The sequence below is a fragment of the Pleurodeles waltl genome, chromosome 10 (genome assembly GCF_031143425.1).
Source record: "Pleurodeles waltl isolate 20211129_DDA chromosome 10, aPleWal1.hap1.20221129, whole genome shotgun sequence".
NCBI classification, from domain to species: Eukaryota; Metazoa; Chordata; class Amphibia; order Caudata; family Salamandridae; genus Pleurodeles; species Pleurodeles waltl.
Genome location: NC_090449.1, coordinates 806,223,544 through 806,367,722, shown reverse-complemented (window position 1 = coordinate 806,367,722; position 144,179 = coordinate 806,223,544).

Sequence of the window (144,179 nt, the reverse complement as noted above, 5' to 3'; positions counted from 1 at the left end):
TGGTACTTGCAAGACAGGGCTAGAGTACCACAGATAAAAGAGTTACCAATGAAATTGTGTGCACCATTTGAATTCGTGTCTACTGAAGATAAAAAGCATGTTTGTTTTACTAATGATTCATTGACTGAAATGTTGTTTTCTGGCACCGTAGAAGGAACAGCGTTGTATAATGTGTGTCAGATTTTAAAGCAAGAGCTACGTGAGATGTGTCATTTTTACACTGATTTTTGGTTCATTGCTAATGTTTTAGCACCTAACTGGTTCAATTACCTTGCAGATGTTAATGAGAAAAATTCAGAGAGAGAAGTGTTCACCCAGAATTCTGCCTTAGTGGGGATGGCTAAGTGGGTGCCCCAGAAATGTGAACAGCTGAGAGAAAAAGCCACTTACAGGTGGGCAGAGATGAGAGAGATGCACATTCCCCTAGATTTGATAAAAACTGTGCAGCACGCACAAAAGCAATCTGTCATGCAAGCAGTCACAGAGCAGTTGGGGAGAGGAAAGTTACCAGATCAGAAATGGCAAAGTGATCAGGTTTTAGGGAGAGTGATTGCTGCAAATTACCAAGGAAAAATCGAAATTCTGCTGATACCTAGAAAAGAATCTGATTTATTCATACAAATTGGAGACAGAATGGCCCAAATTGAAGAAAATGCAGTGAATGGAGGTTTGGTAAAGAATGAGTCTGCCCCAGCCCTTCTGACAGTGCAAGAAAAGGGAAGCTGTGGCGCAGCAGATAAAAACCTCAGTGCGGATGTGTGGGCTGAAGCCCTAAGTGACCCTCCAGAACCTGCAGTGAATATAACAAAGGGCCCCAAAAACGTCCTGCTGATTATAAAACAGGGAAAGAAAGAGGACGGGTGCAGTTTAAATGAAAAATGTTATTTGCAAGAAAAGTCATACTTGTTTCTTTTGCAGATCCTACCACGTTTCGCCACTGTCCCTGAGTGTGCTGTGTGGTTCCCCTTCCAGTGTGTGCGTGTGGGGTCGGGGAAGGGACCGAACCCCCAACCTGAACCTGGCTGAGTAAAGTGCCAGCACCATGGATCCATTTTGCGCAAACTGCACCTTCAGTTCAAGTTCAACTTGTTTGATTGCATTCTTCCACCGGAACTAAGCTGTGTTTTTTTTTTTTTTTTTTTTTTTTCCCCTCTCGTATGGAACTCTGACTTTTGCTTACCTTCCAGCAAACCTTTCAGGTGGACCGTGCACCTTTTACATGAGTAGAACTCATGCCACATCAAATTGCTAACACTGTTGAATTAGAGACTCATTCAGAGAAAAAAGAATTGCTCAGTCTTTTCTATGTAGATGTATCTGATGTGAAAGGTTATGAAATCAATATGTTAATCCACTTCTATTGCTTTACAGGGATTGCTTTGATCTGATGTTTTTTTTTTTTGTTTGAAACAGGAGATATGTGAAACAAAAATTCATTGGTCAAAGGGCGGAATGTACTGCCATTTGTTAAATTTTGTTTTGACCAATGACTTTGTGTTTCACCACTGCGCATATTAGTTGCTCAATGTTCACCAGTAGCACATGGTATGTTTTGTTCAGTTTAGCCTCCTATGGGCTTTGACATTGCATTAGTCTGTATTCTGCCTATTGGCTTTGACATGCTGTATCCAGTCTAGCCGCCTATTGGCTTTGACATTGCATGCCTATTGACTTTGACATGATGTATTCAGTTTAGCTGCCTATTGACTTTGACATGCTATTAGATATTCTGCCTATGGGCTTTGACATGATCTTATACATTGCATTTTGTATTCAGCTCAGCTGCCTATTGGCTTTGACATGATATTATACATTGCATTTTATATTCAGCTCAGCTGCCTATGGGCTTTGACATGATATTATACATTGCATTTTGTATTCAGCTCAGCTGCCTATTGGCTTTGACATGACACTAGACATTGCATTTGATATTTAGGTTAGCTGCCTATTGCCTTTAACATGACATTGCATTTGATATTTAGGTTAGCTGCCCATTGCCTTTAACGTGGAGTTAGACATTGCAGTTGAGAATCCAAGCTGTATTTTTCCAAGCTGTGTTTTTGCACCAGAGAACCAAGATGTTTTTCTCACAGTAGACTAGACATGATAAGAGAGAGTACATGGGTGTTGTTTTTTCTTCGCTTGAGCTTGGGAACAGGAGTAGTCTTGGAGACCTGGCCAGTCTCCAAAAGGCTTGCTCAGTTTCCCAGGTCTGAGAGGAGGGGGCACACCTTTGTAACGAATGTATCAGGCTGCAGAGAGTCAGATTCGAATCTGCCGGACCTCGTGCTGGAGCTTGGCGCCAGCTGCCAGCAATCCCGTGTGGGTAGATGAATCTCTCTTTCTCGCGGCTGACAGGGGTCCTCAGCTTGCAGACCTTAGAAAGATGAAGCTGTGAATAGTTCCCACACGTGAAGTATTTGTTTTGCTTTGCATTCAATATCTTATAAATATAACCTGCTGTGTATATTGCAAACTGATATATTTTGTTTGATTAACGCGGACTTGAAAGCTACTAATTCGTCATTCATAAAAATTGTGGTTGGGGAAGAATTAACAACAATAAAAGTCTTCTTTGACCTCAGAAGTGCATTTCTAGTGGTTTATGTATGTGCTTAGAAACTAGATAAGAGGAAAGCACTACAATTGGTACCAGAAGTGGGGTCGGTCATTAAGAGGTGATTAAGAAGGGGTTTGACGAGTTAGTAGATTTCTAAGTGCACACTTTAAAAGTGTAATAGTTTTTTTGTTGTTTGGAGAGTTACAGAAATTGTTTTTTGTTGTTTGGAGAATCACAGTAGCACGGCAGACCATGTCATGTGTTGTTAAACTGCCTGATGGTGCTACGAAAAACTGTGAACTGTTTGTTGTTTGGAGAATCACAGTAGCACGGCAGACCATGTCATGTGTTGTTAAACTGCCTGATGGTGCTAAGAAAAACTGTGAATTGTTTTCTGTTTGGGGAATTACAGAAGAAAATGCATGTGTAGAAAACGTGTGTTTTGGAAGTAATGATGACAGAAAGGTCTGGATACCTTTATCTGCTTACAGAGAAATGCAGGAGAAATGTAGGAAGTTGGAACATGAAAATAGGAATTTACGTGAGCAAATTAGCCCGACTGAAAGTTATAAAAAGGCTGTTTTTGAAGAATCTTTCTTGTCCCATTCCAGTAATGAGGGGGTTAAGACAGCTCCGAGCTGCACTGAGTTTTCGTGTGAGCCAGGGTTTTTGGCAGACAAAATGCATTCCTTAACTGATAACACGGATGAGAGAGACCAGAATGTGATTTACAAGTTACCGTTGCAAAATGCACAAGTAAAACGAAGGATTTTAGAGCAAGACACCCCGAGTTTCATTAGCTTGTTTGATTTTTGGAAAAAGAATAGCCCTCATTTGAGAGAAATCCTAACACTTTTGTATATGGTCACTGTGAAAAATTATATGCAGCTGCGCGCTTGTGATTTGGCAAATGAAATAATGCAGACTTTAGGTTTTTGCGCAGTGCAAGAAGGAAATACTTATGTACATTTAAATGATGAACAAGGAAAGAAAATAGTGCCCCTAGCTAGAATCATACAATGGATCTGGTACTTGCAAGACAGGGCTAGAGTACCACAGATAAAAGAGTTACCAATGAAATTGTGTGCACCATTTGAATTCGTGTCTACTGAAGATAAAAAGCATGTTTGTTTTACTAATGATTCATTGACTGAAATGTTGTTTTCTGGCACCGTAGAAGGAACAGCGTTGTATAATGTGTGTCAGATTTTAAAGCAAGAGCTACGTGAAATGTGTCATTTTTACACTGATTTTTGGTTCATTGCTAATGTTTTAGCACCTAACTGGTTCAATTACCTTGCAGATGTTAATGAGAAAAATTCAGAGAGATAAGTGTTCACCCAGAATTCTGCCTTAGTGGGGATGGCTAAGTGGGTGCCCCAGAAATGTGAACAGCTGAGAGAAAAAGCCACTTACAGGTGGGCAGAGATGAGAGAGATGCACATTCCCCTAGATTTGATAAAAACTGTGCAGCACGCACAAAAGCAATCTGTCATGCAAGCAGTCACAGAGCAGTTGGGGAGAGGAAAGTTACCAGATCAGAAATGGCAAAGTGATCAGGTTTTAGGGAGAGTGATTGCTGCAAATTACCAAGGAAAAATCGAAATTCTGCTGATACCTAGAAAAGAATCTGATTTATTCATACAAATTGGAGACAGAATGGCCCAAATTGAAGAAAATGCAGTGAATGGAGGTTTGGTAAAGAATGAGTCTGCCCCAGCCCTTCTGACAGTGCAAGAAAAGGGAAGCTGTGGCGCAGCAGATAAAAACCTCAGTGCGGATGTGTGGGCTGAAGCCCTAAGTGACCCTCCAGAACCTGCAGTGAATATAACAAAGGGCCCCAAAAACGTCCTGCTGATTATAAAACAGGGAAAGAAAGAGGACGGGTGCAGTTTAAATGAAAAATGTTATTTGCAAGAAAAGTCATACTTGTTTCTTTTGCAGATCCTACCACGTTTCGCCACTGTCCCTGAGTGTGCTGTGTGGTTCCCCTTCCAGTGTGTGCGTGTGGGGTCGGGGAAGGGACCGAACCCCCAACCTGAACCTGGCTGAGTAAAGTGCCAGCACCATGGATCCATTTTGCGCAAACTGCACCTTCAGTTCAAGTTCAACTTGTTTGATTGCATTCTTCCACCGGAACTAAGCTGTGTTTTTTTTTTTGTTTTTTTTTTTTTCCCTCTCGTATGGAACTCTGACTTTTGCTTACCTTCCAGCAAACCTTTCAGGTGGACCGTGCACCTTTTACATGAGTAAAACTCATGCCACATCAAATTGCTAACACTGTTGAATTAGAGACTCATTCAGAGAAAAAAAGAATTGCTCAGTCTTTTCTATGTAGATGTATCTGATGTGAAAGGTTATGAAATCAATGTGTTAATCCACTTCTATTGCTTTACAGGGATTGCTTTGATCTGATGTTTTTTTTTTTTTGTTTGAAACAGGAGATATGTGAAACAAAAATTCATTGGTCAAAGGGCGGAATGTACTGCCATTTGTTAAATTTTGTTTTGACCAATGACTTTGTGTTTCACCACTGCGCATATTAGTTGCTCAATGTTCACCAGTAGCACATGGTATGTTTTGTTCAGTTTAGCCGCCTATGGGCTTTGACATTGCATTAGTCTGTATTCTGCCTATTGGCTTTGACATGCTGTATCCAGTCTAGCCGCCTATTGGCTTTGACATTGCATGCCTATTGACTTTGACATGATGTATTCAGTTTAGCTGCCTATTGACTTTGACATGCTTTTAGATATTCTGCCTATGGGCTTTGACATGATCTTATACATTGCATTTTGTATTCAGCTCAGCTGCCTATTGGCTTTGACATGATATTATACATTGCATTTTATATTCAGCTCAGCTGCCTATGGGCTTTGACATGATATTATACATTGCATTTTGTATTCAGCTCAGCTGCCTATTGGCTTTGACATGACACTAGACATTGCATTTGATATTTAGGTTAGCTGCCTATTGCCTTTAACATGACATTGCATTTGATATTTAGGTTAGCTGCCCATTGCCTTTAACGTGGAGTTAGACATTGCAGTTGAGAATCCAAGCTGTATTTTTCCAAGCTGTGTTTTTGCACCAGAGAACCAAGATGTTTTTCTCACAGTAGACTAGACATGATAAGAGAGAGTACATGGGTGTTGTTTTTTCTTCGCTTGAGCTTGGGAACAGGAGTAGTCTTGGAGACCTGGCCAGTCTCCAAAAGGCTTGCTCAGTTTCCCAGGTCTGAGAGGAGGGGGCACACCTTTGTAACGAATGTAACAGGCTGCAGAGAGTCAGATTCGAATCTGCCGGACCTCGTGCTGGAGCTTGGCGCCAGCTGCCAGCAATCCCGTGTGGGTAGATGAATCTCTCTTTCTCGCGGCTGACAGGGGTCCTCAGCTTGCAGACCTTAGAAAGATGAAGCTGTGAATAGTTCCCACACGGTGAAGTATTTGTTTTGCTTTGCATTCAATATCTTATAAATATAACCTGCTGTGTATATTGCAAACTGATATATTTTGTTTGATTAACGCGGACTTGAAAGCTACTAATTCGTCATTCATAAAAATTGTGGTTGGGGAAGAATTAACAACAATAAAAGTCTTCTTTGACCTCAGAAGTGCATTTCTAGTGGTTTATGTATGTGCTTAGAAACTAGATAAGAGGAAAGCACTACAATTGGTACCAGAAGTGGGGTCGGTCATTAAGAGGTGATTAAGAAGGGGTTTGACGAGTTAGTAGATTTCTAAGTGCACACTTTAAAAGTGTAATAGTTTTTTTGTTGTTTGGAGAGTTACAGAAATTGTTTTTTGTTGTTTGGAGAATCACAGTAGCACGGCAGACCATGTCATGTGTTGTTAAACTGCCTGATGGTGCTACGAAAAACTGTGAATTGTTTGTTGTTTGGAGAATCACAGTAGCACGGCAGACCATGTCATGTGTTGTTAAACTGCCTGATGGTGCTAAGAAAAACTGTGAATTGTTTTCTGTTTGGGGAATTACAGAAGAAAATGCATGTGTAGAAAACGTGTGTTTTGGAAGTAATGATGACTGAAAGGTCTGGATACCTTTATCTGCTTACAGAGAAATGCAGGAGAAATGTAGGAAGTTGGAACATGAAAATAGGAATTTACGTGAGCAAATTAGCCCGACTGAAAGTTATAAAAAGGCTGTTTTTGAAGAATCTTTCTTGTCCCATTCCAGTAATGAGGGGGTTAAGACAGCTCCGAGCTGCACTGAGTTTTCGTGTGAGCCAGGGTTTTTGGCAGACAAAATGCATTCCTTAACTGATAACACGGACGAGAGAGACCAGAATGTGATTTACGAGTTACCGTTGCAAAATGCACAAGTAAAACGAAGGATTTTAGAGCAAGACACCCCGAGTTTCATTAGCTTGTTTGATTTTTGGAAAAAGAATAGCCCTCATTTGAGAGAAATCCTAACAATTTTGTATATGGTCACTGTGAAAAATTATATGCAGCTGCGCGCTTGTGATTTGGCAAATGAAATAATGCAGACTTTAGGTTTTTGCGCAGTGCAAGAAGGAAATACTTATGTACATTTAAATGATGAACAAGGAAAGAAAATAGTGCCCCTAGCTAGAATCATACAATGGATCTGGTACTTGCAAGACAGGGCTAGAGTACCACAGATAAAAGAGTTACCAATGAAATTGTGTGCACCATTTGAATTCGTGTCTACTGAAGATAAAAAGCATGTTTGTTTTACTAATGATTCATTGACTGAAATGTTGTTTTCTGGCACCGTAGAAGGAACAGCGTTGTATAATGTGTGTCAGATTTTAAAGCAAGAGCTACGTGAGATGTGTCATTTTTACACTGATTTTTGGTTCATTGCTAATGTTTTAGCACCTAACTGGTTCAATTACCTTGCAGATGTTAATGAGAAAAATTCAGAGAGAGAAGTGTTCACCCAGAATTCTGCCTTAGTGGGGATGGCTAAGTGGGTGCCCCAGAAATGTGAACAGCTGAGAGAAAAAGCCACTTACAGGTGGGCAGAGATGAGAGAGATGCACATTCCCCTAGATTTGATAAAAACTGTGCAGCACGCACAAAAGCAATCTGTCATGCAAGCAGTCACAGAGCAGTTGGGGAGAGGAAAGTTACCAGATCAGAAATGGCAAAGTGATCAGGTTTTAGGGAGAGTGATTGCTGCAAATTACCAAGGAAAAATCGAAATTCTGCTGATACCTAGAAAAGAATCTGATTTATTCATACAAATTGGAGACAGAATGGCCCAAATTGAAGAAAATGCAGTGAATGGAGGTTTGGTAAAGAATGAGTCTGCCCCAGCCCTTCTGACAGTGCAAGAAAAGGGAAGCTGTGGCGCAGCAGATAAAAACCTCAGTGCGGATGTGTGGGCTGAAGCCCTAAGTGACCCTCCAGAACCTGCAGTGAATATAACAAAGGGCCCCAAAAACGTCCTGCTGATTATAAAACAGGGAAAGAAAGAGGACGGGTGCAGTTTAAATGAAAAATGTTATTTGCAAGAAAAGTCATACTTGTTTCTTTTGCAGATCCTACCACGTTTCGCCACTGTCCCTGAGTGTGCTGTGTGGTTCCCCTTCCAGTGTGTGCGTGTGGGGTCGGGGAAGGGACCGAACCCCCAACCTGAACCTGGCTGAGTAAAGTGCCAGCACCATGGATCCATTTTGCGCAAACTGCACCTTCAGTTCAAGTTCAACTTGTTTGATTGCATTCTTCCACCGGAACTAAGCTGTGTTTTTTTTTATTTTTTTTTTTTTCCCCCTCTCGTATGGAACTATGACTTTTGCTTACCTTCCAGCAAACCTTTCAGGTGGACCGTGCACCTTTTACATGAGTAGAACTCATGCCACATCAAATTGCTAACACTGTTGAATTAGAGACTCATTCAGAGAAAAAAGAATTGCTCAGTCTTTTCTATGTAGATGTATCTGATGTGAAAGGTTATGAAATCAATATGTTAATCCACTTCTATTGCTTTACAGGGATTGCTTTGATCTGATGTTTTTTTTTTTTGTTTGAAACAGGAGATATGTGAAACAAAAATTCATTGGTCAAAGGGCGGAATGTACTGCCATTTGTTAAATTTTGTTTTGACCAATGACTTTGTGTTTCACCACTGCGCATATTAGTTGCTCAATGTTCACCAGTAGCACATGGTATGTTTTGTTCAGTTTAGCCTCCTATGGGCTTTGACATTGCATTAGTCTGTATTCTGCCTATTGGCTTTGACATGCTGTATCCAGTCTAGCCGCCTATTGGCTTTGACATTGCATGCCTATTGACTTTGACATGATGTATTCAGTTTAGCTGCCTATTGACTTTGACATGCTATTAGATATTCTGCCTATGGGCTTTGACATGATCTTATACATTGCATTTTGTATTCAGCTCAGCTGCCTATTGGCTTTGACATGATATTATACATTGCATTTTATATTCAGCTCAGCTGCCTATGGGCTTTGACATGATATTATACATTGCATTTTGTATTCAGCTCAGCTGCCTATTGGCTTTGACATGACACTAGACATTGCATTTGATATTTAGGTTAGCTGCCTATTGCCTTTAACATGACATTGCATTTGATATTTAGGTTAGCTGCCCATTGCCTTTAACGTGGAGTTAGACATTGCAGTTGAGAATCCAAGCTGTATTTTTCCAAGCTGTGTTTTTGCACCAGAGAACCAAGATGTTTTTCTCACAGTAGACTAGACATGATAAGAGAGAGTACATGGGTGTTGTTTTTTCTTCGCTTGAGCTTGGGAACAGGAGTAGTCTTGGAGACCTGGCCAGTCTCCAAAAGGCTTGCTCAGTTTCCCAGGTCTGAGAGGAGGGGGCACACCTTTGTAACGAATGTATCAGGCTGCAGAGAGTCAGATTCGAATCTGCCGGACCTCGTGCTGGAGCTTGGCGCCAGCTGCCAGCAATCCCGTGTGGGTAGATGAATCTCTCTTTCTCGCGGCTGACAGGGGTCCTCAGCTTGCAGACCTTAGAAAGATGAAGCTGTGAATAGTTCCCACACGGTGAAGTATTTGTTTTGCTTTGCATTCAATATCTTATAAATATAACCTGCTGTGTATATTGCAAACTGATATATTTTGTTTGATTAACGCGGACTTGAAAGCTACTAATTCGTCATTCATAAAAATTGTGGTTGGGGAAGAATTAACAACAATAAAAGTCTTCTTTGACCTCAGAAGTGCATTTCTAGTGGTTTATGTATGTGCTTAGAAACTAGATAAGAGGAAAGCACTACAATTGGTACCAGAAGTGGGGTCGGTCATTAAGAGGTGATTAAGAAGGGGTTTGACGAGTTAGTAGATTTCTAAGTGCACACTTTAAAAGTGTAATAGTTTTTTTGTTGTTTGGAGAGTTACAGAAATTGTTTTTTGTTGTTTGGAGAATCACAGTAGCACGGCAGACCATGTCATGTGTTGTTAAACTGCCTGATGGTGCTACGAAAAACTGTGAATTGTTTGTTGTTTGGAGAATCACAGTAGCACGGCAGACCATGTCATGTGTTGTTAAACTGCCTGATGGTGCTAAGAAAAACTGTGAATTGTTTTCTGTTTGGGGAATTACAGAAGAAAATGCATGTGTAGAAAACGTGTGTTTTGGAAGTAATGATGACAGAAAGGTCTGGATACCTTTATCTGCTTACAGAGAAATGCAGGAGAAATGTAGGAAGTTGGAACATGAAAATAGGAATTTACGTGAGCAAATTAGCCCGACTGAAAGTTATAAAAAGGCTGTTTTTGAAGAATCTTTCTTGTCCCATTCCAGTAATGAGGGGGTTAAGACAGCTCCGAGCTGCACTGAGTTTTCGTGTGAGCCAGGGTTTTTGGCAGACAAAATGCATTCCTTAACTGATAACACGGAACCGTTGCAAAATGCACAAGTAAAACGAAGGATTTTAGAGCAAGACACCCCGAGTTTCATTAGCTTGTTTGATTTTTGGAAAAAGAATAGCCCTCATTTGAGAGAAATCCTAACACTTTTGTATATGGTCACTGTGAAAAATTATATGCAGCTGCGCGCTTGTGATTTGGCAAATGAAATAATGCAGACTTTAGGTTTTTGCGCAGTGCAAGAAGGAAATACTTATGTACATTTAAATGATGAACAAGGAAAGAAAATAGTGCCCCTAGCTAGAATCATACAATGGATCTGGTACTTGCAAGACAGGGCTAGAGTACCACAGATAAAAGAGTTACCAATGAAATTGTGTGCACCATTTGAATTCGTGTCTACTGAAGATAAAAAGCATGTTTGTTTTACTAATGATTCATTGACTGAAATGTTGTTTTCTGGCACCGTAGAAGGAACAGCGTTGTATAATGTGTGTCAGATTTTAAAGCAAGAGCTACGTGAGATGTGTCATTTTTACACTGATTTTTGGTTCATTGCTAATGTTTTAGCACCTAACTGGTTCAATTACCTTGCAGATGTTAATGAGAAAAATTCAGAGAGAGAAGTGTTCACCCAGAATTCTGCCTTAGTGGGGATGGCTAAGTGGGTGCCCCAGAAATGTGAACAGCTGAGAGAAAAAGCCACTTACAGGTGGGCAGAGATGAGAGAGATGCACATTCCCCTAGATTTGATAAAAACTGTGCAGCACGCACAAAAGCAATCTGTCATGCAAGCAGTCACAGAGCAGTTGGGGAGAGGAAAGTTACCAGATCAGAAATGGCAAAGTGATCAGGTTTTAGGGAGAGTGATTGCTGCAAATTACCAAGGAAAAATCGAAATTCTGCTGATACCTAGAAAAGAATCTGATTTATTCATACAAATTGGAGACAGAATGGCCCAAATTGAAGAAAATGCAGTGAATGGAGGTTTGGTAAAGAATGAGTCTGCCCCAGCCCTTCTGACAGTGCAAGAAAAGGGAAGCTGTGGCGCAGCAGATAAAAACCTCAGTGCGGATGTGTGGGCTGAAGCCCTAAGTGACCCTCCAGAACCTGCAGTGAATATAACAAAGGGCCCCAAAAACGTCCTGCTGATTATAAAACAGGGAAAGAAAGAGGACGGGTGCAGTTTAAATGAAAAATGTTATTTGCAAGAAAAGTCATACTTGTTTCTTTTGCAGATCCTACCACGTTTCGCCACTGTCCCTGAGTGTGCTGTGTGGTTCCCCTTCCAGTGTGTGCGTATGGGGTCGGGGAAGGGACCGAACCCCCAACCTGAACCTGGTTGAGTAAAGTGCCAGCACCATGGATCCATTTTGCGCAAACTGCACCTTCAGTTCAAGTTCAACTTGTTTGATTGCATTCTTCCACCGGAACTAAGCTGTGTTTTTTTTTTTTTTTTTTTTTTTTTCCCTCTCGTATGGAACTCTGACTTTTGCTTACCTTCCAGCAAACCTTTCAGGTGGACCGTGCACCTTTTACATGAGTAGAACTCATGCCACATCAAATTGCTAACACTGTTGAATTAGAGACTCATTCAGAGAAAAAAGAATTGCTCAGTCTTTTCTATGTAGATGTATCTGATGTGAAAGGTTATGAAATCAATGTGTTAATCCACTTCTATTGCTTTACAGGGATTGCTTTGATCTGATGTTTTTTTTTTTTTTTTGAAACAGGAGATATGTGAAACAAAAATTCATTGGTCAAAGGGCGGAATGTACTGCCATTTGTTAAATTTTGTTTTGACCAATGACTTTGTGTTTCACCACTGCGCATATTAGTTGCTCAATGTTCACTAGTAGCACATGGTATGTTTTGTTCAGTTTAGCCGCCTATGGGCTTTGACATTGCATTAGTCTGTATTCTGCCTATTGGCTTTGACATGCTGTATCCAGTCTAGCCGCCTCTTGGCTTTGACATTGCATGCCTATTGACTTTGACATGATGTATTCAGTTTAGCTGCCTATTGACTTTGACATGCTTTTAGATATTCTGCCTATGGGCTTTGACATGATCTTATACATTGCATTTTGTATTCAGCTCAGCTGCCTATTGGCTTTGACATGATATTATACATTGCATTTTATATTCAGCTCAGCTGCCTATGGGCTTTGACATGATATTATACATTGCATTTTGTATTCAGCTCAGCTGCCTATTGGCTTTGACATGACACTAGACATTGCATTTGATATTTAGGTTAGCTGCCTATTGCCTTTAACATGACATTGCATTTGATATTTAGGTTAGCTGCCCATTGCCTTTAACGTGGAGTTAGACATTGCAGTTGAGAATCCAAGCTGTATTTTTCCAAGCTGTGTTTTTGCACCAGAGAACCAAGATGTTTTTCTCACAGTAGACTAGACATGATAAGAGAGAGTACATGGGTGTTGTTTTTTCTTCGCTTGAGCTTGGGAACAGGAGTAGTCTTGGAGACCTGGCCAGTCTCCAAAAGGCTTGCTCAGTTTCCCAGGTCTGAGAGGAGGGGGCACACCTTTGTAACGAATGTAACAGGCTGCAGAGAGTCAGATTCGAATCTGCCGGACCTCGTGCTGGAGCTTGGCGCCAGCTGCCAGCAATCCCGTGTGGGTAGATGAATCTCTCTTTCTCGCGGCTGACAGGGGTCCTCAGCTTGCAGACCTTAGAAAGATGAAGCTGTGAATAGTTCCCACACGGTGAAGTATTTGTTTTGCTTTGCATTCAATATCTTATAAATATAACCTGCTGTGTATATTGCAAACTGATATATTTTGTTTGATTAACGCGGACTTGAAAGCTACTAATTCGTCATTCATAAAAATTGTGGTTGGGGAAGAATTAACAACAATAAAAGTCTTCTTTGACCTCAGAAGTGCATTTCTAGTGGTTTATGTATGTGCTTAGAAACTAGATAAGAGGAAAGCACTACAATTGGTACCAGAAGTGGGGTCGGTCATTAAGAGGTGATTAAGAAGGGGTTTGACGAGTTAGTAGATTTCTAAGTGCACACTTTAAAAGTGTAATAGTTTTTTTGTTGTTTGGAGAGTTACAGAAATTGTTTTTTGTTGTTTGGAGAATCACAGTAGCACGGCAGACCATGTCATGTGTTGTTAAACTGCCTGATGGTGCTACGAAAAACTGTGAATTGTTTGTTGTTTGGAGAATCACAGTAGCACGGCAGACCATGTCATGTGTTGTTAAACTGCCTGATGGTGCTAAGAAAAACTGTGAATTGTTTTCTGTTTGGGGAATTACAGAAGAAAATGCATGTGTAGAAAACGTGTGTTTTGGAAGTAATGATGACTGAAAGGTCTGGATACCTTTATCTGCTTACAGAGAAATGCAGGAGAAATGTAGGAAGTTGGAACATGAAAATAGGAATTTACGTGAGCAAATTAGCCCGACTGAAAGTTATAAAAAGGCTGTTTTTGAAGAATCTTTCTTGTCCCATTCCAGTAATGAGGGGGTTAAGACAGCTCCGAGCTGCACTGAGTTTTCGTGTGAGCCAGGGTTTTTGGCAGACAAAATGCATTCCTTAACTGATAACACGGACGAGAGAGACCAGAATGTGATTTACGAGTTACCGTTGCAAAATGCACAAGTAAAACGAAGGATTTTAGAGCAAGACACCCCGAGTTTCATTAGCTTGTTTGATTTTTGGAAAAAGAATAGCCCTCATTTGAGTGAAATCCTAACAATTTTGTATATGGTCACTGTGAAAAATTATATGCAGCTGCGCGCTTGTGATTTGGCAAATGAAATAATGCAGACTTTAGGTTTTTGCGCAGTGCAAGAAGGAAATACTTATGTACATTTAAATGATGAACAAGGAAAGAAAATAGTGCCCCTAGCTAGAATCATACAATGGATCTGGTACTTGCAAGACAGGGCTAGAGTACCACAGATAAAAGAGTTACCAATGAAATTGTGTGCACCATTTGAATTCGTGTCTACTGAAGATAAAAAGCATGTTTGTTTTACTAATGATTCATTGACTGAAATGTTGTTTTCTGGCACCGTAGAAGGAACAGCGTTGTATAATGTGTGTCAGATTTTAAAGCAAGAGCTACGTGAGATGTGTCATTTTTACACTGATTTTTGGTTCATTGCTAATGTTTTAGCACCTAACTGGTTCAATTACCTTGCAGATGTTAATGAGAAAAATTCAGAGAGAGAAGTGTTCACCCAGAATTCTGCCTTAGTGGGGATGGCTAAGTGGGTGCCCCAGAAATGTGAACAGCTGAGAGAAAAAGCCACTTACAGGTGGGCAGAGATGAGAGAGATGCACATTCCCCTAGATTTGATAAAAACTGTGCAGCACGCACAAAAGCAATCTGTCATGCAAGCAGTCACAGAGCAGTTGGGGAGAGGAAAGTTACCAGATCAGAAATGGCAAAGTGATCAGGTTTTAGGGAGAGTGATTGCTGCAAATTACCAAGGAAAAATCGAAATTCTGCTGATACCTAGAAAAGAATCTGATTTATTCATACAAATTGGAGACAGAATGGCCCAAATTGAAGAAAATGCAGTGAATGGAGGTTTGGTAAAGAATGAGTCTGCCCCAGCCCTTCTGACAGTGCAAGAAAAGGGAAGCTGTGGCGCAGCAGATAAAAACCTCAGTGCGGATGTGTGGGCTGAAGCCCTAAGTGACCCTCCAGAACCTGCAGTGTATATAACAAAGGGCCCCAAAAACGTCCTGCTGATTATAAAACAGGGAAAGAAAGAGGACGGGTGCAGTTTAAATGAAAAATGTTATTTGCAAGAAAAGTCATACTTGTTTCTTTTGCAGATCCTACCACGTTTCGCCACTGTCCCTGAGTGTGCTGTGTGGTTCCCCTTCCAGTGTGTGCGTGTGGGGTCGGGGAAGGGACCGAACCCCCAACCTGAACCTGGCTGAGTAAAGTGCCAGCACCATGGATCCATTTTGCGCAAACTGCGCCTTCAGTTCTAGTTCAACTTGTTTGATTGCATTCTTCCACCGGAACTAAGCTGTGTTTTTGTTTTTGTTTTTTTCCCTCTCGTATGGAACTCTGACTTTTGCTTACCTTCCAGCAAACCTTTCAGGTGGACCGTGCACCTTTTACATGAGTAGAACTCATGCCACATCAAATTGCTAACACTGTTGAATTAGAGACTCATTCAGAGAAAAAAAAATTGCTCAGTCTTTTCTATGTAGATGTATCTGATGTGAAAGGTTATGAAATCAATGTGTTAATCCACTTCTATTGCTTTACAGGGATTGCTTTGATCTGATGTTTTTTTTTTATTGTTTGAAACAGGAGATATGTGAAACAAAAATTCATTGGTCAAAGGGCGGAATGTACTGCCATTTGTTAAATTTTGTTTTGACCAATGACTTTGTGTTTCACCACTGCGCATATTAGTTGCTCAATGTTCACCAGTAGCACATGGTATGTTTTGTTCAGTTTAGCCACCTATGGGCTTTGACATTGCATTAGTCTGTATTCTGCCTATTGGCTTTGACATGCTGTATCCAGTCTAGCCGCCTATTGGCTTTGACATTGCATGCCTATTGACTTTGACATGATGTATTCAGTTTAGCTGCCTATTGACTTTGACATGCTATTAGATATTCTGCCTATGGGCTTTGACATGATCTTATACATTGCATTTTGTATTCAGCTCAGCTGCCTATTGGCTTTGACATGATATTATACATTGCATTTTATATTCAGCTCAGCTGCCTATGGGCTTTGACTTGATATTATACATTGCATTTTGTATTCAGCTCAGCTGCCTATTGGCTTTGACATGACACTAGACATTGCATTTGATATTTAGGTTAGCTGCCTATTGCCTTTAACATGACATTGCATTTGATATTTAGGTTAGCTGCCCATTGCCTTTAACGTGGAGTTAGACATTGCAGTTGAGAATCCAAGCTGTATTTTTCCAAGCTGTGTTTTTGCACCAGAGAACCAAGATGTTTTTCTCACAGTAGACTAGACATGATAAGAGAGAGTACATGGGTGTTGTTTTTTCTTCGCTTGAGCTTGGGAACAGGAGTAGTCTTGGAGACCTGGCCAGTCTCCAAAAGGCTTGCTCAGTTTCCCAGGTCTGAGAGGAGGGGGCACACCTTTGTAACGAATGTAACAGGCTGCAGAGAGTCAGATTCAAATCTGCCGGACCTCGTGCTGGAGCTTGGCGCCAGCTGCCAGCAATCCCGTGTGGGTAGATGAATCTCTCTTTCTCGCGGCTGACAGGGGTCCTCAGCTTGCAGACCTTAGAAAGATGAAGCTGTGAATAGTTCCCACACGGTGAAGTATTTGTTTTGCTTTGCATTCAATATCTTATAAATATAACCTGCTGTGTATATTGCAAACTGATATATTTTGTTTGATTAACGCGGACTTGAAAGCTACTAATTCGTCATTCATAAAAATTGTGGTTGGGGAAGAATTAACAACAATAAAAGTCTTCTTTGACCTCAGAAGTGCATTTCTAGTGGTTTATGTATGTGCTTAGAAACTAGATAAGAGGAAAGCACTACACTTGGGAGGTGGCTTCGCAGACACACTGGGAGAGGACACAGGGGATGTGTGAATGGTAGTGGGGGTGGTGACTGCACGTGAGCGGGTTGTGGTGGTGGGTGTGCTGGTGATGGACGTAGTGGCTGAAGAAGTAGTGCATGCAGGTGTGAGTGGATATGAGACAGGGAGGGAGGAGGGAGACGAGAAGGAGGGGGACACAGTGCAGGCAGTGGATGTTGGTGTGTCTGCATGTGTATGATGCTTGCGTGAGTGCCTGTGGGATGTGTGGTGCTTATGTTTGCCAGGGCTTCCTTTGTGTGTTGAGGTGTGTGCATGCTGGTCTGATGGTGTGCTTGGGATATGCTGAGGTACAGGGATGTGGGTCTGGGTGGAGGAAGTTCGAAGGGGGAGGCTAGAGACAGGGACAATGGCTGCCATCAGAGCTGAGGCCAGAGTCTGAAAAGCTCACTGAAGGGCTGCCTGACCAGAATGAATGCCCTCCAGGAATGCATTGGTTTGTTGCAACTGCCTCTCTACACTCTGGATGGCATTCAAAATGGTAGACTGCCCAACAATGAGGGACCTGAGGAGGTCAATGGCCTCCTCACTGAGGGCAGCAGGGGTGACTGGGGCAGGGGCTAAGGTGCCTGGGGCGAAGGTGATGCCCACCCTCCTGGCTGAGTGGGCACGGGGTAAAGGCTGAGGGGCTGCTGGGAGGGCAGTGCTGGTAGGGGGTGTGGCGGCTGTACCTGTAGATGCGGGGGGCACTGATGGGGCTGCCACCGGAAGGGAGCTCCCATCAGAGGAGGAGTTTGTATCGCTGGTGTCAGCTCCTGTCCCCGCAGTGGAGCTCCACTCGCCCTCCATCCCACTAGTGAATTTGGAGTCCGTAGTGTCACCCTCCAGGGCCATGTGGGATGCAGCTCCCTCCTGCTCCGGTGCCACTGCTCCTCCGCTGCTGTGATGCCCTCAGGCGCCCATCCAACTCCGGGTACACCACCGCCAGGATCCTGAACATCAGGGGGTCATGGTGCAACGGGCACCCCTCCCACGTTGGGAAGCCATCCCCAGCTGGGCCTCCGCCGTCTTCTTGCTACAGCGGCGAATGTCCTCCCATCTTTTATGGCAGTGGGTGCTCCGTCTGTGATAGACCCCCAGGGTCCGGACTTCCTTGGCGATGGCATGCCAAATTTCCTTCTTCTGGTGGGCGCTGACCTGCAGGAATTGAACAGGGGAAAAAGAGAAGTAATTACCAACTGCACCGTCACAGTCATTGCCCCGTATCTCTACCTTTGCCATGTGGCACATGCACTCACCGTCGTTTCATGCACGCCTCATTCTCCCACCCTCCTATCTTTCATCCACCCCACTCCACAAAGGCATTGCCCATACAGCATGGTAACGGTGTACTTACCTGTTTGTATGGAGGACCGTAGAGTAGCGTGTACTGGGGAGGACCCCATCCACGAGTTTCCCCAACTCCTCCGTGCTGAAGGCAGGGGCCCTTTCCCCAGACGCATGAGCCATTGTTTCTTCCAGACTGAGGTCACAGCAGCACTTGCAGTGTAGGTCCTCTCCTGTCGAAGATCAGGTATCGAGTGATTGAAAATGGCGGTCACGTTCGCAGCAGTGCGTACCATCACCGCCGGCGTACATCGTCATTGGCTTGTGGGACCCATAGGGTCCAATGTTAACCAATGCAGAACTGCGCAGCGGTCTTCGACCGCCTACCGCGACAGTGTACAATGCCAGCGCAGTTACCTCATATCCCATTGTCCCACTTTACAGGTCAGGCAGCCGCCATTTCTGGGGCCCACATGGCTTTATTTTTGACTGCGTCACACATACCTAGGCTTTGGCTAAACATTCATACAGGCAAAATTCGGTTTATGAATAGTTTTCTGAGTAAGCTGTGTTTACGTATCTCAGAGTTGGTTTACTCTGTGCTCGCTGTTCTCCTCCATAGGCATCGTCTGCTGGGGCATGTGAGGAGATAGCGGCATCCTCTGGTGTACAGACCGCTGGTGGTTCTGTCGACAATGGAGGAAAGACATGTGATCATCACCTACAGGCTTGATCGTGCCACAATCCAGGAACTGTGTGCCCAGTTGGAGCCTGACCTGATGTCAGCTATCCGCCACCCCACAGGAATCCCCCCTCAAGTGCAGGTGCTGTCAGTAATCCATTTCCTAGCAAGTGGGTCTTTTCAAACAACAGTGGCCATAGCATCAGGGATGTCCCAGCCTATGTTTTCCAACGTGTTGTCCAGAGTGTTGTCTGCCCTGCTGAAACACATGTGGAGCTACATCGTTTTCCCTCAGGTGGAGGATATGCCTACAGTGAAAGGTGACTTCTATGCCCTGGGACATATCCCTAACATCATAGGTGCCATTGAAGGGACATATGTGGCCTTGGTCCCCCCGCATGAGTGAACAGGTGTACAGAAACCGGAAGAGTTATCATTCGATGAATGTGCAGATGGTGTGTTTGGCAGACCAGTACATCTCCCATGTAAATGCCAGGTTTCCTGGCTCAGTGCATGACGCTTACATCCTGTAAAATAGCAGCATCCCTTATGTGATGAGGCAACTACAGAGGCATCGGGTGTGGCTATTAGGTGAGCACCTGGACCCAAATCAGTGTGAATAGTTGTCTGGTTCTGGGGATGTCCCTAAGAGTTAGTGTGTGTCTAACAGTTGTCCCACGCCATTTGCAGGTGACTCTGGTTACCCCAACCTGTCATGGCTACTGACCCCAGTGAGGAATCCCAGGACAAGGGCAGAGGAACGCCACAATGAGGCCCATGGGTGAACTAGGAGGATTATAGAGCGGACCTTCGGCCTCCTGAAGGCCAGGTTCAGGTGCCTACATATGACAGGTGGATCCCTAGTCTACTCACCAAAGAAGGTGTGCCGGATCATCGTGGCCTGCTGTATGCTTCACAACTTGGCTTTGCGACGCCAGGTGCCTTTTCTGCAGGAGGATGGTCCAGATGGAGGTGTTGTAGCAGCGGTGGAGCCTGTGGACAGTGAAGACGAGGAAGCAGAAGAAGAGGACATCGACAACAGGAACTCAGTGATCCTGCAATACTTCCAGTGAGACACAGGTAAGAAGACAAACCTGCCTGCTACATGTACTTTAAAACTACTACCTCTCTACTGTCTGTCTTTTTCACCCAGTGTACAGTCACTGAGTTGTCACTTTCCCTTTACGATTTCACAGGTGTGGGTCCCACTGTGTGACATCTGCTTTGTTTCCTCATGGACTAGAGCTGTGTGACATAGGTATGTTGACATTACATTTGAAAGAGCATTTTGTCACTGTAATTGCTAATACACTAATTTGAAATCACAGACACACTCCAGATTGTTTTGTGCTTTAAGGGTGTTTATTTTAGTGCTTAATATTGGAGAGGGTAGCAAATGGTGAGGGGTGATGGTGGAGGAATGTCCATGGCAGAGTCCAGTCTATTAGTTTCACAGGTGCATTGTCCACAGGGGCATAGTAAGTGGAGCTGGGGCAGTTTGAGGATGGACAGGGTGACAAGGTGGGACAAAAGGATGACAATCAGGGTGGTCTTATTTCTTGGCGGGGGTCTTGGCATCGTTCTCTGTCTTTGTCCTGGATCTCAGGGACCGTTTGTGAGGTGGTTCTCCCTCTGCAGGGGGTGGGGTGCTGGTGTGGTGGTCCTGTGGCGGTGCCTCCTGTCCACTAGCATCAGCGGAGGTGGTGGCAGTTCATCGTCCAGGCTAGTGTCAGGGGCCCCTTGTTGTGCCACAGTGTCCCTCCTGGTGTTGAGGACTTCCTTCAGCACCCCTACAATGGTGCCCAGGGTGGAATTGATGGATTTGAGTTCCTCCATGAAGCCCAAATACTGTTCCTCCTGCAGCCGCTGGGTCTCCTGAAACTTGGCCAGTACCGTTGCCATCGTCTCCTGGGAATGATGGTAGGCTCCCATGATGTTGGAAATGGCCTCGTTGAGAGTGGGTTCCCGGGCCTGTCCTCCCCCTGTCGCAAAGCAGCCCTCCCAGTTCCCCTGTTTCCCTGGGCCACTGTCCCCTGAACGGTGTGCCCACTGCCCCTGTTGAAGTAAGCCTCAGCAAGGCCTGCTAGTGCAAGGTGTTCACCCTTCTCTGCACAAAGTCCTCAGTCCATATAGGAAGAAGTTGGCACAGAAACTGAAATAAAAGACACAGTTTATTAAACCTCATGAGGTGGTACTACAGTTCAAACAGCACCCTTCGGTAATGTTTGAAGTAGCACACTGAACTGAGAGAGTACGGTCCTTTTATTCCCACGCAGGGGCTAAAAGGAGGTGGTACAATTATAGAAGCAAGACTTGCATGCATGTAAGGTCATGTGGAAAAGCACAGTCGACAAGTAGGAGGGGCTAACAGTTTCAAGGACCAGTTGACACATTACTGTCTGTTACTGATTACTAACAGCTGCAGATCTTACTGGGCATGTGCGAAAGTGGGAGATGCTAAATATAACTTGTCACTAGGCAGATTTTCAAGAGTAGTTAACAGAAAGGTAGGACAGAGCACATGGTGAGCACATGGCAGCATGTGGCAGAGAAAACGGCTGCCATAAATACAAAATGGATTCCGCGAAATGTTCACAATAGTGGCTAAATACAAGATGTCTTCTGCTAATGCTTAATCTAATCGCTGCTAAACTACAACACCCCCAGGTCCCTGTTGTTGTTGGGGTGGTGGGTTAGCCTGGGTTCCCTGTAGTGGTGGACACACTGCTGATTGACGTGTCCTGGGGACGGAAGTATGGGCCCGCTGGGTGGGTGCTGTGCTGGTGTTTCCATAGGGGGGAAGCTCAGTGGTGGCCTGTGACTGTGTGAGGGAAACCGACTGTCCCGAGGTCCCAGATGGGCCGGGCTGGTCGTCTAGATCCAGTTGGACAGAGCTGCTGTCATCACTTTGGGCTTCTTCTGTGGGTGGTGTGGACATGTCTGGACCCTCCTGTCCGGTGACGTGAGGTAGGGGTCCTGCAGGGGTGTAAAAGCATGATTATTGCATCTGTGTGCCATGGTGTGCAATGGGTGGTTGACCGTGTACCCAAGTGCTTGCATTCCTGTGTGGGACCTTGTGTGATGATGGTTTAAGGGGGTGTATGGGTATCTGTAGTGGACATGCTTTGGTGATGGGTGTCCATGCTTTGGTGTTGCATGCAGGGCTTGGTGTTGGGATGGGTGATTTGTGATGTTGGGACATTTGTGAGGAGTAGGAGTGATGGGGGTGAGGGCGAGGGTGGGGGTATGTGATGGCATGCAGGTAGGGTGGGGGATATAGTAGTGAAGATTTGACTTACCAGAGTCCATTCCTCCACCTACTCCTGCGTAGCCCTCAGGATGCAGAATAGCCAAGACCTGCTCCTCCCATGTTGTTAGTTGTGGGGAAGGAGGTGGGGGTCCGCCGCCAGTCCTCTGTACCGTGATGTGGTGTCTTGAGACCACGGAATGCACCTTCCCCCTTAGGTCGTTCCACCTCTTCCTGATGTCATCCCTATTTCTTGGGTGCTTTCCCACTGCATTGACCCTGTCCACGATTCTTCGCCATAGCTCCATCTTCCTAGCTATGGAGGTGTGCTGCACCTGTGATCCAAATAGCTGTGGCTCTACCCGGATGATTTCCTCCACCATGACCCTGACCTCCTCCTCAGAGAACCTGGGGTGTCTTTGCCGTGCCATGGGGTGGTGTGGGTGATGTGTGGGTTGGTGTGTGTTGTGATGTGTGGTATGATATTTAGTGGTGTGTTGTGTGGGGTGCGTGGATGTTATGTGGGTGATGGTGTTGAGTGCCTGTGGATGCTCGTTTGTAGATGGTGGTGTCTCTCTGTGGCCTTCAGTCGCAGTTGTTGTTGTTAGGGTTTGTGGGTGATTTGGGTGTGTGTTTTTTATTGTTTTGGGTGTGTTGGAGTGGTGTGTGTATGTGTATCAGGTGTGTGTATTTTGAATTGTCCAATGTGGATGTGTTTTTTAAGAGTGTGTGTATTTTGAGCGTGGCGGTGTGTACCGCCAATGGAATACCACTGTTGAAAGACCACTGCGTGGATTCGTGGGTCGTGATAGTGTGGGCGTATTCCTGTTGGCGTGACAGTGGAGGTTTTGTTTTTGCCGGTTTATCACTGACCTTTGGTGTGGTGGACTTGTGTGGGTGTCTAAATTTTGGCGGGTTCCGAGCTGTGGGTCATAATGACCGTGGCGGAATTCCGCAGCCGCGACGGTATGTTGGCGGTCTTCTACATGACAGTAAGCTGCTTTTACCGCCAATGCTGTAATGACCCCCATGTTGTTTATGTGCTAAAGGGGTAATCTCCATCTAACCACAACACTCCCTCAAATGTCACACTCTTGAGTCCATGCATAAAGGTTGCCACAAATCCCCTTTTACTGTTTGGGTTTTTGGTGAGGTGCACCGTGTGAGCCGGGAAGGTTGGGATGACAGTTGCAACTCGTTGTAGGACTGGCATAGTCACCAACAACCATAAGTACTGTCATCCTTAAACCAGTAGTCTTGCCTAGAGCAAGAGTCAAACTACAACATAGTGCCACCAACAATGGAGTTTAGGCACTAATTTACGGATACCCTGACTATCACTGTCTCACATATAACAGGTACCCTAAGTACCATTATACGGAGACATCCATGGTCTTGCAGGACATCCTCCTCAGCTGAACAAGGAGTGCCTAATTAGGTTGTAGGTTGTTCGAGCTCGAACTCTTAAAAGGACTTTGCTCCCCATTTGGTGTTCCATCTCTTTTACCCATTTGACACCATAGCTAACGCCATAGAGATTCCTGAGAATGCTAGACAAGCACTAACTCTGCACCTAGTAGTGCATGGATTAAGAGAAGAGGGCGGGGATGTTCCATTCATAGTGGAAGCTAGTGAAGCTTACCAAACAGAAACATTTTATTCCAGGGTTCACTTTCCTAAGGAAGACAACACTATATTAACATTCCACACATACAGAATTGCAAATGTACCAATACAGTACCAAGCATACCAGTATCATGAAATTCTGCTCACTTATCAGGAGCATGAGAACTGGTTTGAAGGCAACCTACCACATGTAATACAACCCATGAGATTAGGTCCCTTAGGTAATGTTTGCCACATACACAACTCACCCAGGTATAAAAAAAACATGCAGGCAGCAGACCTGTGAAACATATATCTTGAACTAGTAACACTCTACAGACGACTTGTTCAGTTCGTAATGCGAACTTTGAACACTACACCAGCGCATCCAGCACCACCAGCCCCTGCTGGATATCAATTGGCTACTGAGATTAATCCACAAACAGTGCATACTATAGTGGGTAAGGTACTTACAGTACGAGAGAAAATACCATTCTGTATAGCCCAGAAAACAAACCAGCTGGAAGCTTTGTTTCCCTATGTGGGACCACAGGAGAAACATAGAATTTTCACAATTCGCTTGTGCTTCGGGATGGTTCCCTCAGTGGATGACCACGCCACATGTGGTACAGTATTCACTGCAATTTATACTACCACACATGGTACTCCGACACTTGCCAATTTACCGGAAGTGTTAAAACAAATATAGAATGAGCACGGGCTGCACCAGCCCTGGATTTGGGGATGAAATTAATGCATACCTTTGATGCAGTCTCCTCAGTCATACTCAATAATATCAGAGGGAAAGCGGTAGCACTGGCTATACCCCAGCGACTCCGAGAGATTCCACATTTGGACTGGGAGAAAGAGCTACCGAAAATAATTTCCAACACCTATACCAGTATAGGACGGGATAGTTTGGGAGCCAAGCTGAAGAAGCTTGAAATACAGAGTACCACCCCTAAGGAAGGTACTAAACTAGCACAGGAGGGTTCTAAGAAGCGATGGGATAAGCAAAAACAATTTAAAGATAGACAAAATCAGAGAGCAGATTCTCCACACCCGGAGAACTCCGAAAGGAGATACACTCTCAGAAACAGAGAAAATATAAAAGCTTCTGATAGATATACTGAGCCCTGTTGCTCTCATTCCTTTCAGGATGCACCGGATGGATGTAGCGAAAGAGGGGGATGTACTGATCGACGCCCTGAATATGTGAAACAGAAGAAAGACTCACCACAATCTTCCAGACAAAAAAAAAGATAAGTCCCCACAACAAAAGTCAAAGTTTAAAAAGGAAAAGGTGTCAGCACTATCAATTAACAATGCCAGTACACTTGAGAACATTGCAGGAGAACAAGAAGAGGGCAGTGACACTGTTAGCGCAGCAGAGGTCGCGATATGTCGCCAGAGTCTGAAAGATCATCTGGATGTGACAGCAACTAGGGATTTCATTGCAGTTGAGACTGCGGACGGGTGCATTCTCCCACCCAACAGGGTTTATGATTTAAATATCCAATTTGAGGGAGACGTAGAGCGCACTAATGGTGTGATATTTTGGGATGAACTTAGTTGTGATATCCTGCTGGCTGAAAGGGACTGGCCACCTGAGCACATCGGTAAGCTTTCACATGGGGAAGATGTAATTTTGCCTTCTTTCTCTGATCTTGTTTCAGAAGCAGTGAAACAAGCCTAAGCTGTCAGTTGGGCTTTAGCGCAGGCACCTGCATTGTATCGCAATCATGTAGGTTGCGACAAGGAGTCTCCTTATCATGTTATACCTATCAGGTCTACACCTCAACCTCAGTCACAATATCCTGTTAAACACGAAGCAAAAGCAATAAGGGAAATCCTCATTCAGCTTGAGTACCAGGGAGTAATTGAACCCTGCGTCTCTGCAATGAATATCCTGTTATTCCCAGTTACAAAACCGACCATTCTTATAGAATAGTCTCAGATTACAGACACTTAAACAGTCATACACGTACATACACTATACAAAATTCACATAGCACAGCACTAATAAACAATATAGTGCGTAGTAAATACAAAACAACGTTGGATATTTCCAACGGGTTCTTCTGCCAAAACGTAACACATGAAAGTCGGGACCTGAGTGCTTTCTCATTTGGCTCACAAAAAAGCTTTTGCCATTTACCCCAAGCCCGTATAACATCACTATTACATGATATTGATTCTGAGGCGTTGTCTTACATGGATGACATTTATCTCACAAATGACGACTTCAACATTCATCTTGCCAGGGTTCAATTTCAGGAAAATTAAAATAGCCTTTCCTAGCGTATTATTCCTGGGATACGAGCTATCAAACAAGGGGAAGAGCCTGGCCCCGCACATTTTGGAAAAATATGCTCAACTACACCCACCTAACACTCTCAAGAAATTACAGTCTTCACTTGGTTTCTTCAATTTTGGCAGAACATACATTCCTGACTATTCACAATGTATCAAGCCACTCTATGACTTAATACACCCTGATTTTTCTAGCAGACACTGGACAATTAAACACAGATGCATCCTTAGGGAATTGCAACAGGTAATGCTAGAAGCCAAACACTTGCACACATGTGACAATAAAATAAATTTGGTCATCAGAATAATTGCTGGTGCCATTGGGTTTACTGATGTCACCTTTAACGAGGGCGACACAGTGCACATAGCATACAAATATAATTTACATTCTAATACAGAACAATGTTTTGCGCCCACAGAAAAAATTCTAACTGTGGTTCAAATGGCTGTCATTAAGGAGAGGCCACTTGCCCAAGGGAAATGCATCATTGTCATTACCCTAGCGCAAGCCTTAGAGGACGTCACCAAATGAAGCTTTCCCAATGCTAAAGTATTACATCCACGCTGGATTCAGTGGGCAACCTTTCTGACTTCCACCGATGTTAACTACATCTTTGATGCAAAACTTCAGACATAAGAATTTCTCTAATACGAACGGCAGTATCCCGCTCCTCTAGATATCTTGCTTCTTCACAGATGCAATGCTGTCATTTACACTGATAGTTCAGCACAACCAGCTGTAGGCACCAAACATCAGCATCAGTGAGTGGAGTGATGAAGGATGGAGTTTTCCATCCTCACAATACCTGCACGCAGACCCTAGGGGACTGCACAGCTCAGCTGGCTAAACTCAAAGCCCTTATTCCAGCGCTAGGACACCCAGAGCCAGGATTGCTGACTTTAATTGTCTGTGACTCACACTACTGTGTCCAGTCCTACAATGATTACCTCAATCATTGGAAGCTGAACGAGTTTAAATACTCCAAAAGGAACACCATAAAACACAAAACATTGTGGAGGAGGGTGGCTGATCTCAAGGATAAGCTACAGTGTGTCCATGTAGTACAGACATTGGGCCACCAATGTGTAGTAGTACACGTTATCAGCAACACTTTGGCTGATGAAGCAGCCAAATCCACAGCAGCTAAGGCTTCTGTGGCTACAGTGATCCGTTCTCAGACGAGATAATGAAATGCTGACTGCCGTGAAAGCGTTGGCTAATGACAGGTCTCTCCTGAAAGCATACCCTACAAAATATTCTTAGCACATCAGTGCGCAGAATGTTGCTTATGCAACACTTCCTGGGGTTGGAGATTGAGTGATCCCCAACAAAGACGAGAGATTAGATCTAATAAAGGCAGTGCATAAGGTTGTCGCTTCTGGCCATGCTGGTATCTCAGCCACAGTAACACTCTTACAAAAACACTTCTGGTGACCAGGGCTATGCATACAGATAAATATCAAACGCCCACCGCAGACATCCCTCTTTGTGTCCAGCAGGCTACTACCATGTGTATACCAGGACCATTGCGGTCCCCTTCAACCTGATGATGCACACAAATACATCTTAGTCGCTGTAGATTCTTGTTCTAGATTCCTGTGGGTATAGCCTCAGTGGTTAGCTGAGGCTCGAACTGTCATAAAAGACTTGCTAATCTTTATCGGTACATATGCGGTTACAGCATTTCATTCGGACCAGGGTCCTGCATTTGCATCTAAGGCATTCAGGGACACCATGGGGACGATGGGTTTTGATCCCCATTACTCCTCACCATACCATCCCAAGGGAAATTCGGTCATGAAGAGGCGGAACCATGATCTAAAGCAGTCCTTAACAGCTAGAGTATTAGGTTCTGGCTGCAGCTGGCTTCATCACCTATATGGGGTCCAGAGAGCACTGAATAATCTGGCAAGACGGTCCTTGGGGGAGACGCACTCTCTATGAGGTTCTCTTTGGGATACCTATGTATGTCCCAGATCTTGATGGCAGTGGTTTGGTGGCAACAGACACACCTTTTGACATAAATGAACTTCTCACTGTTTTATAGGAGCTTCAGCAATTTTGGGATGATAAATCATACACCAGTGCTGCCACCTAAGGAATAAAGGATTTACCAACAATTCCACTGGCTGGATTCCTAAAGTCGGGGATCTGGTTCGTGAGAAGATCGCTGTGAAGAAGGAATTCAGTCTATCCTACAGAGCACTGGTCCCAGTCCTGGGTGTACGAGGTACTAGAACTGTCTTCTACCACCACTGCCTGGCTACAGAGCAAACAGATTAATTTCCATTGATGCTGTCAACGTTCACCATGTGGCTGATCCTGCACAGTAGACTCAAAGGTCCCTTGGGTGGTTGCCGGTCCCCTCTCATTACCTAACAGGACATACCTCTTCAAAGTAGCAATAATAACACTATTTTGGATTACACAACAATGTCCAACAATGCTGCAAATACCTCCTCGATGGTAGGGAAGGTGGAAAATGAGCTCTTGCTGATTCCAGTTAACACTTCAACGACAGCACCTGTCCAAGATTTGGCTGTTTTCTACACCAACACTACACAGACTGATGACACCGTCTACTATGAGCCTCCATGTGAAGTGGATCCATCCACCAGTAATGAACCTGCTCCTGCGTCGGCAGAGACCGCCTCTGGCTATTTCATCAACATTGATGACTTTTCTTCAGACTCATCCACTACAGTAAATGAAAATGTTTAAAAGACATGTAAGCTGTACCTATGGCTTACAAATAACTATTTAATACACCCATGGAACTATTTATGGGTCTGCTTGACATTTTTTGCATTGTTTCTATGAATTGGTTTTGTGACTATTTTCTTTTTGCTCATAAATGGTCATTACCTTCCTGAACGCTCCTTTGTTGCACCTGTGGATGAGGTCTTAACTCCATATCTTTTCTCACATAAGGTCCAAAGAGACTTGTGCCCTTTGAATATTTCATCTGTACCAATTCCTGATGGAATTGTGTTAGAACAACGTTCCATTTGATATATACGGGCCTACTAAGGACATTCAAAATCCATATGTATTCAAAATTTCTATGACTGATGTAATTACACCTGGTGTTGTATCTGATGATTGGAATGTCCAGACAGTTTATTATTTGTTAACTGAAATGAAGGACTATTCAGTGTTTGAAAGTGTTGATGTATATAGACAAACAATGAATTAAGGGGAAATGTTATTTTGCAATAACTGGTGACATTACTACCTGCACCGTGCCAATAGACACAGACCAGTACTTAACTACACACAGTGGGCGCACTGTTCAACACCACCTGTGGGGAGCCCAAATGTTATACGGATAAATGTACTTATTTTTCTGGGCACGATATAAAACATCCAGAATCATATTATTTCAAATTACCTCCTTCAAAAATAAGGAAAAGTTTGCTAATTGACACAAAGCTGATTTATTCAGATTCCTTTGTTTCCTGTCTTTCAGTTGAAGGTTACGAATACTGGAGGAACACTGTTGATTTAAAAAGAGAATGGAGAACACAAGATTGGCAAATACAGGATAAGGAAGCTTTATTTAGAGCTTGCCTGTTCCCTGTGCAAATTATCTTTTTAAATAACACCATTCAACATCCATCCTGTCTGGGGTTAGCAAAAATAAAATAAATGGGCACGTCCAGTATCCCCACACCGGCAAAGTTTAATGATTGGCAATTGTTCCTGAATGTCACTGAGGAAGAGCTAGATGCAAAGGTTCAGGGTGGTACCTGTAACTCTTCACTTTCCAGTCCCGTTGGTGGTTGATTTGCCCAATAGACACCAATGGATGTCAGGCAAGTTTTTTTAATTCCTCAGGGGGTTTCAATATTAGCTCGCCAGACCCTCGCTTCGTCTCGGGTCAGCACACGGGTATAGTTACAACATAAAGTGTGGGTAAAATGTGTCAACAATGGGTACAGTCTAACATGTTAGCCACAGTTAAGGAACATCTTAACACTCTTTCTGAGGATATAGACTTACGGGACTTTTTGCTAGGTCCTAGGAAGCCACGCTCTAAACGATTAATCTATGCTATGTACAATGAGATCTGGAAGCTTTCTCAGGTAGAAGCTACTGTGCATTTAAGGCAGATAGACAAGGAAAACTTAGAAAAGGCTTTAGCTGTTGTTGATAATGGCATGAACACTCTGTACAACAGGATTTATTCCATAACAACCATAGGCGGTCATTACAACATTGGCAGTAAAAGCCGCTTACCGCCGTGCAGAAGACCGCCAGCACACCGCCACGGAAAACCGCCACAGCAATTATGACCCACAGCACGGAATCTGCCAAAATTCAGACACCCACACAAGTCCGCCACACCAAAGGTCAGTGATAAACTGGCGAAAACAAAACCTCCACCATTATGCCAACAGAAATACGCCCTCACTATCACGACCCACAAATCCACGCGGCGGTCTTTCAACTGTGGTATTCCATTGGCGGTACACACCGCCGCACTCAAAATACACACTGTTACAAAACACAGTCACATTGGACAAATCGAAATACACACACCTGATACACATACACACACCACTCCCACACACCCAATACAATATAAAACACACACCCATATCACCCACAAATCCCTACGACCACAATTACTGAGACAAGGCCATAGAGAGACACCACCATCAACAATACTAGCATCCACAGGCACATAACACCATCACCCACATAACTTCTACGCACCTTACACTACACACCACTGCATATCAGCACACTTACCACCCCACACACCACCTCACACATCACCTACACCACCCCATGGCACGGCAAAGACACCCCAGGTTCTCGGAGGAGGAGCTCAGGGTCATGGTGGAGGAAATCGTCCGGGTAGAGCCACAGCTATTCGGATCACAAGGGCAGTACACCTCAATTGCAAGGAAGATGGAGCTATGGCGAAGAATAGTGGACAGGGTCAATGCAGTGGGACAGCACCCAAGAAATCAGGAGGACATCAGGAAGAGGTGGAACGACCTACGGGGGAAGGTACGTTCCGTATTCTCAAGACACCACCTTGCGGTTCAGCGGACTGGCGGCGGACCCCCACCTCCTCCCCCACAACTAACAACATGGGAGGAGCAGGTCTTGGCGATTCTGCATCCTGAGGGCCTCGCAGGAGTAGGTGGAGGAATGGACTCTGGTAAGTCAAATCTTAACTATTACATCCCCCCCCTACCTGCATGCCAGCACATACCCCCACCCTCACCCTTACCACCATCACTCTAACTCCCCACAAATGTCCCAACATCACAAACCACACATCCTAACACCAAGCCCTGCATGCAACAACAAAGCATGGACACTCATCACTAAAGCATGCCCACTGCGCATACCCATACACCCCCCTAAACCATCATCACACAAGGTCCCACACAGGAATGCAAGCACTGGGGTACAATGTCACCCACCCATTGCACACCATGGCACACACAGATGTAACAAACATCATTTTATACCCCTGCAGGACCACTACCGAACGTCACCAGACAGGAGGATCCACACATGTCCACACCACCAACAGAAGAGGCCCACAGGGATGACAGCACCTCTGTCCAACTGGATCTAGATGACCAGCCCGGCCCATCTGGGACCTCGGGACAGTCGGTTCCCCTCACCCAGTCACAGGCCACCACAGAGCTTCCCCCCTCTGGAAACACCAGCACAGCACCCACCCAGCGTGCCCAAAGCTCTGTTCCCAGGACACGTCAATCAGCAGTGTGTCCACCACTACAGGAAACCAGGCTAACCCACCACCCCAACAACAACAGGGACCTGGGGTCAGTGGTAGTGGGCACACGGTCCAGGGGACGGAGGACCAGGAACACAGGGGAAATGTGAGGGCTGCTGTGCGACAGGGGGCGGACAAGCCCAGGGAACCCACTCTCCACGAGGCCCTCTCCAACATCATGGGAGCCTACCACCACTCCCAGGAGACGATGGCAACGGTACTGGCCAAGTTTCAGGAGATCCAGCACCTGCAGGAGGAACAGTATTTGGACTTCAGGTAGGAACTCAGAACCATCAATTCTACCCTGGGCACCATCGTAGGGGTGCTGAAGGAAGTACTCAACACCAGGAGGGACACTGTGGCACTACAAGGGGCCCCTGACACTAGCCTGGACGATAAACTGACCACCACCTCTGCCGGTGCTAGTGGACAGGAGGCACCACCACAGGACCACCACAGCAGCACCCCACCCCCTGCAGAGGGAGAACCACCTCGCAAATGGTCCCTGAGATCCAGGACAAAGACAGAGAACGATGCCAAGACCCCCGCCAAGAAATGACACCACCCTGATTGTCATCCTACTGTCCCACTTTGTCACCCTGTCCATCCTTAAACTGCCCCAGCTCCACTTCCTATGCCCATTTGGGCAATGCACCTGTGAGACTAATAGACGGAACACTGCCATGGACATTCCTCCGCCATCACCCCTCACCATTTTGCTACCCCCTCCAATATTGAGCACTAAAATAAACACCCTTAGAGCACAAAACAATCTGGAGTCAGTCTGTGATTTCGGAATACTGTATCAGCAATTACTGTGGCAAAAAGCTCTTTCATTTGTAATGTCAACATACCTATGTCACACCGCTCTAGTCCATGAGGAATCAAAGCAGATGTCACACATTGGGACCCACATCTGTGAAATCGTAAGAGAAAGTGACAACTCAGTGACCATACACTGGGTGAAAATGATAGACAGTAGAGAGGTAGTAGTGTTTAAGTACATGTAGTAGGCAGGTTTGTATTCTTACCTGTGTTTCAATGGAAATATTGCTGGATCACTGAGTCCCTGTTGTCCATGTGTTCTTCTTCTGCTTCCTCGTCTTCACTGTCCACAGGCTCCACAGCTGCCACAACACCGCCATCTGGAACATCCTCCTGCAGAAAAGGCACCTGTCGTCGCAAAGCCAAGTTCTGAAGCATACAGCAGACCACCTTTGGTGAGTAGACTAGGGATCCACCTGTCATATGGAGGCACCGGAACCTGGCCTTCAGGAGGCCGAAGGTCCGTTCGATCACCCTCTTAGTTCGTCCATGGGCATCATTGTAGTGTTCCTCTGCCCTTGTCCTGGGATTCCTCACTGGGGTCAGTAGCCATGACAGGTTGGGGTAGCCAGAGTCACCTGCAAATGACGACGGACAACTGTTAGACACACACTAACCTGTAGGGATATCCCCAGACCCAGACAACCATTCCCACTGTCTTCCTTCTAGGTGCTCACCTAATAGCCACACACAGTGCCTCTGGAGTTGACCCATCACATAAGGGATGCTGCTATTCCGCAGGATGTAGGTGTCATGCACTGAGACAGGGAACTTGGCATTCACATGGGAGATGTAATGGTCAGCCAAACATACCATCTGTACATTCATCCAATGATAACTCTTCCAGTTTCTGTACACCTGTTCACTCCTGTGGGGGGGGACCAAAGCCACATGTGTCCCATCTATGGCACCTATGATGTTGGGGATATGTCCCAGGGCATAGAAGTCACCTTTCACTGTAGGCAAATCCTCCACCTGAGAAAAAACGATGTAGCTCCGCATGTGTTTCAGCAGGGCAGACCACACTCTGGACAACATGTTGGAAAACATAGGCTGGGACATCCCTGATGCTATAGCCACTGTAGTTTGAAATGACCCACTTGCAAGGAAATGGAGCACTGACAGCACCTGCACTTGAGGGGGGATTTCTCTGGGATGGCGGATAGCTGACATCAAGTCTGGCTCCAGCTGGGTACACAGTTCCTGGATTATGGCACGGTCAAGCCTGTAGGTGATGATCACATGTCTTTCCTCCATTGTCGACAGGTCCACCAACGGTCGGTACACCGGAGGATGCCGCCATCTCCTCACATGTCCCAGCGGACGGTGCCTATGAAGGACAACAGCGAGCACACAGTCAAACAACTCAGAGGTACGTACCCACAGTTTACACAGAACACGATTCCTAATCCAAAAAGTGGCCTGTATGTGTCTTGAGTCTAGGCCTAGGTATGTGTGACGCAGTTAAAAATGAAGCCATGTGGGCCCCTGAAATGGCGGCTGCCTGACCTGTAAAGTGGGACAATGGGATGTGAGGTAACTGCGCTGGCGTTGTGCACCGTCGCGGTAGGCGGTCGAAGACCGCGGCACAATGCTGCATTGGTTAACATTGGACCCTATTGGTCCTAGGAGCCACTGACAATGTAAGCCGGCGGTGACGGTACGCACCGCCACGGACGTGACCGCCATTTTCTATCTGTTGAATCACTCGATACCTGATCCTCGACAGGAGAGGACCTACACTGCAAGTGCTGCTGTGACCTCGGTCTGGAAAAGACAATGGCTCGAGTGTCTGGGGAAAGTGCCCTTGCCTTCACATCGGAGGAGTTGGAGAAACTCGTGGACGGGGTCCTCCCCAGTACACGCTACTCTATGGTCCTCCAGACAAACAGGTAAGTACACTGGGAGCATGATGTATGGGCTATGCCTGTGTGGAGAGGGGTGGATGTAAGAAGGAAGGGGGGAGAGTGCGGCATGTATGAAACTACGGTGAGTGCATATGCCACATGCCAAGGGTAGGGATGGGGGCCAATGACTGTGACGGTGCAGTCGGTAATAAGTTTCTCTTCCCCCTGTACAAATCATGTAGGTCAGCGCCCACCAGAAAAAAGATATTTGGCGTGCCATTGCCAAGGACGTCCGGACCCTGAGGGTCTACCACAGACGGAGCACCCACTGCCGTAAAAGATTGGAGGACATTCGCCGCTGGAGCAAGAAGATGGCGGAGGCTCAGCTGGGGATGGCCTTCCAACGTGGGAGGGGTGCCCATCACACCATGACCCCTTCTGATGTTCAGGATCCTGGCGGTGGCTTACCCGGAGTTGGATGGGCGCTTGAGGGCATCACAGCAGCCACAAGGGGGTGAGTACACTCTCATCCTGCTGATTTTGAGTGCAGTGGAGGGATCTGGGTGGGGAGGTGGGCTGTGGGTTTCCCTAGGCCAGGGCGAGTTTAGTAGGCAAGGTCCCTCCGTAAGGCAGGCCATGTGGCACCCCACCCCACCTCTGTAGCGTGCCAAGTAAACCTAGTCATGCCCCTGTGTCATCCATGTGTGCAGATCTCGTCCATAGCCTAGTAGGCCATTTCCCAGGAATTGAACAGTGGAGCCCAAGAGCGCAGTGTAGTGCAGGGGGCTTCTGTGTCTGTCGTGTCCGCCAACCTACTAGCACCGCCCTCCCAGCAGCCCCTCAGCCTTTGACCTGTGCCCACTCACCCGGGAAGGTGGGCATCACCTTCACCCCAGGCACCTCATGCCCTGCCCCAATCACCCCTGCTGCCCTCAGTGAGGAGGCCATTGACCTACTCAGGTCCCTCACTGTTGGGCAGTCTACCATTTTGAATGCCATCCAGGGTGTAGAAAGGCAGTTGCAACAAACTAATGCATTCCTGGAGGGCATTCATATTGGTCAGGCAGCCCTTCACCGGGCTTTTCAGACTCTGGCCTCAGCACTGATGGCAGCCATTGTCCCTGTCTCTAACCTCCTCCTCAAACTTCCTCCACCTAGACCCAATCCCCTGTACCCCAGCCTATCCCAAGCACACCTTCAGACCAGCATGCACACAAGTCAACACACAAGGGAAGCTCTGGCAAACATAAGCACCACACATCCCACAGGCACTCACGCAAGCATCAAACACATGCAGACACACCAACATCCACTGCCTCCACTGTGTCCCCCTCCTCCTCATCCCCCTCCTCCCTCCCAGTCTCGTCTACACTCACACCTGCATGCACTACATCTACAGCCACTACTGCCATCACTAGCACACCCACCATCACATCCCGCTCACGTGCAGTCACCACCCCCACTACCATTCACACGTCCCCTGTGACCTCTCCCAGTGTGTCTGTAAAGCCACCTCCCAAGATACACAAAAGCAGGCACACACCCACCCAACAGCCATCCACCTCATGACCTCACGACAGCCTCCAGCGCATGCACCTTCACCCAAAGTCACCAAACGTACACCTCCTACAACCACAACCTCTTCCTCCACTGCCAAACCCCCCAGCTACCCATCCCAGTGTCTCCAAAAGATTTTTCCTATCCAACCTTGACCTCTTTCCCACACCTCCCCCACCCCGTCCGTCTCCTAGGTCCCGAAGTAGCACCTCAGCCACATCTCCGGGACCATTGGTGCCTGTAGTCACCGGAATATGGAGGGCACCGGACACCAGGGCAGCCAGTCTGGCACGGAGCCACAGCACAGACAGTCCCCCACCTGTGAAGCATCAGAAGTTGGCCAGTGCCCGGCGGGAGAGGGGGAAGACTCCAGCCACCAAAGTCGCTCCCAGGGGTCCCGGTGGGAATGTGGAGTCAGCTGCGACACCTTCCAAGGTGGGGAAGGGCCACAAGAAAGCAGGAAAGTCTGGGAAGAGCAGCACGGCGGAGGAGACCACCATCATCCCCGCTGCCCAGGAGGCCACAGCCATCATCCCCGCTGCACAGGAGGCCACAACCATCATCCCTGCTGCACAGGAGGCCACAGCCATCATCCCAGCTGGGCCAGAGAGGACCGCCAGCACAAGCCCTGCTGGGCTAGAGAGGACCACCAGCACAAGCCCCTCTGGGACAGAGAGGACTGCCAGCACAAGCCCCGCTGTGCTAGAGAGGACCGCTAGCACAAGCCCCGCTGGACTAGAGAGGACCGCCAGCTCAAGCCCCGCTGGGACAGAGAGGACCGCCAGCACAAGCCCCGCAGGATCAGAGAGGACCGCCAGCACAAACCCCACTGGGCTAGAGAGGACGGCCAGCACAAGCCCCGCTGGGACAGAGAGGACCGCCAGCACAAGCCCCGCTGGGACAGAGAGGACCGCCAGCATAAGCCCCGCTGGGACAGAGAGGACCGCCAGCAGCTGAGTCAGTATGACTCCTACAAGGCATCATTAATCTGTCCATTTCCACTTTTCGTTTTTTGTAATGCCTGAAACATCTTGCTGTGGGCAGGTACGAGTGACTAGGCAATAGCTATATTAAAGAAGAGTGGGAGTTGCCCTTTGAATAAAAATGTCTGAACGGCGAAACTGAGGTCTTTCTCAGTGGAAGTGAATGCAAGACTACTTTTAGTCATTCAATGATCTGCAAGCAGGTGTCCCTTCACGGCCTGTGCAATGTGGGGGGCGCAAATTTGGCCTGTTTTCTGAAGGGGACTCCCGTCCCTTTGAATCGATCAACATTTCATTTACTTTCGAATGGAAGTTATATGGTGCTGGGCGACCAAAGCTGTTGCAATATGCAACCAGGAATTTCCTACGCATTTTCAGTCTCTAAGTTTGTTAATTGTTGTGGACAATTTGTAATCCCCCCCAAATGAGAGAGAAAAGTATCAGAAATGTGATCTCACATTGATACTGTTAGTGTAAAATATGACAAGTTGAAGGCGCTACTGTTTCAAAAACAAGTCGCATTGACATCATCTTGAGAGATGTATGCTCTCCAGATTGCGAGATCATCAGCCGAGATACAATCCCTATTAAATACCAACTTCCTCAAGCACTTTGGAGAGCTGGTATCCAGAATTTTCAACACCTCGAGCACTACTGGGATTGTCCATTTCTTTAAGGCTGTTGGGCCTGGATTTATGTCCATCTTCCAGACTGTCTTCTGAGTCATTCCTTCGGCCATCCATTCACTCTTTTCCAGTGTGTTTGGTGGGTTTCCCATAATTGTGGCATTGATTGGAAGACTACTGCTGCTATTTTTTCTGATAAGCAGTAGAGCCACTGCCTCCAGCTCAACAGTGCCGTGAACACATGGTTTAGGTCTTTGATGCTTTGTTGCTGAAGGAATTGAGCGTGATTGGTCATTGTCGTACCAACCACTCCTATGGTGTGCAACCAGTCATTCGTTACGTATGGTGCCTCTTCGAACACTGGCCTACAGTGTTTCTTGCTGTTAGGCCAGTGCCTCCTGTGGACCAAGCACTTCTGATGTCCCCGATGAGGGTTCATTCATGGTCCTGCCCCTTGAGACTAAGGCTGATTCACGAGGCCACTTATGAGCCACCCTTAGTGAACGATCTGGCTCTTTATGGCGCTGTGGAGAGTGGCACTCCTGCAGGTGGACCTGCACAAGAGACTACTACGCACTACTGCTCCGTTGATCCGTCTGCCTATCCTGTGATCAATCTACCATATGATGATCTGGCCTCTTTCCTGAGGTCCTTTCCATTTGATGGCTTTGAAGCTGCTCTTCAAGATCATGACTATTGTTAGAAAAATTTGATGATTGGCTTAGTATACCAAATTCAAAGTTTACATTTATTGCCCTTACTTTGGCCTGCTGTGCTTGTCATGATCAACATTATGGTCCTCATTATGACATTGGTGGTAAATCCCCCTTACCAACATGCTGATTGCCACCAACATAGTGCCGCCAGAGCGGATATCCGTTCACCATATTATGACACACACACACCAATCTGTCACTATTCAGACACAAGTCTGCCACACCAAAGGTCAGTGATAAACTGGCGGTATCCAAACCCACACTGTTACACCAACAGAACAACGCCCATCACATTATGACCCACGAATCACCAGGGCAGACATTCAACCGCGGTAAACCATTAGCGGTACACACACACATACAAAACAACACTACATTGGTCAATTTAAATAACACACACCTGTCACCCATACACCCACCACACCCACATCACTATAAAACACACACCCACACTACCCACAACCCTTTACGACTACCAGAGAGAGACAGCAAAACCACTCACACAACCAGAGCCACATACCACTCACACCTATACACCACACATGCACCCCACATCACAGACCACAAATCATTACCCTACACACCCTCACCTATACACCTTACACAACAACCATGACACCACAAATACACCCCCGATTCTCAGAGGAGGAGCTAAGGATCATGATGGAGGAAATCATCGGGGTCGAGCCTCAGCTATTTGGAGCACAGGTGCAGCAGATATCTATAGCTAGGAAGATGTAGCTATGGCAGAGAATAAGGACAGGGTCAACGCCGTGGGACAGCACTCAAGAACCAGGGATGACATCAGGAAGAGGTGGAATGACATATGGGGGAAGGTATGTTCCATTGCAGCAAGACACCAACTCACTGTACAGAGGACTGGCAGTGGACCCCCACCTCCTCCCCCACAACTAACAACATGGGAGGAGCAATCATGTACCCTGTGGGCCTGGCCGGAGTAGGACTCTGGTAAGTCAACTCTCAACTGCTACTACTCCCCCTACCTGCATGCCATCATATACCACCACCCTCACCCTCACTCCCATCACTCCACCACCTACCACACCCCCCACCAACATATCTCACTCAACTCAATGCCAAGCCCTGCATGCCATACCACTGCATAGACACCACTCACAGCACTGCATGGACACCTATCACGAAAGCATGCACACTAGAGGGAATCAGCTAGCCCACCACATACCAAGTTACACAAGTGAAAGCTGCCAGGGCAAATACAACCAAAGACGGCAACCCACTGATGCACAATATGTCACACATAGAAACAATAACACTTCATTTACATCCCCAAAGATATCCCAACCAATGTTACCTGAGAAGAGGTGCCAGCCCTATCCAGTCCCCCAACTGAAGAGGCCCACAGTGATGACAGCAACTCTGGTCGCCTGGATCCGGATGACCAACCTGGCCAGTCGGGGACACCGGACAGTCGGTTACCATGCCACAGTCACACACCACCACAGAGCATCCCCCACCTGGAAACACCACCACAGCACCCACCCAGCATACCCACACCTCTGTCTCAGGACACGTCAATCAGCAGTGTGTCCACCTCTACAGGGACCCCAGGCTGCAGTGATCACACCATGAGCGATAGTGGGGCACCAACATCTGTAAAATGAATTGCTAAAGGGTACAGTAAGTGGGCATAGAAGTGGGAAATAACAGCTTGCCAGTGCCAAAGATATACAAATAATTGACAATGAAATGTGAAGTAACACTGTCTTACCTGTGTGTCATTGGAAGTATTGTTGTATCACTGCTGTTCTGTTGTCCTCATCCTCATCTGTGCCTCCTCATAATCAATGTCCACAGGTTCCACTGCTGCCACGTGGCCATCTCCAGCCTCCTCCTCCTGCAGAAAAGGCACATGGCGTCTCAAGGCAAGGTCGTGGAACATGCAGCATGCCACAATTATCTGGCAGACCTTCTTGGGTGAGTTGCACAGGGATCCACCTGTTACATGGAGGCACGGAAACCTGTCCATCAGGAGGCCAGAGGTTCTTTCAATCATCCTTCTGGTTCGTTCATGTGCCTCATTATAACATTCTTCTGCCCTTGTACTGGCATTCCTCACAGGGGTCAGCAGCCACAATAGGTTGGGGTAACCAGAGTACCCTGCAAATATTGAGGGACAACATTTAGTCACACACTATCCCATACGGCCCAGCCCATACCCATACACCAACACCTACTGGGTGGGAACCATGGCTCACCTATCAGCCACACCCTGTGCCTCTGTAGTTGGGCCATCACATTTGGGATGCTGCTATTCCTCAGGATAAAGGCATCAAGCACCGACCCAGGATACTTAGCATTGACATGGGAGATGTACTGGTCCGCCAAGCACACCATCATGTAAATTCATGGAGTGAAAACTCTTATGATTTCGGTACACCTGTTCATTGGGACGGGGGGCACAAATGCATTATGAGTTTCATCATTCGCCACAATTATGTTGGGGATATGTCCCATTGCATAGAAGTGAGCCTTCACTGGGGCCAAATCCTCCACCAGGGGGAATACAATGTAACTGCACATGTGTTTAATCAGGGCACACAACACTCTGGTCAGCACTATTGAGAACATTGGCTGTGACATTACTGCTGCCAAGCCCACTGTCACTTGGAAAGAACCAGTTGCCAGGAAATGGAGCACTGATAGAACTTGCACAAGAGGGGGGATCCCAGTGGGGTGATGGATATCAGATATCAGATCAGGCTCCAATTGGGGACACAGCTCTGTGATTGTGGCCCTGTCAAGTCTATAGGTGTGGATGATGTGCCTGTCCTCCATTGTTGCCAAGTCTACCAGGGGTCTGTACACGGGGTATGTCTCTCTCCTATTCATCCCCAGCGGTAGCAATCTAAGAGACAAAGGAGTGGGGGGCCTGTCACAAACTGAACATTGGAGCCACAACAGTACAATGCATGATGTCAATTTGTATTGGGAAAGTGGGATTTGTCATGTATGTCCAAATTTTAACTGTGACACCGTTATTATCCAGGCCCTGCCCCCCCCCCCGGAAATGGCATCTGCCTGTCCTGTATGGAGGGACAGATGGAAGTGAGGTAATTCCGCTGACGTTGTGAGCTGCTACGGGAGGCGGTCGGGAACCACTGTGCAACTCCTAATTGGTTAACATTGGGCCCTATGGGGTACAGTGGCCAATGGTGATGTAGGTCTGCAGTGACGGTATGCACCGCCGCGGACATGACTGCCATTTTCTATCTGATTCCTCACTCGATACCTGACCTTCAACAGCAGAGGACCTACACTGCATGGGCTGCTGTGACCTGTGTCTGGAACCTACCATGGCCTGTGTGATTGGGCAAAGGGCCCCTGCCTTAACCTTAGCAGAGTTGGAGAGACTGGTGGATGGGGTCTTACTCCAGTACAGACTGCTGTTTGGACCAACAGACCAACAGGTGAGTACACTGCGAGCACGATGCATGTGGCATGAATGCATGGAGTGGTGTGCGTGAAGGCCTCATGTAAGGGGGGTGGGTGGATGTCCTCTGGGTGGAGTATTGGTTGTGTGCTGGGCCATGTGTGTGCAAATGGTGATGTGAAGAGGTATGGTGGGCCATAAGTGTAACAGGCAGGACTGTCTGACTGATACTATTTTCCTGTGTGTATTCCCTCTGTAGTTCAGCGCCCATCAAAAGAAGGGTATGTGGCGTGCCATCGCCAAGGACGTGCGGACCCTGGGGGTCTATGGCAGGCAGAGCACCCAGTGTCAGAAACGTGGGAGGACCTGAGACGCTGGACATGTAAGACGCTGAGGCCCAGCTGGGGATGGCCTCCCAACGAGGAAAGGTGCCCGTCGAACCCTGACCCCCCTGATGGCCCACATACTGGTGGTGGCCTATAATGGGCTGGATGGGCGCTTGAGGGCATCACAGCAGCCACAAGGGGGTGAGTAAAGTGCTCATCATTACAACTTAGGCATGGTAGGGTGGTATCCGTGTGGGGATGTGTGTCAGTGGGTGCCCCAGCCCAGGCCTGACATTGCAGAGCAGGTCTCCTGGTGGCAAGGGTCCTGAAGGGATAATCATGCTACCTGGCTCTTAGGCATCCACAACTGGTCAGGGCTGCGTGGTTGCCAAGTGTACTGCATTTGGCAGTGTGTGCCCCTCCCCATGCCTTGTTGGCTAGCAAAATAACTGCTAGTGCAATGCATAGTGCGTAGGGCTGTTCCCTGTGTGTGATAGTGGTGTGCACACCAATGGTGGTGCTAACGCGTCCTTCTATGTTAATTTATACAAATCGGGACTCGTTTTAGGCCGATGAATCTTTTGACCCAGTGGTGAGACACCGTAAGACGAGACAACTGATCAATATATCAATCAATATATCAATAATATTGTCAACATATATCACCACAATATATTTCACTTTAGACATTAGTAAACCTTCGGCGCAACCATGACCTTTCAGTCATAAATAACCACACCTTATTGAAGTTTTGTGAATTTTATTCCCTATTGATTACAATCTAATAGCAGATGTATTAATCTCAAAACCAAGAAGCAAAAGAGCATAGTCACAATGCGGCAACTATGATAAGGTTTCAACAATGCAATGATCACAAACATAAGATAGTAATAAGGAGGTAAACAAATCAAAATGCATAGAACCTGTTATATGTCTTAGTTCAGCATAGCACCACGTCAGTCAAGTCAGCTACGTCAGTCAAGGTGAATGCCTCATCTAGCCACTAATTAGCATCAGCATGTTGGGCTTCATGCAAAACAATTTAGAACATCAATTTGGAAAACATCTAACTAAGGTCTCTTATCAAAAATACACAGCAGTTGGTACCTAGAAAGAAAAGGCAAACAAATGAATTTCCATTAGCAACAGTATAATTACCCTCCTCGAAATAGGTCAGCATACAGGATCAGTCTTCGTCTTCAGGACATCAGTTAGATCTCCGTCAGTCTATCTAATCTAAGGGCAGGAGGCACTTCCCTCATAAGGAGGAAAATGTAAAAGGACTACTAAGGGTGAGGATAGTTTTTGTCTAAGTCTCAAATCACCAAATAGAATGACAGAGTTTCTGGATGCAAATCGATATCATTCCCTACCTAATGCGTCTTGTCTCTTGTGTCATGAGTTTGTATCCCTTTTTTGTAATACATTCCCCCAAAATTCTATTGGACAGTCACTACACTGCATTATCTGTAACCTATCAAATTATACTTTAAGTAATGCACTTGTCATTCTATGATAATTTACATTCTTCTAATTGGTCTTCATAATTGAAGTTTTTCGTAGGTGGCACATCCGGGGTTACTTCATTTTCTGGCACGCTCTTCGGGTCAAGAGTTCTCTTTTCCGTGATTCGATGTCCTTGAAAGTGTCCATATTTGTAGCAAGGCTTATAATTGTTATACTAAAGCTGCTAGCATACGGATGGGAATATAACTGTTAATGATACAATAAGCGGAGAAAAGAACAAATGCTGGGTCATGGTCTTTGCGAGTCAGCACACTGAAGAAACAGAAAAATACACTTTAATATGAGAGCTACACAGCTAGTTTTCGACTCACGCTAACTTAAGACGTATGGATTCTAATAAAATGCAATCTTTATACGTGTTAATATTTTCAGTTAGTCATAATACAAGCAATTATTTCTTACAGTCGACATTAGTTTATGCATGTGAAAAATTCTCCACGTTTAAAATACGTTTCAATGAATAATATTATTAATGCAGCATTGTTAAATATAAGCATTTCACATCTAAAATAGGTAATGTTTAAACTACGCTCTCTCAGTGGTGTTAGTGCAGCCATTGACCAGGTGTATCCTTTGTCTCTTCCCCCACTTTTTGTTTTGTCACCCTGTCCTTGTATGCATTATCATCATCTGGCGGAGGAGCAGAGGCACCGGCGACAGAGGGAGCTGCATCCCACAGGACCCAGGAGGCCGAATCCACCGACGGTGAGGGTACCAGTGGGACAGAGGGCAAGGGGAGCACCACGGCGGAGATTGGAGGGGACAGTTCAGACTGATACCTCCTCTGATGGAAGCTCCCTTGTGGTGGCGGACACCTCTGTGACCACCCCAGCTACAGGTACAGCCGCCACCCCTGCACCAGCACTGCCGTCCCAGCAGTCCCTCAGCGAGTTGCTCGTGCCCGCTCACCCAGGAAGGTGGGCATCTCCTTTGCCCCAGGCACCTCAGGCCCTGCCCCAGTGAGCCCTGCTGCCCTGAGTAAGGAGGCTATTTACCTTCTGAGATCCATCTCAGTAGGGCAGTCAACCATTGTGAATGCCATCAAGGGGCTGACAGCCCAAATGGAGCAAACTAATGCATTTCTGGAGGGCATTCACACTGCTGTGTCTGCCCAACAGAAATCGATCCAGGCTCTGGCCTCCTCTCTGATGGCAGCCATTGTCTCTGTTTCCACCCTCCCCTCCAACTTCCTCCTCCCAATCCCATTCACCTCAACCCTAACCTATCCCAAGCACACAGGCAGACAAGCATGCACACAAGACAACACACAAGAGTGGCACAGGCAAACACAAGCACCACATATCATCCCACAGGCACTTACACAAACACCATCCAGATGCAGACATACCGACATCCACAATTTCCACTGTCTCCCCTCCTCCTCCTCCACCTACCTCACAGTTGCATCTACATTCACACCTGCATGCACTACATCCTCATCCACTACTAGCATCACCACCACACCTAGCAGAACACACACCTTACTGGCAGACACCTCCACAACAGCCATGCACACATCCCCTGTGTCCTCTCCCACTGTGTCTGTCCCCCTCCTAAAGTACACAAACGTAAGCACTCAGACACCCAAAAGCCATGAACCTCACAACAGCATCCAGCCCATACACCTGAACCCAAAATCAGCAGACAGACACCTCCTAAAACCCTATTCCTCCACTCCCAAACCTTCTTCTTCTTCCCGCCCAAATGTCCCCAAGAAGCTTTTCCTCTCCACCATTGATCTCTTCCCTACCCCTCCCCCATCCTTCATGTCTGGCCAGGGTTGCAAAAACCCAGGCAAGCACTCAGCCGCCAAGTCCATGGGCCCAGTAGTCTCCACACCCACTCGTGGTGGGAAAGGATCCAGGGCACCTGTGCGAAGGGTGAAGGAGCCTGCACCAGGCAGCCTCAAGGAAAGGGTGCCTGCCCCAGCTGCTGCCCGGAAGGGCAAGGAGCCAGCCCCAGCTGCTGCCCGGAAGAGCAAGGAGCCAACACCAGCTGTTGCCCGGAAGGGCAAGGAGCCAGCCCCAGCTGCTGCCAGGAAGGGCAAGGAGCCAGCCCCCCAGATGCTGTCAGGAAGGGCAAGAGCCAGCCCCAGCTGCTGTCAGGAAGGGCAAGGAGCCAGGGGCAGGGACTCAGACGGAGCCCCCCACCACCAACCATGGTTGTGCAGCCATCCGAGGCTGCAGGGGATGGGCAGGAGCTTCCCCCCACCACAACCGGCAGCAGCACCACCACCACCACCAGTGGGCAGCCATCCGAGGCTGCAGGGGATGGGCTGGAGCTTCCCCCCAGCAGCGGCTGCAGCAGCACCACTACCACCACTGCGCAGCCGTCACCGCCGGAGAACAGTATGTAGTCCTGCCTCCATGGGCTGCTGTGCAGCCTGCATCCTGCAAATCCAGTGGGTATGACACCCACCTGAGAGACTGTGACCTTGCACTCCCCGGGATCAAGAGCACGGGGCACAATGCCCCCTCAAGAACCAGTGTGTAAGACACCCACCAACCCCAGCCTCCCAAAGGATCAAGAGCACAAGGCACGATGCCCCCTCCAGAACCAGTGGGTAAGACATCCACCAACCCCAGCCTCCCCAGGACCAAGCACAGGGCATGTTGCCCCCTCCAGAGCATGTGGGCAAGTCACCCACTTGAAAGACTGTGGCCTTGCACCCCCCAGGACCAAGCACGGGGTATGTTGCCACCTCCAGAACCAGTGGTCTTGTTCCATCTGCCGGCTGAGGTGCCCCCCTGTTCCCCATCCCCCGGAGGTGCCTACCTATTTTCCAACTGATGCCCCTGCAGTGTTCTCTCTGTGTTGGTGCAGGTGACAAGTGAGGCCTTGGACTTTGGCCTGTGGCCCACGCACACTGAGGACTGGGCAGTGACCCTTGAACTGTACATTTGTATATACCAGTTACATTTCATATTTCTTATTTATACCGTGTTGATCTTACACTCACTTTGGTAAATTCATGTTGTCCATGCATTTTTCATCTGAGGTACGGGGTATATCTGTTTTATTACTGCAGCTGAGTGTGTGTATGGTGTTGGGGGTGGAGTTTGTGTGTTGGGTGTGTGTGTCACTCTCGTTTTCCTCCCTCCCTCCCTTGTGTGCTAGGTTGCTGTACTCACTGTCGTCGTCTTCTCTGTCGTTGGTGTTTGTGGTGGAGCAGCATGTAGAAGAGCATTGGGAAGAAAAGCAGCTCGGGCTCCATGGCGGCGTGGTTGTTCCCTGTGTCTCAAATGGTGAGTCCTTTCACTTCTGTGCAGTGTTTTCGCCAGGGTTTTGATGTCATTGGTACCACCCCGGAAAAGGTGGTGGATTGCAGGGTCGTAATACGGTGGGTGGGACATTGGCTTCCGCCTGGCTGTAGGTGCCTACCACCTTGGTGGCTGTTGTTTTCGCCCTGGCAGTCGGTGTGGTAAAGTGGCTGTCTATCTGAGTTCTCACAAACATGGTCATAATTTGGCAGTAACTACTGCCAGCCTATTGGTGGTATTACCGCCACTTTATGATCGACCGCCAGGGTTGTAATGAGGGCCTATATCTCTTTGTAAGTTTTTTAGCTATTGATTTTTAACATGTTTTTAAATGTGATTTTTTCATCTAGTTCTTATGATTTTAGCTTTTAATCCAGAGCATGTTTAGCATTTGCATTCATTCACCTTCGGTGGCATCAAGTTAGGGCATCATACTTGTTACGGCAATGGGGAGGGTGTAGTGAATCCTAGTTTGTTTTGATGGGATACAGGAGTTAGCTTAGCCTTTGGTTTGCAGACTCCTAGTGACTTACCCTACTTAGCTTGCTCTATTTTAGCACATTTATTTAATTAAATCGTTTAAGATGGCTTCCTTGCTTTTAGTTAGGCCCATATTTTAGTTTTGTGTTATCAGTGCCACCGCGCTAAGGCCTCAATATCAAGCGACAAAGATAAACAAACTGTAGGTGTTCACATTAGGTACTTTCCCTCTTCGCACTTTCAAGGGAATTGTTTATATAAATTACCATCCCAAGCATGTCTTGTTATCTATTGTTTGGGAACAGACCTAAATCAGGGGTCCAAGCAGATCTGTTTAAATACGCCTCACTTAAACAGATAGTTAGAGGGATTCTGACCAGATACCATTGCTACTATGGATGCTGCACGTCGCCTTGATGCTGACCCAGTCTTTGTGTCCCTACACAGTCTGAGCTAGAGACCTCACTCCAAGGTAACGAGGGTTGGGGGGCTCTTCTAATTGAAATGGCATTGGCAGATTAGGTTTAACATACCTAGCTCTCTTTTAGGTTAGAGGTTAGGCTCATTATCCTAGGGTTTTAGGACATAATTCACATCTCATGTCATTACATGTTATTGCAAGATGGTGGGGGTCTTTGTATTAATGACTCTTGTCTTTACCATTCTGTTTCTTGCACTGTTCATTATCCTAGTCATTGCAGCCCATGCAACTTATCGCAGATTGCAGTTTTGCTGAATAAAACCTATTGAAACTTTACTGCATCTTTTTCTTTGTTTTGTTTGATTGAGACATGGTGTTTATGCGAGAAAGGGGTAACCTCCGTTTAACCACGACACACCCTGAGATATCACACTCTTGAGTACATGCGTAAAGGCTGCCACAAATCACCTTTTACTGTTTGGGTTTTTGGTGAGGTACTGCTTGTGAGCCGGGAGGGTTGGGATGACAGTTGCAAGTAGTTATAGGACTGGCATGGTTGCCTACAAACATAAGTATTGTCATCCTTAAACCAGCAGTCTTGCCTAGAGCAAGAGACAAACTACGACAGATACAAATTTGCATTCACACTTTTGCTAATTTAAGAAGTTGTGCTTGTTTTCATAGGAGTAACAATTTGCTAAAGCTAGTTCACAATAACCAGTCAAAATTACAGATCTTAATACATTTCTTATTATCACTAGGTGTTGTCAAAAATTGAAGGGAAAGTGTTGAAATTCTTCCATAAGCCTGCAGGTCCATTAGTCATTACCAGGGAACCCTGAGAAGTCAAATGCAACAGCATTGAAATTCTCACCTGGGACTGCCATTCTGCTTGTTAGTACTAGAGGTCCAGCTCAGGTTAGAAGCAACTGCTGTAAATGGCCTTCAAGTGAAGGGAGTGTGGCTTTTGTATAGAAATTTGCATACACACTTTTGCTATTTTAATCATTTGAGCTTTTTTTTCATGAGTAGTTCTTAATAACCAGTCAAAAATACAGATCTCAATTTATTTCTTATTTTTTAAAGTTTGTAATCACACTCCTCTACTTACAGGAATGTCTCTTCAACACTAAGTACAAGCACATTTAGATGGCTCTTTTTGGCTGCTCATATTTTGTTGGTTGATAGTTTTGTCTTTGAGTTGTGAGGAGTGTTTTCTGCATACTGTAAGTGCTAGTACAATATTCCCATAGGGGTGATGTTTCACAAGTAGTTACTAGAGGACTCTCTCAAGTTGTTGTAATGTCAATCCAAAACCTGTGGGGAGTGTGATTTCAACCCAAAAATCAGCATATAAACTTCAGCTTCTCTAATGAATTGCTCTCATTGTCAGTAGAATAAATAAATATACAAAATCTGGTTTATAGTGAGGAATGAACATCGTAATTTACAATAAATGTCTTGAGAGTTATGAAAATGGTTGCTTTAACCCTGCTATACATAGAAACTATAAGTAATTAGGAAGTGGATTTTCTAGGGGACAGATGTATTAAACTATTTTGCATTCTCAAATGGTACGAATCGCATAATTCTACCGTTTGCGAATGCAAAAAAGCCTCCTATGATGAATGAAAGGAATTCGCAGTGCATTTTTAGGGAATCACTAAAATAGCGATTCTCTAAAAATGCGACTAGGTTTAGTGAATCGCAAATTGCGATTCGCAATTAAAGAATCGCAAATCCAATGTATGAAGCAGTCGCAAATATCGAGTAGCCACAAAACGGGCATTTTGCATGTGCAATTTACCAACAAATGAAATCAGTTGGTAACTAGGTGCAAGCTATAAAAGGGGGCCCGGAATGCATCAGCCCTTTTCCACACTGGTTGCACTCTACGTCATGGTGAGGAGGAGGAGAATCCTGGCAGGTTTGAGGAGAGGGAAGAGGAGACAGGACACATTTTCAGAGTGCGCATTACTCTATTTGATCAGAGGAGGAAATATAAATATACGTTGAACTCTGCCATGATACTGGACTTAATAGCAGATTTGCAACCCCTACTGCAATGACACACACAGAGAGCCAATTCCATTCCCACCCATGTGCAGGTATTATGTTCCCTGCAACTCTTAGCCTTAGGTAGCTTCCAGGAGGTCATAGCAGCAGCTGGAGGTGTATCTCAAAGTGCACTTTCACACATATTCAATGCATTCCTAAATGCTGTTAACAAAATTGAATCTGCACATATAATTCCACAACATCCCACAGCATTTGCAGCTAGCTAAATGAAATTTCTACCAGGTACCCATATTTCCACATCTCATTGGCTGCATTGATGGGACATATCGGGCAATCTGTCCACTATCTGCAACAAATTATATCTACAGGAACCGTAAACATACCCATTAGATGAACATTCAGGTCATTTGCAATGCTTCCCACACTATAACTGGTCTATTGGCCTGATACCCTGGTAACACATATGATTCCCACATCTTTACACACAGTGGAATGTACACAAGACTTCTTGCTGGGGAGTTTGACGAGGGATACCCAATTGGTAATGTAACAGAGAACAATGCTGTATATTGTATAAGTGAAGTCACTGATGACAATAACTTAATATGGCACGCCTGTGATTGTAGGAGACAGTGCATATACAGTGTGGTCCTTCATCCTGACACTGTATCACAATCCAGCCACAACAAGTGAGTTGGGATACAATGCGGCACATAGGAGGACATGCAGTGTGATTGAGAGGACCTTTGGACCGCTGAAGAGTTGCTTTCGGTACCTGCACAAAAGTGGGGGTGCACTCCTATACAGTCCAGAAACCACCTGCAAGATTGTGGCCACATGTTCAATGTTGCACAACATTGCTACAAAATGAGGTATACCAGTGGAACCAACAGAGATGGACTCTGATGAGGATGACGACCCCCTGCCACCCCTTCACTCAGGAGACAGAACCAGAGCAGCAGACAGCAGGCAAAGACGTGCTGAGATTACACACAGCTATTTCTGATGTAAGTAATGACAACGTCACATCTCGTTTATTTTTGCTACAGGTATCACATTTATTACCTTCAGTCCAGGTCAATTATGTGGGCATAGGACAAGGGTATTTCAAAATAGCACAATCAGTACCCAATAACAATGTCATACTATTAACATCAAAGTACCAATGCTTGTCCAAATCACTTTTTACGTCCACGCAGTCCACTAGAATGCTCTGTGGGCTCAGCTGCACATCTTGTTGAAGGTCCAGAGGCAGTACTGTGTCTGGAACTGTGAGGCCTATGATCCATTACAGGGGCAGTGACACTACTGAGGCTAGAGTGCTCCTCACTATCCCCACCACCCAGATCACTGTTTGCAGCACTCCGAGCTGTCTGCATTGTCTCCAATGCATTAGCGACTTGCACCAATCCCTGCGCAATGTCCCATCTGCAATGTACCATTTCCACTTGCATACCCACAAAGCAGTTAATATTAGTGAGCCGATTTACAGATATGCTGAACCCATCCAACCTACCCATCAATTGGTGATGACGCTTACGGTGGGTGACCTGCTCCTGATGCAGTACAGTGCAGAGTATATTAATTGCAGTTGTCACCTCCCTTAGATGTTCTACTGTTGCTTGTTGTCCCTCATGCAGCTTGTATATGCTATGATTGGGAGACACCAACTGCCGGTTGATTGATCTCACATGTTTACATTAAAGGCGCTGCACATTCAGCATGGATGCCTCAAGACCACAAAAAAGAGATGGGACCTCACCTTTTACTGTACTGTGTCTGCCTTCTTCACAATTCCTCCTGAGGAGAGTATACTAGTGCCAAAACAGGGACTGCTGTCTGTGGGTGCGTTTACCAGCTGATGGTGGTTCTCCATATCTTGTAACTCATCAGAGTCTTGAGTGAAATCTCAGAGGGGTTCCACTCTAGCCCTGCACCTGGGTGATGCTGGTATGATGGACTCAGTGTTGTTGGTATCAGACTGTGGCTGACTTTCCTCATCCCCCCCCCATTTCAGTCTCTGCTGCATCAACTGCTGTCTGTGGGTGCGTTTACCAGCTGATGGTGGTTCTCCATATCTTGTAACTCATCAGAGTCTTGAGTGAAATCTCAGAGGGGTTCCACTCTAGCCCTGCACCTGGGTGATGCTGGTATGATGGACTCAGTGTTGTTGGTATCAGACTGTGGCTGACTTTCCTCATCCCCCCCCCATTTCAGTCTCTGCTGCATCAAGTGCAGGAACATCTGCAACAACAATGCGCAGCATGTCATTCTATATGTTCTTTTTGCATGTCATAAAATAGTTACTTTTGTATTAAACATTTTCCCTGGCATTATATCTCTGTATGTCTGTTGTATTGTATCATTGTTTGGTTTTACACAATACTGATATTTTGGCAGTAGTTGCGCTTTTGAGGTCTGGACTATCACTCCCATAAGGCATTGTTGTGTTGAATGGGCAATGTGGCATGGACTGTTTCTCACACTGCATGGTGAAATTGAAAATTTCTAAGGGACATTTGTACATGCACATATGGTGATTCAAACCATTACTGCCCTTACCTTTGCTGGTGCCGGGTGTGCCTGAGGTGTCTATGTCCGTGAGACCACCATGGGGGTGGACGGTCTCTGGGTGGATGGTCCTCCGCCAGTGCTCCTTGCCTCCTTCAGCCTGCTTGCTACCCTCTCCTTGGCATGTGATCGTAAGTCATACCAGAGCTTGCAAATCTCTTCGCTTTGCAACACATACTGTGCTGATTTTAGTCTGGATGTCAGTCCACAATTTCCTTTTCTCACTTTCAGGGCATGTAGTGAGTTCTCCCCAAATAACTGGTCATGGTTCCTGACCACCCCTTCTGTTCCTGCTCACTGAATTTCAGTTTTCTTTTTCTCCCTCCTGTGTCCTTGCCATTTCCATAAGTGGCCATTGTGTTCACCTGGTCCTGGCTGACTCTCCTGAGTGCCTCCCTGGTGCTGTGCTGGGTCTCTCTGCCTGTTCCTGTGGCTCAGGCTTCTGGAAAAAGCATGCAGTGACTCACTTCCTGGTTGTGATGTCATCATGCTGCTCCAGAATACAAAAATTGTTTTCCAAATACCAATTCACTATTTTACCGAACCACTTTTTGGTACTAGCTTTTTGCGATTCCAAATTTTCGGTAATCGCAGAAAATTTTGCGATTGCCTTTTTACATCACATTTTGCAAATACCAAATAGCAACTCAGTAAAAATTGCTATTTGGGAATCGCAAATGCGGACCTTCATACATCTGGCCCAAAGTGTATGTGTACTCGTGCAAGGGAAAAATGCAGTCACTCAAAGTGAAGACATTCAATGGCTGCAGTGGGCTGGTCTGTTGATCTCTACCTTCTGCTGGGGTGGGTGGGAGTATAATTTGATTGACGTGTCAGTAGACCAATGGTAAAAGTGTGTTGATTGGGAGTCCCTTTATATGTATGTATTTGTGTATGACTTTTGTTTAACACATAAGGCTTGAAAGCTGAAGCTGTCTTTAGGCAACACCTAAAAAAGAAGAAAAAGAGGAAGAAAGAAAGAGAGAAATAAAAAAAGAAAGGAAAGAAGGAAAAAAGAAGGAATCAAACACAGGTAACACTAAAGCAATAATAAGCTAAAAACAAACAAAAAAACTGAACAGACGGGAACTACCTTGTCTGTGGATGTGCTCCTTCTAGAATGATTAACTGTAGTCTCTCAAAGTGAAGGTAGTCAGTGGCTGATCCAGGCTGACCCATTGCCCCATGTTGCATTGGGTGAAAGCAAAATATGAATGACACAACAGACTAATGGATAATGAGATGTGGCTAAAGGACCCATTAAGTAAATATATTATGCATATAATGTTAGTAGTATCAAACGGTCTTGGTTTACACCAGACCTAAATAATGGCTGAAGGTAGTGGATAATCTCTCAGCAAATCACTAAACAATGTGTGATTTCTGGTTGGCCCATTGCTTCACATGGAATAGTCTGTGACAGAAAGGATGGGCAATAAAAATGCAGGGCAACTGATGAATGGTCTCAGACTATCGGTCTAACATGGAGAACCATTTTGGTTGATTTATGACAGACATTCAGAAGTTGGAAAACAACCTGAAACATTTGTCTTTTTTGGAGATTCTGATTGGGTGCAGCACCACACATAGAAGACCATTCAGATTGGATGATGGCAGCCCATTCAAAATAATAATGGGCAGTTCAATCCGCTCAACAAGCAAACTTTAAAAAAAAAGTCAGTTTCTGCTTTTTTGTACTTCTGCTAAATATTTCATCCACTGCAACTCCTGATGATACCTGAAAGTAGTTTTTTTTTTCTAAATGGATTCCATACACAATGATAGTTGAAACCTATGTCATGTATCTTGCATCCAGGTACTTCACTGAGACTGCAAGGCTGGTAAACATTTCCCTCTGAAACTACCCTGCAGGGCAGATATTCACTCACATATAAATGAAAAGGTAGGGGGCGAGGTGATGGGCAATCAATAAGGCTTAAGCAAAGAGTCTCAGGGATGTTCAATCCCAGGGTCTCATAATATGGGCTACTTTATTGGAATCAATCACATTTCCCCAACATCTGACCTGTATTTCTTTACTCTATATTCTTCTCAGCCACGTTGCAATAAATGAGAGGTGCTCTATAAATGTATAAAAACATGTCTCTAGTACTCTTAGTCTAATTGTGACATCACAAGTGGCCTTTTATATGAATCTTACTTAGGTACACATTTGTAATCACTTGCTGAGGTTGAGTTATAACATTACAGTGCCAGGGCCAGACTGTTAAACAAAAAAAGCTTGGCAAAATGCTCAATCCATCCCTGCTCCCATCATATTCCATCTTCTCACACAATCTCTCTCTTTCCATTCATCCATTTCTCTTTCTCCCTCTCTGATTGCTTTCTCTCTACCTTCCCCCTTCCTCTCTTTCTTTGGAAGCTTACCTGCTGCAGTTAACCTCAAGCCGCTTGGGGAAGTAACAGAGACACCTGGCCCATCCCCAGGCTTTCAAAACTCTTCTCAAAGGGCCTCAGCCCACCAGGGAAATGCCCAGTGAAATAAAAGGTGTATCTTGCATTGCACAGCGCCTCTGCCACACCCAGTAGACAGTGTGAAGGATTTGTCATGAATCAACATTCCCAGTGTTGTTTGCACAATGTAATTTGAGATCTTGCATTTTGGCTCTTCTGAAATGTCATGAAAAGGACAGTCTTTAATAGGAAGGAGCTACTTTTTCCAGTTAGATTTCACTACACTAAAGCAGGAAAGTACCGTCATGTTACAACACATTCTTGACTACAAGCATTTTACATTAGGCTGCAGAAAGCCCTAGCAGACATACTTTATGTTACCAAGTCTTCAAAAAAGTACAATAAACCAAATGCAGAGAGAATGGGCTTTGGTCTGCTCCTTGAACCTTTGACTTTGCTGTGTTTTGTCAGGGTTTGCCATTGTTTGGATAGGCTATAGTGCAAAGGCATGTCATTTTGTGAATGGTTACATTATGCACTTTTTGTTACCATTATAGTTCTAGTCTTTTGCTAGATTGCAGATGTGACAAGACCTGTAGCCTGCTATAGAAAGCCAGTGTGTGTTGTATGATGCTATATTTTTTTGAGTGATCACATGCAGAAGTGGCATTGGACAAACCATAGAAATGGGTATCATATCAATCAGCATGCTCTATATTTGGGGTAGTCCCCCATGTAAGGTGGAAAAGCACTCATTATGAATGACCTGTCATGTTTGGCTCTCATTATACTAAATGAGAATGCTGAATTCGGGTGGCTGCACCACCAGGTTGTGGGGAACTGAATCCACTTCAACTCTGTGTGACAACTGTCAGCCTAACCCTTCCGGCCAGCTAGCAGTACCTCACCAGCACCTAAAAGTGGATGTGATTTGTGGCAGCTGTGCGCAGGACATTCTGATTTCTCAGGGAAATCGTGGTGCAATAGATCTCACCTTTTTTTCTCACTTACATTTGTCTCACACAGGCAAATACAAACAGAAGCAGAAATCAGTTCAATATGTTTTATTGAATCTACAGCATTCTATATGAAATAGTATCTACTGCAATGATTAAGGTGACAAAAGAAAAATAGCAATGTGGTGCAAGGAAAGTGAAACACAAGAAAAGTCCTACTGTAGTGTCAGTGTGCTAGGTGTAAGGATCCCTATCTATGTCACTAAGGTACTACTAGAGCACAGCAGTGTTAGCCCTAATCTGCCCTTCAGATTCCCTGGGAAGACACCATCCCTCATACCTGATTATGATAGTAGCGAAGAAGGCTCTTGGTCTACTGAGAGTCCTCTCTCATGTAAATGGAAAGATGCCAAGTCTCAGTTACAGTGAAGCGACAGCATGCAGTGCCAATTTTCTGGCTCAAACGCTCCGTCTAACATAATAGATAGCAGAGGAATGTTTTATAACAAAACAGCTGATGTTCTGAGAAAACTTGCGCTAACGTAAGAACACAAATGTTTCATGTGAATTGACAAAGATTGTGGTGTTCCACTTTGTACTGACAACATATTAGAGACAGCCTTGAGCAAAGCAAAGAACAAGAATATCCGAGAAAAAGGAATGAAAACAGTTTTTTGTGCTAAAAGCGTATGAGATAAAGGAAAATGAAACATCACCACAGAAAACAAAAAAGAATTGCTTCTAGGCTAAAGGGCACAAGCTACAACCTATGGATAAAATAAAGTGCCCATAAAAGCTACTAAAAATACCCTCATGACAGAACATTGTAAAACGAGCCATCCTATATTGTCAAAGGTGTCCAAGGGGAATGGCAAGGGGCAGTATACAACTAACCTTGGCATAGGCACTTGGCATCTGTCAAGGATTGACAGAAGAGCAACTCATATGAATGTGCATTACACAGCCATGATACATGGGCAGTGGATTCCCTCCTTTGAGTGTAGCGAGCAAACCAGTCATTTAAAATGTTCTGAGGAATCTATTTAGGAGTTACAAATGGGGGATGCTACATTTACTGTGCAGTGACAGACAGAGACCAACTAGAATGTCTTACACAACTAGCCATGGTGTATGCTCTGAGAAGCCCCACCCAGGAGTGGCAGAAAAATGACCAAACAAATCAATAGCACAAAAAACATGGGTTTCTGGGGACCAATCAGGAACAGTGAATATTACTGAAGTTCTTCCCAAGTTCCTCTCAAGCATAAAAAGGATCAAACAGAGAAGATGCCACCAAGAAAACTCCTTGTCCTCTTTCTCCCTTCACTTGCACATCGGGGCTACATACTCTGAGATGTGAAGAAGGCTAGAGGAGGATAGTGAACAGAAGTAGCAAAAGCCACCAGACAACATGGGAGAAGGGACTCCTAGTAGTTCAGAGCCACTAGCCCAGCTGCAATGAAAAAGTTTTGTTTTTTTCATTTAAGCCTTGCAGCAATAATTAGGATGTGCTTTTAAACGGTGGTTGTAGCGAACTAGCAGGAATGATGGGGTAACATGGACCTTACCAGGCAAACAGGGCACACTTGAGGATGTTCATGGATGGCCAAGATGGCTGCAGAGGTCTTATTACCATGCAAAGATGGCAAGTCAGAAAACTGGAGCAGATGATCGAGGCAGAAAAGGGATTACATGGTGTGAGCAAGAGGAGCAAAAGCAAGCAGACTATGAGAGAAAGAACTCCCTGTGCCAGAACACTAACCTGTGCCAAAAAATTTCCTCAAGAGCAGATGGAAGTACTCCAATCCCAACCACCCAAGTACGGGCAGAGAGAAAGACAGTCCAACCAAAGCACAAGTAGGGGGGGAAGGGGAATGGAAGATAAAAGAGAGACTGCCTCCAGAGTCAGGTGTTCTTTGATTTTCAGAAACAGCTCAGCATCCGCCTAGGCGCTTCTTATAATTGATGAACTGCAACACCTACAACAAATATTAGAACAACTAAGACATTTACATTTCAAATCTAAATCCTTTAATAACTCACCCTTCCACTCTCTCGTGTACCTGCAAAACTCTGTAGGAGTAGCCTGTCTCTATTGGATGATAATTAAATATATATAACATACACAGTTTTATGACATCTGTAGTTCTTCATGTCTCTCCACCTTTTCTATTCTTGAATATATGTATATATATATATAAAGTCGCCTTCATCTTGTAATTAGATAACACTCTTTCTTACTTGAAAATACATAGACGATCATATCTCAGTGAGAATCCAACGAAGACTTATACCAGAAGTTCACATGAGCACCACTCCCTTCAGAATAGCAAAGTTCACACAAACATTACTGTCTTCAAGGATAATGAGGATCACTCAAACACTGCTCTCTTTCAGGAAAAGCAAAAGAGGAAATTACCCGCGGTGTGGCCACTGAGAATAAGAGGCGGGCAGTGACTAAAAATGAGGAATTTCAGGATCTGAAATGGTATCTGAAGAGCGCTGAGAAAACACTGCTCTCCTTGTGGTTTGACTATTGAAGTTTGCATTCTCTGGGGAGTGCTGCAGTGAGGGGAAGATCAGTGCGAGGAGATCATAGAAATACTAGCCTCAATACACGGGAGCCACCATCTTAAGGGTGGAAGTACTCAAGTCAGAGAGTGCTTGAAGCAGGGTTCCCAGTAAAGACCACAGTAGATCTTTTTGCAGTTTCCAAGGGGAATGAAGTGGGAATCTCCATCTTCCAGTGAACAGTGAGTGAATTAGGATTTTGGCTGCAGTATTCCTGACACCCTGTTTGAAGGGCAGGGACGGGAAGAGAAAAAGAGATAAAGACCGCAGTGGGCTCACAACCACACTATGATTTAAAATCAAATACAACAGTAAGGTCGCCGAACAGACTCCTGAATCACAAGCAACCCTTAAGGATGCCTCCATGCATCTATAGAACACTACGGGGGTCATTCTGACCCTGGCGGTCATGGACTGCCAGGGCCAACGACCGCGGTAGCACCACCAACAGGCTGGCGGTGCTCCCATGGGCATTCTGACCGCGGCGGTACAGCCGCGGTCAGAAACGGGAAACCAGCGGTGTCCCGCCGGTTTCCCGCTGCCCAAGGGAATACTCCATGGCGGCGCTGCAAGCAGCGCCGCCATGGGGATTCCGACCCCCTTACCGCCAGCCTGGTTCTGGCAGTTTTGACCGCCAGAACCTGGTTGGCGGTAACGGGTGTCGTGGGGCCCCTGGGGGCCCCTGCAGTGCCCATGCCAATGGCATGGGCACTGCAGGGGCCCCCTAACAGGGCCCCACCAAGATTTTCAGTGTCTGCCAAGCAGACACTGAAAATCGCGACGGGTGCAACTGCACCCGTCGCACCCCTTCCACCCCATTCGGAGCCGGCATCCTCATGGAAGGGGGTTTCCCGCTGGGCTGGCGGGCAGCCATCTGGCGGTCGCCCGCCAGCCCAGCAGAAAACTCAGAATAACTCTTTTGAGTGCGCAGCGGTATTCTGACGGTTCCCGCTTGGCGGGCGGCTCCCGCCGCCCGCCAAGCTCAGAATGACCCCCTACATACCTGTATGACATACAGTGGTGCTGTTGAGGTATTCCACAAGGTCTGGGCACAATGCAGGTGCATACAACAGATGGGTAGCCAGTGTGTTCCTTGTGTAGTAAGAGAGGAGGGGATTTAGACTCTCTGGAAACGTAGTTAGGAGGTGAGAAAATTCTTCTCAACTAGGTCCCCCACTACAAAGAGGGAGCTGGTTTTGTGCAGCGTGAGTTGTGTGCATGTGAATGCACAACAAAAAGGGGTTGAGTCCTTGCATAGCAATAGAGACCTTGTTTACTAAGACACCGCTCAACATTCAGCTGCAAACATGTTGGTCACTACATAGCAGCATGAAGAAATAGTGATATGAAACCATATGAGTTGCCCATGCTCCCAAACAGTAGAGGAAACAGGCTGCTGGGGCTTTTCAGATGGTCAAAATGGCCTGTTAAATGGCTTAACATGGCCCAAGTGAGTCCTAGCAGGAACTAGCATCAGAGAAAATGTCATAGAAGGAGAGGCTGCGCTTACACTGTCTTGATTCAGAGGGCACTAAAGCAGTAATAGTGCAGCACAATGCAGTGTGTTTTCTGGTTTCTCCCGAAAAGAAAAGGCTCACTTTATTGTTGTTTTATCAGTTGTAATTAATTTTAACTGCAAACTACTCCACTCAAGCTCCTTGCCTCTATATGAAGCTAATGAGGGGTTTTGAGAGTAATAACAGGTGATCAAAGTGTGATTTGCAAGAAATACCCAAGGAGGTTCCGCTGCTGAGGACTGACAAAGCAACAACCATGGTTTCTTAGACAAAATTGGTTCTATCACAACTATTTTTTCTTGCTCCAGCTCAACCTCTTTTATGGTGTAATCCAGCACTGGTATTGAAAGAAGACTGAGAATCTGATTCCAGGGTTGAGAAGGCACTTCCACACACCAAACCTGAAGGTGATGGATTTCTGAACAGAATAGAGGAAGAAGAGTTTCTTTGAGCAAAGACATCAAGTAGAGGAGTTTGTCTCCATTAAAGCATTTTTCTTCAAAGTTGGTAAAAATGTCAGACGTGGATAGAAGATGGAAATTGGTGACTTAGGAGATTGGTGGGGCCATTCTAATTCCCTGGAATATTAACTGCCAACAGAGGTAGGAGATGGATCTCCCGCACCTGAAATCTCATGTACCACCCGATTTAAAGAAAAAGCATCTAGTTCCCTCAGTGATTTACTTTTGGTCTGGCAACCTGGTAGCCAGTTATGACAAAAATAGGGTTTTTCCTTTCCATGTAATGTGACACTAACATGGCTAGTGTGACAGTTATTTCACTCGGTCCCAGGATGCTTGTTTTCTTGTCTAGTGAGTACCTGGTCTGGCAGTTCGTACTGGACTAGTCCAATGGGGAACAGGATCAAGACTGATTTGCATATGGCTAGGTTCAAACTGGAATGGCATGTGTAGCAAACAATGATGGATTTAGGCCCAGGTCTCTGTACTAGGGATGAATGTTTGACATTGTTCAGCATTCCGTCCATCACTTGTTCTTTTTGCATTTGTTGCCCTAAGTGGGACAGGTGTGCCCAGACATGGGTCCCGTGCTCCCCATGCCACTGGAGTCAAGTTAGTTTGGCTGATGAGCGGTGGTACCCTGATACCGGCCCCATGATGATTGTTTCTAGTTCAGGGAGGACCTGGCCTAGTAGTTCATACTGGGCTGTTCCCATGGGGAGCAGGGCCAAGACTGATTTGCATATGGCTAGGTCCAAACTGGAATGGCAAGGGTGGCAAAAAATGATTAAATTAGGCCCAGATCTCTGTACTGGGGGTGAATGTTTGACGTTGTTCAGCATTATATCCATCACTTGTTCTTTTTGCATTTGTCTGGGTATGCCCAGATGTGGGTCCCATGCTCCCTATGCCACAGAGTCAAGCTAGCCTAGCTGATGAAGGGATGATACCCCAATCCTTTTCCAGGATGCATGTTTCTGGTTCAGGGAGGACATGGACTGGCAGTTTTTAATGGACTTCTCCCATGGGGAGCAGGGTCAAGACTGATTTGAATATGGAAAGGTCCAAACTGGAATTGCATTGGTTGCAAGAAAAACCAATGGATTTAGGTCCAGATCTCTTTACTGGGGTGAATGGCTGACATTGTTCAGCATGCCATCCATCATTTGTTGTCTTTGCATTTGTCCCATTCAGTTAAACAGGTATTCCCAGACGTGGGTCCCGTGCTCCCCCATGCCACTGGAGTCAAGTTAGTTTGACTGATGAGGGGTGGTACCCTGATACTGGCCCTAGAATGCTTGTTTCTAGTTCAGGGAGGACCTGGCCTGGTAGGTCATACTGGGCTACTCCCATGGGGAACAGGGCCAAGACTGATTTGCATATGGCTAGATCCAAACTTGAATGGCATGGGTGGCAAAAAATTATTAATTTAGGCCCAGATCTCTGTACTGGGGGGGAATGTTTGATGTTGTTCACCATTACATTCATCACCTGTTCTTTTTGCATTTGTGGGACTAAGTTGGGGCCAGGAAGCCCAGATGTGGGGCCCATGCTCCCCATGCCACTGTAGTCAAGCTAGCCTGGCTGAAGAGGGGGTGATCCCCCGAAATCCGTCCCAGGATGCTTGTTTCGGGTCCAGGGAGCACCAGGCCTGGCAGTTCGGACTGGACTATTCCCGTAGGGAGCAGGGTCAAGACTGATTTACATATGACTAGGTCCAAACTGGAATGGCATGGTTAACAAAAAATGATATATTTAGACCAAGATCTCTGTACTGGGGGTCAATGTTTAACATTGTTCAGCATTCCATCCATCACTTGTTTTTTGCAATTTTCTAAAATTGGCAGCTTCACAATAGCACAATAGTATATTAAAATCTAGCTTTACCAATAAACAGAGTTCTTTATTACAACTCATTTGAGAGTAAACAACAATCTCTATCACTAATTAAGTGTGGTAAGATAACCCAGTGTTAGTCCATGGAGGAGATAGCTTATCAATGGTGAAAAGTGAGGGGTTTTCACTATTAGGAAATATATAAAACTTAAACAAAAATGTCCTACCTTTTAAATTCCATGTACACTTCCCTGTAAGCCTATAGGGCCTAAGGGTGGTTCGTAAGTATTAAAGAGGCAGATTCTGGCCTTTCAAAATCTCTATGTTGACCTGGGTCTAATGGCTGTGTAGAATTATACTACTTTATTGGGTAAAACAACAGTTGTTGCAGCCCCCAGCAGCATTAAATTTACCGGCCCCAGTACATATAGTACCATTTACAAGGGACATATAGGTAAATTAAATGTGTCAATCAGCTGTAGGCCACTTTTAACCTGTTTTAGCGAAAGGGCACAAGCACCTTACCTATGTTTACCAGGGGTAAAGTGCAAAGAGATCTTAAAGCCAACAAAAAAGAGGTCAGCAAAAGGAGGGATGTGAAAGCAAAAAGTTGGGGAATACCATGCCAAGTATGTAACACTCCACAAGAATTGAACAATGTAACCAACAGAGGCGGAATGTGTGAAAAAAAGAGTAGCTGATATTAAATCAAACAGAAGTACCTGCAATTAGCAAATTTAGGTTTCCCATTGAATATCTCAGTGACCTTTGATTCTTTGTGTGTACAGCTGCATGGACATATGTATCCTTTAGATCTAGTGATATCAAGAATTCTCCTGAATGGATTAAAGGCAGAATACATTGTAATGTATTTATTGAAAGTGTTTAAGTCTAGAGAGGTCCTGAGATCTCTTTTTGGATAACCACCTAAAACAGGATTGAATACATTCCTTGATACTCTTCTGTCTCAGGCATTAATTAGACTGTATTGCCTTCAATACTGCATCTCTTTTGATCCTGGAATTAGGTCGTACAGTGTACTGAAAGATTTATTGTGGTGTAAAATCTTTGAATTCCAGACAACAACCACATTCTTCAACACTGTCTTTTTCCATTGCCAGAAAAGTGACAAATCCCATCTGCTCCTGGTAAGATTGCATACTCCCTCTTATAGGCATTATTTTGGAGCAGCTGGTGGATTATTAAAAGAGGCAAAAGCTGATAAGTAGGACTTGAAGAAGCATCCCAGTTATAGGTCCTTCCAAAAAAGGGCAGCCTTGGTTGATGAAACTACTGCTGTTGTCCTCTGTCAAAAAAGCATCAATTGAAAAAGAAACAACCTGTGTTTAGAAGTTGATGAAAACCCACACAATAAGTCTTCAGGAATGTATCCACACATGACAGTGTCCAATGATAGCATCTCCAGAGGCAGCTTTGCAACTAATAGTTAAAAAAAGGTCATGTTCGAAAGGAAGCTGAGATGTGTTCCAACAGAACCAACATTAGTAAGAGATACCCGTTCTTTTGCATGACCTCAAAAGTTTGTGTAGCAATTGAACTGTGTATATAATGAAAGTCCAGTGCCTAGATAGAATTCAGAAGTTGAAGATATTCTTTCATTGAACAGGTGAGTTTACTATCAGTGTTATCAACCACAAATGCATCCTCAAAATCTAAGGCTGATTGAGATGAGCCTCTGATCACCAATCATTCTACTTTAGTTACTGTTTGGACCTCAGATTCAAAATGATTCAAATAACATTTTAGCTAGAAATCAAGGGAAAGCTGGCCTTTCAATATCTTGCCACTCTTTTTCTAAAAATATTGCAAAATGCTACATGGTCTGACAGATAATCATTCACTTGATATTGAAATCTAGCAAAGAAATCCTCCTGATCGTCATCTGCTTCTGGAGGATGAAAATCCAGGCCTCTTTGATTTGCTCAGTTACGGCTTTCTGTTCTGTGCCTAGATTGTACCTGTCTTTTGGCTTCTCTGTCTCTGTTTCTTTGTTATTATTTTGATAAGGAAGGGCCATGAACAGAATATCCATTTACGCTACAGTCTCACAAAGTAATGCATTATATTTCCACAAGGGAAATGGAGAGGGAGTCAAGAGCCTCTTCTTCCTCCTAAAACCATTCTATTTGCTTTGTTAAGAGGACATGCTTTCCCCTCCTATCCATGCTCGACCACTGATGAATGTCAGCAGCAGTGATTATACTGAGAAAATTAGCCCTGCTGCTTCCAGCTTCTTTTGTTACTGCTGGGACTGGGATTTCATCTTTTTAACATAGTGGTTTACTTCTCAGGTTGATGGATCTTTGACATTGATGGAAATTAATCAGTAGCTGTACATCACATTAAATTATCATAAACATTTCTAGCCTGTTTCAGTCAATAAAGAGAGGTTGGTATGAGTTAAAGGTTTTATTCTTCAAATCTTTTTAGTGGTTCATCACGAGATAGAATTCCTCAATTGCAATCATTACAGTTTTGTTAGAAATCAATAATCAAATAAGTAACCAATAAATCACAATAAAATGCATTAAGCACATTCAATAAAGGAAACAATCTCTATTCTAAAATGAGATGGAAAAGGTGTCAGTTTCGGTAAACCACAGAGTTCTGATACTGAGCGAGATCATAAAGCATAAAGCTTCAGCATCAATAATTAGCTCAATAGTTAAAAAATCAATCAAAGCAGAAGTTCTCAGGAACAGGGGTTCAAGAAGCTTAGTGGAGTGTCTGAGCAGCATGCTAACAGGAGCATGTGAAGGAATAAGAAAAATGTGAGTGAAGGCTGTGGAATGGAATGATAACCCTACTCTAGGAACATGCACCATGATAGGCACACATATTAAAAGTTCTCATGACTTTTTTATTCTTTAGTTGACCAATCAGCTTCCAATGCGTCCATGGGAACATGTTCACTCCCCATCTTCTCACAGGAACATAATAATCCTCAGGCAGCAACTTCTAAGGCAGCAACTATGCCTTATTATATAACTATTTTGTCTACTTTCTCATGATTAATCTTCCCATTCAAGACCGCATCACTGTGTGTGAACTTTCATATTTATCTAACAGTAGTCCTTTTAGAAGTAGAGAAGACATCTGCTTAAAGGAAAAGAAAAACATTATGCACAACCACAATTCATTGTGAAGAACAAGCCTTTTAAATGCTCAAGCTCAACCCCTATGCTAATTCTACATTTCTTTCAGTTTAGTTAATTATAAAATGGTAGTATCTCAGTGTTTTCGAACTACCATGTTTAAGTATGATTGCCTACTTTAATTTTTCATTTAACACACATTTTAAACATCATTATTTTGGCTCTCAGTTTAGCATTATTTTCTCAACATTTTAAACGTGTCTTCATTACAAAGGCAACATAAAGACGGCATGACCAATAAATGTGTTGTGAGTAACAAGTCATGAATGCGGGTGAAGAAGTGTTCTCCTAACCACTCAGTAGAACTCTAGTAGCCAGCAATCTAAGACAAAGGTACAAATTAATACTTCATGGTCTATATGTGAGTGAAAGATAAGATTTTTATAAAGTAGTGCCAGAGTATTAAAGAGTCACACCACATCTGTTCCTTATAATGGAGTAAAGGTCCATCACCCCACATCAGTTGAAGCACACCTCGGATAGCTCAGATATAGGCGGTGTTAAGACATAAACATTTACAATAATGTCATAACTATTTTACCCTAATCTTATATGTACTGGGAAGCACTGCTGTATAAATCGTCTCTGAGAGCGACACACTACAAACAGGATATTATGAAGGACCAAATAGGAAGTCAAAGTAAAGGTGTGGGGATTCACAAAAGTTAGAAGGACCAAGTCTGAAGCCGGTCTCTGAGTGAGGGCTCTCTTTCAACTAGTTGGAATGAAACAAGGAAGGCAGATGAGATGTTAATGATTGTTCTTTATAATAGTGTGCCTGTAACAGACCTATTGAACTAAACTGAATTGCAAAAATGGAATTAAATTGACATTGAAGGTGTGGTATTAGCAACACTTTATAGTCACATCTTTATATTCGTTTGGATATTGTGAATATGAAAGCATTCTGTGTCTTTGCAGAGTAACCCGAGAACCAATGTGTATCAATGGAAAGCATAGGTTGATGTGTTTATGAAGACCCTAAGCCATTTATCATAGGGTGGTTGGCTTCATTTCTTTTGACTGACTACCTAGAGAGTGATGCTGAATATGCAGTTATTGTGTTTTAATAGACTTTCACCTAAACAGATTTTGCCATTCAGGCTTCATCATTGAGGAAAAGATATGTGTATCAACTGGGCCAACATATTAAACACACTCTCTCCTATATTTATAGGAATACATAAAATGGTTCCAAGAGGGATTCTCACAATTGTGAGGGCATTAACACTGTTTCACTCTTGCATTAATTTGGATATACAGTGTGTAATTTACATTTCTCTTTATTTCACAAAACAGAAACAAACCAATAAACTCAAATAGCAAATTCATATATTTTCTGAAACACTAGTTCTAGTTCAGCTGAATTAATGTGATTTAATGTAAGATAACATGCTAAAGAAGGAAATCTAAATCCTCCAAATTCAAGCAGCAAGGCTGAGTCAGAATCTAAAAAATAAGTCCAAATTACCCAGAACTGAAAGAACTCCATAGGCTTCCACTGAAAGAAAGAATCAAACATATGTTATTTTTTTACCTATAGAGTCTTAACAGGAAAAAGGGACAAATATCTGCAGAAGTTGATCTCTTATCACATTCCTGGATGAGTCTTCATATTAGGCAGCTCCAAGTGAAAGGAACAAGGGGCGTAGTTCGGGTTGGGTATTAAAGTTTGGAGGCTTGGTCTGGAAAGATGTGAACCTAGCCTATGAACCTTCAAGTAAAACAAAGCAAGACAGGGAGGCACATGGGTCAAGAAAAAACAGCTGTGAACTTTTCTCTAGGTGGGAAAAGAATCTCAAAAGCCTCTAGAAACATCTGTTATAAACTAACAGAATAATCATTGCAACACCTTACCTAAGCTTTTAGCACCAGACATGTAACTGTAAAGGGGCTTGCAGGAGACATATGGAGCAGCGCAATTCAGACTCCATCCTTTACACGTCATCATTGTGCAAATTTGTATTTACTATTGACATATTATTTACTGCCTGCCTTAATAATATTAACGTTTGCGAACATTTAAATGCATTAATGAAATGTAATCATTGCAAAGACTTTTGCAAGTGAATGCTAATATTAATTAAAAAGTGCGTACATACATTCATTATTCAAGTTTTATATTTACACTTCATAAATAAACATGCATTTGTTTATTCCAGTGTGCAGTTATTTTGAAAGTTGTATGTGTGCATGTATAATCATATATTCTTAATGCACATTAAGGGCCTGAGCCAAGCGGGAACCGCCAGAAGACCGTACCGCGGTCGAAAGACCGTGGCGGTCATTCTGGGTTTCCCACTGGGCTGGCGGGCGACCGCCAAAAGGCCGCCCGCCAGCCAAGTGGGAAACAGCCTTCCCACGAGGACGCCGGCTCCGAATGGAGCCGGCGGAGTGGGAAGGTGCGACGGGTGCAGAGGCACCCGTCGCGTATTTCAGTGTCTGCATAGCAGACACTGAAATACATAGTGGGGCCCTCTTACGGGGGCCCCTGCAGTGCCCATGCCATTGGCATGGGCACTGCAGGGGCCCCCAGGGGCCCCGCGGCACCCCCTACCGCCATCCTGTTCCTGGCGGGAGACCCGCCAGGAACAGGATGGCGGTAGAGGGTGTCAGAATCCCCATGGCGGCGGAGCGCGCTCCGCCGCCATGGAGGATTCTCAAGGGCAGCGGTAAGTCGGCGGTACACCGCCGACTTTCCATTTCTGGCCGCGGCTGAACCGCCGCGGTCAGAATGCCCAGCGGTGCACCGCCAGCCTGTTGGCGGTGCTACCGCGGTCATTCGCCCTGGCGGTTTTTACCGCCAGGGTTAGAATGACCACCTAAATGTTTTATTAAAGTTATCCTGACTAAAGGCCTTCATTTTGAAATGTGGTTTGCTTAGTTAGCGTGTTTTTTCTTTTGCACATGCGTTTCAAGCTTTTATTAGGTAGCGAAAAGGAGTATTGTTATATGTATTAGTTTTGCTGCTAGTAAGGCCTGAGAAGAGAAAGCTTAGCAAGAGACGTGAAGACCTAATGAGCAGTTCAAGTCTCCTATTCATCATGTACCAGGAACAGGGGAGACTCAAGGTTGCAGTACCTTTCCAAGTTCTGTGGGATGAGAAATTCTGGTGATGTTGCAAATGTACACAGGGGGAGGGAGATGATTTGTTCCTGAAGGGGTGGTAAGAGATACAATTGATGTTCAAGGTTGTGTTCGTTTTAATTAATGCTTGCGCTGTTAGAAGTTCAAGCAGATTCCCCTAGACTTTGAGGGGTACAGACCTATCCGCCTCCTTTATTGTTGCAAGTGTGAAGCTTCATACTAAACATTTATTACCTTTTCTGCAAGACTTCTACTGGAGTCTTCACTATGCTGACGCCTTCTCATGTTTCCAAATTTCCTGAAACCTTCATATAAAATTGTCTCATTCATGATTAGATGATTTTAGAATCCTTTCATTTTTAGGAGACCAGGAGTTTCTTTATTGAACCCCTATTTCTAATTTTCAGTTTCTGTATTGGAGTGGCTGTTATTGATTTGTATCTTAATCTATTGACACTAAACCAATTGCGATATTCCAGTTTGCCGGCTGTAATCCTGTATCTTTTTTTTACATTTTAATGACATGCTTATATATTGGATTGATTAGTTATTGGAAATAAAATTACTTAACTTCAACCACCCATTCCAGGTCCTTATCGTGCTGTGAGTGGGATTCACAAAATGTAAATTGCTTATCCTTAACTTCCCGGAGTGTCAGTCAATTTAAAAATATCCATCAGATGAGAGATTGTAAATCATGCTCCTGCACCCTCTCACTTGGTAGTGCTAATAAATTCATCTAAAGAACCAAATAGGCACTTGGGGGGGTAATTTAACTCTTGGACAATAAGGAAAATCCCCAATCACTCAAACGGGATGATAATTAGCAAGGGTATGATTTTTACGCACCTTTGAACAATTGAACTCAGGTGCTCAGAAAATACTCTTTGAACACAAGATACAATCTATATTCAAAGTATTAAGATTTGTCGAATTTGGTATTTGTAGCGAGCATTGCAAATGAGGAAATCTGCATATGTGTGGTTAGAACCCGACATGTAGGTGTAGAAGGGGCGAAGCAGGTACACCCACAAGACAATGAGCATCCACAAACTTGTTTGTCCATTTGCTTTGATTTTCAAGTTGTATCCTCCTGATAAAGTGTTTACTATGATCTACAAGCAGTTTCCTCATCATCTTGAACATGCGTTTTTTCCAGCGCTGTCATGCAACACAACTTTGTGCAATGAATGCCCGTGGGTTATGGCGTTGTAAGAGTAAGTAAAGAACACCCACGCGTTTTCCCTCTTTTGAAAAGCTCCACTAACTAGCTATGTGCAAGTATTTAAATCCGGCATTTCTACCAAGTGTATGCCTTAGTCATTATGCAGTGAATATTTATTTACATTCCATCCACACATATACTTCACGCATTTTATAGCTGCATTTCCACCATCAACCACACGAGCACATGTCCACAATTCTCGTTAAATGTCAAAATTATATGCTTGTTTCCACAGGAGGCTGATAGCCAGATGTATTTCCTGTTGGGATTCAGCCCCCCTGTAGAGACAACGGATAGATTCTTGATGACAGTTTCAGATACTCCAGTGCACAAGTTTATACAAGTAGTTAGGTATTATTCCAGACATACATTTAAGTCAACCAAAGTGCCAATTTCTTGTTGCCTCCAGGGAGAAAATGCACCGATTGCCATGACGAGACCAAATTGCTCAGCCCTCGGGAGAAACTCAGGTTTGTTTTACTTTGCACTGCAGAGAGATGTTCTATCAGTTTGACGCCGAACCATCCCATCTATTAAAGGATACAGTAATTTTAATATGACATCACCCCAAAACAATGTTCCTCCAGGCTAATCTGCCGTACAATGAAATATATGCAACAGTGATTTATGACAGACAAAATCGTTTATAATATTTAGAGTGAGGTTATTGTGAAAATACGATGCACTATGTGAATACATCATAATTTATACTATAAAATGTATTTACTTAGTATGATGTTTTAAATAGCAAAAAGTATTTGCACTAATTATTTTTAAATCTTCCACATTTGAAGTGGAGTCTGCATCAGAGGACATGAAAGGTGATATTTTAGTAGGCCTGTTTTTCACAAGGTATGTGAGGAAAACAGCAAATTTCAGAAACGCACTTCTAACTTAGAAATTAGTAAAAAGGCAAGGTGCACGTATAAACTACAGTGTTTATAGAAAAATGCATGCAGAACAGAGTCTATGTAACACACACATACAAAACATACATTTAAAATAAGCGTTTGAGGCATACTGAGAAGTGCTTAACGTTCACTGTTATGTCCATTTTTTATTGATTTAAAGAACGTTTTCCAGGGTCTCAGTTGGCACATTCATGCGTATATTGCACCCCATTGCATTTTGGAATTGTAGAAGGGGGTCACCTATGCTGTAATGTGCGCATCACAACTGCACACATTTTTCACATATTACAGATGTGGGCGCAAAGACACATGTGCTGTTGAGAGGCACAGTGATAATGCCCCACATACCAGGGAGTGCACGGGTAGTGCATTTCCCAAAGAAATCCCTTGGAAAGGGCCAGGAAGTATAAGGGAACACCGTGAGTATCCACTTCAGGAGGCTGCAATCAAGGCACTCACCAGCCCCCTCCTGCTCCCTCTTCAAAGAGCTGTCAGTTCCTCTACCTTGGAATACAGACTGGCAGTTTCATACCAATGGTAGGCTGTGAATGCTGCACTTTCCTATTGCAGGTGTGTGTTCACGTCTGCACTGGGAGAGAGTATTATGTTCCTCCATAATATGGTGAATTGAATTTGTCTGTGCCAGAAGCACCGTGATGAGGGTGCACCATCAAGCAAGACCAAGAGAGTGCACCCAATCCGTAATCCAGGACCAGGAGCATATTTTAGTGAGTTAGATTAGGGGGATGTGAGTCTACAATTATCCAGCATTGTGGTCTTCTCAACTTAAAAATGAGTAGACCAGCCTCGGAGTATTGGGAAGCAGGGGGTTAGGGTATTCCAGCAGGAGTCAGGATGTATCCTGCCAGGTAAGCAGCATTCTTGAAGTCATTCAGATCTCAAAAACATTGTGGGTGGAGTAGCATAATTTTGGCTGCACCCCGACAAGTTACACAAGTAACATGAAAATGAAACCAGCATCATATACTTTTTGTGCCTGAAACTTATTAATGTAAAATGAAGCATCAAAATGTGTTATTAAAGGTGCATTCACTATAGAAACTAGAGGTTTCATTTATACATGTGAGTTCTAAATGATAGCTTTAACATGGTAATTGTAGTTCTCATTCATCTTTACGCCTGTACTCTGGAATGCTGCATTTATTGAAAAACACGTTGTATATGTAATCATGAATTCATTGTTCATGTTTTGCATTTATTCTGATATTATGCTTCCACCTAAAATCAAGTGTTTAAATGTGAACATTGACAGTGACTTACTAAGTCAGCATTAGTAGGCCTTCATTTTAATGTGTGAAATGTATTTTCTGTGCAGTGCATGTTTTTCGTTTGCAGGTGCACATTTGTGATTTCTTAGCAAGTCAAAGGAGTATTTGTATTAACAATAGAAAGGCCTGGGAAAGGAGATCTTGGCATGGACTCGATGTTTGATGAACAGAAGAACCTTCCTATTCATTGCCTATCTTAAGAGAAGAAACTCAAGGTTAATCTGGTATTTAGAGTTCCTTGTGATAAGAGATTCACTCCATGTTGTGAGTGCGCTCTGTGAGAAAGATAAATAATTGGGTTTCTGATGATGTGTTCAGAAGATACAGGTTTTCCTGGAACCTTCTACTTTGTTAGTGTTTACATTGTTAGAGTTGCAGCAGATTCCTTTAGACTTGAAGCAGTACAGGCCTCTCAGAGCCTTTGCCCTTACAGTGCATTGCTTCATGGTAACACTGAATTCTTTATTTCTGAAGACTTCAACTGGAGTCTTTGCAGTGCTGACACCTACCTTGTTCTACCCCCAAACCACTGAGATACTATCTCATTTGGCTTAGACCTAACTAGCACCCTTGTTACGAGTTTGGCGGGCGGCGGAGGCTGCCCGCCTAACTTGTTCTGTCATGAACACTGCTGGCCCTATATAGAGTTCACCGCAGGGCCGGCAGGTGGAAACAGTTTTTCCACCCGCCAGCCCTGCGGTGAACAGGGCCTTAACATTGACGCTGGTTCCTAATGGAGCCAGTGCCAATGTCGCTGTGCAACAGCACCCATCGCACTTTCCACTGCACGTAATTTGGGCAGTGGAAAGAGGGATTGGGCTGTCAATGGGGGCCCCTGCACTTCCTATGCCAAGTACATGGGCAGTGCAGGTGCCCCCATGGGGCCCCCACACCTCCTTTCTGCCAGCCTTTGCATAGCGGGGTTACCGCCATGCGAAGGCTGGAGGAATGGGGACTCGTAATCCCCAGAGCAGTGCTGCCCTGGAGGACTACAACTGCTGAGACTGCCAGGCTGTCAACTGGCAGAAACCTGGCAGTGTTGGCAGTCTGACTGTGGCGTTTTCACAATAGTTGTAATGTTGCGGTCGGACCTCGACCATGACCCTGGGGGTCTAGTGACCGCCAGGGTAATAATGGAGGCCTAGAAGTCTTTAATTCTGCTCCTCCTGAGGAGGAGAAATCCACATTTCTTAGAGGAATATCAATTTCTACTTCTTAAGTTTCTGTATTGCTGTGACAGCAATTTCTATGTGCCTTATGCAAAGGGAACTGAACTTATCCCAGCATTTCAGTTTGCTGGTTCTGATTCTATACCTTTATAATCTGATTTTGATATGCATAAATATTGGATTGATGACTAATTTGTAATACATTTTTACTAAACTTCAATTTGATAATTGGTCCTTGTTAGAAATGGGGTCTTTGGTTGGCAGTCAGGTTACCCCTTGTCCAAGCAAGGACCCTCACTCTAGTGAGAGTAAACGAGAATCACCCTCAGCTAACCCCCGCTCACCCCCTTGGTAGCTTTGCACAATCAGGCAGGCTTAACTTCAGGAGCAATGTGTGAAGTATTTGTACCAACACACATAGTAACTCAGTGAAAACACTACAAACTGACACAACACAGGTTTAGAAATATAGGGAATATTTATCTAAACAAAACAAGACCAAAATGACAAAAATCCAACATACACAAGCCAAGTTATGAATTTTTAAAAGAATAAGAGTTTTAATCCTTAGAAAACAGTGAGAACGTTGTTATCGAACAAAAGTACCTGGGTAGCATCAAAATAAAGCCACACAGGTGAGTGTGAATCAGAAGGGGCCAGCGATGCGTTGATTTCTCACTCGCAAGTGACAGCGTGTGTCAGTCCTCCTCCAGTGCGGTCAGCATGCACCGCTTCTTCTTTCCCACAAGAGAGCTATGTATTGATCCGGAGAGGCACCTTGGGTCCGGGCAGGCTTTGTGTTGATTTTCCCTGCCCAGTGATGTTGCTTCAAAATCTGGTCACACAAAGTCAAGAAACTGCGCTGAGTGGGGGCTTGAGTCGTTAACAGCAGCCTCTGTGGGTGTTGCACGTTGTTTCTCCAGCTGTGTTGCATCAATCTTCCAGCCGCAATGCAGGTGGGGTGTCAATGTTAGCCGCAAGTCGTGTTTCAGGCACGAGGCGGGTGAATCGTCAAAAGTTTCCCCACACTGCAGTCTTTGTGTGGATTTCTGTCCTTTTCTATCAGCTGCACCTTTCAAGGGCCCAGAGACAGGTTAGGGCACCACTTGGCAGGCAGTACCCTCAGCAGAAAGCCCAGGTGCTGGCAGAGAGAAGTCTTTGATGGCCCTGCGACTTCAACAACAGGCGGCAAGCTCAGTTCAAGCCCATGGAGATTCTTCATAAGTAGGAAGTCACACAAAGTCAGTCTTTGTCCTCTCTCAGGCAGAAGCAGCTACTGCAGGCCAACCCAGCGAAACACAGTCACAGGCAAAGGAGAAGTACTCCTCCTCCAGCTCCTCCAGCTCTTCTCCTTGTCAGAGGTTCCTCTTGGTTCCAGGAGTAATTTGATTTTCAGGGGTTTTGCATGCCCTTCTTATACCCCTTTCTGCCTTTGAAGTAGGCCTACTTCAAAGGAGAATCTCTTTTGTTCACAAGATCCTGCCTTGCCCAGGGGGTTGGAGACTGCATTGTGTGAGGGCAGGCACAGCCCTTTCAGGTGCAAGTGACCACTTATCCCTTCAGCCCAGATGGCCCATCAGGATATGCAGGCTATATCCCAGCTCCCTTTGTGTTACTGTCTAGAGGATAGGTGCAAACAGCCCAACTGTCAAACTGACCCAGACAGGGAATCCGCAAACGAGCAGAAGATGTATTTTTAAATTTTGAGTTCAGAGGCCCCAAACCCCACATGTCTATCTGCTCCCAAAGGGAATCTGCACTTTAATGATATTTAAAAGCAGCCCCCATGTTAACCTATGAGAGAGATGGGCCTTGCAAGAGTGAAAACTGAATTTGGCAGTATTTCACTGTCAGGACATGTAAAACACATAAGTACATGTCCCACCTTTAACATACACTGCACCCTGCCCATGGGGCTACCTAGGGCCTACCCTAGGGGTGCCTTACTTGTATAAAAAGGGAAGGTTTAGGCTTGGCAAGTGGCCAGTTTAAAACTGCACTCAGGGGGCGTGGTCTGGCCTTTGGTGAAGATGGCCGCCTATTTTGGGAGCTCCACAAGGCTTTGGGCTTCGGTCGGGGAGCTCCAGATGCCGCACACCCTTGCATTTCGGCCCGGGGGACTCCACCTGGTGAAGGACCCCGCATAAGGGGCCGAAGCCGGGACATGCAGCTTCGTGCTGAAATAGAGATGCAGGGGGAGGGCCTGCTGGAGGACTGCGAGCCATGGCCCACAGTACGAACAGGGCGCGGTCACCAGAGAAGGCTGGCGGCACAGGAACAAGCGATGGAGGATAGGACGTTACACGCCCACAACTAAGAGCCCGGGAGGTCCTTTCAGTGCTGGACCCCATCTGGAAGACTAGGGAGGGGGAGTGGAGCATCGAACTGTGACGGAGGGGAGTTGAGGAGAAGAGGCCTCCTGGGGGAAGGACGGCCTCCATCCACAGTGAGCACAGAGTGCACTGACTGCAGCAGAACATTGGAGGGGCGGTGCAGTGATGGAGAGCCGGTCCTGACACTACACACCTGCAGCCACCCTCTTTGCCCCCTCTGGTCTGAGAGCTCAGCGGCAATTCTGACAAAGTGGTGGGGGTGCTGGAGAGCCTGGGCTCTCCCTCACCTGATCCCCGAGAGGAACCCTCCTATTGCCCGGCGAGCCTAGTAAAAGACCTAACGCATGGCCCTGGGAGGAGGACGCAGCGGGGAGGGGCCCATCGGTCAACATGGGGCGGGGCTCCGGGGCCGAGAGGAAGCATGACGGTGAGATCTGACACTGCCTGCAGCTGCAAAGAGTGGAGCCCCTCGCCCCTTTCTTCAAATCAATTCGAGGCACCTGTGCTCTCTAGCCCTCTCACTTTGATTCTGAACTGACGCCATTCAGTCTACAGAACTATAGAGGCCTCGTAGGCCCCTTTCTACATCCTGCCTCCTTTTCATTTCATCTACCACATCACCCCACAAGGAGCCTCGGGCAGTGCAGGATATATCCACGACAAGGGGATTCCGCTGTGGCGATCAATGAAGAAGGATCGCAAGTACTGCCTCCCCCCCTCCTTGAATGCTCTGAAGGGTGCCGTGCTGGAGAGGGAGGGAGAGGCGGACAGGGGTACCAACGCCCAGTACCTACTCGTCTTCAACTACTCCGGTTTGCCTATCTGATCGCTACGCCCCCAGCATTGAAAGTGCGTCAAAAGTGCTCCTCTATATACTGCCCGCGCTGGGGACTCTTGCCGTCTACCAACACAGAGAGACTGCACAGACGTGGTCTTGGAGAGAGGCCGCACATTGGACTCTCTGATTCTCTCACCACTCCATACAGCCTGGGAAAATAGGCTGGGTCTTTAACCTCCAGCCCTGAGGGCCACCCCAAAATCGAAGTCCTGCAATGCCCGGTGTGAAAGCAACAGGCAGACCCTCAGGTAAACCGGTGCGGCAGTTACTCTTCTCAGAGGCCCTCCAGCTTTCCAAACCTGCGTCTCCGCCCATAGAGTCCCATGATATGACCTACCTGGAGCAAGTAACAATCATGGACCACATACTACAGAAGATCACAGCAGTCAGCCTCAGACTCGAAAGTATGGCTACAGCTATAGCCTCACTGACAATGGAAACCAAACCAATGCACTTAGATATAGCAGGATTCCAGTCTCGAGTAACAGGACTGGAACATCGAATGGCGACCATGGAGGACCATGTTCACACAGTCTTAGACAAAGCCCAGGAACTCCTGTTCCTCCGTAGTAAACTCACAGACTTAGAGGACAGAAGCCAGTGGGAGAATATCCACCTTTTAGGATTTCTGGAACACGCAGAAGGTACAGACATTTCCTCTTTCCTTCATTCCGTCCTCCCAAAAATTACTGAAATAGCCTTTGACCCACCATTGGAATTATAGAGGGCACATCGGCTGGGCCCAAAGAGAAAAGACAGAACCTCCAAGCCTCGCCTGATCATTGCTTGTCTCTTGAGACATGGCCAGGCCCGTCAACTCCTCTTAGCAGCCCTAACGCATGGACCCTTCAAAACGGACGGCTTTGAGATCCGCATAACGGCTGACTTCTCCAGGAAAACCAACGACAGACGGAAAGGGTTCCTAGCACTCAGGCATAGAATGCGCCAGCTGGAAGTAAAATATGGCCTGTGCGAACCAGCGAGACTGTGGGTCACCAAGAATGGAGTATCCAAGGACTTCTATGACCAAGAAGACCAGCGACTTTTCCTGGATAGCCTACAACCCCAGTCTATGGACACAACAGCTCCAGGCTGGTCCCTGCGACCACCCAGCACCAGCTGAAGCACTTCGCCTCCATCAACTACCCAGGAGGGACCAGACGGTAATGAATCCGACCATCAGCTTAGAGGTAGAGACCTAGAGAGACTTTGAAAGACCCACGATGCAAGGGGACAGGTTATGCAAGCAGCGGTGCTCCACACACAGCTTTCAGACAGAGACAAATCTTGCTCCCCCCTGAAGCCCATATCAGCCCCCACCTAAAATTGAACTCACTTGAACTCACCTGAACTCACCTGCAATCGCAGTCGCAACGTGAGGTCCTTCAGGACCCAGAGAATTGCAGAGGGACCGGAGAGCTCGACAATAGATCAACGGACAGATGAGTATCTGCCCGCGTGTTGAAGTTATAATCTTATATAATCATAATGTTTCTGGCACTCTACATTACACTTTAAATGCGTAACATTCAGTTTTGGTTGAGCTTTCCATGTCAACAATGTATATACAGACACAAGTACTGTCTCTTACTGTTTATTGCTCCTTCTATGCTGTTGTTGCACCTCAGTGCCTCCCAGAAATGTACAAATGTTCACTTGTTGGTCTGCCGCCTTCACCCCTCCCTCCCCCTCACTCCAACCTTCCCGAGAGTGACCACTGTCCCGGTAACCCCTTAACCTCATTCCGCGAACACAGTAGCGATACATTATGACACAACCATGGTACTGTAACACATGTGACGTGCAAGTCCCTCAGACACGACGCACAACCACAGATTCACTAAAGACCGAGCCACAGGGTGCTCAGCAACACAATAGATACTGACAGCACACTCCTTCTGTCACACTGTATACTCTACCGTCGACAGTGGAAACCCAAACCCTCTCTGGTCCTCTCGTGACCATTGTAGACTCACTACCTAGAGGTATCACCGCCCAACATGACCGGATAATTCCCTCATGTCCATGGGGTTGCCGCCTGTCCTCCACGCCCCTTGGATCTCGATTGACCCCCTCACCACCTCCATTCCTGCTGTGGCAATAAACATATCAATAATTGTTTAACATAACAGCTTCCCCCCCCCTTTTAGACGGCGCGCAGCCCTATGGCCCTCAGTAACCCCACCCACTCCCAAGGTCTGCTCTTTCTTGATCCCCCGTAGAGACGGACCCTGGGAGTCCTGCTCCTGACCGGAGCCCATATGGCTGAGTGTGGGGCCCCAATAGGTTTGGATCCGAAGTCCCCAGATCTGGTCCCTTGGCGCTTTGTTCCTTTACTCCTCTCATCAGTTCTCTAGCTCTCTTCTCTTTCTCTACTTCCTTCCACTCTATCCTTCGTCTCTCTCCCTTATTTCTCCTCTCCCTCCCTTTTTTCTTTTTCACTATCTATTCCACCCACACCCTTCCTCCTCCCCTCTCCCCCCCCTGGGGGACATCTAACACTTGTCACTAACTCCCCCCTCTCTTTCCCTAACCCAACTCGATAATCCCATTTTCTTACACAGCGCCTTACCCCCCCACCCTCCTCCCCCTTCCACCTTAACAGTTCCTCCTGGTTCCACCATCATGACCAGCCCTGTCTCTACTGCGGTATGCCCCCTACGGATCATCTCCTGGAATGTTAAACGCCTGATGCATTTTGTGAAACTGAAAAAAATATTATCCTACCTCCAGTCCAAACAGGCTGATGTAGCTCTTATCCAGGAGACACATCTGGACAGTATAGAGTCCAGTAAACTGCGCAGGGACTGGGTGGGAAAGGAACTCTTCAGCTGTAGCCCTCGGCATCAAGTAGCAGGAGGTGGGCCCCACGGAAATGCTGGGTTGCGATTCTGCTATGCAAGACACTGCCCATAACTGTTATCAAAGCGTGGGAGGATCCCGAAGGGAGATATGTGTTTGCTAAATTGAAGCTCGGAGACTCATCGTGTTGCGTGGGCTCCATATACACTCCAACTGGCCCTAAAAGACAGTTCCTCTTGTAACTCAACCGTCTTCTGGCCGAAATAGGAGCAACTCCCTACATCATAGGTGGAGACTGGTACCTGACACGAGACACAGTATTGGACAGGACAGGCTCTTTTCAATATTAGCAATAACTATGACAGCGCTCTCCTAACTGTCATGATGGCAGATACGGGACTGGTAGATTGCTGGAGGCTTACACACCCAACCGGTAAGGAATATACTTTCCTGTTGCCTGTACACCGTACTCGGTCCCGACTAGACTTTTTTTTAGTGACTCACAATACTGTGGCCTAAATACAAGATACTAGTATTTTAGAATGTGGTCTTTCGGACCATTCTCCGATTCAATTATTAGCATAGTCGGGTTTGACATATCCTGGCCGCAAACGCTGGCACTTCACCGTTCCGCACTATAGATCTCCCCAGGTCAAGGTATGCCTGCAGGCCAATGTGTCCGCTTACATTAGGGAAAATAACGGAACTGTCACCTCCAAGAGGGTTCTGTGGGCTACAGCAAAGGCGACACTAAGAGGTCAAATGATGCGAGATGTGGCAATAGATAAGAGAGACAGAGAAGCTCCCCAAAAGCTCCTGGAGGAAGATAGAAGACCTCTTACGAGACACCATACCATCCAGCCATCTCTGGATACGCGCTGCTCCCTGGAACGCACCCGTATGGCGCATAATGAGCTCTACACTTCCCAAGCCGAATACGCTCTACAATATCTGCAAGGAAGAAACTATGAACAGGGGGAGAATGCTGGTCGGCTGCTAGCGGCGCAACTCCGACAAAGGGAGGCTGCCCTAGATATACTGACCATCACATCCACGAATGGAGAGATACTCACACGACCGCAGGACATTGTAAACAAATTCGCAACCTTCTGTCAACATCTGTATACCCCGGAACCGATGTCGGACCCCGCCCACATAGAGGCTTTCCTAAACAATCATGTCTTGGTATGCCTTTCGCCTGAAGGCAGTTCTCTCCTAGATGTAGAGTTAAGCAGGACTGAAATAGAGCAGGCCATTTCCAATCTCCCTTATCAAAAAGCGCCAGGGGAAGATGGTTTCCCTGCAGAATTTTACAAGTGGGCCAGCAACAATGCGATTGGCGCTGTCTACAACGCATTCAATGAGGCATGTCGAGAAGGCTTTCTGGGTGCGATGTCCAATAGAGCAATGATAGCTGTCATACCCAAACCAGGACGGAACCTGCTACTCTGCTGCAGCTATCGCCCCATCTCTCTCCTGTGGGAAGCCAGGAACATCCCGGAAGAGGCTCTTGCCCTGTGCCCAGATGCTGAGAAAGCATTTGACCGAATCGAATGGCCCTATTTTTTCGCCACCCTCTCAAAAATGTGGATTGGGAGACCAATTAATTGCCAAAGTTCGCATGCTCTACGACCACCCCACAGCACAGGTCAATTGTGGGGGTTTTCTATCAGACCACTTTCCAAATCAAAGAGGGACGTGGCAGGGATGTCCTCTCTCTCCGCTCTTGTTCTTGCTGGCAATGGAGCATTTCGCGGCTACTATTCGTCAATCCCCACAGATCACAGGTATACCCCTGACGGGTGGGACCTCCACAATATACCTATACGTGGATGACGTGCTACTTACACTAACTGACTTGACGAGATCCCTGCTGGCTTTACTGCAGATCATAGATGGATTTGCAATACAATCCAGGTATTGGTGAACTGGGACAAGAGCAAAGCACTGCCCCTCTCATTCATGACGACGAGAGCCGCATTGCATGGCTATCAATTCAGCTGGACCAAATGGGTCACAAATGGGCCTCTCCAAAGGGGGCAGGGTACAGGGAGTGAGAATGGTCACACTACCGCATTTTACCTACGTTCTAGGTATGATCCCCCTCCAAGTCCCCCTCTCGACCCTCAGGCAAATAGACACAGAGCTGAGAGCCTTTGTGTGGGCGTCTACACCCCCACGACTGACTGCGGCAAAGTTAATTGCACGCTGCTGCTGCGGGGGCTTGGGACTTCCTTCCATCTAACATTGCACCCTGGCTCTCCATTTACCACAATTGGCATATATGTTACCCGGGAACCCGGAACAACCACAATGAGTAGCTACAGAGAAACTCCAGCTTTCCCACTCTGGTGGTCTAAACGTCCTGTACTGTAAGGACCCAACACAGTCCCACCCAGCCAATCCTATGCTCACAGCAATGCGTTCAGCTTGGCGCAGGGCACACCGCCTACTCGGTATACATCCCTTTTTACATGCTCAAGCCCTCATTTGGGGAAATAACTGCTTGCAGATCAGGGGAGCTTCCCTCAACTGGCCACAGTGGAGCCAGGCTGGAATTGCTTGCATAGCTCAGATTGCGATGAGGGGTCACTCCAGTCATTCGATAACCTGCGAGTGGAATACAATCTCCACACGAGGCAAGAATGGCCTTACCTGCAACTCAAACACTGTCTCTGACAAACAATGGGTGCAGCCCCTTGGGAACTCAAGGCCTTCCCAATGGTTACGTACTTAAAAACATGGGGTCACCATAAGGCGTACTGGCAGGCTTATGTGAAGTACTAACGCGTCACCTTCATTCGCAACCCCTCATTGAAACGCTATGCTTTAAATGGCAGGCTCGTTTACAGATAGAGTATTCAACGGAAGACTGGTTGGACATACTGGATGCCCTAGACAAGGGAACTCGGGAAGCTCGACTGAAATTCTGCCTATTTAAGATATTGCATGACTTGTACTGGACTCCTCTGAAACTGCACAGAGCAGGACTCTTACCACATGCGAAATGCTGGCGATGCCCAGAGACTCGATGCGATCTACTCCATATCATATGTGAATGTCCCTCAGTCCTGCCCCTATGGGTGAGTTCCACCCTGAGAGATTCCATACCACTTCAATCACCGTTCACACCCTCGACCATCCTCCTACGTGACATGGGCCCTCTTCCCATTCTATCACGATCCCAACAAAGATTGTTGTATATGGCGCTAGCAACAGCTAAGATCTGCATCCTTCGGCACTGGAGGTCAACGGCCTCCCCTACCCCAGAAGAATAGATGGCGGATATGATTCAAATAGCCACCCATGAATGTGTTATCTATAACCTACAAGACCAGGCAGCCTTATTCATCCAGGTGTGGGCCTCCTTCCTTACAGGGGTATCATAAACCCCTCATCACTTATCTCCCTTCCTCCTCACCCACACAGAGTACTGTGGAACTTCAGTCACAGCCTCATTATACCCTCTACCCTCTGACCTGTGATAGTGCCCGCTGTGCCTGTCTGCCATATCCCCCCTTTCTCTCCTTATCCCCCTCCCCCTCTCTTTCCTCTTCCCCCTTTTTCCATCCCCTCTTTTCTTCTCTATCGTTCCCTCTTCTTTTCCTCACATTTTCCTCTTCTTCCCCACCCCTCACCCACTCACCACAGGTCCTTCATCAGCCTATTTGTGGAACCCCCCTTGCTAGCTAGAGGACATGACCTGTTGATACATAATTCTGTGGACTGCACCTCTCACGGATTGGCGTCCCATCATTAAGCCTTACCCCGACAGCCAGCACTTAGCATCAGAACTGGTAGCTAGAATGGAGCTCACGGATTTCCACCCAGGGGATGCGCCATTACTAGATATTGGACATCATGATCATGTTTTCTACGCCTGTGGCCATACAGAGCAAACACAGGCCATGTCTGACTAGAACACTCAGGCATGTCGGACTACGGGTCGCCATGCCCTAAGCGACGACGCACGCTTCCCTCAGCTCGTGACAGTATACTCTTCAACCCTACTACACCTCCTTGACTTTGCAGGCCTATCCCCTCCCTCTTTTATCCTCTCTTTTTTTTCCCTTACACCTTCCCATTCCGAGCATTGTTTCTCTTCTACAGGCTTGGACAGTTATTAACCTCACACACTGGACTTTCATGTAAAAGAAATGCGTTACGACCATTGTGACAGACCTTTATATGTCCTTTAACCTGTACAGTTTCCGTGTGTATTATTAAAATTCTGTAATAAAGAATTGTGAAGTGGCAGGTTAAAACTGCACACACAGACACTACAGTGGCAGGTCTGAGCCATGTTTACAGGGCTACTAATGTGGGTTGTGCAACCAATGCTGCAGGCCCACTAGTAGCATTTGATTTACAGGCCCTGGGTACCTCTATTGCACTTTACTAGGGACTTACTGGTAAATCAAATATGCCAGTCATGGATAGCCAATGTACACATACAATTTATACAGGGAACACTTACACTTTAGCACTGGTCAGCAGTGGTTAAGTGTCCAGAGCAAGCAAAACAGCAAAACAAAACAGAGTCCAGTACACAGAAACAACCTGGGAAGTAGAGGCAAAAAGTTAGGGTAGACCATGCCAATGATGCCAGGTCTAACGGTCCTCTTTGTTTAGCCAAACTGGCTTCACAAGATGTAAGTTGTAAGCTCTTTACTGATTCCTTTGCCTTCCAGCACACTCAAAGATTTATCAGATGAAAAATATCAACTGCTTCCGTATGGGCCCCTTCAGTTGGTAGCATTGCTGTATGGTTAGTTACTGGAGCATGGAGTTAGAGTACCCCATTCTAGATTTGCCTAAACCCCGTCCAAGCCCCAAAGCCTATGGTTCCGATCAGAGTACTGTCGGAGTCGCAGCAATGGGGAAGAGAATTGTAACAGTGGAGGAGTGAGCATTAATAGAGTTGCATATTGTAATTGTTCATGTCTAGCTTGCAGTTTTTGCAGAGATTGCATGATATGATGTTATAAGATTTAAGTTGCTGTGTGAGTGTGGCGCTTGATGCAGAAAGTTGAAGTTATTATTTGGTCCATTGTGTCCTGAAATCCTATGATAGTATTAAAAAGTGTAGAAGACACTATATTATAATTTTCTGTAAGATGTTGTTGGTTAATTCCTAGTGCACAGGGAGAAACTACACCGATCTCGGTGGTTCCCCGCAGGTCAAGGTTTTCATTTGAGTATGAGTTAGAGTGGATCATTTCTTTTTTTGATTGATTACTTTAATTTCTTTAGTGGAGCAGACAAAGTTATTTGTTGAATTTGCTTTGCACTTTGTAGTAGGTGTTTAGTATTAAGAAGAGTGCATTTGTGAACATAGTAAAGGAGGGTGAGCCACTTTGAGGAGTAATGTTGACCTCACAGTGGCCACACTGGTACTGGTCGGATGTTGTGATACTATTGGCTGTTACTGTTGGATAAGAACTGTGGGTGAAGTGCTAATAATAATTCGAAACAGATTTTAAATTGTAATTGCTGGAAAATATTACTGAAAAATGAAATGTTTTAAGGCGTTATGAGATTTACTGAGGGGAGATGTGGATATACCTTGTTCGGGTAGGGGAAGAGGCACCAACCAAACATACGTCAGGTCTTTATACGGCTATGAATGTGGGTCTTCACACATTTTTGGCTGAACCAAGGCATAAGACCACAGAGAAGAAAGGGGTACTTAGGTTTCCATGCTATGGCACATTTAATTTGAGAATTATTGAAAATGTAAGAATATTGTATGAGGCAACACCAAGACCTAGACCTGCACAATATGAAGCACTTAATGCTTGGGAGCATGCTGCCCAGGCCAAGAAGAGAGAGAAAGTTCAGGGAAGAGTCCAAAGGGCAATGCATACTTCACAGATGCTAGATGGGATGAAGAACAAAAAAGGTGAAGGACTGACATAATAGAGGGATCTAAATTGTACCCAGCACTTACGAGCAAGGTGACGGCTAAGGAGAAAGAAAAGTCAAGGAAATTGAAAGGGAAGAAGGCAATGGTTACAGAGAACATACAAGAAGATAGTGACATTGATTCTAGTGATGACCTATTGGATGCATTGTCAATCCCGTACAATGAAGCCCATCTTGGAGTAATTAGTGGGACCGTTGACAATGAAGGTATAGCAGTGGCTTCTGCACCTGTAAATATGAGAGTAAATGTGAGTCTGACATCGATGGAAGAGAGATCAGGGATGAATACATCTGCTAACCCTATGATTCAGAATGCCCCCAGCCATGATTACTGTTCCAGATACTATTTGTCCTACAGTTCAATTATACATATCCAAGTCATCAGGAGCTGTAACACATACCTTGACAGTACACACGGGAGGAACTCCTTCAGTATCAACACAGATAAATATTTCTCATGTTGCATCCCTGAGATCAACTGGAAATTACACAGCATTTGTTCCTGTAGGAGCGTCCACTCCAAGATCGCAGAACATTAATATGTTTAGTTGGAACCCACCTCAGGGTGCTACCAGAGTCGATTCTGGAGAAAGATTTGTGCTCAGTATCCTTATTGTATCCTTATTGTACAAAATGGAATTGATTCTTGAGCACTAGACAATTTGATTAGATTCTATTATGGGTCTATGACAGGGTCCTGGACCTCTCATATCCTTGTTGGGAACTCCAGGGGTACCAACAAGTGTGTGGCAAGACTTCTAGCAGTCTGTGACAATCTGGCCAATTAGCGTAAAGCTGAGAAAGGCGGACATCAAGTGGCAAGCACCTGGGAGGAGATGGAGTTTGGGGGAAAACCTGCGACCTGGAAAGAATGAACGAGATGAGCAGGAAGGCAAGCAACGAATAAGAGGAGCAGAGATGTGAGGACACAGGGCGGAAGACCAAGAAGCAGGGTCAGAGGAGCCGAATGGAGATGACAACAATCAAACGAAGGCCAAGCTGGCAGCAGGAGATGAATCAGAAGTGGCAACTCAAGGGAGAAGCTCTATAGACAGGGATGCAACAGCTCTATTCTAGAGTCGTGGCTCTAGGTAAGTGCCCTCTGGGGTTTTGAGAAATGCACAAGAGGGGAGCCATAAGAGGATGGCTGATGCGCTTCTTAAAGGAAGCTTTAAACACATCCATTGTTTTTCTCTTCTCATGGTCAAGCTGTGGTGCTGGTTGCATGAAGACTGTGTGCTTGCAAAAAAAGAAAGTTCTGTACCAATCTCAATAAAGACCAGAAAGAAGCCGACCAATTTGATTTGCTCTAGTGCATGAAAAAGAAAAGAGCACAAACTGGTGTAGGAATCAGGGAAATACTCAGAGGCATGAAGCCAGAGAAGTTAATCCCGTTTTCTCTTCATTCTGAGGGTACTGCGATCCCTAAGGATGAACCAGAAATTATAGAAGACCTCTTGAAATAGGAACCAAGGAGCTAGGGACTGAGAGAGAAGAATCGGGGGACCTATACTTCCCATACATACCCTTCATCCTGTTTACATTTTAGCCAAAAAATACTAAATAAAAACATAACACCTCCTGTGAGCCTATTGCTTTCATCAGAGTGCCACAAGGTCCCAGAGAGAAGGTGAAGATTTAAGATCAGGCAAAGAAATAATTCAGGCCCCAGTGAGGAACAATGGAGTGGTATGGTTAAATTAAAGTTAGAAATAGATGAGATTATATTAGAGAATGTTGATCTTTCCTGATTAGACACCTATCAAGAGAATGAACTTGTATTCATGTGTAAAGAGGTCACTAAACATGGAGAATAAGGCCATAATAAATTGTTTGAATTCACTCAACTAATGATACCGATTTAAATCAAACTAAGGCGGTCATTCTGACCGCGGCGGTCGGCGGTCGCCGCCCGCCAAGCGGTTCCCACCGAAAGACCGCACCGCGGTCAAAAGACCGCGGCGGTCATTCCGGCTTTCCCGCTGGGCCGGCGGGCGACCGCCAGAAGACCGCCGGCCGGCCCGGCGGGAAAGCCCCTTCAACAATGAAGCCGGCTCGGAATGGAGCCGGTGGAGTTGAAGGGGTGCGACGGGTGCAGTGGCACCCGTCGCGATTTTCACTGTCTGCTAAGCAGACAGTGAAAATCTTTGTGGGGCCCTGTTAGGGGGCCCCTGCACTGCCCATGCCAGTGGCATGGGCAGTGCAGGGGCCCCCAGGGGCCCCACGGCACCCGTTCCCGCCATCCTGGTTCCGGCGGTGGACACCGCCAGAAACAGGCTGGCGGTAAGGGGGTTGGAATCCCCATGGCGGTGCTGCAAGCAGCGCCGCCATGGCGGGTTCCCTTGGCCAGCGGGAAAACGGCGGGAAACCGCCAGCTCCCCTTTTCCAACCGCGGCTTTACCGCCGCGGTCAGAATCGCCAAGGAAGCACCGGCAGCCTGTTGGCGGTGCTTCCGCCGCACTCCGCCATGGCGGTCATGGACCGCCAAGGTCAGAATGACCCCCTAAGTCATTTTGATAATGATGACGTGCAGTCTGAGAACAACAGGAATGAAAATGCAAATTGAAGAATACATTAAGAGCATTTAAACATGGACTAAGTTGGACAAATGGAAAAGTAGATGAAAGAAAAAGAAGAACAAAAGAAACTGAAGGGAGAGCACCTCTGTCCTCATGGGATGAAGAGGGCACCTCAGCTTTTCGATTGAGAGAAGTGCCTGGTGGAAGTTACCTTCATGAACCTTGGAGTAGGAATGATCTTGCGTCATTCAGTAAGGATTTCCACAGATTGTGAAGATTTCACTGGTTTTGTGGATGGATTTGAACACTTCATTTGACATTGTGGGCCTGAGTGAAATCAAACAACAAATGCCCCTTTACCACTGGTGATGAAAAAGTATCAACAAGTGATGTACCAATAAAGGACATGGACTGGGTTAAGATTGAAAGGGCAACACAAGAGCCCAAAGAGTCAATGCATGCCTTTTTTTTAGAGATTGTTGCATGTGTTTAAACAGCATAGTGGAATGGACACTCTCAATCCTAAAGATATGGGAAATGTTGTGCCCAGGTTTATGATGGATTTAAGACCTGAGGACCGCTTGATGATTCAGCAGCATTTGTTTTGTTGGCAGAATAAGTTAGTCAATGAAATCTTGAGGTATGCAAAATAATACAGTCGTGAACTAGAAAGGAAGCATAAGAGATTGAAGGAGAAGTTAATGGTGGTACAGATGAAAACAGCAAAAAGAGGAAGTCAGAGCCAACCTTTTGTAGGTGCTGTGCAAGGAGTTTATCAGCAGGGAGCTCCAATGCTGCAAAGTGGAAGCGGATTCCCATTGCAAGGTAGAGCATGTGGTGTTCCGACTGATCCGAGTACTGGAATTGATGTGGCAACTTTGAAAAAGACAAATCCTTGTCATTATTGCAATAATTTGAGGCATTGGAAGTGGGAATGTTGTCTTAACCCTCAAATTCAAGGTTTACAGAACCCCAGACTAATAACCCTGTACAGTCACGGAATATGCAGACAGAAACTGCAAATTTTTAATATGTCGCCGGTTCTAGTCATACAGGTTCCACAAGCTGTGCTTTGGCAGAGTTGGTTTAATCCCAGATTTAGACTGATGGCTGAATGGTTGTGTCATAGATGTGTTGTGTGTCAGCAGATGGACAGAGGGAAAATAACTACAGTGACATTATCAAGCCACATTGGGAGATCAGACAGTCCTTTCAACAGGGTTTGGAATTCATCGAAATGCCTGTGTACTAGAGGCTGAGATATGTCCTGCTGGTTGTATGCATCTTCTTGTGTTGAGTCAAAGCTCACCTGACCAGAAGTAATGACAGTGATGACAGTAGCTAAATTGTTGTTGAGGGATCTCATTCCTAGGTTTGGTTTCCCGACTTCTCCGGGGTCAGACTGAGGAACTCCACTTCAACAATGAGGTCTTAAAACTGTTCTGTGCAGCATTGCAAGTGGAACAGAGACTATACTGCAGCTATGGACCTGAGGCTTCAGGGGTAGTGGAACAAGTGAACAGCACACTGAAATCCAGACATGCTAATGTGTGTGATTCTACATCTTTGAAATGGCCTGATGCTTTGCCCCTTGTGTTGATGATTCTTCACAGTACTTCTGATCAGAGGACAGGTTTTTCCTCCCATGAGATAATCATCAGCAGAGCAATGAGACTGCCAGCTGTGTCTGCGAATGAGCTCATGATGATATGATTTGTGATAAGTGAAAGAATTGTCTGTCACACCAGGTTGGAGCAGCTACAGCCATGCTACATCAGGTGCACTGCTATAACCTCAGTCCCAGAGACTGGGCCCTGGTGAAAAAGCATGAGAGTAAGTCCTGCTTAGAACATCATTGGTGTGGGCCTTTCCAGGTTCTCTTGGTGACAACTACAGCTTTTAAATGTGGAGGTCTCGCCAATTGGATTCATGCTTCCCATACTTGTAGAGATGAATGACTCCTTGATGATGAGACAGCACCTCTCCCAAAAGTGTGAATGATGACAGTGAGACAGAGGGATCAGGTCAGACAAGCTGTGAGGGACCAAGGAGGGCCAGAAAAAGCACATGCTTGGTCTGAGGGAGGGTCTGAATGAGTCAACAGCCAAAACTGAGTGAAGGGTGCCTTGTCCTGTGTCGGTGGATGAGTCAGATACAGACCCTAATGAAGGACCAAGGGCCTCATTCTGACCCTGGCGGACGGCGGACGCCGTCCGCCAGGGTACCGCCGCTGAATGACCGCACCGCGGTCAAAAGACCGCGGCGGCCATTCAGACATTTCCTCTGGGCCGGCGGGCGCTCTCCAAAAGAGCGCCCGCCGGCCCAGAGGAAATGCCCCTGCAACGAGGACGCCGGCTCAGAATTGAGCCGGCGTAGTTGCAGGGGTGCGACGGGTGCAGTTGCACCCGTCGCGTATTTCAGTGTCTGCTTAGCAGACACTGAAATACTTTTCGGGGCCCTCTTACGGGGGCCCCGCGGCACCCCCTACCGCCATCCTGTTCCTGGCGGGCGAACCGCCAGGAACAGGATGGCGGTAGGGGGTGTCAGAATCCCCCATGGCGGCGCTGCAAGCTGCGCCGCCATGGGGGATTCTAAGGGCAGCGGTAAACCGGCGGGAGACCGTCGGTTTGCCTCTTCTGACCGCGGCCGAACCGCCGCGGTCAGAATGCCCTGCGGGGCACCGCCGGCCTGTCGGCGGTGCTCCCGCCGACCCTGGCCCCGGCGGTCTTAGACCGCCGGGGTCAGAATGACCCCCCAAGTGTTCTGACAACGCGAGTGCCCCATTTCTAACAGATGAGTACCTCAAACTATTTCAGTGGATACTGAGGATTTCGGCTTCAGTGTGTCAAGTGATATCACTAACCTTGTGTCAGAAATCCACAGGAGCAGAAGCGCATTCCACAATACCCCTATATAGCCACAAGAGCAAAGGAATAATTATATTTGCAATGCTAGTCAAAATGAGTGGAAAGGGGACTGGGGAAATAAGAGAGACTGCCACAGAGTCAGCTATGTCATTTTCAAAACATCATCGGACACCACCTTCTATTATGTCTTTTGAAGAAATTGATACTCAGTTGAAATAGGGCCTGATTTAGATGCTGGTGGAGGGGAATACTCTGTCACAAATGTGATGGATATCCACTCTCTTGTATTACAATCCCATTGTATCCTATCGGGATCGTTATACGGCAGGGGGGATAACAGTCACATTTGCGATGGAGTGTTCCCTCCACCAAATTCTCAATCTGGCCCATAGTGTCAAGAAATAATAATATACAGTTTTAGCTCTCTTTCCTAAAGACTCAACTATAGTTTACTATTCAATCACTCTCTGAATTATTCACTCAATCATACACCTCTTGTTCTCCCTTTTACCTAAGACTCATGAGGAATTTGCTTCTCTGCATAGGTGTTCTTGTGAATAGTAGTTTCTTCATCATAAGGGAGATAATGAATCTCTCTGCACCTTTCTGAGAGGTATTTTCCTCAAAAGGAATATATGTTCAGAAATCTACTCAATATTCTTTTTTCATCTCATTAATTAATTGTTTATAACTTGAGTTGATTTATTGTCTTGATTAAGATCTTCCCTTTTTTCTCCCTGAAAGATTTTTCTTTTAACCGGTTCTGTGCCCAGGACGTAATGGTTACGTGCTGAGGCACAGTGCTGCTGTGCCCAGGACGTAACCATTACGTCCTGTGCACAGAGCCCAGAGGGAGCGCTAGCGCTCCCTCTGTGGGGTTCTCCCCCACCCCCCCAAGTCAGGGATGGAAGGGGAAGCCCTTCCCCTTCCACCCCGACCCCCCCAACCCCCCTTGTGACGTCAGCACGCGAGCGCGCGCTGATTAGTCACAGGGTCTGAGCTTCCAGCGCGATTGAAAGAGAAATGCAAAGCATTTCTCTTTCAATCCCATGGGGGAGGCCCGGAGGGGCTTCAAAGGGAAGGAAATGTATTTCCTTCCCTTTGAAGTCTCTCTCAGGGTTTCAAAAGCCGGATTGCTTGTAATCCGGCTTTTGAAACCCCACTAGACACCAGGGATTTTATTTTTTTAATCTGAAACTGACAAAAGGGAGCGACCCCTTGGGCAAGGGTCGCTCCCAGGGGGGGCATTTTTTTGGGAAGGCCTTTTCTGTCCCCGGGGGGGCAGAAACCTCTAGGCACCAGGGATCATTTTTTTAATTTTTTTTAATTTTAGTTATGTTTTCTTTTCCTTTTAGGTGGGGAGCGACCCCTTAGGCAAGGGTCGCTCGACTAGGGGGCAAATTATATTTAGGCCATTAGGCCATTTCTGCCCCCCTTGGGGGCAGATTGGCCTATTTTGTTGAAAAAATTATTTTAGGGCATTTCTGCCTCCCCCTGGGGCCTGCTGAGCTAGAGGCCAAAATCCACAGGTAGGCACTTTACAAAAAACACCTCTGTTTTCTGTGAAAAAATATGTTGTGTCCACGTTGTGTTTTAGGCCATTTCCTTTTGTGGGCGCTAGGCCTACCCACACAAGTGAGGTACCATTTTTATCGAGAGACTTAGGGGAACGCTGGGTGGAAGGAAATGTGTGGCTCCTCTCAGATTCCAGAACTGTCTGTCACCGAAATGAGAGGAAAAAGTGTTTTTTGGCCAAATTTTGATGTTTGCAAAGGATTCTGGGTAACATAACCTGGTCAGAGCCCCGCAAGTCACCCCATCTTGGATTCCCCTGGGTTTCTAGTTTTCAAAAATGCGCTGGTTAGCTAGGTTTCTCCAGGTGCCGGCTGAGCTACAGGCCAAAATCCACAGGTAGGCACTGTTTTCTATGAAAAAATGTGATGTGTCCACGTTGTGTTTTGGGCCATTTCCTTCCGTGGGCGCTAGTCCTACCCACACAAGTGAGGTATCATTTTTATTGGGAGACTTGAGGGAACGCTGGGTGGAAGGAAATTTGTGGCTCCTCTCAGATTCCAGAACTTTCTACCACAGAAATGTGAGGAACATGTGTTTTTTTAGCCAAATTGTGAGGTTTGCAAAGAATTCTGGGTAACAGAACCTGGTCAGAGCCCCACAAGTCACCCCATCCTGGATTCCACTAGGTCTCTAGTTTTCAAAAATGCACAGGTTTGGTAGGTTTCCCTAGGTGCCGGCTGACCTAGAGGCCAAAATCTATAGGTAGGCACTTTGCAAAAAACACCTCTGTTTTCTTTCAAAAAATTGGATGTGTCCACGTTGCGCTTTGGGGCATTTCCTGTCACGGGCACTAGGCCTACCCACACAAGTGAGGTATCATTTTCATCGGGAGACTTGGGGGAACGCTGGGTGGAAGGAAATTTGTGGCTCCTCTCAGATTCCAGAACTTTCTGCCACAGAAATGTGAGGAACATGTGTTTTTTTAGCCAAATTTTGAGGTTTGCAAAGAATTCTGGGTAACAGAACCTGGTCAGAGCCCCACAAGTCACCCCATCTTGGATTCCCCTAGGTCTCTAGTTTTCAAAAATGCACAGGTTTGGTAGGTTTCCCTAGGTGCCGGCTGAGCTAGAGGCGAAAATCTACAGGTAGGCACTTTGCAAAAAATACCTCTGTTTTCTTTAAAAAAAATGGGATGTGTCCACGTTGCGTTTTGGGGTGTTTCCTGTCGCAGGCGCTAGGCCTACCCACACAAGTGAGGTATCATTTTTATCGGGAGACTTGGGGGAACATAGATTAGCAAAACAAGAGTTATTGCCCCTTGTCTTTCTCTACATTTTTTCCTTCCAAATATAGGAGAGTGTGTAAAAAAGACATCTATTTGAGAAATGCCCTGTAATTCACATGCTAGTATGGTCACCCCGGAATTCAGAGATGTGCAAATAACCACTGCTCCTCAACACCTTATCTTGTGCCCTTTTTGGAAATACAAAGGTTTTCTTGATAGCTATTTTTTACTCTTTATATTTCAGCAAATGAATTGCTGTATACCCGGTATAGAATGAAAACGCACTGCAGGGTGCAGCTCATTTATTGGCTCTTGGTACCTAGGGTTCTTGATGAATCTACAAGCCCTATATATCCCCGCAACCAGAGGAGTCCAGCAGACGTAACAGTATATTGCTTTAGATAATCTGACATTGCAGGGAAAAGTTACAGAGTAAAACGTAGAGAAAAATTTATGTTTTTTTCACCTCAATTTCAATATTATTCTTTTTCAGTTGTTATTTTCTGTAGGAAACCCTTGTAGGATCTACACAAATGACCCTTGCTGAATTCAGAATTTTGTCTACTTCTCAGAAATGTTTAGGTTTCTGGGATCCAACATTGGTTTCATGCCCATTTCTGTCACTGACTGGAAGGAGGCTGAAAGGACAAAAAATTGCAAAAATGGGGTATGTCCCAGTAAAATGCTGAAATTGTGTTGAAATATTGGGTTTTCTGATTCAAGTCTTCCTGTTCCTGAAAGCTGGGAAGCTGCTGAGTTTAGCACCGCAAACCCTTTGTTGATGCTATTTTCAGGGGAAAAACCACAAGCCTTCTTCTGCAGCCACTTTTTCCATTTAAAAAAAAAGAAAACAAAATTGTCACTGTATTTTGGCTAATTTCTTGGCCTCCTTCAGGGGAACCCACAAAGTCTGGGTACCTCTAGAATCCCTAGGATGTTGGAAAAAAAGTGCGCAAATTTGGCTTGGTTAGCTTATGTGGACAAAAAGTTATGAGGGCCTAAGCGCGAACTGCCCCAAATAGCCAAAAAAAGGCTCTGCACAGGAGGGGGAAAAGGCCTGGCAGCGAAGGGGTTAAAAGTTCTTGCTTGTTATTGACTGCTTTGTTGAGTTTATGCAAGTGAAATTCTTTCAAGAACACTGCTCTAAAGAGCATTCCCATGTGTGTACACTAAAAAGAAACTATGCACAGGTACTCAAAATGAGGAAATTTGGGGGTCATTCCAAACCTGGCGGTCGGTGTTAAAGCGGCGGCCAACCCGCCAACAGGCAGGCGGTGCAAAAAATGGAATTCTGACCCTGGCGGGAACCACCAACACAGATTGCCACTTTAACACTCCGACCGCCACGACGGGACAAACAAACAGCGCAGCGGTCACCGCCAACAGACAGGCGGCAGACAATGTACCGCCCACCCTATCACAACTCACCAATCCGCCACCTTTTCCGGGGCGGGAGCCCCACAGATAAAAACACCGCGGAAACAGACTACGAACGGGAAAACGCTCACCCTACACACTCCACGAGGAATCTGGACAGCATGGAACCAGAACTGCACATCCTACCAGCAATTGTCTACCTGCTCCTCTACCAGGAGCACGAACGCCGGCGCAGAAGACAACGGTGAGTACTGCACCTACGACACAGGGGAGGGGGGAGGAGAAAAGAATACGGGCACACACATACGCGACCCCCCCCCACCCAACTACCTACACACCAATGCAGAGCAACAACTCAGAGTGACACCCCTCAAACCCCCCCGAAGAATGCAAAGACAAAATAATATGTTATTGGAATTCAAATATATTGTAAGGCTAAGTAAATAAGTAAGTCGAACATCCCATAATTATATACACATATGTAAATTGTCCCGTCAAAATTGGCTTTCTGTCATTGTACGTGGGCCAATGGTCCTCAACACATGGGCAAAGCCCACACATGAGACCCGAATCCATTGGAGAGAACACTGCAGGGGCATCAGATAGGAAAACTACAGGGACCTCAGGGGGAAGGGAAGGGGGGCACCTCAGCCACATGAGTCCACGACGCCAGATCCACGAGGGGCCTCCATGGCCACTGTTCAATCCTGGGGAGTGCAAAGCCACAGTCTCTCAAGTCCCTACAGTGGGTGGCTTGCCCACTGTTCAATCCTGGGGAGTGCAAAGCCACAGTCTCACAAGTTCCTACAGTGGTTGGCTTGCCCACTGTGCCATCCTGGGGAGTGCAAAGCCACAGTCTCACAAGTCCCTACAGTGGGTGGCTTGCCCACTGTGGCCTCCTGGGGAGTGCAAAGCCACAGTCTCTCAAGTCCCTACAGTGGGTGGCTTGCCCACTGTGCCATCCTGGGGAGTGCAAAGCCACAGTCTTACAAGTCCCTACAGTGGGTGGCTTGCCCACTGTTCAATCCTGGGGAGTGCAAAGCCACAGTCTCACAAGTCTTTTCAGTGGGTGGTTTGCCCACTGTGCCATCCTGGGGAGTGCAAAGCCACAGTCTCACAAGTGGATGACAGACTCTAGCGGTACTGGAGGAGTCTTGGTGCCCAGAGTGTATCGTGCAGCCCTGTCCGAAACAGATCCGGGCCTGCCCCTTCTGCCAATGTGTCAGCGGTGCTTGAGTTGAAGGGCCCAGCGGAGCGGTGCAGAGACGGCGGTGCCCAGCGGAGCGGTGCTTGAGAGGAAGTGCCCAGCGGAGCGGTGCTTGAGAGGAAGGGCCCAGTGGAGCGGTGCTTGTCTTGAAGGGCCCAGCGGAGCGGTGCTTGAGAGGAAGGGCCCAGCGGAGCGGTGCTTGAGTTGAAGGGCCCAGCGGAGCGGTGCTTGAGAGGAAGGGCCCAGCGGAGCGGTGCTTGAGTTGAAGGGCCCAGCGGAGTGGTGCTTGAGAGGAAGGGCCCAGCGGAGCGGTGCTTGAGAGGAAGGGCCCAGCGGAGCGGTGCTTGAGAGGAAGGGCCCAGCGGAGCGGTGCTTGAGTTGAAGGGCCCAGCGGAGTGGTGCTTGAGAGGAAGGGCCCAGCGGAGCGGTGCTTGAGAGGAAGGGCCCACCGGAGCGGTGCTTGAGTTGAAGGGCTCAGCGGAGCGGTGCTTGAGAGGAAGGGCCCAGCGGAGCGGTGCTTGAGAGGAAGGGCCCAGCGGAGCGGTGCTTGAGAGGAAGGGCCCAGCGGAGCGGTGCTTGAGAGGAAGGGCCCAGGGGAGCGGTGCTTGAGAGGAAGGGCCCAGCGGAGCGGTGCTTGAGTTGAAGGGCCCAGCGGAGCGGTGCTTGAGAGGAAGTGCCCAGTGGAGCGGTGCTTGAGTTGAAGTGCCCAGCGGAGCGGTGCTTGAGAGGAAGTGCCCAGCGGAGCGGTGCTTGAGAGGAAGGGCCCAGCGGAGCGGTGCTTGAGGGGAAGGGCCCAGCGGAGCGGTGCTTGAGTTGAAGGGCCCAGCGGAACGGTGCTTGAGAGGAAGTGCCCAGCGGAGCGGTGCTTGAGAGGAAGTGCCCAGCGGAGCGGTGCTTGAGAGGAAGGGCCCAGTGGAGCGGTGCTTGAGAGGAAGGGCCCAGCGGAGCGGTGCTTGTCTTGAAGGGCCCTGTTCAGCGGTTCTTGAGACGGCGGTGCCCTGTTCAGCGGTGCTTGTCTTGAAGGGCCCTGTTCAGCAGTGCTTGCCTTGAAGGGCCCTGTTCAGCGGTGCTTGTCTTGAAGGGCCCTGTTCAGCGGTGCTTGTCTTGAAGGGCCCTGTTCAGAGGTTCTTGAGACGGCGGGGCCCTGTTCAGCAGTGCTTGTCTTGATGGGCCCTGTTCAGCGGTGCTTGTCTTGATGGGCCCTGTTCAGCGGTTCTTGAGACGGCGGTGCCCTGTTCAGCGGTGCTTGTCTTGAAGGGCCCTGTTCAGTGGTTCTTGAGACGGCGGTGCCCTGTTCAGCGGTGCTTGTCTTGAAGGGCCCTGTTCAGCGGTTCTTGAGACGGCGGTGCCCTGTTCAGCGGTGCTTGTCTTGAAGGGCCCTGTTCAGCGGTGCTTGTCTTGAAGGGCCCTGTTCAGCGGTGCTTGTCTTGAAGGGCCCTGTTCAGCGGTTCTTGAGACGGCGGGCCCTGTTCAGCGGTGCTTGTCTTGAAGGGCCATGTTCAGCGGTTCTTCACATGGGTCTCCAGGGCACCAGATCTGGCCAATATATGGTGTTCACTCGCCATCCGACTTCTCGCTTGTGGGGCCCTCCTGTGCTGGTGTCCCGTGCCCGTGGGTGTCCTCCTTCACCCCTGGAATGGGTCTGGTGGGGCCCTCCTGGGCAGCTCACCTGCTGCCGGACTTGTCGGCCGTGCTGCCCTTGCCATCCTTGCCTGATCCTCTGTGTCCCTTGCCTCCCTTTGGAGATGTGCCAGGTGGCACCCCACTTCCTGACGGAGCCAGGGTGGTGCCTGTGGAGGCTGCCGTCTCTGTCCTCTCGCGTCGGCCCTTGCCTTTTTTGGATTTCTTCCCAGGGGGTGGGCTGGCTGTCCCTTTGCTGCTGGCCCATCTAGCTGCCCTCGAAGGTGGTGGACTCCAATATCCCTGGACTATGGTCCTTGTAGGTCCAGGGCTTGTGGTGGCTGAGGTGCTGATTTGACTTTTACGAGATGGAGGGGGTGGGTCAGGTGATGGAAAGAGGTTAAGTTTGGAGAGGAAAAACTTTTTAGGAGCAATGAGAAGGGTAGGTGCAGTGGGTATGGGAGTGGAGGAAGAGGATGTGGTTGTAGGAGAGTCAAGTGTGCTGTCGTTGGGTGCAGGTGCTTGTGACGGAGGCTGTCGTGAGGTGGATGGCTGTTGGTTGGGTGGCTGCCTGCGTTTGTGTGGTTTGGAAGAGGGGGTGACAGACACACTGGGAGAGGACACAGGGGACGTGTAACTGGCAGTGGGGGTGGTGACTGCACGTGTGCGGAGTGTTCTGGTGGGTGTGCTGGTGATGGACGTAGTGGCTGATGAAGTGGTGCATGCAAGTGTAAGTGGAGACGTCACAGGGAGGGAGGAGGGAGACGAGGAGGAGGGGGACACAGAGGAGGCAGTGGCTGTTGGCATGTCTGCATGTGGATGTTGCTTGTGTGAATGCTTGTGGGATGTGTGGTGCTTATGTTTGGATGAGCTGACCTTGGGTGTTGAGGTGTGTGCAGGCTGGTCTGTAGGTGTGTCTGGGATAGGCAGAGGAACAGGGGAGTGGGACTGGGTGGAGGGAGTTGGAGGAGGGAGGCAGGAGACAGGGTCAATGGCTGCCGTCAGTGCTGAGGCCAGAGCGTTGAACGATCGCTGATGGGCAGCCTGACCCGAATGAATGCCCTCCAGGTATGCATTGCTCCGATGCACCTCCCTTTCCACCCCCTGGATGGCATTCAAAAGGGTAGACTGCCCAACAATGAGCGTCCGGAGGAGGTCAATGACCTCCTCACTGAGGGCAGCAGGGGTAACTGGGGCAGGGCCTGAGGTGCCTGGGGCGAAGGAGATGCCCGCCTTGGTGTGCGAGCGGGCACGGGGCGAACGCTGAGGGGCTGCTTGGAGGGCGGAGCTGGTGCGCTGGGTGGCGGCTGTACCTGTTGTTGCGGTGGGCATGGATGTTGCCGCCACCACAAGGGAGCTCACTTCCGAGGACGTGTCGGTGTCGGTGTCGCTGATGTCTCCACGTGTCCCCGTTGTGGAGCCCCCCTCGCCCTCCGTCTCACTGGTGAAATCAGAGTCCATTGCATGGCCCTCCGGGGCCATGTGAGATGCAGCTCCCTCGTGCTCCAATGCCACTTCTCCTCCGCCAGATGATGCTAATGCACACATGAACAGGAAGAGCAGACAAAAAAAGGGGGGGGAGAAATAAAGACATGTTGAGTGCATGCATTGGCAACACAGTTGGCGGAGAGGACAGACACAGAAGCCCCCTGCACTACGCCGCGCACTTGGTGTACACTACTCAATCAGTGAGCCTTGGCCTACAAGCCAATGGACGACATCTGCACACATAGGTGACACAAGGCCATGGATAGCTGTACTTGGCACCCTACAGAGCTGGAGGGCGGGGGCACAGGGCCATGCCTTACGGAGGGGACTAGCCTACAGAAATCGCCCTGGCCTAGGGATACCCACATCCCTCCTCCCCCACCCAGACACCTCCACTGGGCGCTAAGATAGCAGAATGTGCTTGTACTCACCCCCTTGTGTCTGCTGTGATGTCCTCACGCGCCCATCCAAATCTGGGAAGGCCACCGCCAGGATCCGAGACATCAGGGGGGTCAATAGACGAGTGGCACCCCTCCTACGTTGGGAGGCCATCCCCAGCAGAGCCTCTGCGGTCTTTCTGCTCCCGCAGAGGATGTCCTCCCACCTCTTGCGGCAGTGGGTGCCCCATCTGTTGTGGACCCCCAGGGTCTGGACATCCTTAGCGATGGCACGCCAAATGTCGACTTTCTGATGGGCGCTGACCTATGTGACACGTACAGGGAGAGAAAACAAAATATCAACATTTTCTGCATGCTCGATGTGAGTGTCCCCCCATCCCCACCCTTGCCATGTGGCACATGCTCTCATCTGTCATTTGATGCATGCCTCACACGCTCCCCTCCGCACCTTCATTCATTCACCCCACTCAACCCAGGCATTGCCCACAAAGCATGGTCCCAGTGTACTAACCTGTTGGTCTGGAGGACCGTAGAGTAGCGCATACTGGGGGAGGACCCCATCCACGAGTTTCTCCAATTCTTCAGAAGTGAAGGCAGGGGCCCTTTCCCCAGTCGCAGCAGCCATTGTCTCTTCCAGACCGAGGTCACAGCAGCACTTGCAGTGTAGGTCCTCTCCTGTGGACGATCAGGTCTCGAGTGATTAAGCTGAGAGAAAATGTCGGTCACGCCCGCGGCGGTGCGTACCGCGGCGGTACGTACCGCGGCGGTGCGTACCGCGACCGCCGGCGCACTTCGTCATTGGCTCCTGAAACCCATAGTTCTATGTTAACCAATGCGGCTTTGCACCGCGGTCTTCGACCGCCTACCGCCACGGTGTGCCACGCCAGCGCATTGACCTCACATCCCATTGTCAGACTTCACAGGTCAGGCAGCCGCCATTTCAAGGGCCCACATGGCTTAATTTCTACTGCGTCACACAGGCCTAGGCCTTGCATTGCCACTCATACAAGCCATTCAATGCATAGCGAATCGTGTACTGTGCAAGCTGTGGGAATGTACCTGTGGTTTGCTTGACTCTATGCTCCATGTTGTCCTTCCTAGGCACCGTCCGCTGGGACTTGCGAGGAGATGGAGGAATGTTCCCGTGTACAGACCGCTGGTGGACCTGTCGACAATGGAAGAAAGACATGTCATACTGACATACAGACTTGACCGAGCCACTATACAGGAACTGTGTGCCCAGCTGGAGCCAGACCTGATGTCACCCATTCGCCAACCCACAGGGATTCCCCCTCTGGTGCAGGTTCTGTCAGTACTCCATTTTTTGGCAAGTGGATCATTCCAAACAACAGTGGCCATTTCATCAGGGATGTCTCAGCCTATGTTTTCTAAGGTTTTGTCCAGAGTGTTGTCTGCCCTGATGAAATACATGCGGAGCTACATTGTTTTCCCTGAGGTGGGCGATTTGGCTACAGTGAAGGGTGATTTCTATGTCCTTGGACATATTCCCAACATCATTGGTGCCATTGATGGGACCCATGTGGCTTTGGTTCCCCCCAGTGAAAGTGAACAGGTGTACAGGAACAGAAAAAGTTATCATTCTATGAATGTCCAGGTGGTCTGTTTGGCTGACCAGTACATCTCCCATGTAAATGCCAAGTGCCCTGGGTCAGTGCATGACGCGTACATCATGCGAAATAGCAGCATCCCTTATGTGATGGAACAGCTACATAGACACCGTGTGTGGCTAATTGGTGACTCTGGTTACCCCAACCTGTTGTGGCTACTGACCCCAGTGAGGAATCCCCGGACCAGGGCAGAGGAACGGTACAATGAGGCCCATGGGCGGACTAGGAGGGTGATCGAGCGGACCTTCGGCCTCCTGAAGGCCAGGTTTAGGTGCATGCATATGACAGGTGGATCCCTAATGTACTCACCGAAGAAGGTGTGCCATATCATCGTGGCCTGCTGTATGCTTCACAACCTGGCTTTGCGACGCCAGGTGCCTTTCCTGCAGGAGAATGGTCCAGAGGGTGGTGTTGTGGCAGCTGTGGAGCCTGTGGAGAGTGAAGAGGAGGAAGACGACGGGGACGACACAGACAACAGGGACACAGTGATACAACAGTATTTTCAATAACACACAGGTACGAATCAACACCGCCATTTTACATGTACTTACAGTCTCCTGCCTCTCTACTGTCTGAGTTTCCCCCCAGTTTATGTTAACTGAGTTGTGACTTTCCTTTCCGTTTTCAGAGATGTGGGCCCCACTGCGTGACCTCTGCTTTGTTTGCCCATGGACTACAGCTGTGTGACAGTGGTATGTTGTCATCACAATGTAACTGAACATTTTGGCACCGTTATGTCTAATACATTTGTTCAAAATACAAGCAGACTCCAGATACTTTTAGTGCAATAAGTGATTTTATTTAAGTGCTAAATTTAGGGACATGCTTGAAAATTGGTGATGGGTGATGGTGGAGTAATGTCCATGGCAGAGTCCAGATTTTCAGTCTCACAGGTGCATTGTCCATATGCCTGTGGAAGGATGGAGCAGAGGCAGTTCAAGGTTGGACAGGGTGACAATGTGGGACAGTGGGATGACATCAGGGGGTATCCTTTGCTGGCGGGGGTCTTGGCATCCTACTCTGTCTTCTTCCTAGATCTCAGGTACCGCTTGCGGGGTGGTTCTTCTTCTGCAGGAGGTGGGGTTCTGGTGGCCTGTTGTTGTGTGGGGGCCTCCTGTCCACTAGCGCCGGCGGAGGTGGTAGGCTGTTCCTGGTCCATGCTAGTGACAGGGGCCCTTTGTGGTGCCACATGGTACCGCAATGTGGTGACAATCTGGTTAAGAGCCACGACGATGGTCCCCATTGCGGAACTAATGGCTCGGAGTTCTTCCCTGAACCCCCATGTACTGTTCCTCCTGCAGTACCTGGATCTCCTGGAACCTGGCCAGTACCGTAGCCATCGTCTCCTGGGAGCGGTGGTATGCTCCCATGATGGAGGAGAGGGCCTCGTGGAGAGTGGGTTCCCTGGGCCTGTCCCCCCCCTGTCGCACAGCAGCCCTCCCAGTTCCCATGTTTCCCTGGGCCTCTGTCCCCTGGACCGTGTGCCCACTACCACTGCCCCCAGGTCCCTGCTGTTGTTGGGGTGGTGGGTCAACCTGGGTGCCCTGTAGTGGTGGACACACCGCTGATTGACGTGTCCTGGAGACAGAGGCATGGGCCCGCTGGGTGGGAGCTGTGCTGGTGTTCCCAGAGGGGGGTAGGTCTGCTGTGGCCTGTGGCTGTGTGAGGGGAACCGACTGTCCCGAGGTCCCCGATGGGCCGGGCTGGTCATCTGGGTCCAGGGAGACAGAGCTGCTGTCATCACTTGGGGCCTCTTCTGGGGGTGGGATGGACATTTCTGGACCCTCCTGGGCAGTGTGGTGGCGTTCGGGTCCTGCAGGGGTATAAGAGTATGGTTATTGCTTCAGTGTGTGCCATAGTGTGCAATGGGTGGGTTGCCGTGTACCCCAGTGCTGGCATTCCCTTGTGGGGGCTGTTGTGACGGTGGCTTGTGGGGGAGATGGGTATGTGCAGTGGGCATGCTTTGGTGATGGGTGTCCATGCTTTGTGAACGCATGCAGGGCTAGGTGTTGGGATGGGTGGGTTGTGATGGTGAGCCATTTGCAAGGAGTTGGTGTGATGGGGGTGGGGGTGAGGGTGGGGGTATGATTTGGCATGCAGGTGGGGTGGGGGGAATGAAGTAGTGAAGATTTGACTTACCAGAGTCCATTCCTCCAGCTACTCCTGCGAGGCCCTCAGGATGCAGGATGTGCAAGACTTGCTCCTCCCATGCAGTAAATTCTGGGGGAGTAGGTGGGGGTCCGCCGCCAGTCTTCTGCACCGCGATGTTGTGCCTTGATACCATGGAACACACCTTCCCCCGTAGGTCGTTCCACTGCTTCCTGATATCGTCCCGATTTCGTGGATGCTGTCCCACAGCGTTGACCGTGTCCACTATTCTTTGCCATAGCTCCATCTTCCTGGCAATGGTCGTGTGCTGCACCTGTGTCCCGAAGAGCTGGGGCTCTACCCGAACTATTTCATCCACCATGACCCTGAGTTCTGCGTCAGAAAACCTGGGGTGTCTTTGGGTTGCCATGGGGTGGTGTGGATGAGGTGTGGGGTGGTGTATGTGTTGTAGAGTGTGGTGAGTGTGGTGGTGTATGGTGTTTTGTGTGTGGATATTGTGTGGGTGATGTTGTGATTTGCCTCTGTGTGATGGTGTACTCTATTCTGTGCTGTCTCTCTCTGGCCTTCAGTCGCAATTGTGGTCGTAAGGGATTGTGGGTGATGTGGGTGTGTGTTTTATATTGTAATGGGTGTGTGGGAGTGGTGTGTGTATGTGTCTCAGGTGTGTGTATTTTGAATTGTCCAATGTGGCTGTGTTTTGTAAAGGTGTGTGTATTTTGAGCGCGGCGGTGTGTACCGCCAATGGAATACCGCGGTTGAAAGACCGCTGCGGGGATTTGTGGGTCGGAATAGCATGGGCGTATTTCTGTTGGCGTGACGGTGGAGGTTTGGTCATCGCCAGTTTTTCGCTGGCCATTGGTGTGGCGGACTTTTGTTGTTGTCGGGTTTTTGGCGGTTTGCCAGTTGTGGGTCAGAATGAGCGTGGCGGTTTACCGCGACCGCGGCGGTGTTATGGCGGTCTTCTGACTGGCGGTAAGCGCCTTTTACCGCCGAGGTCACAATGACCCCCTTTGTCACTGCAAATTCCTGTCAGAGGGAGTGAGAAGATGAGACAATGCTCTAGCTTAGAAAAAGCAATTGAAGTATGCTGTTTTGATAGCGTGCAAGTGCATTACAGGCTTTGGGGGGTTGACAGTGAAAAAGGCTAGAACGCTAACCTTAATGTCTCTGAACACATGGCAGCTGCCATGCAGGAACAAATACTATCTAAATGCTCTCTTCGTCATGAGCATAGCTGGTTTCTTATGGATCCTGACTTCATTTTTCTTAAAATGAGATAAGTGAGGAGATATTGCAGTTTCTTTTTGTTGCTGAGATGTCTATTGTATGGCCAGTCTGGGATTATTGACAGCACCACACTTCAAAGAGGTGTCTATTGATCTTGGTTTAGATGAGAAAGTCTGATGAAACTACTTGGCTAAGCGGGGAGCATGAACATTCTGAGAGGGTTCCCATGACCTTTCCTCAGCTCCAAAAACCTTCCACTCAATCAGATAAAACATCTTAGAATCTAGTATTCTACTGACTTCAAACTCATTCACAGCATCTATCAAAATTGACGTGAAACATGAGACAACCCACACATTTTGTGGACTTTTCTTAATGAGTGAAAAATGGAAGACCGGTAGACCTTCATCTGTGAAGGCAATTTCAATTTTTACTACCACTGGATTCACCATCCTTATACTTTCAAAAGGACCCAAACAACATGGCTGAAATTCCCTATTACCACTCAAGTGTATGTGTCATGTAGGCATCCAAACCTTCTCACTCGCTGAATAATTTGGATTTGTTTTCCTTTTCTTGCCTGCTTGCATTTTATAGGAATCCTTTGCTTTCTGTAAATTTTCTTGGGCTGAATGATAGGCTAATTTAAGGTCTTTAATTAAGGTGTTAACATTGTGTACTGACTCTTCTTCCTTATCCAGTAAAACATTTGGATGTCTACTGTGATGTAGATAGACCAGTGAGTAACCTGTGGAGGCATTAACAGCATTATTATAAGCAAATTCTGCTGTGCAGAGCAATTATGGCCACTCCTCCTCTTGATCAAGTAGGTATAAAAAAACAAATATTGCTCTAATTGCTGGTTTACCCTTTCTGTTTGGACATCTGTCTCAGGATGATAACTAGTACAGTACCAGGAGTCTATTCCTAATCTTCCCATTAAGGCCTTCCAAAACTGGGAAACAAATTGTGAATCCCTAATTGAAATTACATCTATTGGGATCCCCTGTGCCTTGACCATGTGTTCATTAAACAATTCAGCTAATTGCTGCACCCATGGAACTCCTTTTAGGAGTGAGAAATGGTTAATCTTTGAAAAGGTTTCTACAAACACCAGTATTGTGTTGTACCTATGGCTTGTGGGAAGATCTACTATTAGATCTCTGGTGACAGTATGCCATCCCTCTTCCTCCTGAAGAGGGAAGAGGTTGTAGCAATCCCTAGGGAGCTTGTCTGTTAGCCTTTCCTTTAATGCACTTATTGCAAGTTTGAATGTATTGTTCTGAGAGGTCATGATAGGCCACCAAACTTCCTTTTGACTAACTCGGTAGTCTATTAAACAAGCACATTTATGTCCTGCCAGTTGAACATCATCAAGACTTTGTAAAAACTGGCTCTTGTAATTATGTTGGGTAGATATAGATTTCTTTTAGAATAGGGTAAATTGTTTTGTACTTCTCTTTCTGGAGCCTCTACTGCCCAAGCCTTAACTTTTTCTGGTGATAATACTTCTTTTACTCTTTCTTCAATTTCTTGACCCGTTAACACACCTACAAACCTTTCGGTCAGTAGAATGGGCCCAACATAAAAAATTTCAGGATTGGATTCAGTTTTCTTTCGAGAAAGTGCATCTGCTTTTCCATTTGCGGAACCGGCTCTATATGTAATTCCAAGCTCAAAGTCTACAAAGAATAACGACCATCTTAGTTACCTGGGACTTAGGGGGTCATTACAACATTGGCAGCAAAAGCCGTTTACCGTCGTGCAGAAGACCGCCAACACACTGCTGCGGTAGCAGAATTCCGCCACGGTCATTATGACCCACTGCTTGGAATCCGCCAAAATTCAGACACCCACACAAGTCCGCCACACCAAAGGTCAGTGATAAACTGGCGAAAACAAAACCTCCGCCAACACGCCAACAGAAATACGCCCACACTATCACAAAACATGAATCCATGCGGCGGGCTTGCAACCGCGGTATTCCATTGGCGGTTCACACCGCTGCGCTCAAAATACACACACATTTACAAAACACATCCACATTGGACAAATCGAAATACACACACCTGATACACATACACACACCACTCCCACACACCCATTACAATATAAAACACACACCCACATCACCCACAAACCCATACACCAAAATTACAGAGAGAAGGCCAGAGAGAGACACTACAAACAACTACCAAGCATCCACAGGCACACAATACCATCACCCACATCACTTCCACGCACCTCACACAACATACCACTAAATATCATCCCACTTATCACAACAAACACCACCCCACACACCACCCACAACACCCCATGGCACGGCAAAGACACCCCAGGTTCTCTGAGGAGGAGCTCAGGGTCATGGTGGAGGAAATCGTCCGGGTAGAGCCACAGCTATTCGGATCACAGGTGCAGTACACCTCCATAGCTAGGAAGATGGAGCTATGGCGCAGAATAGTAAACAGGGTCAACGCAGTGGGACAGCACCCAAGAAATAGGGATGACATCAGGAAAAGATGTAACGACTCACGGGGGAAGGTGCGTTCCGTGGTCTCCAGACACCACATAGCGGTACAGAGGACTGGCGACGGACTCCCACCTCCTCCCCCACAACTAACAACATAGGAGGAACAAGTCTTGGCGATTCTGCTTCCTGAGGGCCTCGTAGGAGTAGATGGAGGAATGGACTCTGGTAAGTCAAATCTTAACTATTACATCCCCCACCCTACTTGCATGCTATCACATACCCCCACCCTCACCCCCATCACTCCAACTCCTCACAAATGTCCCAACATCACAACCCACACATCCTAACACCAAGCCCTGCATGCAACAACAAAGCATGGACATCCACCACCAAAGCATGGCCACTGCACATACCCATACACCCCCCTAAAACACCATCACACAAGGACCCACACAGGATGGCAAGCACTGGGGTACACGGTCACCCACCCTTTGCACACCATGGCACACACAGATATAATAAACATCCTTTTATACCCCTGCAGGACCCCTACCCAATGTCACCAGACAGGAGGGTCCACACATGTCCACACCACCAACAGAAGAGGCCCACAGTGATGACAGCAGCTCTGTCCAACTGGATCTAGATGACCAGCCCGGCCCATCGGGGATTTCTGGACAGTCGGTTCCCCTGACACAGTCACAGCCCACCACAGAGCTTCCCCCCTCTGGAAACAACAGCACAGCACCCCCCATACCTCTGTCCCCAGGACACATCAATCAACAGTGTGTCCACCACTACAGGGAACCCAGGCTAACCCACCACCCCAACAACAACAGGGACCTGGGGGCAGTGGCAGTGGGCACACGGTCCAGGGGACGGAGGCCCAGGAACACAGGGGAACTGGAAGGGCTGCTGTGCGACAGAGGGAGGACAGGCCAAGGGAACCCACTCTCCACGAGGCCCTCTCCAACATCATGGGAGCCTACCACCGTTCCCAGGAGACGATGGCAACGGTACTGGCCAAGTTTCAGGAGACCCAGCGCCTGCAGTAGGAACAGTATTTGGGCTTCAGGGAGGAACTCAGATCCATCACTTCCACCCCGGGCACCATCGTAGGGGTGCTGAAGGAAGTCCTCAAAACCAGGAGGGACACTGTGGCAAAACAAGGGGCCCCTGACACTAGCCTGGACGATGAACTACCCACCACCTCTGCCGGCGCTAGTGGACAGGAGGCACCGCCACAGGACCACCACACCAGCACCCCACCCCCTGCAGAGGGAGAACCACACTACAAACGGACCCTGAGATCCAGGACAAAGACAGAGAAAGATGCCAAGACCCCCGCCGAGAAATGAGACCACCCTGAATGTCATCCTTCTGTCCCACCTTATCACCCTGTCCATCCTCAAACTGCCCCAGCTCCACACCCTATGCCCATTTGGGCAATGCACCTGTGAGACTAATAGACTGGACTCTGCCATGGACATTCCTCCACCATCACCCCTCACCATTTTACAAACCCTCCAATATTGAGCACTGAAATAAACACCTTTAAAGGACAAAACAATCTGGAATCTGTCTGTGATTTCGAAATAGTGTATTAGCAATTACATTGACAAAATGCTCTTTCAATTGTAATGTCAACATACCTATGTCACACAGCTCTAGTCCATGAGGAAACAAAGCAGATGTAACACAGTGGAACCCACATCTGTGAAATCGTAAGGGAAAGTGAAAACTCTGTGACCATACACTGGGTGAAAACGACAGACAGTAGAGAGGTAGTGGTGTTAAAGTACATGTAGTAGGCAGGTTTGTATTCTTACCTGTGTCTCACTGGAAGTATTGCAGGATAACCGAGTTCCTGTTGTCAATGTCCTCTTCTTCTGCTTCCTCATCTTCACTGTCCACAGGCTCCACAGCTGCCACAACGCCGCCATCTGGACCATCCTCCTGCAGAAAAGGCACCTGTTGTCGCAAAGCTAAGTTGTGAAGCATACAGCAGGCCATGATGATCTGGCACACCTTCTTTGGGGAGTAGAATAGGGATCCACCTTTCATATGGAGGCACCTGAACCTCGCCTTCAGGAGGCCGAAGGTCCGCTCTGTAATCCTCAGAGTCCGCCCATAGGCCTCATTGTAGCGTTCCTCTGCCCTTGTCCTGGGATTCCTCACTGGGGTCAGTAGCCATGACAGGTTGGGGTAACCAGAGTCACCTGCAAATGACGAGGGCAACTGTTAGACACACACTTACCTGGAGGGATATTCCCAGACCCAGACAACCATTCCCCCAGACCGGCTTCCAGGTGCTCACCTAATTGCCACACACGGTGCCTCTGGAGTTGACCCATCACGTAAGGGATGCTGCTATTCCTGCAGGATGTAAGCGTCATGCACTGAGCCAGGGAATTTGGCATTCACATGGGAGATGTACTGGTCTGCCAAACACACCATCTGCACATTCATGGAATGATAACTCTTCCGGTTTCTGTACACCTATTCACTCCTGCGGGGGGTACCAAAGCCACATGTGTCCCATCAATGGCACCTATGAAGTTGGGGATATGTCCCAGGGCATAGAAGTCACCTTTCACTGCAGGAAAATCCTCCACCTGAGGGAAAACGATGTAGCTCCGTATGTCTTTCAGCAGGGCAGACAACACTCTGGACAACACGTTGGAAAACATAGGCTGGGACATCCCTGATGCTATGGCCACTGTTGTTTGAAATGACCCACTTGCAAGGAAATGGAGTACTGACAGCACCTGCACTAGAGGGGGGGATTCATATGGGATGGCGGATAGCTGACATCAGGTCTGGCTCCAGCTGGGCACACAGTTCCAGGATTGTGGCACGATCAAGCCTGTAGGTGATGATCACATGTCTTTCCTCCATTGTCGATAGGTCCACCAGCGTTCTGTACACCGGAGGATGCCGCAATCTCCTCACATGTCCCAGCGGACGGTGCCTATGAAGGACAACAGCGAGCACAGAGTCAACCAACTCAGAGGTACGTACACACAGCCTACACAGAACACGAATCATAGTCCGAGATTTGGCCTGTATGAGTGTTGAGGCAAGGCCTAGGTATGTGTGACGCAGTTAAAAATTAAGCCATGTGGGCCCCTGAAATGGCGGCTGCCTGACCTGTAAGGTGGGACAATGGGATGTGAGGTATCTTCGCTGGCGTTGTACACCGTTGCGGTAGGCGGTCGAAGACCGCAGCGCAATTCTGCATTGGTTAACATTGAACCCTATGGGTCCCGTGCACGGCTGCAGACGTGACCGCCATTTTCTATCTGTTCAATCACTCGATACCTGATCTTCGACAGGAGAGGACCTACACTGCAAGTGCTGATGCGACCTCGGTCTGGAAGAGACAATGGCTCGTGTGTCTGGGGAAAGGGTCCCTGCCTTCACATCGGAGGAGTTGGAGAAACTCGTGGATGGGGTCCTCCCCCAGTACACTCTACTCGACGGTCCTCCAGACAGACAGGTAAGTACACTGGGAGCATGCTGTATGGGCTATGCCTGTGTGGAGTGGGGTGGATGAAAGATGGGGGGGAGATTGAGGGGTGCATGAAACGACATGGCAATGGTAGGGATGGGGGCCAATGACTGTGACGATGCAGTTGGTAATAACTGTTCTTTTTCCCCTGTACAATTCCTGTAGGTCAGCGCCCACCAAAGAAAAATGTTTGGCGTGCGGACCCTCTACTGCCGTAAGAGATGGGAGGACATTCGCCACTGGAGCAAGAAGACGGCGGAGGCCCAGCTGGGGATGTCCTCCCAACGTGGGAGGGGTGCCCGTCGCATCATGACCCCCCTGATGTTCAGGATCCTGGCGGTGGCGTACCTGGAGTTGGATGGGCGCTTGAGGGCATCACAGCAGCCACAAGGGGGCTGATTCATCACGCAGTCGAGGTGTCTGGGTGGGGGAGGTGGGCTGTGGGTTTCCCTAGGCCAGGGCAAGTGTGCTAGTTAGGTCCCCTTGTTCTGGCAGACCCTGTGGCACCCCACCCCACCTGTGTACAGTGGCAAGTACACCTAGGCAGGCTCCTGTGACATCCATGTGTGCAGATGTCGGCCATAGCCTTGAAGGCCATGTCCCAGGGATTGAAAAGTGGACCCCAAGTGCGCGGCGTATTGCAGGGGGCTTCTGTGTCTGTCGTGTCCGCCAACGGTAGCGGTAATACATGCACTCAACATGTCTTTCTTCTGTCGTTCCCCCCTTTTTGTCATCTCCCTGTTCTTGTGTGCATTAGCATCATCAGGCGGAGGAGCACTGGCACCGGAGCAGGAGGGAGCTGCATCCCACATGGCCCTGGAGGGCGAGACTACGGACTCGGAATTCACCAGTGGGACGGAGGGCGAGGGGAGCTCCACGGCGGGGACAGGAGCTGACACCAGTGATATGGACTCGTCCTCTGATGGGAGCTCCCTTGTGGTGGCTGCCACATCTGTGCCCCCCGCATCTACAGGTACAGCCGCAATCCCCCTACCAGCACCGCCCTCCCAGCAGCCCCTCAGCCTTTGCCCCGTGCCCGCTCACCCAGGTGGGTGGGTATCACCTTTGCCCCAGGCACCTCAGGCCCTGCCCCAGTCACCCCTGCTGCCCTCAGTGAGGAGGCCATTGACCTCCTCAGGTCCCTCACTGTTGGGCAGTCTACCATTTTGAATGCCATCCAGGGTGTAAAAAGGCAGTTGCAACAAACAAATGCATTCCTGGAGGGCATTCATTCTGGTCAGGTGGCCCTTCAGCGAGCTTTTCAGACTCTGGCCTCAGCACTGATGGCAGCTATTGTCCCTGTCTCTAGCCTCCCCCCTCCAACTTCCTCCACCCAGACACAATCCCCTCTACCTCAGCCTATCCCAAGCACACCTTCAGACCAGCATGCACACATATCAACACACAAGGGAAGCTCAGGCAAACATAAGCACCACACATCCCACAGGCACTCATGCAAGCATCATACACATGCAGACACACAAACATCCACTGCCTCCACTGGGTCCCCCTCCTCGCCGTCTCACTCCTCCCTCCCAGTCTTGTCTACACTCACACCTGCATGCACTACATCTACAGCCACTACTTCCATCACCAGCACATACACCACCACACCCCGCTCACGTGCAGTCACCACCCCCACTACCATTCACACATCCCCTGCTTCCTCGCCCAGTGTGTCTGTGACGCCACCTCCCAAGATGAACAAACGCAACCACACACCCACCCAACAGACATCTACCTCACAACAGCATACAGCGCATGCACCTTCACCCAAAGTCACCAAACGAACACCTCCTACAACCACAACCTCTTCCTCCACTCCCAAACCCCCTCCAGTTACCCGTCCCAGTGTTCCCAAGAAACTTTTCCTGTCCACCCTTGATCTCTTTCCCACACCTCCCCAGCCCCGTCAGTCTCCTAGGGCCCGACTCTCCAGGTCCCAACCTAGGACCTCAGCCACAACATCTCCGGGACTAGTGGTGCCTGTAGTCACCGGAATCTGGAGTGCACCGGGCAGCAGGGCAGCCAGTGTAGCACGGAGCCACAGCACGGACAGTCCCCCACCTGTCAAGCATCAAAAGTTGGCCAGTGCCCGGCAGGAGAGGGGGAAGACTCCAGCCACCAAAGCCGCTCCCAGGGGTACAGGTGGGAGTGTGGAGTCAGCTACGACACCTTCCAAGGTGGGGAAGGGGCACAAGAAACTCAGCAAATACCGCCATCATCCCCGCTGCCCAGGAGGCCACCGCCAGCACCAGCCCTGCTTGCCAGGAGGCCACCGCCATCATCCCCGCTTCCCAGGAGGCCACCGCCAGCACCAGCCCTGCCATCATCCCCGCTGCCCAGGAGGCCACCGCCAGCACCAGCCCTGCTGCCCAGGAGGCCAGCACCATCATCCCCGCTGCCCAGGAGGCCACTCCCAGCACCAGCCCTGCTGCCCAGGAGGCCACAGCCAGCACCATCCCAGCTGCCCAGGACAGGAACGCCAGCACCAGCCCAGCTGCCCAGGACAGGACCGCCAGCACCAGCCCCGCTGGGCCATAAAGGACAACCAGCACCAGCCCCGCTGGGCCATAAGGGACCGCCAGCACCAGCCCCGCTGGGCCATAAAGGACCGCCAGCACCAGGCCCGCTGGGCCAGACAGGACCGCCAGCAGCTGAGTCACTGCAAAGGACCCCGCCGCCACAAGCACCGTTGAACAGGACACTGCCGCCACAAGCACCGCTGAACAGGACACTGCCGCCACAAGCACCGCTGAACAGGACACTGCCGCCACAAGGACCGCTAAACAGGACACCGCAGCCACAAGCACCGCTGAATAGGACACCACCGCCACAAGCACCGCTGAACAGGACACTGCCGCCACAAGCACCGCTGAACAGGACACTGCCCCCACAAGCACCGCTGAACAGGACACTGCCGCCACAAGCACCGCTCCGTCACGAGCAGGATGAAGCACTCTGGGCACAAGGCCCCCTCCAGAACCAGTGGAGTAAGGCATCCACTACCTCAGTCTTTGGCAGGATGAAACACTCTGGGCACAAGGCCCCCTCCAGGACCAGTGGAGATTCACATCCACTACCGCGGTCCTTGGCAGGATGAAGCACTCTGGGCACAAGGCCCCCTCCAGAACCAGTGGAGTAAGGCATCCACTACCTCAGTCCTTGGCAGGATGAAACACTCTGGGCACAAGGCCCCCTCCAGGACCAGTGGAGATTCACATCCACTACCTCGGTCCTTGGCAGGATGAAGCACTCTGGGCACAAGGCTCCCTCCAGAACCAGTGGAGAGATAAATCCACTACCTCAGTCCTTGGCAGGATGAAGCACTCTGGGCACAAGGCCCCCTCCAGAACCAGTGGAGATTCACATCCACTACCTCAGTCCTTGGCAGGATGAAGCACCCTGGGCACAAGGCCCCCCCCCAGAACCAGTGGAGATTCACATCCACTACCTCAGTCCTTGGCAGGATGAAGCACTCTGGGCAAAAAGCCCCCTCCAGAACCAGTGGAATAAGGCATCCACTACCTCAGTCCTTGGCAGGATGAAGCACTCTGGGCACAAAACCCCCTCCAGAACCAGTGGAGATTCACATCCACTACCTCAGTCCTTGGCAGGATGAAGCACTCTGGGCACAAGGCCCCCTCCAGAACTAGTGGAGAGATACATCCACTACATCTGTCCTTGGCAGGATGAAGCACTCTGGGCACAAGGCCCCCTCCAGAACCAGAGGAGAGATACATTCACTACCTCAGTCCTTGGCAGGATGAAGCACTCTGGGCACAAGGTCCGCTCCAGAACTAGTGGAGAGATACATCCACTACCTAACTCCTTGGCAGGATGAAGCACTATGGGCGCAAAGCCCACTCCAGAACCAGTGGAGTAAGGCATCCACTACCTCAGTCCTTGGCAGGATGAAGCACTCTGGGCACAAGGCCCCCTCCAGAACCAGTGGAGATTCACATCCACTACCTCAGTCCTTGGCAGGATGAAGCACTCTGGGCACAAGGTCCACTCCAGAACCAGTGGAGAGATACATCCACTACCTCAGTCCTTGGCAGGATGAAGCACTCTGTGCACAAGGCCCCCTCCAGAAACAGTGGAGATTCACATCCACTACCTCGGTCCTTGGCAGGATGAAGCACTCTGGGCACAAGGCCCCCTCCAGAACCAGTGGAGAGATACATCCACTACCTCAGTCCTTGGCAGGATGAAGCACCCTGGGCACAAGGCCCCCTCCAGAACCAGTGGAGAGATACATCCACTACCTCAGTCCTTGGCAGGATGAAGCACTCTGGGCACAAAGCCCCCTCCAGAACCAGTGGAGATTCACATCCACTACCTCAGTCCTTGGCAGGATGAAGCACTCTGGGCACAAGGCCCCCTCCAGAACTAGTGGAGAGATACATCCACTACATCTGTCCTTGGCAGGATGAAGCACTCTGGGCACAAGGCCCCCTCCAGAACCAGAGGAGAGATACATTCACTACCTCAGTCCTTGGCAGGATGAAGCACTCTGGGCACAAGGTCCGCTCCAGAACTAGTGGAGAGATACATCCACTACCTAACTCCTTGGCAGGATGAAGCACTATGGGCGCAAAGCCCACTCCAGAACCAGTGGAGTAAGGCATCCACTACCTCAGTCCTTGGCAGGATGAAGCACTCTGGGCACAAGGCCCCCTCCAGAACCAGTGGAGATTCACATCCACTACCTCAGTCCTTGGCAGGATGAAGCACTCTGGGCACAAGGTCCACTCCAGAACCAGTGGAGAGATACATCCACTACCTCAGTCCTTGGCAGGATGAAGCACCCTGGGCACAAGGCCCCCTCCAGAAACAGTGGAGATTCACATCCACTACCTCGGTCCTTGGCAGGATGAAGCACTCTGGGCACAAGGCCCCCTCCAGAACCAGTGGAGAGATACATCCACTACCTCAGTCCTTGGCAGGATGAAGCACCCTGGGCACAAGGCCCCCTCCAGAACCAGTGGAGAGATACATCCACTACCTCAGTCCTTGGCAGGATGAAGCACTCTGGGCACAAAGCCCCCTCCAGAACCAGTGGAATAAGGCATCCACTACCTCAGTCCTTGGCAGGATGAAGCACTCTGGGCACAAGGCCCCTTCCAGAACTAGTGGAGAGATACATCCATTACCTCAGTCCTTGGCAGGATGACGTACTCTGGGCACAAGGCCCCTACAGAACCAGTGGAGGTTCACATCCACTACATCTGTCCTTGGCAGGATGAAGCACTCTGGGCACAAGGCCTCCTCCAGAACCAGAGGAGAGATACATCCACTACCTCGGTCCTTGGCAGGATGAAGCACTCTGGGCACAAGGTCCCCTCCAGAAACAGTGGCGAGATACATCCACTACCTTAGTCCTTGGCAGGATAAAGCACTCGGGGCACAAGGCCCCCTCCAGAACCAATGGAGATTCACATCCATTACCTCAGTCCTTGGCAGGATGTAGCATTCTGGGCACAAGGCCCCCTCCATTACCAGTGGAGAGATACATCCACTACCTCAGTCCTTGGCAGGATGAAGCACTCGGGGCACAAGGCCCCCTCCAGAACCAGTGGAGATTCACATCCACTACCTCAGTCCTTGGCAGGATGAAGCACTCTGGGCACAAGGCCCCCTCCAGAACCAATGGAGATTCACATCCACTACCTCTGTCCTTGGCAGGATGAAGCACTCTGGGCACAAAGCCCCCTCCAGAACCAGTGGAGTAAGGCACCCACTACCTCAGTCTTTGGCAGGATGAAGCACTCTGGGCACAAGGCCCCCACCAGAACCAGTGGAGATTCACATCCACAACCTCAGTCCTTGGCAGGATGAAGCACTCTGGGCACAAGGCCCACTCCAGAACCAGTGGAGAGATACATCCACTACCTCAGTCCTTGGCAGGATGAAGTACTCTGGGCACAAGGCCCCCTCCAGAACCAGTGGAGATTCACATTCACTACCTCAGTCCTTGGCATGATGAAGCACTCTGGGCACAAGGCCCCCTCCAGAACCAGTGGAGAGATACATCCACTAGCTCAGTCCTTGGCAGGAAGAAGCACTCTGGGCACAAAGCCCCCTCCAGAACCAGTGGAGTAAGGCATCCAATACCTCAGTCCTTGGCAGGATGAAGCACTCTGGGCACAAGGCCCCCTCCAGAACTAGTGGAGATTCACATCCACTACCTCAGTCCTTGGCAGGATGAAGCACTCTGGGCACAAAGCCCCCTCCAGAACCAGTGGAATAAGGCATGCACTACCTCAGTCCTTGGCAGGATGAAGCACTCTGGGCACAAAGCCCCCTCCAGAACCAGTGGAATAAGGCATCCACTACCTCAGTCCTTGGCAGGATGAAGCACTCTGAACACAAAGCCCCCTCCAGAACCAGTGGAATAAGGCATCCACTACCTCAGTCCTTGGCAGGATGAAGCACTCTGGGCACAAAACCTCCTCCAGAACCAGTGGAGATTCACATCCACTACCTCAGTCCTTGGCAGGATGAAGCACTCTAGGCACAAGGCCCCCTCCAGAACTAGTGGAGAGATACATCCACTACCTCAGTCCTTGGCAGGATGACGTACTCTGGGCACAAGGCACCTCCAGAACCAGTGGAGATTCACATCCACTACATCTGTCCTTGGCAGGATGAAGCACTCTGGGCACAAGGCCCCCTCCAGAACCAGAGGAGAGATACATCCACTACCTCAGTCCTTGGCAGGATGAAGCACTCTGGGCACAAGGCCCCCTCCAGAACCAGTGGAGATTCACATCCACTACCTCTGTCCTTGGCAGGATGAAGCACTCTGGGCACAATTCCCCCTCCAGAACCAGTGGAGAGATACATCCACTACCTCAGTCCTTGGCAGGATGACGTACTCTGGGCACAAGGCACCTCCAGAACCAGTGGAGATTCACATCCACTACATCTGTCCTTGGCAGGATGGAGCACTCTGGGCACAAGGTCCCCTCCAGAACTAGTGGAGAGATACATCCACTACCTCAGTCCTTGGCAGGATGAAGCACTCGGGGCACAACGCCCCCTCTAGAACCAGTGGAGATTCACATCCACTACCTCCGTCCTTGGCAGGATGAAGCACTCTGGGCGCAAAGCCCCCTCCAGAACCAGTGGAGTAAGGCATCCACTACCTCAGTCCTTGGCAGGATGAAGCACTCTGGGCACAAGGCCCCCTCCAGAACCAGTGGAGATTCACATCCACTACCTCAGTCCTTGGCAGGATGAAGCACTCTGGGCACAAGGTCCCCTCCAGAACCAGTGGAGAGATACATCCACTACCTCAGTCCTTGGCAGGATGAAGCACTCTGGGAACAAGGCCCCCTCCAGAAACAGTGGAGATTCACATCCACTACCTCAGTCCTTGGCAGGATGAAGCACTCTGGGCACAAGGCCCCCTCCAGAACCAGTGGAGAGATACACCCACTACCTCAGTCCTTGGCAGGATGAAGCACCCTGGGCACAAGGCCCCCTCCAGAACCAGTGGAGAGATACATCCACTACCTCAGTCCTTGGCAGGATGAAGCACTCTGGGCACAAAGCCCCCTCCAGAACCAGTGGAATAAGGCATCCACTACCTCAGTCCTTGGCAGGATGAAGCACTCTGGGCACAAGACCCCTTCCAGAACCAGTGGAGATTCACATCCACTACCTCAGTCCTTGGCAGGATGAAGCACTCTGGGCACAAGGCCCCCTCCAGAACTAGTGGAGAGATACATCCATTACCTAAGTCCTTGGCAGGATGACGTACTCTGGGCACAATGCCCCTCCAGAACCAGTGGAGGTTCACATCCACTACCTCAGTCCTTGGCAGGATGAAGCACTCTGGGCACAAGGCCCCCTCCAGAAATAGTGGAGGGATACATCCATTACCTCAGTCCTTGGCAGGATGACGTACTCTGGGCACAAGGTCCCCTCCAGAAACAATGGCGAGATACATCCACTACCTCAGTCCTTGGCAGGATAAAGCACTCGGGGCAAAAGGCCCCCTCCAGAACCAATGGAGATTCACATCCATTACCTCAGTCCTTGGCAGGATGAAGCATTCTGGGCACAAGGCCCCCTCCAGAACCAGTGGAGAGATACATCCACTACCTCAGTCCTTGGCAGGATGAAGCACTCGGGGCACAAGGCCCCCTCCAGAACCAGTGGAGATTCACATCCACTACCTCAGTCCTTGGCAGGATGAAGCACTCTGGGCACAAGGCCCCCTACAGAACCAGTGGAGATTCACATCCACTACCTCTGTCCTTGGCAGGATGAATCACTCTGGGCACAAAGCCCCCTCCAGAACCAGTGGAATTAGGCATCCACTACCTCAGTCTTTGGCAGGATGAAGCACTCTGGGCTCAAGGCCCCCTCCAGAACCAGTGGAGATTCACATCCACTACCTCAGTCCTTGGCAGGATGAAGCACTCTGGGCACAAGGCCCCCTCCAGAACCAGTGGAGAGATACATCCACTACCTCAGTCCTTGGCAGGATGAAGTACTCTGGGCACAAGGCCCCCTCCAGAACCAGTGGAGATTCACATCCACTACCTCAGTCCTTGGCATGATGAAGCACTCTGGGCAAAGGCCCCCTCCAGAACCAGTGGAGAGATACATCCACTAGCTCAGTCCTTGGCAGGAAGAAGCACTCTGGGTACAAAGCCCCCTCCAGAACCAGTGGAGTAAGGCATCCAATACCTCAGTCCTTGGCAGGATGAAGCACTCTGGGCACAAGGCCCCCTCCAGAACTAGTGGATATTCACATCCACTACCTCAGTCCTTGGCAGGATGAAGCACTCTGGGCACAAGGCCCCCTCCAGAACCAGTGGAGAGATACATCCACTACCTCAGTCCTTGGAAGGATGAAGCGCTCTGGGCACAAGGCCCCCTCCAGAACCAGTGAAGATTCACATCCACTACCTCAGTTCTTGGCAGTATGAAGCACTCTGGGCACAAGGCCCCCTCGAGAACCAGTGGAGAGATACATCCACTACCTCAGTCCTTGGCAGGATGAAGCACTCTGGGCACAAGGCCCCCTCCAGAACCAGTGGAGATTCACATCCACTACCTCTGTCCTTGGCAGGATGAAGCACTCTGGGCACAAGGCCCCCTCCAGAACCAGTGGAGAGATACACCCACTACCTCAGTCCCTGGCAGGATGAAGCATTCTGGGCACAAGGCCCCCTCCAGAACCACTGGAGATTCACATCCACTACCTCAGTCCTTGGCAGGATGAAGCACTCTGGGCACAAGGTCCCCTCCAGAACCAGTGGAGAGATACATCCACTACCTCTGTCCTTGGCAGGATGAAGCACTCTGGGTACAAGGCCCCCTCCAGAACCAGTGGAGAGATACATCCACTACCTCAGTCCTTGGCAGCATGAAGCACTCCAGGTACAAGGTCCCCTCCAGAACCAGTGGAGATTCCCATCCACTACCTCTGTCCTTGGCAGGATGAAGCACTCTGGGCACAAGGCCCCCTCCAGAACCAGTGGAGAGATACACACACTACCTCTGTCCTTGACAGGATGAAGCACTCTGGGCACAAGGCCCCCTCCAGAACCAGTGGAGAGATACACCCACTACCTCAGTCCCTGGCAGGATGAAGCATTCTGGGCACAAGGCCCCCTCCAGAACCAGTGGAGATTCACATCCACTACCTCAGTCCTTGGCAGGATGAAGCACTCTGGGCACAAGGTCCCCTCCAGAACCAGTGGAGAGATACATCCACTACCTCTGTCCTTGGCAGTATGAAGCACTCTGGGCACAAGGCCCCCTCGAGAACCAGTGGAGAGATACATCCACTACCTCAGTCCTTGGCAGGATGAAGCACTCTGGGCACAAGGCCCCCTCCAGAACCAGTGGAGATTCACATCCACTACCTCTGTCCTTGGCAGGATGAAGCTCTCTGGGCACAAGGCCCCCTCCAGAACCAGTGGAGAGATACACCCACTACCTCAGTCCCTGGCAGGATGAAGCATTCTGGGCACAAGGCCCCCTCCAGAACCAGTAGAGATTCACATCCACTACCTCAGTCCTTGGCAGGATGAAGCACTCTGGGCAGAAGGTCCCCTCCAGAACCAGTGGAGAGATACATCCACTACCTCTGTCCTTGGCAGGATGAAGCACTCTGGGCACAAGGCCCCCTCCAGAACCAGTGGAGAGATACATCCACTACCTCAGTCCTTGGCAGGATGAAGCACTACAGGCACAAGGTCCCCTCCAGAACCAGTGGAGATTCCCATCCACTACCTCTGTCCTTGGCTGGATGAAGCACTCTGGGCAGAAGGCCCCCTCTAGAACCAGTGGAGAGATACACCCACTACCTCTGTCCTTGGCAGGAAGAAGCACTCTGGGCACAAGGCCCCCTCCTGAACCAGTGGAGAGACACATCCACTGCCTCAGTCCTTGGCAGGATGAATCACTCTGGGCACAAGGCCTCCTCCAGAACCATTGGAGAGATACATCCACTACCTCAGTCCTTGGCAGGATGAAGCGCTCTGGGCACAAGGTCCCCTCCAGAACCAGTGGAGTAAGGCATCCACTACCTCAGTCCTTGGCTGGATGAAGCACTCTGGGCACAAGGCCCCCTCCAGAACCAGTAGAGATTCACATCCACTACCTCAGTCCTTGGCAGGATGAAGCACTCTGGGCACAAGGCCCCCCAAGAACCAGTGGAGAGATACATCCACTACCTCAGTCTTTGGCAGGATGAAGCACTCTGGGCACAAGGCCCACTCCAGAACCAATGGAAATTCACATCCACTACCTCAGTCCTTGGCATGATGAAGCACTCGGGGCACAAGGCCCCCTCCAGAACCAGTGGAGAGATACATCCACTACCTCAGTCCTTGGCAGGATGAAGCACTCTGGGCACAAGGCCCCCTCCAGAACCAGTGGAGAGATACATCCAGTACCTCAGTCCTTGGCAGGATGAAGTACCCTGGGCACAAGGCCCCCTCCAGAACCAGTGGAGAGATACATCCACTACCTCAGTCCTTGGCAGGATGAAGCACTCTGGGCACAAAGCCCCCTCCAGAACCAGTGGAGTAAGGCATCCAATACCTCAGTACTTGGCAGGATGAAGCACTCTGGACATAAGGCCCCCTCCAGCACTAGTGGAGATTCACATCCACTACCTCAGTCCTTGGCAGGATGAAGCACTCTGTGCACAAGGCCCCCTCCAGAACCAGTGGAGGGATACACCCACTACCTCAGTCTTTGGCAGGATTAAGCACTCTGGGCACAAGGCCCCCTCCAGAACCAGTGGAGATTCACATCCACTACCTCAGTCCTTGGCAGGATGAAGCACTCTGGGCACAAGGCCCCCTCCAGAACCAGTGGAGAGATACATCCACTAGCTCAGTCCTTGGCAGGAAGAAGCACTCTGGGTACAAAGCCCCCTCCAGAACCAGTGGAGTAAGGCATCCAATACCTCAGTCCTTGGCAGGATGAAGCACTCTGGGCACAAGTCCCCCTCCAGAACTAGTGGAGATTCACATCCACTACCTCAGTCCTTGGCAGGATGAAGCACTCTGGGCACAAGGCCCCCTCCAGAACCAGTGCAGAGATACATACACTACCTCAGTCCTTGGAAGGATGAAGCGCTCTGGGCACAAGGCCCCCTCCAGAACCAGTGAAGATTCACATCCACTACCTCAGTTCTTGGCAGTATGAAGCACTCTGGGCACAAGGCCCCCTCGAGAACCAGTGGAGAGATACATCCACTACCTCAGTCCTTGGCAGGATGAAGAACTCTGGGCACAAGGCCCCCTCCAGAACCAGTGGAGATTCACATCCACTACCTCTGTCCTTGGTAGGATGAAGCACTCTGGGCACAAGGCCCCCTCCAGAACAAGTGGAGAGATACACCCACTACCTCAGTCCCTGGCAGGATGAAGCATTCTGGGCACAAGGCCCCCTCCAGAACCAGTGGAGATTCACATCCACTACCTCAGTCCTTGGCAGGATGAAGCACTCTGGGCACAAGGTCCCCTCCAGAACCAGTGGAGAGATACATCCACTACCTCTGTCCTTGGCAGGATGAAACACTCTGGGCACAAGGCCCCCTCCAGAACCAGTGGAGAGATACATCCACTACCTCAGTCCTTGGCAGGATGAAGCACTCCAGGCACAAGGTCCCCTCCAGAACCAGTGGAGATTCCCATCCACTACCTCTGTCCTTGGCAGGATGAAGCACTCTGGGCACAAGGCCCCCTCCAGAACCAGTGGAGAGATACACCCACTACCTCTGTCCTTGGCAGGATGAAGCACTCTGGGCACAAGGCCCCCTCCAGAACCAGTGGAGAGATACACCCACTACCTCAGTCCCTGGCAGGATGAAGCATTCTGGGCACAAGGCCCCCTCCAGAACCAGTGGAGATTCACATCCACTACCTCAGTCCTTGGCAGGATGAAGCACTCTGGGCACAAGGTCCCCTCCAGAACCAGTGGAGAGATACATCCACTACCTCTGTCCTTGGCAGTATGAAGCACTCTGGGCACAAGGCCCCCTCGAGAACCAGTGGAGAGATACATCCACTACCTCAGTCCTTGGCAGGATGAAGCACTCTGGGCACAAGGCCCCCTCCAGAACCAGTGGAGATTCACATCCACTACCTCTGTCCTTGGCAGGATGAAGCACTCTGGGCACAAGGCCCCCTCCAGAACCAGTGGAGAGATACACCCACTACCTCAGTCCCTGGCAGGATGAAGCATTCTGGGCACAAGGCCCCCTCCAGAACCAGTGGAGATTCACATCCACTACCTCAGTCCTTGGCAGGATGAAGCACTCTCGGCAGAAGGTCCCCTCCAGAACCAGTGGAGAGATACATCCACTACCTCTGTCCTTGGCAGGATGAAGCACTCTGGGCACAAGGCCCCCTCCAGAACCAGTGGAGAGATACATCCATTACCTCAGTCCTTGGCAGGATGAAGCACTCCAGGCACAAGGTCCCCTCCAGAACCAGTGGAGATTCCCATCCACTACCTCTGTCCTTGGCTGGATGAAGCACTCTGGGCACAAGGCCCCCTCCAGAACCAGTGGAGAGATATACCCACTACCTCTGTCCTTGGCAGGAAGAAGCACTCTGGGCACAAGGCCCCCTCCTGAACCAGTGGAGAGACAAATCCACTGCCTCAGTCCTTGGCAGGATGAATCACTCTGGGCACAAGGCCTCCTCCAGAACCATTGGAGAGATACATCCACTACCTCAGTCCTTGGCAGGATGAAGCGCTCTGGGCACAAGGCCCCCTCCAGAACCAGTGGAGTAAGGCATCCACTACCTCAGTCCTTGGCTGGATGAAGCACTCTGGGCACAAGGCCCCCTCCAGAACCAGTAGAGATTCACATCCACTACCTCAGTCCTTGGCAGGATGAAGCACTCTGGGCACAAGGCCCCCCAAGAACCAGTGGAGAGATACATCCACTACCTCAGTCTTTGGCAGGATGAAGCACTCTGGGCACAAGGCCCACTCCAGAACCAATGGAAATTCACATCTACTACCTCAGTCCTTGGCATGATCAAGCACTCGGGGCACAAGGCCCCCTCCAGAACTAGTGGAGAGATACATCCACTACCTCAGTCCTTGGCAGGATGAAGCACTCTGGGCACAAGGCCCCCTCCAGAACCAGTGGAGAGATACATCCAGTACCTCAGTCCTTGGCAGGATGAAGCACCCTGGGCACAAGGCCCCCTCCAGAACCAGTGGAGAGATACATCCACTATCTCAGTCCTTGGCAGGATGAAGCACTCTGGGCACAAAGCCCCCTCCAGAACCAGTGGAGTAAGGCATCCAATACCTCAGTACTTGGCAGGATGAAGCACTCTGGACATAAGGCCCCCTCCAGCACTAATCGGGATTCACATCCACTACCTCAGTCCTAGGCAGGATGAAGCACTCTGTGCACAAGGCCCCCTCCAGAACCAGTGGAGAGATACACCCACTACCTCAGTCCTTGGCAGGATTAAGCACTCTGGGCACAAGGCCCCCTCCAGAACCAATGGAGATTCACATCCACTACCTCAGTCCTTGGCAGGATGAAGCACTCTGGGCACAAAGCCCCCTCCAGAACCAGTGGAGTGAGGCAACCAATACCTCAGTCCTTGGCAGGATGAAGCCCTCTGGGCACAAGGCCCCCTCCAGAACTAGTGGAGATTCACATCCACTACCTCAGTCCTTGGCAGGATGAAGCACTCTGGGCACAAGGCCCCCTCCAGAACCAGTGGAGAGATACATCCACTACCTCAGTCCTTGGCAGGATGAAGCACTCTGGGCACAAGGCCCCCTCCAGAACCAGTGGAGATTCACATCCACTACCTCTGTCCTTGGCAGGATGAAGCACTCTGGGAACAAGGCCCCCTCCAGAACCACCAGTGGAGAGATACATCCACCACCTCAGTCCTTGGCAGGATGAAGCACTCTAGGCACAAGGTCCCCTCCAGAACCAGTGGAGATTCCCATCCACTACCTCTGTCCTTGGCAGGATGAAGCACTCTGGGCACAAGGCCCCCTCCAGAACCAGTGGAGATTCACATCCACTACCTCTGTCCTTGGCAGGATGAAGCACTCTGGGCACAAAGCCCCCTCCAGAACCAGTGGAGTAAGGCATCCACTACCTCAGTCCTTGGCAGGATGAAGCACTCTGGGCACAAGCCCCCCTCCAGAACCAGTGGAGATTCACATCCACTACCTCAGTCCTTGGCAGGATAAAGCACTCTGGGCAGAAGGCCCCCTCCAGAACCAGTGGAGCGATACATCCACTACCTCAATTCTTGGCAGGATGAAGCACTCTGGGCACAAGGCCCCCTCCAGAACCAGTGGAGATTCACATCCACTACCTCAGTCCTTGGCAGGATGAAGCACTCTGCGCACAAGGTCCCCTCCAGAACCAGTGGAGAGATACATCCACTACCTCTGTCCTTGGCAGGATGAAACACTCTGGGCACAAGGCCCCCTCCAGAACCAGTGGAGAGATACATCCACTACCTCAGTCCTTGGCAGGATGAAGCACTCCAGGCATAGGGTCCCCTCCAGAACCAGTGGAGATTCCCATCCACTGCCTCTGCCCTTGGCAGGATGAAGCACTCTGGGCACAAGGCCCCCTCCAGAACCAGTGGAGAGATACACCCACTACCTCTGTCCTTGGCAGGATGAAGCACTCTGGGCACAAGGCCCCCTCCAGAACCAGTGGAGAGATACACCCACTACCTCAGTCCCTGGCAGGATGAAGCATTCTGGGCACAAGGCCCCCTCCAGAACCAGTGGAGATTCACATCCACTACCTCAGTCCTTGGCAGGATGAAGCACTCTGGGCACAAGGTCCCCTCCAGAACCAGTGGAGAGATACATCCACTACCTCTGTCCTTGGCAGTATGAAGCACTCTGGGCACAAGGCCCCCTCGAGAACCAGTGGAGAGATACATCCACTACCTCAGTCCTTGGCAGGATGAAGCACTCTGGGCACAAGGCCCCCTCCAGAACCAGTGGAGATTCACATCCACTACCTCTGTCCTTGGCAGGATGAAGCACTCTGGGCACAAGGCCCCCTCCAGAACCAGTGGAGAGATACACCCACTACCTCAGTCCCTGGCAGGATGAAGCATTCTGGGCACAAGGCCCCCTCCAGAACCAGTGGAGATTCACATCCACTACCTCAGTCCTTGGCAGGATGAAGCACTCTGGGCACAAGGCCCCCTCCAGAACCAGTGGAGAGATACATCCATTACCTCAGTCCTTGGCAGGATGAAGCACTCCAGGCACAAGGTCCCCTCCAGAACCAGTGGAGATTCCCATCCACTACCTCTGTCCTTGGCTGGATGAAGCACTCTGGGCACAAGGCCCCCTCCAGAACCAGTGGAGAGATATACCCACTACCTCTGTCCTTGGCAGGAAGAAGCACTCTGGGCACAAGGCCCCCTCCTGAACCAGTGGAGAGACAAATCCACTGCCTCAGTCCTTGGCAGGATGAATCACTCTGGGCACAAGGCCTCCTCCAGAACCATTGGAGAGATACATCCACTACCTCAGTCCTTGGCAGGATGAAGCGCTCTGGGCACAAGGCCCCCTCCAGAACCAGTGGAGTAAGGCATCCACTACCTCAGTCCTTGGCTGGATGAAGCACTCTGGGCACAAGGCCCCCTCCAGAACCAGTAGAGATTCACATCCACTACCTCAGTCCTTGGCAGGATGAAGCACTCTGGGCACAAGGCCCCCCAAGAACCAGTGGAGAGATACATCCACTACCTCAGTCTTTGGCAGGATGAAGCACTCTGGGCACAAGGCCCACTCCAGAACCAATGGAAATTCACATCTACTACCTCAGTCCTTGGCATGATCAAGCACTCGGGCACAAGGCCCCCTCCAGAACTAGTGGAGAGATACATCCACTACCTCAGTCCTTGGCAGGATGAAGCACTCTGGGCACAAGGCCCCCTCCAGAACCAGTGGAGAGATACATCCAGTACCTCAGTCCTTGGCAGGATGAAGCACCCTGGGCACAAGGCCCCCTCCAGAACCAGTGGAGAGATACATCCACTACCTCAGTCCTTGGCAGGATGAAGCACTCTGGGCACAAAGCCCCCTCCAGAACCAGTGGAGTAAGGCATCCAATACCTCAGTACTTGGCAGGATGAAGCACTCTGGACATAAGGCCCCCTCCAGCACTAATGGAGATTCACATCCACTACCTCAGTCCTAGGCAGGATGAAGCACTCTGTGCACAAGGCCCCCTCCAGAACCAGTGGAGAGATACACCCACTACCTCAGTCATTGGCAGGATTAAGCACTCTGGGCACAAGGCCCCCTCCAGAACCAATGGAGATTCACATCCACTACCTCAGTCCTTGGCAGGATGAAGCACTCTGGGCACAAAGCCCCATCCAGAACCAGTGGAGTGAGGCAACCAATACCTCAGTCCTTGTCAGGATGAAGCCCTCTGGGCACAAGGCCCCCTCCAGAACTAGTGGAGATTCACATCCACTACCTCAGTCCTTGGCAGGATGAAGCACTCTGGGCACAAGGCCCCCTCCAGAACCAGTGGAGAGATACATCCACTACCTCAGTCCTTGGCAGGATGAAGCACTCTGGGCACAAGGCCCCCTCCAGAACCAGTGGAGATTCACATCCACTACCTCTGTCCTTGGCAGGATGAAGCACTCTGGGAACAAGGCCCCCTCCAGAACCACCAGTGGAGAGATACATCCACCACCTCAGTCCTTGGCAGGATGAAGCACTCTAGGCACAAGGTCCCCTCCAGAACCAGTGTAGATTCCCATCCACTACCTCTGTCCTTGGCAGGATGAAGCACTCTGGGCACAAGGCCCCCTCCAGAACCAGTGGAAATTCACATCCACTACCTCTGTCCTTGGCAGGATGAAGCACTCTGGGCACAAAGCCCCCTCCAGAACCAGTGGAGTAAGGCATCCACTACCTCAGTCCTTGGCAGGATGAAGCACTCTGGGCACAAGCCCCCCTCCAGAACCAGTGGAGATTCACATCCACTACCTCAGTCCTTGGCAGGATAAAGCACTCTGGGCAGAAGGCCCCCTCCAGAACCAGTGGAGCGATACATCCACTACCTCAATTCTTGGCAGGATGAAGCACTCTGGGCACAAGGCCCCCTCCAGAACCAGTGGAGATTCACATCCACTACCTCAGTCCTTGGCAGGATGAAGCACTCTGCGCACAATGTCCCCTCCAGAACCAGTGGAGAGATACATCCACTACCTCTGTCCTTGGCAGGATGAAACACTCTGGGCACAAGGCCCCCTCCAGAACCAGTGGAGAGATACATCCACTACCTCAGTCCTTGGCAGGATGAAGCACTCCAGGCACAAGGTCCCCTCTAGAACCAGTGGAGATTCCCATCCACTACCTCTGTCCTTGGCAGGATGAAGCACTCTGGGCACAAGGCCCCCTCCAGAACCAGTGGAGAGATACACCCACTACCTCTGTCCTTGGCAGGATGAAGCACTCTGGGCACAAGGCCCCCTCCAGAACCAGTGGAGAGATACACCCACTACCTCAGTCCCTGGCAGGATGAAGCATTCTGGGCACAAGGCCCCCTCCAGAACCAGTGGAGATTCACATCCACTACCTCAGTCCTTGGCAGGATGAAGCACTCTGGGCACAAGGTCCCCTCCAGAACCAGTGGAGAGATACATCCACTACCTCTGTCCTTGGCAGTATGAAGCACTCTGGGCACAAGGCCCCCTCGAGAACCAGTGGAGAGATACATCCACTACCTCAGTCCTTGGCAGGATGAAGCACTCTGGGCACAAGGCCCCCTCCAGAACCAGTGGAGATTCACATCCACTACCTCTGTCCTTGGCAGGATGAAGCACTCTGGGCACAAGGCCCCCTCCAGAACCAGTGGAGAGATACACCCACTACCTCAGTCCCTGGCAGGATGAAGCATTCTGGGCACAAGGCCCCCTCCAGAACCAGTGGAGATTCACATCCACTACCTCAGTCCTTGGCAGGATGAAGCACTCTGGGCAGAAGGTCCCCTCCAGAACCAGTGGAGAGATACATCCACTACCTCTGTCCTTGGCAGGATGAAGCCTTCCAGGCACAAGGTCCCCTCCAGAACCAGTGGAGATTCCCATCCACTACCTCTGTCCTTGGCTGGATGAAGCACTCTGGGCACAAGGCCCCCTCCAGAACCAGTGGAGAGATATACCCACTACCTCTGTCCTTGGCAGGAAGAAGCACTCTGGGCACAAGGCCCCCTCCTGAACCAGTGGAGAGACAAATCCACTGCCTCAGTCCTTGGCAGGAAGAATCACTCTGGGCACAAGGCCTCCTCCAGAACCATTGGAGAGATACATCCACTACCTCAGTCCTTGGCAGGATGAAGCGCTCTGGGCACAAGGCCCCCTCCAGAACCAGTGGAGTAAGGCATCCACTACCTCAGTCCTTGGCTGGATGAAGCACTCTGGGCACAAGGCCCCCTCCAGAACCAGTAGAGATTCACATCCACTACCTCAGTCCTTGGCAGGATGAAGCACTCTGGGCACAAGGCCCCCCAAGAACCAGTGGAGAGATACATCCACTACCTCAGTCTTTGGCAGGATGAAGCACTCTGGGCACAAGGCCCACTCCAGAACCAATGGAAATTCACATCCACTACCTCAGTCCTTGGCATGATGAAGCACTCGGGGCACAAGGCCCCCTCCAGAACTAGTGGAGAGATACATCCACTACCTCAGTCCTTGGCAGGATGAAGCACTCTGGGCACAAGGCCCCCTCCAGAACCAGTGGAGAGATACATCCAGTACCTCAGTCCTTGGCAGGATGAAGCACCCTGGGCACAAGGCCCCCTCCAGAACCAGTGGAGAGATACATCCACTACCTAAGTCCTTGGCAGGATGAAGCACTCTGGGCACAAAGCCCCCTCCAGAACCAGTGGAGTAAGGCATCCAATACCTCAGTACTTGGCAGGATGAAGCACTCTGGACATAAGGCCCCCTCCAGCACTAGTGGAGATTCACATCCACTACCTCAGTCCTTGGCAGGATGAAGCACTCTGTGCACAAGTCCCCCTCCAGAACCAGTGGAGAGATACACCCACTACCTCAGTCCTTGGCAGGATTAAGCACTCTGGGCACAAGGCCCCCTCCAGAACCAATGGAGATTCACTTCCACTACCTCAGTCCTTGGCAGGATGAAGCACTCTGGGCACAAAGCCCCCTCCAGAACCAGTGGAGTGAGGCAACCAATACCTCAGTCCTTGGCAGGATGAAGCCCTCTGGGCACAAGGCCCCCTCCAGAACTAGTGGAGATTCACATCCACTACCTCAGTCCTTGGCAGGATGAAGCACTCTGGGCACAAGGCCCCCTCCAGAACCAGTGGAGAGATACATCCACTACCTCAGTCCTTGGCAGGATGAAGCACTCTGGGCACAAGGCCCCCTCCAGAACCAGTGGAGATTCACATCCACTACCTCTGTCCTTGGCAGGATGAAGCACTCTGGGAACAAGGCCCCCTCCAGAACCAGTGGAGAGATACATCCACCACCTCAGTCCTTGGCAGGATGAAGCACTCTAGGCACAAGGTCCCCTCCAGAACCAGTGGAGATTCCCATCCACTACCTCTGTCCTTGGCAGGATGAAGCACTCTGGGCACAAGGCCCCCTCCAGAACCAGTGGAGATTCACATCCACTACCTCTGTCCTTGGCAGGATGAAGCACTCTGGGCACAAAGCCCCCTCCAGAACCAGTGGAGTAAGGCATCCACTACCTCAGTCCTTGGCAGGATGAAGCACTCTGGGCACAAGCCCCCCTCCAGAACCAGTGGAGATTCACATCCACTACCTCAGTCCTTGGCAGGATAAAGCACTCTGGGCAGAAGGCCCCCTCCAGAACCAGTGGAGCGATACATCCACTACCTCAATTCTTGGCAGGATGAAGCACTCTGGGCACAAGGCCCCCTCCAGAACCAGTGGAGATTCACATCCACTACCTCAGTCCTTGGCATGATGAAGCACTCTGGGCACAAGCCCCCCTCCAGAACCAGTGGAGAGATCCATCCACTACCACAGTCCTTGGCAGGATGAAGCACTCTGTGCACAAAGCCCCCTACAGAACCAGTGGAGTAAGGAATCCAATACCTCAGTCCTTGGCAGTATGAAGCACTCTGGGCACAAGTCCCCCTCCAGAACCAGTGGAGATTCACATCCACTACCTCAGTCCTTGGCAGGATGAAGTACTCTGGGCACAAGGCTCCCTCCAGAACCAGTGGAGAGATACATCCACTACTACAGTCATTGGCAGGATGAAGCACTCTGGGCACAAGGCCCCCTCTAGAACCAGTGAAGATTCACATCCACTACCTCAGTTCTTGGCAGGATGAAGCACTCTGAGCACAAGGCCCCCTCCAGAACCAGTGGAGAGATACATCCACTACCTCAGTACTTGGCAGGATGAAGCACTCTGGGCACAAGGCCCCCTCCAGAACCAGTGGAGATTCACATCCACTACCTCTGTCCTTGGCAGGATGAAGCACTCTGGGCACAAGGCCCGCTCCAGAACCAGTGGAGAGATACACCCACTACCTCTGTCCTTGGCAGGATGAAGCACTCTGGGCACAAGGCCCCCTCCAGAACCAGTGGAGAGACACATCCACTACCTCAGTCCTTGGCAGGATGAAGCACTTTAGGCACAAGGCCCCCTCCAGAACCAGTGGAGATTCCCATCCACTACCTCTGTCCTTGGCAGGATGAAGCACTCTGGGCACAAGGCCCCCTCCAGAACCAGTGGAGAGATACATCCACTACCTCAGACCTTGGCAGGATGAAGCACTCTGAGCACAAGGCCACCTCCAGAACCAGTGGAGATTCACATCCACTACCTTAGTCCTTGGCAGGATGAAGCACTCTGGGCACAAGGCCCCCTCCAGAACCAGTGGAGATTCACATCCACAACCTCTGTCCTTGGCAGGATGAAGCACTCTGGGCACAAGGCCCCCTCCAGAACCAGTAGAGAGACACATCCACTACCTCAGTCCTTGGCAGGATGAAGCACTCTAGGCCCAAGGCCCCCTCCAGAACCAGTGGAGATTCCCATCCACTATCTCCGTCCTTGGCAGGATGAAGCACTCTGGGCACAAAGCCCCCTCCAGAACCAGTGGAGAGATACATCCACTACCTCAGACCTTGGCAGGATGAAGCACTCTGAGCACAAGGCCATCTCCAGAACCAGTGGAGATTCACATCCACTACCTTAGTCCTTGGCAGGATGAAGCACTCTGGGCACAAGGCCCCCTCCAGAACCAGTGGAGAGATACATCCACTTCCTCAGTCCTTGGCAGGATGAAGCACTCTGGGCACAAGGCCCCCTCCAGAACCAGTGGAGATTCACATCCACAACCTCTGTCCTTGGCAGGATGAAGCACTCTGGGCACAAGGCCCCCTCCAGAACCAGTAGAGAGACACATCCACTACCTCAGTCCTTGGCAGGATGAAGCACTCTAGGCACAAGGCCCCCTCCAGAACCAGTGGAGATTCCCATCCACTATCTCCGTCCTTGGCAGGATGAAGCACTCTGGGCACAAGGCCCCCTCCAGAACCAGTGGAGAGATACATCCACTACCTCAGACCTTGGCAGGATGAAGCACTCTGGGCACAAGGCCCCCTCCAGAACCAGTGGAGATTCACATCCACTACCTTAGTCAATGGCAGGATGAAGCACTCTGGGAACAAGGCCCCCTCCAGAACCAGTGGAGAGATACATCCACCACCTCAGTCCTTGGCAGGATGAAGCACTCTAGGCACAAGGTCCCCTCCAGAACCAGTGGAGATTCCCATCCACTACCTCTGTCCTTGGCAGGATGAAGCACTCTGGGCACAAGGCCCCCTCCAGAACCAGTGGAGATTCACATCCACTACCTTTGTCCTTGGCAGGATGAAGCACTCTGGGCACAAAGCCCCCTCCAGAACCAGTGGAGTAAGGCATCCACTACCTCAGTCCTTGGCAGGATGAAGCACTCTGGGCACAAGGCCCCCTCCAGAACCAGTGGAGATTCACATCCACTGCCTCAGTCCTTGGCAGGATAAAGCACTCTGGGCAGAAGGCTCCCTCCAGAACCAGTGGAGCGATACATCCACTACCTCAGTCCTTGGCAGGATGAAGCACTCTGGGCACAAGGCCCCCTCCAGAACCAGTGGAGATTTACATCCACTACCTCAGTCCTTGGCATGACGAAGCACTCTGGGCACAAGGCCCCCTCCAGAACCAGTGGAGAGATCCATCCAGTACCACAGTCCTTGGCAGGATGAAGCACTCTGTGCACAAAGCCCCCTCCAGAACCAGTGGAGTAAGGCATCCAATACCTCAGTCCTTGGCAGGATGAAGCACTCTGGGCACAAGTCCCCCTCCAGAACTAGTGGAGATTCACATCCACTACCTCAGTCCTTGGCAGGATGAAGTACTCTGGGCACAAGGCCCCCTCCAGAACCAGTGGAGAGATACATCCACTACTACAGTACTTGGCAGGATGAAGCGCTCTGGGCACAAGGCCCCCTCCAGAACCAGTGAAGATTCACATCCACTACCTCAGTTCTTGGCAGGATGAAGCACTCTGGGCACAAGGCCCCCTCCAGAACCAGTGGAGAGATACATCCACTATCTCAGTACTTGGCAGGATGAAGCACTCTGGGCACAAGGCCCCCTCCAGAACCAGTGGAGATTCACATCCACTACCTCTGTCCTTGGCAGGATGAAGCACTCTGGGCACAAGGCCCACTCCAGAACCAGTGGAGAGATACACCCACTACCTCTGTCCTTGGCAGGATGAAGCACTCTGGGCACAAGGCCCCCTCCAGAACCAGTGGAGAGACACATCCACTAACTCAGTCCTTGGCAGGATGAAGCACTTTAGGCACAAGGCCCCCTCCAGAACCAGTGGAGATTTCCATCCACTACCTCCGTCCTTGGCAGGATGAAGCACTCTGGGCACAAGGCCCCCTCCAGAACCAGTGGAGAGATACATCCACTACCTCAGTCCTTGGCAGGATGAAGCACTCTGAGCACAAGGCCCCCTCCAGAACCAGTGGAGATTCACATCCACTACCTTAGTCCTTGGCAGGATGAAGCACTCTGGGCACAAGGCCCCCTCCAGAACCAGTGGAGAGATACATCCACTTCCTCAGTCCTTGGCAGGATAAAGCACTCTGGGCACAAGGCCCCCTCCAGAACCAGTGGAGATTCACATCCACAACCTCTGTCCTTGGCAGGATGAAGCACTCTGGGCACAAGGCCCCCTCCAGAACCAGTAGAGAGACACATCCACTACCTCAGTCCTTGGCAGGATGAAGCACTCTAGGCACAAGGCCCCCTCCAGAACCAGTGGAGATTCCCATCCACTATCTCCGTCCTTGGCAGGATGAAGCACTCTGGGCACAAAGCCCCCTCCAGAACCAGTGGAGAGATACATCCACTACCTCAGACCTTGGCAGGATGAAGCACTCTGGGCACAAGGCCCCCTCCAGAACCAGTGGAGATTCACATCCACTACCTTAGTCAATGGCAGGATGAAGCACTCTGGGAACAAGGCCCCCTCCAGAACCAGTGGAGAGATACATCCACCACCTCAGTCCTTGGCAGGATGAAGCACTCTAGGCACAAGGTCCCCTCCAGAACCAGTGGAGATTCCCATCCACTACCTCTGTCCTTGGCAGGATGAAGCACTCTGGGCACAGGGCCCCCTCCAGAACCTGTGGAGATTCACATCCACTACCTCTGTCCTTGGCAGGATGAAGCACTCTGGGCACAAAGCCCCCTCCAGAACCAGTGGAGTAAGGCATCCACTACCTCAGTCCTTGGCAGGATGAAGCACTCTGGGCACAAGGCCCCCTCCAGAACCAGTGGAGATTCAAATCCACTGCCTCAGTCCTTGGCAGGATGAAGCACTCTAGGCACAAGGCCCCCTCCAGAACCAGTGGAGATTCCCATCCAGTATCTCCGTCCTTGGCAGGATGAAGCACTCTGGGCACAAGGCCCCCTCCAGAACCAGTGGAGCGATACATCCACTACCTCAGTCCTTGGCAGGATGAAGCACTCTGGGCACAAGGCCCCCTCCAGAACCAGTGGAGATTCACATCCACTACCTTAGTCCTTGGCAGGATGAAGCACTCTGGGCACAAGGCCCCCTCCAGAACCAGTGGAGAGATACATCCACTTCCTCAGTCCTTGGCAGGATGAAGCACTCTGGGCACAAGGCCCCCTCCAGAACCAGTGGAGATTCACATCCACAACCTCTGTCCTTGGCAGGATGAAGCACTCTGGGCACAAGGCCCCCTCCAGAACCAGTAGAGAGACACATCCACTACCTCAGTCCTTGGCAGGATGAAGCACTCTAGGCACAAGGCCCCCTCCAGAACCAGTGGAGATTCCCATCCACTATCTCCGTCCTTGGCAGGATGAAGCACTCTGGGCACAAGGCCCCCTCCAGAACCAGTGGAGAGATACATCCACTACCTCAGACCTTGGCAGGATGAAGCACTCTGGGCACAAGGCCCCCTCCAGAACCAGTGGAGATTCACATCCACTACCTTAGTCAATGGCAGGATGAAGCACTCTGGGAACAAGGCCCCCTCCAGAACCAGTGGAGAGATACATCCACCACCTCAGTCCTTGGCAGGATGAAGCACTCTAGGCACAAGGCCCCCTCCAGAACCAGTGGAGATTCACATCCACTACCTCTGTCCTTGGCAGGATGAAGCACTCTGGGCACAAAGCCCCCTCCAGAACCAGTGGAGTAAGGCATCCACTACCTCAGTCCTTGGCAGGATGAAGCACTCTGGGCACAAGGCCCCCTCCAGAACCAGTGGAGATTCACATCCACTGCCTCAGTCCTTGGCAGGATAAAGCACTCTGGGCAGAAGGCCCCCTCCAGAACCAGTGGAGCGATACATCCACTACCTCAGTCCTTGGCAGGATGAAGCACTCTGGGCACAAGGCCCCCTCCAGAACCAGTGGAGATTCACATCCACTACCTTAGTCCTTGGCAGGATGAAGCACTCTGGGCACAAGGCCCCCTCCAGAACCAGTGGAGAGATACATCCACTTCCTCAGTCCTTGGCAGGATGAAGCACTCTGGGCACAAGGCCCCCTCCAGAACCAGTGGAGATTCACATCCACAACCTCTGTCCTTGGCAGGATGAAGCACTCTAGGCACAAGGCCCCCTCCAGAACCAGTGGAGATTCCCATCCACTATCTCCGTCCTTGGCAGGATGAAGCACTCTGGGCACAAGGCCCCCTCCAGAACCACTGGAGAGATACATCCACTACCTCAGACCTTGGCTGGATGAAGCACTCTGGGCACAAGGCCCCCTCCAGAACCAGTGGAGATTCACATCCACTACCTTAGTCAATGGCAGGATGAAGCACTCTGGGAACAAGGCCCCCTCCAGAACCAGTGGAGAGATACATCCACCACCTCAGTCCTTGGCAGGATGAAGCACTCTAGGCACAAGGTCCCCTCCAGAACCAGTGGAGATTCCCATCCACTACCTCTGTCCTTGGCAGGATGAAGCACTCTGGGCACAAGGCCCCCTCCAGAACCAGTGGAGATTCACATCCACTACCTCTGTCCTTGGCAGGATGAAGCACTCTGGGCACAAAGCCCCCTCCAGAACCAGTGGAGTAAGGCATCCACTACCTCAGTACTTGGCAGGATGAAGCACTCTGGGCACAAGGCCCCCTCCAGAACCAGTGGAGATTCACATCCACTGCCTCAGTCCTTGGCAGTATAAAGCACTCTGGGCAGAAGGCTCCCTCCAGAACCAGTGGAGCGATACATCCACTACCTCAGTCCTTGGCAGGATGAAGCACTCTGGGCACAAGGCCCCCTCCAGAACCAGTGGAGATTTACATCCACTACCTCAGTCCTTGGCATGACGAAGCACTCTGGGCACAAGGCCCCCTCCAGAACCAGTGGAGAGATCCATCCAGTACCACAGTCCTTGGCAGGATGAAGCACTCTGTGCACAAAGCCCCCTCCAGAACCAGTGGAGTAAGGCATCCAATACCTCAGTCCTTGGCAGGATGAAGCACTCTGGGCACAATTCCCCCTCCAGAACTAGTGGAGATTCACATCCACTACCTCAGTCCTTGGCAGGATGAAGTACTCTGGGCACAAGGCCCCCTCCAGAACCAGTGGAGAGATACATCCAGTACCACAGTCCTTGGCAGGATGAAGCACTCTGTGCACAAAGCCCCCTCCAGAACCAGTGGAGTAAGGCATCCAATACCTCAGTCCTTGGCAGGATGAAGCACTCTGGGCACAATTCCCCCTCCAGAACTAGTGGAGATTCACATCCACTACCTCAGTCCTTGGCAGGATGAAGTACTCTGAGCACAAGGCCCCCTCCAGAACCAGTGGAGATTCACATCCACTACCTTAGTCCTTGGCAGGATGAAGCACTCTGGGCACAAGGCCCCCTCCAGAACCAGTGGAGAGATACATCCACTTCCTCAGTCCTTGGCAGGATGAAGCACTCTGGGCACAAGGCCCCCTCCAGAACCAGTGGAGATTCACATCCACTACCTCTGTCCTTGGCAGGATGAAGCACTCTGGGCACAAGGCCCCCTCCAGAACCAGTGGAGATTCACATCCACTACCTCTGTCCTTGGCAGGATGAAGCACTCTGGGCACAAGGCCCCCTCCAGAACCAGTAGAGAGACACATCCACTACCTCAGTCCTTGGCAGGATGAAGCACTCTAGGCACAAGGCCCCCTCCAGAACCAGTGGAGATTCCCATCCACTATCTCCGTCCTTGGCAGGAAGAAGCACTCTGGGCACAAAGCCCCCTCCAGAACCAGTGGAGAGATACATCCACTACCTCAGACCTTGGCAGGATGAAGCACTCTGGGCACAAGGCCCCCTCCAGAACCAGTGGAGATTCACATCCACTACCTTAGTCAATGGCAGGATGAAGCACTCTGGGAACAAGGTCCCCTCCAGAACCAGTGGAGAGATACATCCACCACCTCAGTCCTTGGCAGGATGAAGCACTCTAGGCACAAGGTCCCCTCCAGAACCAGTGGAGATTCCCATCCACTACCTCTGTCCTTGGCAGGATGAAGCACTCTGGGCACAAGGCCCCCTCCAGAACCAGTGGAGATTCACATCCACTACCTCTGTCCTTGGCAGGATGAAGCACTCTGGGCACAAAGCCCCCTCCAGAACCAGTGGAGTAAGGCATCCACTACCTCAGTCCTTGGCAGGATGAAGCACTCTGGGCACAAGGCCCCTCCAGAACCAGTGGAGATTCACATCCACTGCCTCAGTCCTTGGCAGGATGAAGCACTCTAGGCACAAGGCCCCCTCCAGAACCAGTGGAGATTCCCATCCACTATCTCCGTCCTTGGCAGGATGAAGCACTCTGGGCACAAGGCCCCCTCCAGAACCAGTGGAGCGATACATCCACTACCTCAGTCCTTGGCAGGATGAAGCACTCTGGGCACAAGGCCCCCTCCAGAACCAGTGGAGATTCACATCCACTACCTTAGTCCTTGGCAGGATGAAGCACTCTGGGCACAAGGCCCCCTCCAGAACCAGTGGAGAGATACATTCACTTCCTCAGTCCTTGGCAGGATGAAGCACTCTGGGCACAAGGCCCCCTCCAGAACCAGTGGAGATTCACATCCACAACCTCTGTCCTTGGCAGGATGAAGCACTCTGGGCACAAGGCCCCCTCCAGAACCAGTAGAGAGACACATCCACTACCTCAGTCCTTGGCAGGATGAAGCACTCTAGGCACAAGGCCCCCTCCAGAACCAGTGGAGATTCCCATCCACTATCTCCGTCCTTGGCAGGATGAAGCACTCTGGGCACAAGGCCCCCTCCAGAACCAGTGGAGAGATACATCCACTACCTCAGACCTTGGCAGGATGAAGCACTCTGGGCACAAGGCCCCCTCCAGAACCAGTGGAGATTCACATCCACTACCTTAGTCAATGGCAGGATGAAGCACTCTGGGAACAAGGCCCCCTCCAGAACCAGTGGAGAGATACATCCACCACCTCAGTCCTTGGCAGGATGAAGCACTCTAGGCACAAGGCCCCCTCCAGAACCAGTGGAGATTCACATCCACTACCTCTGTCCTTGGCAGGATGAAGCACTCTGGGCACAAAGCCCCCTCCAGAACCAGTGGAGTAAGGCATCCACTACCTCAGTCCTTGGCAGGATGAAGCACTCTGGGCACAAGGCCCCCTCCAGAACCAGTGGAGATTCACATCCACTGCCTCAGTCCTTGGCAGGATAAAGCACTCTGGGCAGAAGGCCCCCTCCAGGACCAGTGGAGCGATACATCCACTACCTCAGTCCTTGGCAGGATGAAGCACTCTGGGCACAAGGCCCCCTCCAGAACCAGTGGAGATTCACATCCACTACCTTAGTCCTTGGCAGGATGAAGCACTCTGGGGACAAGGCCCCCTCCAGAACCAGTGGAGAGATACATCCACTTCCTCAGTCCTTGGCAGGATGAAGCACTCTGGGCACAAGGCCCCCTCCAGAACCAGTGGAGATTCACATCCACAACCTCTGTCCTTGGCAGGATGAAGCACTCTGGGCACAAGGCCCCCTCCAGAACCAGTAGAGAGACACATCCACTACCTCAGTCCTTGGCAGGATGAAGCACTCTAGGCACAAGGCCCCCTCCAGAACCAGTGGAGATTCCCATCCACTATCTCCGTCCTTGGCAGGATGAAGCACTCTGGGCACAAGGCCCCCTCCAGAACCACTGGAGAGATACATCCACTACCTCAGACCTTGGCAGGATGAAGCACTCTGGGCACAAGGCCCCCTCCAGAACCAGTGGAGATTCACATCCACTACCTTAGTCAATGGCAGGATGAAGCACTCTGGGAACAAGGCCCCCTCCAGAACCAGTGGAGAGATACATCCACCACCTCAGTCCTTGGCAGGATGAAGCACTCTAGGCACAAGGTCCCCTCCAGATCCAGTGGAGATTCCCATCCACTACCTCTGTCCTTGGCAGGATGAAGCACTCTGGGCACAAGGCCCCCTCCAGAACCAGTGGAGATTCACATCCACTACCTCTGTCCTTGGCAGGATGAAGCACTCTGGGCACAAAGCCCCCTCCAGAACCAGTGGAGTAAGGCATCCACTACCTCAGTACTTGGCAGGATGAAGCACTCTGGGCACAAGGCCCCCTCCAGAACCAGTGGAGATTCACATCCACTGCCTCAGTCCTTGGCAGGATAAAGCACTCTGGGCAGAAGGCTCCCTCCAGAACCAGTGGAGCGATACATCCACTACCTCAGTCCTTGGCAGGATGAAGCACTCTGGGCACAAGGCCCCCTCCAGAACCAGTGGAGATTTACATCCACTACCTCAGTCCTTGGCATGACGAAGCACTCTGGGCACAAGGCCCCCTCCAGAACCAGTGGAGAGATCCATCCAGTACCACAGTCCTTGGCAGGATGAAGCACTCTGTGCACAAAGCCCCCTCCAGAACCAGTGGAGTAAGGCATCCAATACCTCAGTCCTTGGCAGGATGAAGCACTCTGGGCACAATTCCCCCTCCAGAACTAGTGGAGATTCACATCCACTACCTCAGTCCTTGGCAGGATGAAGTACTCTGGGCACAAGGCCCCCTCCAGAACCAGTGGAGAGATACATCCACTACTACAGTCCTTGGCAGGATGAAGCGCTCTGGGCACAAGGCACCTCCAGAACCAGTGAAGATTCACATCCACTACCTCAGTTCTTGGCAGGATGAAGCACTCTGGGCACAAGGCCCCCTCCAGAACCAGTGGAGAGATACATCCACTATCTCAGTACTTGGCAGGATGAAGCACTCTGGGCACAAGGCCCCCTCCAGAACCAGTGGAGATTCACATCCACTACCTCTGTCCATTGCAGGATGAAGCACTCTGGGCACAAGGCCCACTCCAGAACCAGTGGAGAGATACACCCACTACCTCTGTCCTTGGCAGGATGAAGCACTCTGGGCACAAGGCCCCCTCCAGAACCAGTGGAGAGACACATCCACTAACTCAGTCCTTGGCAGGATGAAGCACTTTAGGCACAAGGCCCCCTCCAGAACCAGTGGAGATTTCCATCCACTACCTCCGTCCTTGGCAGGATGAAGCACTCTGGGCACAAGGCCCCCTCCAGAACCAGTGGAGAGATACATCCACTACCTCAGTCCTTGGCAGGATGAAGCACTCTGAGCACAAGGCCCCCTCCAGAACCAGTGGAGATTCACATCCACTACCTTAGTCCTTGGCAGGATGAAGCACTCTGGGCACAAGGCCCCCTCCAGAACCAGTGGAGAGATACATCCACTTCCTCAGTCCTTGGCAGGATGAAGCACTCTGGGCACAAGGCCCCCTCCAGAACCAGTGGAGATTCACATCCACAACCTCTGTCCTTGGCAGGATGAAGCACTCTGGGCACAAGGCCCCCTCCAGAACCAGTAGAGAGATACATCCACTACCTCAGTCCTTGGCAGGATGAAGCACTCTAGGCACAAGGCCCCCCCCAGAACCAGTGGAGATTCCCATCCACTATCTCCGTCCTTGGCAGGATGAAGCACTCTGGGCACAAAGCCCCCTCCAGAACCAGTGGAGAGATACATCCACTACCTCAGACCTTGGCAGGATGAAGCACTCTGGGCACAAGGCCCCCTCCAGAACCAGTGGAGATTCACATCCACTACCTTAGTCAATGGCAGGATGAAGCACTCTGGGAACAAGGCCCCCTCCAGAACCAGTGGAGAGATACATCCACCACCTCAGTCCTTGGCAGGATGAAGCACTCTAGGCACAAGGTCCCCTCCAGAACCAGTGGAGATTCCCATCCACTACCTCTGTCCTTGGCAGGATGAAGCACTCTGGGCACAAGGCCCCCTCCAGAACCAGTGGAGATTCACATCCACTACCTCTGTCCTTGGCAGGATGAAGCACTCTGGGCACAAAGCCCCCTCCAGAACCAGTGGAGTAAGGCATCCACTACCTCAGTCCTTGGCAGGATGAAGCACTCTGGGCACAAGGCCCCCTCCAGAACCAGTGGAGATTCACATCCACTGCCTCAGTCCTTGGCAGGATGAAGCACTCTAGGCACAAGGCCCCCTCCAGAACCAGTGGAGATTCCCATCCACTATCTCCGTCCTTGGCAGGATGAAGCACTCTGGGCACAAGGCCCCCTCCAGAACCAGTGGAGCGATACATCCACTACCTCAGTCCTTGGCAGGATGAAGCACTCTGGGCACAAGGCCCCCTCCAGAACCAGTGGAGATTCACATCCACTACCTTAGTCCTTGGCAGGATGAAGCACTCTGGGCACAAGGCCCCCTCCAGAACCAGTGGAGAGATACATCCACTTCCTCAGTCCTTGGCAGGATGAAGCACTCTGGGCACAAGGCCCCCTCCAGAACCAGTGGAGATTCACATCCACAACCTCTGTCCTTGGCAGGATGAAGCACTCTGGGCACAAGGCCCCCTCCAGAACCAGTAGAGAGACACATCCACTACCTCAGTCATTGGCAGGATGAAGCACTCTAGGCACAAGGCCCCCTCCAGAACCAGTGGAGATTCCCATCCACTATCTCCGTCCTTGGCAGGATGAAGCACTCTGGGCACAAGGCCCCCTCCAGAACCAGTGGAGAGATACATCCACTACCTCAGACCTTGGCAGGATGAAGCACTCTGGGCACAAGGCCCCCTCCAGAACCAGTGGAGATTCACATCCACTACCTTAGTCAATGGCGGGATGAAGCACTCTGGGAACAAGGCCCCCTCCAGAACCAGTGGAGAGATACATCCACCACCTCAGTCCTTGGCAGGATGAAGCACTCTAGGCACAAGGTCCCCTCCAGAACCAGTGGAGATTCCCATCCACTACCTCTGTCCTTGGCAGGATGAAGCACTCTGGGCACAAGGCCCCCTCCAGAACCAGTGGAGATTCACATCCACTACCTCTGTCCTTGGCAGGGTGAAGCACTCTGGGCACAAAGCCCCCTCCAGAACCAGTGGAGTAAGGCATCCACTACCTCAGTCCTTGGCAGGATGAAGCACTCTGGGCACAAGGCCCCCTCCAGAACCAGTGGAGATTCACATCCACTGCCTCAGTCCTTGGCAGGATAAAGCACTCTGGGCAGAAGGCCCCCTCCAGAACCAGTGGAGCTATACATCCACTACCTCAGTCCTCGGCAGGATGAAGCACTCTGGGCACAAGGCCCCCTCCAGAACCAGTGGAGATTTACATCCACTACCTCAGTCCTTGGCATGACGAAGCACTCTGGGCACAAGGCCCCCTCCAGAACCAGTGGAGAGATCCATCCAGTACCACAGTCCTTGGCAGGATGAAGCACTCTGTGCACAAAGCCCCCTCCAGAACCAGTGGAGTAAGGAATCCAATACCTCAGTCCTTGGCAGGATGAAGCACTCTGGGCACAAGTCCCCCTCCAGAACTAGTGGAGATTCACATCCACTACCTCAGTCCTTGGCAGGATGAAGTACTCTGGGCACAAGGCCCCCTCCAGATCCAGTGGAGAGATACATCCACTACTACAGTCCTTGGCAGGATGAAGCGCTCTGGGCACAAGGCCCCCTCCAGAACCAGTGAAGATTCACATCCACTACCTCAGTTCTTGGCAGGATGAAGCACTCTGGGCACAAGGCCCCCTCCAGAACCAGTGGAGAGATACATCCACTATCTCAGTACTTGGCAGGATGAAGCACTCTGGGCACAAGGCCCCCTCCAGAACCAGTGGAGATTCACATCCACTACCTCTGTCCTTGGCAGGATGAAGCACTCTGGGCACAAGGCCCACTCCAGAACCAGTGGAGAGATACACCCACTACCTCTGTCCTTGGCAGGATGAAGCACTCTGGGCACAAGGCCCCCTCCAGAACCAGTGGAGAGACACATCCACTAACTCAGTCCTTGGCAGGATGAAGCACTTTAGGCACAAGGCCCCCTCCAGAACCAGTGGAGATTCCCATCCACTACCTCCGTCCTTGGCATGATGAAGCACTCTGGGCACAAGGCCCCCTCCAGAACCAGTGGAGAGATACATCCACTACCTCAGACCTTGGCAGGATGAAGCACTCTGAGCACAAGGCCCCCTCCAGAACCAGTGGAGATTCACATCCACTACCTTAGTCCTTGGCAGGATGAAGCACTCTGGGCACAAGGCCCCCTCCAGAACCAGTGGAGAGATACATCCACTACCTCATTCCTTGGCAGGATGAAGCGCTCTGGGCACAAGGACCCCTCCAGAACCAATGAAGATTCACATCCACTACCTCAGTTCTTGGCAGTATGAAGCACTCTGGGCACAAGGCCCCCTCCAGAACCAGTGGAGAGATACACCCACTATCTCAGTCCTTGGCAGGATGAAGCATTCTGGGCACAAGGACCCCTCCAGAACCAGTGGAGATTCACATCCAATACCTCAGTCCTTGGCAGGATGAAGCACTCTGGGCACAAGGCCCCCTCC